General features: G+C 46.7%; 2 long non-coding RNA genes across 6 annotated transcripts; both read right to left on the minus strand.

The window, feature by feature from the left end:
* Positions 1-1874: 1874 nt before the first annotated feature.
* LOC146396328 (uncharacterized) lies at positions 1875-115289 on the minus strand. 4 transcript variants are annotated; one of them, XR_014828245.1, is made up of 13 exons: positions 115133-115289; positions 106933-107089; positions 105634-105828; positions 104441-104512; positions 98334-98436; positions 53415-53488; positions 52036-52172; positions 44963-45096; positions 41005-41094; positions 35905-36062; positions 32769-32889; positions 6371-6493; positions 1875-4956 (listed from the first exon to the last, which is right to left on the minus strand). It is a non-coding gene; the product is annotated as an uncharacterized LOC146396328 (long non-coding RNA). The 4 variants fall into 4 exon arrangements; XR_014828248.1 differs by lacking the exons at positions 32769-32889; positions 35905-36062; positions 41005-41094; ... (6 more) ...; positions 106933-107089; positions 115133-115289 and adding an exon at positions 7931-8010; XR_014828247.1 differs by lacking the exons at positions 32769-32889; positions 35905-36062; positions 41005-41094; ... (6 more) ...; positions 106933-107089; positions 115133-115289 and adding an exon at positions 7465-7502.
* Positions 112084-114697, minus strand: LOC146396329 (uncharacterized). 2 transcript variants are annotated; one of them, XR_014828250.1, is made up of 3 exons: positions 114606-114697; positions 114100-114235; positions 112084-112706 (listed from the first exon to the last, which is right to left on the minus strand). It is a non-coding gene; the product is annotated as an uncharacterized LOC146396329 (long non-coding RNA). The 2 variants fall into 2 exon arrangements; XR_014828249.1 differs by lacking the exon at positions 114606-114697 and adding an exon at positions 114471-114512.
* Positions 115290-144179: the final 28890 nt, after the last annotated feature.

Genomic DNA, 144179 nt, shown 5'->3' on the forward strand with positions numbered 1-144179 from the left:
GAACCCTTCACTGTGGACATGGAGTTGGACTGAAGGAGAGGAAGGCAAGAGCATTGCACCCCAGGGACATCTCAGCTGGGGAGCCTGTAGAAACCTGAGGCTGCCCTGGGGAGGACAGCTGCTTGGAGGTGGTTCAAGAGGCCTTGCTCTGGTTGGGGAGGCAGGATGGCAGCAGGCAGGTTGGTGGTTTCTAGAAGGGAGACAAGCCACTTGGAACGTGTATGTAGCCAGTGTCCTCTTGCTATTCAATTTTATAACAAAACTTACTAATTTCAGCCAATAGAGGTGAGTCGTTTGAAACAGGAAAAGATTAAATTTTAGAAAATTTGTAAGAAATGACATCTTGTGGAGTTCCCACGGGGGTGCAGCAAGTTAAGCATGTGGCATTTCCACAGTTCCAGCTTAGGTGGGATTCAGTCCCTAGCCTGTTTCTCTATGCTGCAGGTACAGCCACAAAAAAAAACCCAGAAATCCTGACATTTCACTGTACTCCTGCCTACAGAATCTAGGCAGAGAGGCTGTTTTCACAACTAGACAATTAATTGTTATCCCTAAGCCATTCATTCCTTAACAGTTCTAATCTTTAATATGTATTAATCTCTCTTTAAGAAACATAAGAATCTTGCCAATACCTACGGTTTTATCAATGAACCCATTTTATCAACTGTCAGTGCCATGGCTATACATGTAAGAAATCTAAAATATATATGTGTGTATTGCATATCCCGAGTTTGCTATTTTTCTGCCTTTTGCTTCTTAGGGCCACACCTGCAGCATAGGGGAGTTCCCAGGCTATGGGTCTAATCAGAGCTGCGGCTGCTGGTCACAGCCACAGCCACAGTCACAGCAATGAGGTATCCAAGCCATGTCTATGACCTATACCAGAGCTCACGGCAATGCCGGATCTCTGACTCATTTAGTGAGGCCAGGGATCAACCCTGCATCCTCGTAGATACCAGTCAGATTTGTTTCCACTGTGCCACAACAGGAACTCCTTGGGTTTGCTCTTTTTCATATCACACTCTCCCTCCCTCAATCAGTCCAATGGTGCTCTGGGGTGATCAGTCTTGACACAGACACCTTTCCTGGGTTCCCCTCACAGAGCCCTGTTCTGGACCCCATACCCACTTCAGCCACCCCTCTCTCCACACTCCTTTCTGCAGTGAGCTGCTCTAGGCCCCACCGGACAGCTGCTAACATACTCTACATGGATGAAACATCGCAGTAGGTTATGTGACAGCAGGTTATCTGGTAGAGCTGCATGAACCAGAGGGACTCAACTCTTGGCCACGCTCAGGCTGCACACACCCCAAACACTTGGCTTCCTGATAGCAGTGACTTTCAAACAAGATTCTTACTCAAGTCCCAGAGAATAATGCAGACATGGGTGCTAGCTGCATGTACATTTCATAAGAAAGGACTTATGATCTTAGACTAAATCTAATCACACATTATAAAATTCATCAACCAATAAGTGAATCATCTGGGGGACATCTAGAGTACACATACTTTCATCTCAGTCTTTCAGAGGTTTCTTTAAATAGTTTTGGAATTTATTTGACCGGGGGAGGGGTTGGTCAGGGGATTTAGAAAGACCCCATCACACATTCCCCATCGGACAACAATGTCCTGGAAGGCAGCAACAATGGCTTCCTGCCACCAGCACAAGAGCAACAAGACTAGGGTCAACTCTGCACCCCCTGAAAACATGCCCAGTAACTGGTAGAGAGTATTTATGCTCCAAAAATATGAGACATCCTCCACCAGTACAAGGATACTCCAAGAATCACTCACAGAGCCCCATCCTCTCAGTTTACAATGAAGAAACAATGGCTGGAAGAAGTGGAGTCATTGGACCAAGGTCACCCAGTAGCTTGGAGTCCAAGTAAATACATTTATTTAGCAAACAAGGGTCTGGAAACCAGTGCAGTAAAGTCCTCATCATCAGAGTGATTTTATTATTCCTCAGCCAGCCAGCCATATATTTGTTCTATTAAACTTTCACCACACAGCCTTGGCTTTAATATTGTCACATGCATTCCTCTTCTCTCCCCAGAAGAGTGATGCTCTTTGAGGCACAAGATTCCCTCCAAATTCCATGTTAACAGTCCAGGAGAGCCTGGCTCTGCTGGGTGAGGAAGGACCACCACCTGACTCAGTGCTGCTGGTGGCAGCAAGCCAGCTGAGCAATGCCTCAGGTCCTGAGTGGACTCACTGGGAAGGCTGGTCTTGGTAATCATCAGGGGCTGTCGCAGCAGTTGCATGTCTGTCATATCCACATTAGGTGTCCAGGGCTGATTGAGGGGCCAGAGTGTGGGAGGAGGCTGAGTGTTGGCTGTACTCTTAAGACCTAGGAGAGGTACAGGACAACACCCACACCCTCACTTCAACACTGGGAGAAAGCCTGAGACCAAAGTGAACCATGAAGGTCAAGGGTGGATGCTGTAGGAATAAGGGGATAAAGCTCTGTCTTCCTCATTGAGCACCCTTGCTGGGTAGATCTCTCCTCTGGGACTGTGACCCTCTCTCTGTAAACCAAACTGTCACCAGTCTGAGGTCTTATGTGAAGATGGATCTTCCACATATCAAATTAGGTTTTAGGCTTATCAAGCATCTTCTTGGCACATACTTAGTGGGATGACATTAGTGATGGGGGCCAAAACCCTGCTGTAAGCCATGGTGCTCCATGGCCTGCAGGGTCCTTCGGTGGGGGAGAACTGTGGTCCAGTGACTGCAGGGGCCTACTTGCCATGGGCAGAAACCCAGGATGTCAGTCATCACATATGTGTTTCATCAGAGGGGTCACGTGCTTCATGGTAGGCGAACCAGGAAGGAGCATGTGCCAGGAGCTAGGATGCAAGGGCAAGGCTGTCTGAGAACCTCAGTTACTGACCGCAGCTGCATTTTCCACGGGCCACATGCTGTTGGAACTAGACTTTGGTGCAAGCAAGTTTAGAGGGGTTCTCCATGGTGGGAGCTGTGTTCTCTCCTGATGGCACTCTGCCCATGCCAGCCTTGTGGTGTGAAGACAGAATGAGGATTGGGTGGGCTGTTTCTCAGCTGTGAAACCTGCATAAAAGGAGCTGAAACTCAGACATTCAGGCTTATGGACTGTCAGTGAGACCATGCTCCTTGCCTCTGATCCTTTCCTGCTTCCTCATCCTATTTCTTCACCAGTGATGCTGAAAAGTAGGCATGGATATAGGAATGGAGGATGGAGGCTCCATCCCAGCAGCACAGTGGTGCTGACCAGTGAGGCATGGAAGTCCTCATGTGATGCCGAGGCTCATCGTCCAGCATAGATGCAGGCAAAGCCCAGTGAAGATTTCAAAGTCAAGAGGAGAGTGTACTCAGAAGGCTGTGCCTGGACATCTCTGACTCTAGAATGAAGCTTGCTCAGAGGCAGAGGAGAAACCAGTCAGTTGGTTAAAGAAAAGCCTTTAGCTCTGCCACTTAAACTAACAGACTTACAAATTACCTGACAGGCTTTGGGACAACACGAGGAAGCCTCAGAAGACTAGGGTCAACTTCCTAGCAAGTTTTGTTCTAACAAGAGGGGGAGGAAGCCCTGTATTTTAGCAAATAGCTGGGAGAGGAGGAACAAGCCAAGTGAAAAGGCAGATGAGGCTGGCAGCCCCGGGCAATCTTCAAAAAATTACTGGGAGAAACACAGGGGGAGCGAGGAAGCTGTTGATGGGAGGTTCTGTTCCTGGTGGGGGTGGGGGGTTGCTGTTCTGCTGCAGAACTTGGAAACCTGAGTCAAGCCATGGTGCTTGATTTAGCTTGGCTTGGTCTTTCTCAGGTCGAGCATTTGACAGGCACCTGCAGAGCTCTCTCTGGACCCCAGAGAGCTCAGACTACAAATCATCATTAGCAAAAGGTTCACAGCTTAGGTTAAGAAATGAGAAGGGACTAGGTCCATCTTCAGCAGATGAAGAAACCAGGAGGCACTCTTTTCCACACAGAAGCCAAAGACAGCAGCCTTAAAATGTCTTGGGCCAGTTTGAAGAAGTATAGGGAAAAGAGCAATGGTTGTAAGGAAAGCAGGGCCCTTAATTTTGTTTGGAAGTTGCTTATTATAATTGCGGATTCCATCATCATCTGGGGTGTGGGAACCCTTGAGAATAGAAAAGGGGATTTCGGAAGTTTTAACGCACAGCCTATACATGGTGAAGAGACAGGAAATGCCATGAAACCGGAAGGTGCCACCAATGCAAGTTACACACTTGTTAGCTGACAGTGGGGCTTTGGATGCCATTTTTCAGGGCGAAAGGCAGTCTGTCTAAAGGGTAGAAGGTGTCCCTAGAACATAGAAACTCTGCACCACAACCCATTGACCGGAGACAGCTTTTAATTGACCATGGATGTTTGAGGCTAGAGTCTGGTGAAATTATGCACTTTTAATGGCAACTTGGAGGAGCTGAACCAGGACATGCGCTGCTCTTTTCTCTCTTTGACTCCTTGTCCATTGTCCTCCTCTACACACTGCAAGCCATCTGCCATAGTCTGTAACTGGTGACAACTGTGCAGATTTAAACTGCAGGAGAGGCATCAGGCTCTGCAAACTCCGCATTTCCAAAATCGCTGTTTGGACTGTAAGCTGACCAAATAGACACATTTAGGATTTGGGCTCCTGTTTCCCAGCCAGAAATGCAGGCCTGGGAAAAGATGCTTCTCTATCTTGACACAAAGCTTTGTCTTGACAATTCATTGGAGCGTTGAGAAAATGGAACACAGAAGTCTCAGAGTTGGTGCAGCCCAATTTGGAAGCACTGGGAGGCTCCACATCCATTCCGGGGAAAATGAATTATGCTGCAGGTTCCGAAGAAGATCCTGACATTATCAGGAGCCGCTCTCACTAGGGCCCTCTGGTCAGGACCAGCCAGAGGAAGAAAAAGGAGGAGAGAAGAGATGCTTTTCCGGTATCTTAGGTCTTGAGTTGATGATGGGAGGGAGCTGGGTGAGAAATTTTACAAAGTTATAACACATTGTTACGATCCCTCACCTCGTCAGCTCCTGTCTGCTTGACAAGGACAATATCCCTTCAGGAAAATATGAAGTAAAATGGAAAGTGGCCTCACGATGAAGTTACCTGAAGCAATGGCCTGATATGTTACAGAGTGTTGGGAGCAACATTAAAAAGGCATTTGTAACTGGCCTCCTCCATGGCTCCAAGTGGAAGCTGATGCAGGCCTTCTCAGTCCCAGGGCTTTTGTGAGAGTTGGCCCCTCATGACCACTCTTGGCAAGCCAGGCCTGGGATCCTGGGGACCCCACCTGGGAAAAATTACTTTTAAAGACTCACAGCCCCTCCTACATGGACATTCTAGCAAGAGTCACGACTGGGCAGAGGGTCAGAGGCATTCGCACCTGTGAGAGCACGAAGGAGGAGCCCAGCACCAAAGGGGGCTGGAAGTTGGCGACTGTCACCACAATAATCTAATTATTACTCTGCTCCTGTCCCCTCCTGAATAACTTTTTTATTGAAGTAGAGTGGATTTCCAATGTTGTGTGTCAGGTGTGCAGAAAAGTGATTCCATTATACCCCTGCATGTGTATATCTAGTCTTTTCCAGATTCCTTTCCATTACAGGTTCGTACAAGATGCTGATAGGTTGTCTATTTGATATTTGGTAGTGCTGATACCGTCCTCAATCTACCATAACTGGGCCCATCTGAATGACACCCAACACCGCTCTTCCTGAAGGCTTTCCTCTCAAGCTGGATGCCTGTCAAGATTCCTGTGCTGTGTGACAGCCCTCTCACTGCTGGCCCTGCAGTCAGCCCCTTCTCCACTTCCTCTAGCTGTCCTCTCACCTCATCACCATCCACCCCGCCTTATTCCCACCTCATTACTGACCTCCCACTTCATCACAGCTGTCACCATCCCATCGCCAACCTCCTCCTTCACCCCCATCCTCCCACCTCACCGCAGATATCCTAACCACCCTCTCTCTCAGCTCAACTCCACCATCCTCCCACCTCATCTCCGTAACCCCACCTCATCGCTGTCCTCCCCACTTCATCACTGGCATCCTCCCACCTCACCACCCCCCCCATCTCATCACCAACCTCCCACCTCATCACCATCCTCCCCACCTCACCACCACTCTCCATCTCATCACCAACCTCCCACCTCATCACCATCCTCCCATCTCACCACCACCCTCTCATCTCATCTCCGTCTTCCCCACCGCCCCCTCACTCCCTCAGCACCACCACCTGCTCCCCACTGGCTCTTCTGGCGCCCTGGACGCCTCTGCCCCACCCCAGGCCTCCTTCTTCTCCTCAGCAGTTCAACTGTCACCTACAAAGCCCATTAACAATTCCCTGCTCATAAAAGTACAGTCTGGGAAATAAAGCAAAGTCTACCTTTTCTTTTCCTTTGTGCTTGGCCAGGTTTCAGTTACTTGCAGGGCGCAGTGCAGAGACACCACGCCTGCACTGCAGACCCCAGTTAGGGAATCAGCTGCGCCAGCCTTTAAAAAACGGTTCCTGAGGAAATAAGAGCAACACCGCGATTCAAGATGGCAGCGGACTGTGAACTAGGCTGTGCCTGGGATTGGGTGTGAGCCATGTGCCCCCGCCTCCCGCGGCCTGCCGAGGCCCCGCCCCCGGGCACATTGCCAGCCGAGGCCCCGCCCCCCCGCACTCTGCCTGCAGAACCCGCGCCCCCCAGTCACATAGCCTGCCGAGGCCAAGCCCCCCGGCAGAGGGCCTGCAGAGGCCGCGCAAACCTGGCACAGGGCCTGCCGAGGACCCCCTGTCAGCGCGCGGCCTGCGAGGCCCCGCCCCCCCAGGAAACGGATGCCGAGGTCCCGCCTCCCTGGCACGCGGCCTGCCGGGGCCCCGTCGCCCCAGGAAAAGGCCTGCCGAGGCCCCGCCTCCCTGGCTCGGCCTGCAGAAGCCGCGACCCCCAGTCATATAGCCTACCGAGGCCCAGCTCCCCCCGCGCGCGGCCTGTCGAAGCACCACCTCCCCGCGCGCTGCCTGTCGAAGCACCACCTCCCCGCGCGCGGCCTGCCGAGGCCCCGCCCCCCGGCACAGGGCCTGCGGAGGCTTCTCCTCCCTGGCACGCGGCCTGCCAAGGCCCTGCCTCCCTGGCACATGGCTTGCCGAGGCCCCGCCTCCCCGCGCGGGGCCTGCAGGAGCCGCGCCCACCTGGCACTTGGCCTGCCCTGGCACCCCCGCCCCGCGCGCGCGGCCTACAGAAACCTTGCCTACCTGGCACTTGGCCTGCTGAGGCCCCGCCACCGCGGCACACGGGCGCCGGGACCCCGCCTCCCCGCGCATGGCTGGCCCAGGCCCCGTCCCCCCAGGTCAAGGCCTGTATAGGCCCCGCCGCCCCCCGCGGCCCCCAGAAGCCGCGCCCCCCTGTCACAAAGCCTGCGGAGGCCCCGCCCCCCCGGCACAGGGCCTGCCGAAACCCCGCCTCCCCGCCCGCGGCCTGCAGAAGTCTTGCCCACCTGGCCCGTGGCCTGCAGAGGCCCCGCCCCGTCCGCCCGCGTCCGGCAGAAGCCGCGCCCCCCAGTCACATAGCCTGCCGAGGCCCCGCCTCCTCAGCACGCGGCCTGCTGAAGCCCCGCCTCCCCCAGGTCGGACTGAAGAAGCCGCGCCCCCCAGTCACACAGCCTGCCGAGGCCCCGCCCCCCTGGCACCTGGACTGAAGAGGCCCTGCCTCCCCGCAAGGCCTACTGAGGGGGGGTCCCCCCCCCACCGTACAGGGCCTGCTAAGGCCACGTCTTCCTGCCGAGTCTGCACACCCCGCCGCCACCCCACACCGCCTGCAGTGGCTCTGCGCCCCACCGCCGAGCCCCAGCGCGCCTGCCTTGTCACCTCGCCACCCCCCCCCCCGCCCCCTGCCCATGAACTGAGGAGACACTGTGAAGCTCCCAGGCCCGCCTGACTGCAGAGTGCCTGCTTGGAACTCACAGCCCCATCTTCGGGTGATGGAGAATGCTTTCCTTTCCTTCGCTGGGCTGGAGCCACGAGGGCAGGTGGCCCCTTGATGCGGCCCAGCTGGAAAGTGTCAGGAACACAACTTCCACCTGGTCTCTATGCCTACTGCTGGAAGCTACCGTGTCCAGCTCCCTTGGCCCATCCCCAGCTCTACCTGCAGTGGTTACCCTCTGCTCCCCGCTGCTGGCCGGGTCCCACCTAGGCCACCATCCCGGGGCCTCTGGCCGCTCACAGTCCCTCCCTGCACCTGCTCCCTCCAGGCCTCTTCCACCTTGTCCTCTGTCCCCCACAACCACACTGTTCCCACCCCTCCCTCACTGGTCCCCAGCTTCAGTCTCATCCACTCAGGTGTCCTTTCCTCCTTCTGGTCCCTCTCTGGAGCACACTGCCAGGTCCACCAGCAACACTCGGTCCCCATCTCTTGTTTGTTTTCTCTTTTCTCCACTAGAATGTAAGCCCCAAGCAGGGATTTTACTCTCCTTTCCTCTTTGCTGTGTTCCCAGTACCTCGAATAGTGTCTGGCATGAGCTGAATGCTCCATAAACACTTGGTGAGTGAAAGGTGATGTGATGTGATGTGATGTGACAAGACAGTCCTGATTGGGAGAGGAGAGAAAGGTGACCAGTGGTGAGCAGTCCTCAGGGAAGTGCTGAGCCTTTCATGAGTGGGATGTTGGTGACAAGGTAACCAGACTCTCCCTGAGGAGTAGATGGGAATGTTTTGATTGCTCACCAGAGAGTCAAAGGGCATCTAAAGAAATTGCTGAGAATTTTGCTAAGTACAGTGCTTTTCGCTTGGTAGATGCACAAGGCAACTAACATATATAGCAGCTACCAGCTTAAAAGCAATACTACCAGAATTATATAAAACTATATTTGAAAGTTTCCTTTAATAACATCTTGGGGTTTTTTTAAAGTCTAATTTTGTTCTGCAAAAGGGATGAGGTGTTGGTTCCTAGTAAAATAAGTCTACTTCCTCAATGTCTTTATTCCCATATACTAGATCTTATAACTACACTGGAGCTAAAAATTGCAAAACATAATTTCCACATTTGGCCGATAAAATCTAATGTACATTTAGAGTGTTTTACTTTACAAAGCCAAAGGAAAAGAATGTAGGTTATGGGACCTGGATACTTGGATTTGAAGAGTGTATCCAACATCCTAGCCATTCTGAACCTTGGTTTCATCAACTGAAAAATGGGAATCCTGTTGTGTCTAGAACCAGTATAATTTTAGTGACTAACAGCGTGTGCTACGGGTAGTACATGCTCCAGAGTGCTGCTAACAACCTATACTTTCTCAGTTACTAAAATCCCAAACAAAACGGCCTACCTAATCTTGATGCTATTAAACAATTTTTAGGGGTTGTGATGCTATCACAACTCAAAAATTCTTTTAACTCTGAAAACCCAAATCATTCATAAAAACCATCCAAAAAGTTTTTATGCAATTGAGTCAGCTTTGAAGTGGAGAAGATATAAAGCACATATTGCATTATCTCCTGAATACTTTCATAAAGAACAGGGCTCCTGGAGTTCCCAACGTGGCTCAGTGGAAATGAATCTGACTAGCATTTCTGAGGACACAAGTTGGGTTCCTGACCTCCCTCAGTGGGTTATGGTTCCAGCGTTGCTGTGAGCTGTGGTGTAGGCTGCAGATGTGGCTTGCATCCCTCATTGCTGTGGCTGAGGTGTAGGCTGGTGGCTACAGCTCTGATGCAACCCCTAGCCTGGGAACCTCCATATGCCACGGATGCAGCCCTAAGGGGGGGGGAAACAGACAAAAACAGGGTTTCTGAAATGGCATGCAAGTACCTTGTTACACAATTCCATCCGAGTTTCTCAGAATTACATTATTAATTCTTTTTTTTTCAAAAAGGACTTTAGAACCATAGGATTTCCCTAAACAAATGACCTTGTTCTACAGATGAGGACGTGAAGAGCAACTCCTACCTGGTTGTACAGGCAAGACCTGGCACAGTCTCTAGACTGCTAATTCATTCCTCTGTCATCTGCATGATGACTGGGGCAGCCAGTAAACCAGACAAAAAGAAAGCCCTTGAAGGGAGACAGGCCAATAATATCTTCCAGATGAGCCTTGCCCACCTCCAGTCTCCTGACGCAAGCATTTCCGTATTGCAGATCTTCTCACATGTGGCTCACCCACCAGCTGTGGATAACTCCCTGAACATGGGGCCCTGGCTCACCCTCCACATCTGAACAGCCTAAAAGGATAACAGGTCATGCACCTGGAGAAAGCATCACTCCAACACACACTGTAGGTGCCTTGCGAGGAGGATAAAAGCCAGGGCTTGAGGAGCCAGGGAGTAGGGAGCTCATTCCCAGAGTGCTCAGAAGAAGGAAGTGCTCAAGGGACAGGAAGTGTACAGTATGTTCTGGCTGGCAGAGGTCTGCCCTGGCTTCCACATGGTTCACCACTGGATCTTCCATCTGGTGGGAAGATGTTATTGATTTTATATATATACACATACAGTTGGTTCTCATTAGTCACAGATTCCATATCAGAGAATTCACCTATTCACTAAAAATGTATTTGTCACCCCAAGTCAGGGCTTGGGGTGCTTTTGCTCATATGTGGACACACACAGAGAAGAGAAAAATTCATCTACCTACAAATGCATTTCCAGCTAAGGCTGAACAAAGCGAAACTCTGCCTTCTTGTTTCCACTCATACTGTAAGCAAATGCCCCTTCTCTGGTCTATTTAGTGCCACATTTCCCCACATTTTTGTGGTGTGTGTGTGTGTGATTTAACTCTTTCAAATGGCCCCCATGTTTGGTGCTGAAGTGTTGTCTAGGACTTTATGGGGGGGAAATACATTGGTTAGATACATTTTGTTTACACAGAGGATTACAGTGCAATTGGCTGTGAGTTCAGTGCCAATGAAACAACAGTGTATATTAAACAAGGTGTCTTTAAACAGAAACACACATAAAATAAGCTTTTGTATTTATCAAGAGACAAAAAAGTGTGACCAGAGGCTGGCAGGAACCTAACCCTGAATTTCCCATGGGCGCAGTGGTTCAGTGTTCACTGATTCCATGTTTGTGGTGACTACAGACCCCAACCACATGACAATGAGGACTGAATAGGTATGTATATACCCATTCACTCATACATAGGTATGCACTCATCCATGTCCGTGTAATGATGCAAACATGCGTGGGGGCATATGGCATGTGGCTCCAGTCATGGTTTCATGAAGAGACTGTCATGGTTCTATAACCTATATTGTGAAAGCAGGAAATTTCAGGAGACGAAAGTGAAAAAAGAAATGCACCAAGACTCTGTGCATAAACCATTCATCAGTGGCCTGAATCCAGGATAAGACATGAATGAGATGGGCCATTCCACATGGCTTTGCAGGGAGATTTTATATCTTCCTGATAACAACTCTGACTCCATCAGGCCTGTGAGAGTTCCAGCACACAAGCGATTTTAATGCACCTAGATGGTAATACTTTTCCCCAAATTTCAATATTCTAAATATTTTAAGAGTCACAAATTATTTGCTCCCAAACAGTTTATATGAACAAACTTTCAACAGTAATGATCTAAGCAAAATGTGCATCCCATGGGCATGACATAAAAAAAGAGGCTTTTCCAATTGTCAACCTTTTGAAGCAGCATTATCATCTTTGCAGTTCCCATAGCAACATGTTCCATTGCTTGGGTGACAGTGATCTTGTGCTAAACTAACTTGGAAAACAAACGGACATTTCCTCCTGAGTGTCCTCACATCTCACAGTTGCCTCCAAGCCATAGAGGGTTGATGTACCCAGTGCAGCTTCGTGAAGAGTTATGAGGACATTTCATAAACAAGTTTCCAGGATTTGGCCTGTTAAAGCAGTTTTCAACTTCAAGAGCTTTCCAACACGAACCACATCGCCCTTTGTGTTATGCCATGGAGATTGTCCCAGCTGCAGAACAGATGCCAAGGGAAGACATGCCATCTTGGGTGGATTTGCAGCAGTTCCACAAAGGACCTGAGGGAGAGGGTGGGATGGAAGATGCCCAGTCCTACCGTCACCAACTCAGGCAGCAGGAGCCATTCTGGGAAAAGTGGATGAGATGCAGCAACCATGAAAGGCCAGTTTCTCCTTCCACAAACCACGTGGGAGAGCCACAATGCAGGACGGTACTCCCATGTTGGTTTCATCCTATCCATATTTTCATGAGTATGGAATCTCATTAGGGAAGGTCTCACACATGCACAGGGGTGGAAGAGATAGTTATAGGAGTGGAGGGGCTATTTTAAAGTACATTTTAGCCCAGAAACCTAGAAAGGGCTCCATGCTTTCTCCCAATGCCTCTCACAACTGGCTTGTTTGAATGACACATGTAGTCAGGACATTTCTTGAGAAAAAGTGGAATGTAGAGAATGGAATGTCAGTCAGTGGATTTGCAGGCACAGACACACTGTCCTAGTGCATATTTTTCTCCTGAAATAATCAAATATAATTTAGGCACTTTATAATTAACCCAAAGGGGGCTTTTAACAAAGAGCACAGAGCTCTAAGTTGAAAACGTACACTTGCAGAGTGTGTCCAAAGCCAACTTTGTTTTTCAAAAGGAAAATGTGTCCTCTCACTGCTTGAGTTCAACCAGAAGGATGTGAACCAGGCTTAGAGAAGGAGGCCTGGCCTCTCGGGTCCCTGAGATAGTGTAAGGCTGAGTCCTATGGGAGAAGACAGGGTCTCATCTCTCAAATTGTAATGGTTAGAGAAGCCAACTGGTGGACTTTTAAATAATTATAAAGGAAAGAGAAATAATTTGAGAATAAGGCAAGAAACTATAATGAAATCCTAAAACCTGATAGAGACCATACACTCCATGTGAAGGCTAGAATGAGCAGTTCCAAATCACAGAGGGCTAAAGAAGGCGGGGAGCCTTCTCACACCTGCTAGAACTTGTCACACTTCAGGCTATGTTTTCTCTGCAGAGGAGAAGTAGCAATACTACAGGACCGAGGGAGGTGGAAGGCACCTCCCCTTCCTAGTACCGAGTACTGTGACTTCCTCCTTGATTTCTGTTTCCAGTGACTCAGCCAGTCCTAAAAGGCTCCTGCATACTGAGTGCCCAAGACATTGCAAATAAAATCAGAGGCCATGGTGGTGCATCACTGGGCCTCAGGGTCCAGTGTGCTAGCTTTTGCTTCCCTAAAAGACAAGATCATTGCTATGAGCCTAGGTCATTGCCACAAGCATACTTCAAAGCTTCTTCAGCATTCTTGCCTCTTCAATACCTCACTCAGTCTGTCTATTCAGACACTATTCAGCGACGCAAGATCTGAGCCATATCTTTGACATACACCACAGCTCTCGGCAACACTGGATCCCCCACCCAGTGAGCAAGGCCAGGGATAGAACCCGAATCCTCATGGATACTAGCTGGATTTGGTTCTGCTGTGCCACAATGGGAACTCCCTGAAACCCACGTTTATATCCTGTTAGATTCTCATTCTTACTCTTTTTCCCTTGGTATGCATTCATGTTCATATTCTCCCTCTCTCTCTCAAAAAAAAAAAAAAAAGGAAAAAAGAAAGAAAAAAAAGGGGTTCCCATCATGGCTCAGTGTCCTCTGACCAACATCCATGAGGACACAGGTTTGAGCCTTGAGCTTGTCCAGTGGGTTAAGGATCCAGCGTTGCCATGAGCTGTGTTGTAGGTCTCAGATGTGGCTTTGATCCTGCATTGCTGTGGCTGTGGTGTGAGCCGGCAGGTATAGTTCCAATTTGACGCCTAGCCTGAGAACCTCCATATGCTGCGAGTATGGCCCTGGAAAAAAGAAAAAACAACAAACAAATGTATATACATACTTTCTGTTTAAAATATATATGTTTTAGGGCCTCTAGGAAGTTCCCAGGCTAGGGGTTGAATCGGAGCTGCAGCTGCCAGCCCATGCCACAGCCACAGCAACAGCAATGCTGGATCCCAGCCACAATGGCAACCCATGCGGCAGCTTGCAGTGATGCTACATTTTGATCCTTAATCCACTGAGCAAGGCCAGGGATAGATCCCACATCTTCATGGACCCTGTCGGGTTCTTAACCCACTGAGCCAATTTAAAGTATGGAATTCCTGAAGTCCATACTTTAAAATCCATACTTTTTATTCAAACTTCCTTAGTTTTCACCTCATGTGTTTTTTCTGTTCTAGTATTCCATCTATGATACCAAGTTACATTTAGTTTCCATGCCTCCTTAGGCCCCTCTTGGGCTGTGACAATTTCTCAGACACCTTGTTTTTGATGACCTTGACAGTTTTGAGGATGCTGGTCACTTAGTTTGTAGAATGTCCCCCGCTTGGAATATGCCTGATGTTTCTTCATGATTAGATGCAGTTTATGGACTTTGGGGAGAAGATCACAGAGGTAAAGTGCATTCTCTTCACATATCAATGATACACATACTCTAGGAAGGACTTAGCACTTGTGTTGTTGACCTTGACTCCTGTTAGATTTTTCCACTGTCTTTTTATTCCCTTTCTATATTGTCCTTTTTAACAATATGACATGATAATCAGTCTACAGTTAAAAGCAGGAAATTGTGCTGCACGTCCTGAGAACAGAGTACCTACATAAGTTATTTGGAATTCTTCTGTACAATATATTTTTATTATCCCTTATTGATTGACTGAATGATTTATTTAGTCATTTATTTATTAATAGGGATTCATAGCCATTTATTTTATACTTTGGGTTATAATCTACTACTATATTACTTATTTTCTTGGTCAAATTGCTTCACTTTGGCCATTGGAAGCTCTTTCAGTTGGCCCATGTACACCGCATTTTTTTTTAGTAGTTTCTGACATTCTCTTTTAAATATGGTTTGCAAATACATTGAGAACCACTTCAAATGCCACAGTAGTTTTTTGTTTTGAAACATCAAACATCATTTTTAAAACCTCAGTGGAGGAGTTCCCGTTGTGGCGCAGTGGTTAACGAATATGACTAGGAACCATGAGGTTGTGGGTTCGATCCCTGGCCTTGCTCATGTGGCTTAAGGATCTGGCATTGCTGTGAGCTGTGGTGTAGGTTGCAGATGTGGCTCAGCTCTGGCATTGCTGTGGCTCTGGCATAGGCCAGTGGCTACAGCTCTCATTTGACCTGTAGCCTGGGAATCTCCATAGACCACGGGAAGCAGCCCTAGAAAAGGCAAAAAGAGAAAAGAAAAAAGAAAAAGAAGGAAAAACCTCAGTGGAGAATAATGTTATCCTCAACAAATATCAACACTGGATATTCCTATTTTTCACTCCTGATATTCCATGTTTCTTCCTATAATCATTCCACTTCTGTCTCAAGAAGATCCTTTAGGAATTTTTAGATTAGATCCACTGGCAACAAGTTCACTCGGTTTTCCTTCATCTGAGAATGGCCATCTAAGGCACCACCAAATAGACAGGGGCTTGTTCAGGCGCAAAGGCTCTGTGCCCTCTCCAGGATATCAGGAGCCCCCTCAGGCTGGAACAGCACAGCCGTTTCCTCGCCAGGGCACCAAGCGCTCGGGCCCTCCATCAGGACTCAGGGCCAGCAAGGTTCTCAGCAAGAATCTCAGGGAGGCCTCTCCTCTTAGTGAAGCCCCAGGGCTGGGTCACGGGTTCAGTGAGGATGAGGAGGAGCTCCCCATCCTGGCCTTCCTCTTGGGCCTTCACCACAGCCTGCTGCCCTGGGGGCTGCCACAGAGCCCTGTCCCTGCCTCGGGTCTTGTCTGCACTGCAGGGCAGAGGGCCCAGAAAGCTTCCCAGGCCCACTTTCCCCAGAGAATGGGCCTCAGCTCAGGCACCCTGGAAGCTGCCAAGTCTAGAAAGCAGGCTCGGTGTGGAGGCCTGGCTGCTGCTGAGGACCTGGCCAGGCCTAGGGCTGACCTGAGAGGCTCTGGGAGGCACACCCTGGCTCTGGGGCTGGTTGACCCTTCCCAGCCCAAAAGGAGCAGGTGTGACCCATGTGTCACACGGAGGAGGAGGAAGTGGCACTGCAGCCAGTAAGGAACGGTGGGCCAACCCTCCAGGGCCAGTCCAACTGGGCAGCCCCCATGGAAGCCTTGGGCTCCTCCAGGTCCTAGCAACCATCCTGGCTGCCATAGGGGTGGGGAGGAAGGAGAGAATGACCAGAGCCAGGAGGGGGTGTGGGTGGGTGGGGTTAGGTGGTGGGGACTTGGGTCTGGGTGTGTGTGGGTGGGCATAGTAGCTCCTTTGCAATGGGGGATTAAAACATGGATAAAATCATTCTGTTGTAAAATGCACTTGGACAACTGTCATCTTGCATGTGCCTGTGTTCTCAGCGATGGGTCATCTGAGGACAGAGAGGGGATCTGAGAGGAATGAAGCATGTGTGAGATCCCAGGCAGTCTGGATCCACAGGTGAATGACTAAGTCTTTCCTCCACAGAGACAAGGATGCCCAGGCTGCTCCTGGGAGTACACAGCTCTCACTAGCCCCAGGGACAGCCTCATCATCCCTGTCTCTCCAGCCTGCTGGGCTAGGGGGCTTCTGGGGCATCGGTTCCATGCTCTGCATCCCGGAACACTCTGGGGATAGAGAGCTGCTTTTGTGCCGTTCAGCCCTCTGGACACTCACCAGTCATGAGAATGGAGGCTGGAGGCAGCCCTTACCTCTAGAGAGTTTCTCTCTGCCTCTCTGAAGTGGCCACATGACAGGCTGGGGTGATTCTCCACTTCTCCAGGGTGTCCCATGAGGGCTGCCAGTCCAGAGAGGGAAAGGCTTGGCTGTAGGGACAGGACTTTCTGCTTTGGAGCCTTGTGGGTGGGGGACCATCCTATCGTCTTGGTGGGATTATTGCCATGTGCTAAATGGTGGAGGCAGTGGCCGCTTAGTCCCAGTGAGGACAAAACAAAGGAGGGAGTGAGTGACGTTAATCTCATGGCCTGTTAATGGCTTGGGGGGAGGTTCCATCATGTGAAGCTCAGTGGTCCCAACCTCACCAGCCCACTGGCATCCACCCCCAGGGAGCTTTTGATACAAGAACACCTGGGACTTTACGTGATCAGGGATAAGTTTTCGATTGGGGTGAGGAGGGTTAAAGATCTTGGGTTGTCCCTGGAAATATCTGTGTGCCACAGGGGCAGCCAAACTTACAAAATAAAAAACAAGTAAACAAAAAAAAAGAAAAAGCAAAATGCCCCAAACGCCAAAAATCTAGGATTAATGCCAAGTGCAGGCACACTTAAAGTGAGCCATTCACTCATGCTTTTCAATTCATTGAAACATGAAAGAGCAGGAGTTCCTGTGGCTCGGCTCTAAGGACACTGATTAGGATCCATGGGGACGTGGGTATGAGACATGGCATGGCTTACTGGGCTAAGGTTCTGGTATTGCCGTCAGCTGTGGTGTAGGTATGAGACATGCCTCAGATCCTGTATTGCTGTGGCTGTGCCATAGGCCAGCAGGTGCAGCTTGGACTCGACCCCTGGCCTGGAACAGCCCACAATCCCCATTGCAGCTGACTCAAAATGGAAAAGAAAAGAATGCAATAGAATTTGCAGAAAGGAAAGATGTACAGACCATCACCAAATAGTATTTTAGGGAGATCCCATTATGGCTCAGAAGATGAAGAATCTGACTGCTATCCATGAGTACGTGGGTTTGAGCCCTGGCCTTGTGCAGTGGGTTAAGGAATCCAGCATTGCCTTGAGCTGTGGTGTGGGCTACGGATGTGGCTTGGATCTGCCATTGCTGTGGCTGTAGTGTAGAACAGCATTGCCAGCTCTGATTCATCCCCGAGTCGGGGAACTTCCCTATGCTGCAGGTGGGGCCCTCCAATGCCAATCAGAGACTCCATCTATCCAGGCATCCCTCCATCCAACAAGGAAACAGTGGATTAATGGATGGCACATTCACCGCATCACAGAAATGGCCGCCATGCCCAGGGTGGGTGAAGGAGATTCCCAATTTCAGGGGCTGGATTGGTGCAGCTTGTGTGAGACAGAGACAGTGGCTGGACACTCTTTGTCTATGACAGACACCAAGGGGAAGCTGACCCTCTGATACCAGGGAAAGGCTCATCTCCAAACCCCTCAAGGGGGAGTCAAAGCATTGGCTGAAGAAACCCATTTGACTTAGGAGGTGGGGCCCCTGGCCTGGGTTCTGCCTTTCCAATGCCATGTGTCTCCAAGACCAAGGCACCGAGTCCCCTGTGTCCCAGTCACAGACAGCATTCCTTCAGTGTCCAGCCATTCCAACGGCCAGGCCATCGAGCCTTATTGGAAGGGCCTGTTTGCGTGGTGGGGATGCAGCAGTGTGTTCCAGAGGAGATTCGGGCCCTCTGGCTCACAGGTGACCTCTTGCCAGACAGGCCAAGTGACGCATCTGTAACCAGGGTTATTTCCCAGGCGCTGCCTTCCTTCCTCAGATGGCAGGGATGCAAAGGGTTTGAAAGGGGGCACAGAGCACAGAGCCATCACCTACGGTCTCCTGACCACCTCTGCCTGGTGGGGTGGAGGATCTTCCTGTTGTCACAGAAGCTATTGCTAGCATACCAGTCATTGGAGGAGTTCTGGATCCCCAACATTTTGCTACTCAGCAGCATGCAGGAGAGAGCAAGGATGGTCCTTGGAAGGAGCTAAGAGTCTTGGGTGAGGGGAAACTTGCTTATTTTCAAGAGGTGCTTCTTAGTCAGTCAGGGTAAGGATGCCCTTCCTTTCACGAAGTGCTTTGGAAGAGGTTTGACAAAGAAAGACTGGCAACCGCATGGGTTGGGAGGAAGCAACAGGCAGGGATGGAAATGTTGCTTGCTGAAGACGAGAAAGGGCAGTTCTGACTTGCTCAAGACCACCTCCCTGCAGCTGGGAGGTGGGCCTTCTTCCTTAGGACATCACAGTCCCTGCCAACAGCCAGGGACTGTGGCTGACAGAGCTGGGGAGTGCCTCCTGGTCCCTCTGTCATCGGCCTTCAGAGCCTGGTGGATGCACCCACAGCTCAGACCTGCCCTGGGCAGTAGGAGAGAGGCTGGAGCTTTGCCCACTGGGAGTGCTGATCCCCCTGCCAGGGACTGCACCGGGCTCCTGCATGTCAGCCTTCTGGTGGTAGCCAATGCCCACATGGGACCACGGCCATAGAAAGCAGCAGAGCACTGCATCTGGGCCCCCTCCTGGACCCTGGCTCTCTCTCTACTTGTAAGCTGATCCAGACAACAATGGGCAGGGGTGTCTGTGAACTGGCCCTGTCAGACACATCTTCAGAAGCCTGGCGATTCCATGTTCAGGTAATCCCCTTATGGTTACAGTGTAAGGGAAATAGGCAGAGAACTCCTCTGTCACAGTCATATTGGAGCCGTTCCTGCCTGGGATGTTTGGAGAACCTATACGATAAGGAAACAAAGAGCCACTGCATTTCACTCCACTGGGTCCAAAGCATATGCTGCGCATTGCAGAACAACGAGAATGAGAAGAAAGGAAGCCTCCAGATATGTGGACATGGAGATGCACCCTTCAAACGACTCCATGCTCAAAGAGGCCTCTCCAGGAGAACTTGGAAAATATATAGAACGGTAGGCAAAGGAACGTGCAGTACCTAACAGGTGGGAGGATCCAGACAAACTGGTGTTAAGAGCGAAGCAAATGGCACGAAATGCTTATAGAATACAAAAGATGCCTGGTCTCCCATCAACAAACTACGTTTTCACACAAGGCATCGAGAAAATACAAATCAAAAAATACAACAAACGCAGGAACAAAGAAGCTCACGACAATACCCTATGTTCAGAGGGACTCTAGCCAAGGAACACTAGCTTGCCTTACTATGCACAACCATCAACTTTAGAGGCTGCATGAAGACATTACTGAGGAAAACCTACATGGTCACAATGGCGCTTGCAGAACATGTGCCACGCCCATTCATGTAAAAAACGCTCAGAAGTCTAGGAAGAGAAGGACATTCCTTGAACCCCGTAAAGAACATCTCGACAAAATCTACACCAAGCCTCCTGCGTGATGGTGAAAGAATGAATGTCTTCCTCCTCCATCCAAAACAGGTCAGAAAGTTCTTGCTCATTTCTCCTTTTCTACTTAGTACTGTAACTACGAGACAGGGCAGCATGGCAGGAAAAAGAACGAAAGACCTACAGATGAGACAGGCACAAACATAATTCTCCATGCTCATGGATAGCATGGCTACCTCCACGGGAAGGCCCAGCAAATCTCCAGGACACACGGAAGAGATGGAGGTCACTTTATCAAAGTCTCAGTATACAAGGTCGACACAAAATCCTTCATCATGTGTGTAAATCCCACAAAAGAACATGGCACCAAAACGAAAAACACCATGCAATACACAAGATTTGCCAAAACCTTGAAGCATTTGGTTCCATCGGTCATTCTATGGCTGTACGCACGGCATACGCAAGGTTCCAGGCAAGGGGGTCAACCTGGAGCTACACCTACCAGCCTACAGCAAAGCCCCACCAACACCAGGTCCAAGCCACACTGCCTCTGGTGGCACCATGGGACCCTCATCCCACTGAGCCAGGTCAGGGATTGAACCCACATCCTCCTGGACACTCTTTCAGGTTCGTCACAAACTGAGCCACAATGGGAAATCCGGGGATACTTATTTGGGATAGAGCATCTGTATCATAAAACGAAACAAGGCCTACAACAATGTGGACACCTATTATACTCATGGATGGGAAGACTCAACACAGAAAACGGCCAAATTCAAACAGAATTTTTTTTTTTTTTTGGCCCACATGGATGAAATTATTCTAAAATGTATAAAGAAAAGATAAAGGAGCCAGAACATCAAACATAATTTCGAGAAAGCACATTAAAGTGGGAGGTGATTCGGCTTATGAGAACGCTCTATGTAGGGCAGCTTGGCATTGCTGGAGGGAAAGAAGCAGACAGAGTTCAGGGTACAGATAGAGAATGCAGAAATAGATCCATAGCAATACACCAGCCTGGGATGTTCTAATACGGAAGCTCAAGGGGAGTAGAGTGGAATAGGGATAGGGTTTTTATCTGATACGAAAATGAAGTCATCATGGAACATTCAGTGCAAATGTAAAATGTGTATAAATACAAATGATGCAACGTTTACCACACAAGAAAAAACAATTGGAGCAAACCTCTGGGTCCTCAGGCTTGGCAAAGGGGTCTTCCACATGACAAGAAAAACATTATCCCAAAAGGGAAGGAAAGAACAGAAAGTTGGACTTCATCAAAAGGAAAGAAAGGCCCTTCAAAACATACATGCACCCCAATGTCCACTGAAGCACCATTTCCAATAGCCAAGACAAGGGAGCAAGCTAAATGTCCATCGGCCGAGGCATGGATAAAGAGGATGAGGTTCATATGTACGGGGGGACATCACACAATCATACAAGAGAATGGAATCATGAACGCTGCAGCAGCAAGGATGGACCTGGAAATTATCATCCTAAGTGAAGGTGGACAGGGAAAGACAAACATCGTATGATACCACTTCTAAGTGGAACCGAAAGAGAGGACACAAATGAAGGTGCGCACGGAACAGAAACAGACTCCCAGCCTTGGAAAACCGGATGGGTCCCATTGGAGCGAAGTCCACAGCAGGAGGGACTGGGGGTTTGGGACTGGCTTCTGCACACGGAGTACATGGAATGACCGGCCAACAGGAACCTGCGGTACAGCCCAGGGAACTCTAGCCAACAGTTAGAGATAGTCGATATGGGCATAGAATCTGAGGGAGAAGGGGTGTGTGTGTATGTATGACCGAATCACTTTGCGACACAGCAGGAAATAGCACAACATGCTACCTCACTGTCCTTTCAATCAAACTGAAGATAAGTACATCAATACCGCTGGAATAGGCAACAACAACATCAGCAACAATGAAAAGATAAGCGTTCTTCCCCATGACAGCCAAAACCCTACCCCAGACAGAAAACGGACCTCATCACATGGAAACATTTTCCTAGGTGAAAAGAAGCTACAGGTTTGGAGAAACTACCTGCCAACCACACATCTGACCCAAGTCTGGTGTCTCGAGGGAATAAGGCACTGCCAAGACACGACCATAACAGCGGGACCTATTCCACCAGAAAATGGGCAAAAGTTAGGAAGACATGGGTCACCCACCACAGCACTGTGAGTCCTGAAGCCTGGGTCCACTGTAAGCCTTCCTGGGATCCTGCTGGATACATGAGAACACTGGGTCAGGCAGAGGGCAGGAAGGATTGCAACAACACTGCTTCCAGGAACTCCCTCGGGTTGGCCTGAGCCAGCTAAGCTGAAAAGGAGACATCAGGCTCCAAGTGCTGGAGGTGTGGACCCCTTGGGCCAAGCTGGCTGGGGCCCTTGGACCAAAGGCAGGTGTTCATGTGGGGGTGGGGGCCAGAAAGGTGGGCAGTGAGGTGTTACCCTTCAGGCTATGGATAGCAGGGCCATGGGCGTGCTGAAAGAGGGTGCTGGGAATCCAATGTAGGAGCAGAGTGCTGTGAGGCCTGGACCTCATCTCACAGCCTGGCACTGGAGCTCCTCTCTCAGCTTCCCTCTCAGTCGCCTAGACTCTGTTCCTTCAAGAGCTTTATATGCCACGGGCTGGAACCCCTGCCCCATGGCCTTGGGTCATGGGCTCTGATCCGGCTCGAGTGCCCTGCACTCTGGAAACGTCCCTCCCTCACTTTGGGGAGTCGATCCTCCTTCATCCCAACCCCAGGACTGATGTTCCTTTTCTTTACAAAAGACCCTTCATCCCTGGCACTGGAGACACCTGCCAAAAGGGGCTACAACTCTATCACCTGAAGTTCATATGTGGAAGGCTTCTCCCCCAGGACCTCCGAACATGACCTTAGGTGGAGCAGTCTTTTCTTTGTCTTTCCATTGCCTACGTTTGTTTGTTTGGATGGGGCTGCTGGGGCGGCAAATGGAAGTTCCCAGGCTTGGCATCCGAACGATCCATTGATCGATCGGAGCTTTGGCAGCCGGCCTACACCACAGCCACCGCAATGCCACATCCAGGCCGGGTCTGAGACCTACACCACAGCTCATGGCCACTTTGGATCCTTCCCTTCCTGAGCGAGGCCAGGGATCAAACTTGAACACTCATGGTTCCTTCTCGGGTTCAGTTCCAGGGCACCACCAGAGCAAGCCCTGCAGCAGAGTTTGTACAGGAAGAGCTGAAATCAGGTCACTAAGGTGGCCCCTAATACAATAGGATGGGTGCCCCTATAGAAAGGGCAAATTTAGACCCTGAGTCCCACAGAGGGAGCTGATGTGAGGGCGCAGGCAGGAGATGGGCATCTGGAATCCAAGGAGAGAGGCCTCAGGGCTAACCCAGCTTGTTTATACCGGGATCTCAGAAGGCTGCACACCAAACGATGAGTTGATTTCTTTGGTTATTGGAGATTGCAGGCTTGGTTTTTGGGGTGGCCACTGTTGCACAGGAAGGCCAAGATGGGGCCCTGGAAAGCTGATGGAGCTGGTGGGGGAGGGGTGGCTGTTTGCCAAATGGAGACTGGAGTCTGAGGCAGAGACAGGAGCACAGGAGCTCGGGGGGTCTGCACCAGGCCTGCTGCAGGACCTCGAGCATGGACAGCAGCAGGGGCCAGTCTCTGGGGGCACAAAGCCTGTGCCAGGCCCAGGAGAGCCAGCAGCCTGCAGAGACTGCGATGGCACCTGGGTGTGAGGAGGAGGGACCATGGACTCAGGGAGAGGCATGTGCTTCTGGATCTCATCAGTCCCATGGGAGAAGCAGGTGATATTGGTGAAGATGCTGGGGTAGGGGGCGTGTCAGCCGTCTAAGCCCCAGCGGGCCATCCCCACGAGACACCCTGAAAAAGGGAGGTCACAGATGAGGGCACCCCCCTGGGACCACCCTCCGGAGGACAGGGGACTTAGGCTGCAAGCAACAGAGCTAGGTCAGAGGAGTCTCTGCCATGCACGGTCACTCAGTTTTACTTCTGGGAAGTTCCAAAGCCTGGCATCCCATGGCTGATGAGCCTGTGTAAGCCATGCAGGCAGGCACGGGCGTCCTGATGGAGGAAGCTCCTGACTGACCCTCAGGACAATCACAGGTTTCAATCTATCAGCAGATGGGCCTCTGTGCCTGGAGAATCCCTGGAGGTCCAGAAGAAGGCTCTGTCCAAGGCCGAGAAGGGACATATGTACCAACAGGGCCCAAGAGAGCTGGTGTGGGAGTGGAGCCTGGCCAGCTCAAGCCCCTGCAGACCTCAGCTCTGGCAAGGCCCTGGGCTGCACCAGCACACCCCTAACCGGGACCCTCTTCCTTTCTCATTCCTTTAGACATCTGGTGTTCTCTCAAGGTCTTGCTTGAGCCTTTTCAGAAGATGCCCATACCCAGGCCTGTTGGAGGCAGCCGGTCTTGCTCAGGGGGGTCAGTGGGGCTTAGAAACAGAGTGGCTGGGACTTCCTAGAGTTAGTGCACTCAGGGCTGGGCCATCTGGTGGGAAATCTCCTCATGCTATCAGCCAAAGGGAGGGTCTGGTCCTTGTGGCTGGGGGAGAGGGGCAGGGGCCATTGCCAGTTTCCAGGGCACCACAACAGGGAGTCCTGCAATCGAGGTTTTAAAGCAACAAGTGCAGGAGAGTGATAGCAAGATACGGGAATCACAGAGAGCCCCAAACAAGTTGAACCCAAACAGGCACGCAGCAAGACCTATTCTGATCAATATGGCCAAAGGTAAACAGAAAGGGAGGAGGCCAAAGGCAGCAAGAGAACAGCAAGGCATTCATGATGAGGGAACACCAATAAGGTTATCAGCAGTTTTCTCTACAGAAACACTCCAGGCCAGAAGGGGGTGGCGAGACCCATTGAAAGCACTGAAAGAAAGAAGAAATAATCTGCCTCTTCCAAATACCCTATCCAGCAAGACTATCATTTCAAATCGAAGGGGAAATCAAGAATTTCTCCAACAAACCATCCCTGAAAGAGTAATGCAATACAAAACCCTTTCTGAAAGAAATACTCAAAAGGTTCTCCAATTCAAAAAAAAAGAAAAAAGAAAAAAACCATTGGAATGCAGTGACTTAGAGAAGCCAGCATACAGATCTAACCATGAAGATGTCAAAAACATAAAATGAAATAAACTACATCAAATCATACAATGAGGGCGAGGAATGGAAGAAAATGTAGATCCTTTTTCTTGTTTCAATGACGCGTTTGGTCCTATGTAACGGTCAGGCTAAAGTGAGCAGACAAACGAAGGGGTTAACATAATGACAAAACAGGGCACCCACAAACCAAAAGCCAACACTACATTCAAAAATTGGAAAAGCAAAGGACTCCAGCAGAGAATCAACGGAACCCATCCACCCAAAGGAAAAGAAAGAAGAAAAGATAAACACAGACTCAACAGGAAAACAAGGCTTCAAATGGCAATCAAGAAACATCTATCAATGACCACCTGAATTGTTCCGGGACCCACTGCCGCCATCAAAAGACACACAGTGCCAGATTGGGTACCAAAGCAAAAACCTTCAATCTGCTGCCTAGAGAAGCTCACCCGAAGGCAAAGGACAAGCATAGATTGAAAGGGAGGGGATGCAAAAAGATATTTCATGCCAATGGACAAGACAGGAGATCAGGAGTAGCGCTGCTCATATCCAACAAAATCGCCTTTAAAACGAAGGCCATCGAGAAAGGCAAAGAAGGACACTAGTTCACGGTTAAGGGATCCATTCCAGAAGAGGATACCACACACTTATATCTGGAATCTAATATACGGCACAAATGAGCCTTTCCACAGAAAAGCAACTCATGGACTTGCAGAATAGACTTGTGGTGGCCAAGGGGGAGGGGAGCGGGAGGAAGTGGGGTGGATGGGGAGCTTGGGGTTAATGCCTGCCCACTATTGCCTTGGGAATGGATTAGCAATGAGATCCTGCTGTGTAGCGCTGGGTACAATGTCTAGTCACGTTTGACGGAGCATGGTAATGTGAGAACATAGAATGCCTACATGTATGTGTAAGTGGGTCACCACGTTGTACAGTAGAAAACAAGATTGTATCAGGGAAATAACAATTAAGAGCCAAAGAGGACACGGTATATACACACAATGGAATACTCCTGAGCCATAAAACAGAGCACCCTAATGCCATCTGTAGCAACATGGATGGAACAAGACCCTCTCATCCTGAGTGAAGGAAGTCCGAAAGAGAAGGACGACTACCATACGACATCACTCATATGAGGAGTCTCATATACAGCCCAAAGGAACCTTTCCACCTAAAGGAACTCATGGACTTGGAGAATAGACTTGTGGTTGCCTAGAGCGAGGGGAGGGAGTGGGATGGATGGGGAGCTTGGGGTTATTGGATGCAAACGACTGCTTTTGGAAGGGATTAGCAAGGAGATCCTGCTGTGTAGCACTGAGAACGCGGTCGACTCACTTATGATGGAGCATGATAATGGCACAAAGACGAATTATACACGTATGGGGAACTGGGTCACAATGCTGGACAGTGGAAAAAATTGTCTCAGGGAAAGAACAATCAAAAAACACCCAACAAACACCCCACTAGAGGCAGTCATCAAACCACAAGAGCAGAGAACAAGGGAGGACGGGAAAAGACCAACAAAACCCAATCTGACACAGCTAATAACATGGCCATAAGAACATACAGATCAAGAAGCACCTTCAATGGAAATGCACAAAATGCCCCAACCAAAAGACATCGACTGGCTGCATGCATACACAAAGAAGACGCATCTCCTTCTCTCTGGGTCTAGATCGAGAGCTCCGTCTCGTTCTCCATCTCGATCTCCATCTCGATCTCGATCCAGATAGGTAGAGGGATAGACGGATAGGTAGACCTGCTGTCTTCAAGAGACCCCCTTCAGTTTGAGGGACATATACAAATTGAAAGTGAGAGGATGCAAGAAAATATTCCTCGTGCGTGGGAATTAAAAGAGAGATGGAGTAGAAACACCCCCATCAGACAAAAGAGACCTTCAAATAAAGCATATTAATAAGACACAAAGAAGGTCATTACGTAACGGTCAAGGATCAATCCAAGGAGAGGAGATGGGAATTGGAAACCTATATGCACCCAATACAGGATCCCCGCAATGTAGAAGGCAACTGCTACAACCGTAAAAGGAGAAATGGACACTAACACAGTCAGAGCACGGGGCCTTCACACCCGACTCCCATCAACGCACGGGTCCTCCAGACATAAAATCAACAAGGGAACCCAGGCCTTCAATAATGCATTGGACCACAGGGCACTTCCTCCATAGGTAGAGCGCTTTCCCTCCCAATGAAGCAGGATACACACTCCTCTCAAGGGCACACCCGACATTCCCTAGGACCGATCACATGCTGCGTCACCAAGCAAGCCACTGTACATGGAAGGAAATGGAAATCCTATCCCACAGCTTGTAGGAACCCAACGCTATGAGGCTCGAAATCAACCACCAAGAAAACAATGGCAACAAACACCAAGGCACGGAAACTCGACAACATGCTACTCAACAACCAAGGGAGTGCTGGAGAAACCAAAGAGGAAATCTGAAGATCCCAAGAAGCAAGTGACACCAAAGATATAACAATCCAAAGCCTATGGGATGCAGCAAAGGCAGATCGAAGAGGGACCTTCCCAGCAATACAAGCCTACCTCAGCCAACAAGGAAAACCACCAACAAACAACCTGGCCTTACGCCCAAAGCAACCAGAGAAAGACAAACACAAGGAAAGACATCCTAATGATCAGAGCAGAAAGGAAAGAGCAACGAAGAAAACCATTGGAAAGATCAATGCAGCTACAACTGCTTCTTTGAATACATCCACCATATGGATAAACCCTTAGCCAGACTCATCAGGGAAAAAAGAGTGGACTCAAATCAATAAACATCAAAATGCATGCCAGCTTCCAATGGACATCCCAGAATACAGAGGATCAGAAGAGACTACTAAAAGCAACTCTATGCCAAGAAAACAGGCTTCCTAGACGAAATGGACACCTTCCTAGCAAAGTACAACCTGCCAAGACTAAACTCCGATGACCTAGAAAAGATGACTGGGCTGATGCCAAGAACTGAAAATGACGTTGTGAGGAAAAAACTTCCAGCAGGCATTCCCTTCGTGGCTACATTGGAATGAACCTGACCCGTATAGGAGAGAATGCAGGTACAATCCCTGGATCCAGGATTGCCTTTAGATATGGAGCAGGTCCCATATGCAGCTTGGAACTGGCCTTGCTGTGGCCGTGGCTGGCAGCTGCAGCTGCAGCGCCAATTCCACCATAGCCAGGGCATTTCCAAATGCCATGGGTCTGCCCTGAAAAGACAAGAAAAGGCCAACCCCCCACTCCACCCACTTCCCCACAAACAAAACTATACCACCTGAGGACTTCACATGCACATACCCAACAGGGGCCTGAACACAAACACCGACCAATGGTACACATTGACTACTATGTATACAGGCTCACTACCACCAGCTCCTACACAGTCGTCTCACGCACAGCCCATAGGCAAGGCCACAGTCCTACAGTACTTCTAGGCCAGGATTCCAGAACACACACACATCGCCCATGAGATTTCTTTGTTTCCAAACACACAGACCTACCTCTGACATCCCTCCAAATACATACTACAGAAGCCCCAGGACCTCAAATACACACACAGCCACAATCCGCCTACACGTACTAATACTCAAACACCTATGGACACACACAGACAAATATTCCCAACCCTTGAACATACAGATGCCCCAAACACTAGACATGGGGCCACCTCTCCAGACGACAACCGCCCTGCCAGGACACTGCACCTGTGTGGGTGTCAACTGCATATGCATTTCAGCCCTCACCCTCAATGTGGACACACCATCTCTTCCTACCTAGGACCTAAAGAAACACCTCGGCATTCTGCCAAGAAGCAACGTGGCACACTCCCAACACCTCCATACCATAGGAACACAACCTGGTCATGCATGCACCTGGTGATAGACACACAAACGAGTAGAGACACGTACGAAACATGGACCTATCGCCAGCAAACCACATAGGAAATGACTTCCACATATCCAATGATCCTAGGACCCAGCTCATCCATCTGCAAACTCGTAACACATAACCACCGCACATATTTCTCACACCAAGAAATGCACGTCTCCCACGCCCTTGTAGAAACACAGAACCTCATCTCTCCAGCAGACACACACTTCCCCACGTCCCCACATATATATATAAGCCTAACATGTCCCTCCTGAAAACTACAAGTGCATAGCCCCAGCGAATATGCCTCCAAATGCCCATGCCCCTGGAATACACACTCAAACGCCTTCTACACACAACTCTCCAAAACACCCAAGCAGACCCGCAATTACTCTGTACACGACACAAGTGCAAACCTAGCAGCCTACGTCCTTTCCTCCAAACACGCATATAACACACTCTCGGCATATCCATAAACCCACACTCCCCAAGGCTCCATCCAAGGGCATGCACTCTTCCAGCATGCAGAATCCAGAAGCATACAAATAGGGCACGCTGACCTATATAGCATTTACCTGTCCCAGAAGATAGGCTGACTCGCCCTCTACACATCAAAAGACACATGCACAGCTCCGGAACATGTGCTACACACAAAAATAGTAAAGAGCCATATGACAGGGCGTGAACACACAAATAATCATCCTAAAGGGAAGGATAGAGGAGGATCCTTAAAGAGCAGAAACTGCCCACGGGGAATTGGTTAAAGACAAGCTTTAAAGGGGTCTTCGAAATGGTCTAAAGCTGATGATCACTCAAGAAAAGGAACCCAGCCATGACTTACCCGACTTGAAGGAAGACCAGATGCATCGAAGTGCCAGACACGCTCAAGACACAACCCCCAAGACTTCAAGCACAAGACAACAGATGTGGAGATCGAGTCCTGCTGCATGAGGTCAAGGAGAGAAGAGTCCTGGACAAGGAGCATTTCTGCACCTCACCCAGACAGAAACACAGGGGAGAGGGGACACGCCTAGGTAACAGAGGACAGGAGATGGAAACCTGAGATGAATTACCCCAGTTGATATATGACCAAACTCCTGGCAATACACACCGATTTGAACAAGCACTGTGACAGCCCAGGGCACACCATCCATATAGGGCACAATGAGGAGCTGGAGATGGAAGCCTTGATATCCACCCTCCAATGAGGAAGAAAGCAGTCTTCTCCCCTCCCCACTGGGCCTTGGATTCTAGAAATGTAGCTCTCTTGGTTCTTGGGGCTGCTCTGCTCCCTGGCCAGCTTACGTGTATCTCCCCCCAGGGTCTTATGCTCCTAAATTCACTCTTTACCTGGGGCTTGGCTTCATGCCAAATTCTTCTTCCACGAAGCAGAAGAACCAGAGCTTCATCAAATGCTGACACCTGGTAAGGGGTGTGACAGTGCAAAGACAGTGGGTTTGAGAAGGTCGAGGCGTTTTTTGTGGCACAGAAGGCTAAGGATTCTGAGTGTTCACTGCAGTGGTCCCGATTGCTGCTGTGGCACTCCGTCTGTGGACGGGGAAACCCCATATGGGGCAGATGCCACCAAAAAGAAGAAGTCTGTGTGCTCGAATCCTCTCTGAACCTGGGAACCTGGATTCAGGTGCCAAGCTGAGGGCAAGGTAGATTCCAGTCCCACTCTCAATTTTGGCTGCGGTCAAGTCCCAACCACGAAGTTTCACTACAGGCCCCAAAGGTACAACTACACAGATCGGCCCCTGGACTTCCCTAACATTGCCCTGAGGCCTAGGCAGATAATCCTACCAAGTCCACCAGGAGACACACAATCCCCAACTTCCTGGCGGAAAACATCCTTGAAAAATAGGCCCCTGAACACCAACTTACAAACACCTAAACGCCAGCTCCTGGACTATGCCTCTGTTACATCTCAGCACCCTCCAAAGACAAACGCTCACCCAAACACAGGCATGATCTCCCCTTACACACATATCCATAGACAAAACCCAACCAACCCTCACCTTTGACGGATTACCAGATTCCCGACAACCAGGTGGCCTTGTACCAATCCCCCCTAGGCTTGCAAATCCATCACGATTTACATCCGACTACAACTAGGTGGTCAGCACTACATTCAGCAAGGCTGCCCCCAACAGAGACCCAAGCATGCCCTTTGAACAGAAGTGCTGACCGACATTGGGATGTGAAAAAGGAAGACACCAGTGAAACTAGCAGCCTGGATGGTACATCTTCACTCCTTTTCCCGTGCCCTGAGCTACTTCCTGTGAACCCCATGAGGGTTTTCAAATTGGAATTTCTTCCTTCGAGCTTTCCTACACTTTGGAATGGCGGCACACTGGAATGCCACCCATTTTAATCACTCACACACTTTAGTCCCCTGCCTGCATAGGCCGCACAGTCCCTCAAGTCTCCCAGGAGCCTGATCCACAGTGCTGCTAAAAGCTGTGGTGGAAACACTGCTCCGGACCTGAGCTCCATGCGGGCATGAACCCACATGGAGGAGGGCACAAGGAGTCTGCAGCGTGCACAAGAGCACAGAGCGGTCACACCCAATGGCTGAAGAGTCCCCATATTCCTTAGCAGGGCTGTCATGGAATGAACGCTAAAGGCCACCAGGACGGGCCCCACCCTCAGGCAGGCCCCCCCTTGGGAAACCACCCTCTTTGCTCCCACGTGCGCTACTGACTACCCAAGCGGACCCTCCTCAACAGACACTAGGAGCGGTTGGAGGATGGGAGTCTCTGTGCACAACAGCTCAGTCAGCAGGGGACAGGTGGGAAGAGGAGGGAGGGAAGGAAGCATCAGAAGAGCTGGCCCAGGAGCTCCCTCCAAGACAGGAATGTCATGGAGGATTTGCATTCGCTGGAAAGCTCTCTGGTGTTGTCTTCCTGTCTTCTCCCTGGGAGCTTCTGTGGCCATCTCTTCTTAAACCCTATCTATTGGGAGATGAGCCCCCACGGTCACACTGCATCGGTGAAACCCATGCATTTAGATAGGATCCCCATACAAGAGTTTGCAGAGATCCAGCCTAAGCACAGAATCCTCAAAGTGGGCCAAGGATATTCATGCCCTTTGGGCCACAGTACCTTAGGCTGTGTGGACTCTTTTGGTTGGGATTTGCTTGTCTAGAAAGAGAAGGGTTTTTCCCCTAGCAAATTGGATGGATCCCTTAAAGAACCATTCTAGCACGCAATTGGAGATCTGGGAACCTCTCTTCAGAGATGGTGCTCCTGTCGCCATGCCTAGAGAATTTCCAAATGCCTCGATTCTCCACGCATGTTTGTTCTTCATGTCTTTCTTTAATACATGGAGCTTGTTCAATAAAGGTTGGTGCACAGGTGTGTCTCCTTTGTACGGTTCTGGTTGTCCTGGTTATGCTAGTGAGCTAAACTTGACCCTCTTGGCCAGTAACAAGACATCAGTGCATTGGTGAAACCCATGCATTTAGATAGGATCACCATACAAGATTTTGCAGAGATCCAGCCTAAGCACAGAATCCTCAAAGTGGGCCAAGGTCATTCATTCCCTTTGGGCCAGAGTACCTTAGGCTGTGTGTGAGCTGAACTTGACCCTCTTGGCCAGTCACAAGACAGCAGGTACTTTGGGAACACTATTCCTCGCCCTCCCTACGTCTGGCACGACATCATGGAAGTTCAGGTGGCCATCAACCCAGAAAGAAATAGCAGCAGATTCAACATACCCACCTGACTTGGGAATGCTCGCCAAAGAAACTTGAACGCTCAGATCCCTTTTCTGGTCCATGGCAACATCAGAGCATTTCTTCCTCCACAGGATACCTCTCAAGACCCTTACATCTATCTGATGACACCCAGAGCTCCCAAGGGCACAGACTTGAAACGTCCACAAGACACAAACCTGGGATCTCTCGGTGCCTTTCAATTTCCATGTGGGAGTGGAAGGTTCACTGTCTCCTGATGCTAGTGATCCATCTCCAGAGATGTTTCTCCTCAGCCGCCAGTGCCTGCCCCGAAGCTCTCTGAAGGAAAAATCAAAGCTCATGGTTCAAAGGACGTTGAGACACCCACTTCCATGACTGGTTTCCCTAATTACAGTGCCGCTGATTTGACAACCTCTGCCTCTCCGATGTCGGCATGTAGGGTTCTGAGGTAGTATAAAATAATGAACAACAGAAGGCGTTCGTGTCATTGTGCATCAGAACCGAATCTGACTAGGAACCATGAAGTTGCGGGTTCCATCCCTGGCCTCGCCCGGTGGGTTAAGGATCGGGTGTTGATGTGAGCTGCGGTGTAGGTTGCCATCACGGCGGGGATCTGGCATTGCTGTGGCACTGGCATAGGCCAGGGGCCACAGCTCTGATTGGACCCCTAGCCTGGCAATCTCCCGATGCCATGGATGCGGCCCTCAGAAGTTCAAAGTCAGTCAAAAATCATGGAAGATTTGGGAGCACCTCGTTTCCACAATGCAACTTTTGTACCAGTGTCCCTGAGAATACTCATGCCAATACGACATCTGGGGAGGGAGTGGGGTGGATTGGGAGCTTGGGGTGAAGGGATGCAAAGGATTGGCTTTGGTGTGGATTAGCAATGAGATCCTGCTGTGTAGCACTGGGAACTTGTGATGGAGCATGCTCATGGGAGCGACTAGAATGTGTACATGTGTGTGTACCTGGGTCACCATGCTGTACAGTAGCAAAACCATTGTCTTGGGGGAAGAACAATTCAAAACCAACCAAACAAGAAACCCCCACAAATACTACATCTGAGCTATGCGTGAGAATCTTGTAACAAATTGCAGGAGTGGCTGAAGAAGGGGAGGGAGCAACAAGGAAACCTGGCCTTCCTGAATGCCTGGGTACAATGGGTGCCTCAGCAATCTTCTCATATGAAGGTCTTGTTTGAAAACCCTTGAAATGTTTCTTCAGTGTAAAAGCTCCAATAGAGAGCCCTATTCCCATGGTGCTCAGTTGTGCAGTGCCCCATCCAGAGTTTCTTCCTACAAAGCTCACCATGGCATTGCAGGAGATCCTCTCGCCTCAGCTTCTCACCCTCTTTGGAGTCCATGTTCCTTTGCAAGGGGCAAGAAGCTTCGGAAGCACCCACACAAGGCCTTTTTCTCAATCTGCAACAATCCTTTCAACCTCTCCTTCCTTGCCCAACACCCTAACAGCAGGAGGAATTGTACTTCTGCTACTGCACAGAGGGACTCTTGCCTCCCAAGAGATTTGCTTGCAGTCCTAGGAGGTTTTCACCCCTCACCTCCCTTGATGATATTCCCGAGACCTCGCCTCTCACCACACAAGACGGACATATGCATTCTTATCGCTTGCATCGTGATAAGCTGACCTTAACTCCCAATCTGAACGTTTCCTCAGGTGTGTTTCTGGCTGTGTCAGAGATGCTACGTTGATTCCCATGCAGACAGCACCATAGGCAAGGACGAGCCTCGATTCTCAAGAGCAAGGGTATGGGATGCAGACAGGAAATGCACCAGCTTTTAAGCAGGGCTTGCTGGGGAGGACGTTGATGTTAGTTGGTTTGGACACATGGAGATTGGACATTGGTGGATAAAAAGTTGGCACTGTGTCAAAGGGCACACCCACATCACGGGCAGTCGATGTTTTCACACCTACAAAAGCAGCAATTCCCATCATGGCTCAGCAGACATAAACCCCCCTAGGATCTGTGAGGTTGCACACTCCATGCTAGCCTCCTTCAGTAGAATAAGGATCCGGGGTTGCCCTGAGCTGTGCTGTAGGTCCCAGATGCAGCTTGGATCCCACATTGCTCTGGCTATGGCATATGCCTGCTCGTGCAGGTCTGATGTGACTCCTAGCCTAGGAACATCCATAGGCAGCACGTGTGTCCCCCAAAGGAGAAAGCAATTAAACCAAGAGACCCCCCCCCACACACACTTCTGGTTCTTTCACATAAGGAAAGAGAAGATTTTGTCTTCTCCTCCCTTACTTCTGTCCTTAACCACATAAAGCTCAAAGATGCAATAGTATCTCTTGGCTCTTCCATTGCCATTTCATCCAAAGAGCCTGCAGATTTGGGGTCCCTTTGCCATTTTCTTTTGGGTTGGACCAAAAGGCACCTTTTGGTCTCCAGTCCAAGTCCTCCTACCCTCAAGAACTGCCCACTCCCTGTATCCTAATGTGGTACCCTTATGGGCGAGTCTTGCCAGATGCATGCTGATTCCGAGGGAAAGGTAAACTTCAGATACACAGGGAAAGTACTTGCAGTAAAGATATGTCCAAAATGGTGCACGGGACACAGGTCAGGCTAAATGCAGGCACTGTGTATGGGAAATGAAAAACTCAAATAGACCTGCATATTTACTATTGTTTTTGCCTGGCTTTGAGCACTCTGCCCTTTCAGTACATTGAATTTCAAGAGAATGGAGGAACTCCCATGTTAAAAATGCATCCAGTAACAGAAGAGCCACGATATCAATAGGAAGGCAACAAAAGTAAAGATACTCAGGTCTACGGGGACGCAATTTAATTTTCTCATTTCCTTTTTTACTCTTTCTCAAGAGGAACTCTTTGATCTTACAAGAGGTTAGGTTTTCCACTGCAGTTGATTTACAATGTTTTGTCTACTTCTGCTGCGTAGCCAAAGGACCCTGTCCTACAGACAGATGTATGTATATATGATATATGATACATATATATCTATATGGGATACATATGTAATCACTTTCTCACAATATCCCCCAACCTGTTCCATGAAAAGTCCAAGATGGAGTTCCCTGTGCACATGGTACATTTCAACCAGAGACAAAGGAATACTACCTGCAAAGGCAAACGGATGGCATTCAAAGTTGCTTGCCCAAAAGATCTCTGAAAAGATGTGAATGAAACAGGTATCTCTGATCCCTGGTGGGAACGAGGACTGAGTGGACAGGGGAAAGAGGGGAGAGGAGGACTCAGCACTCCATATGCTATTCGTGGACTGTGATCCCTGAGAAGGGAGGATTTGTTGAAAATGTTACATTCAAACATTTAACAGGGAAAAGCTCCAAGACTTACCAGCAATGTCATCATACGGGAGACACGACAGACTGATCCCTGGTCTTGGACACGTGGGCTGTGCAGCGGCTTTTTGGATAGGCTGGGCCTTTCCAGCACAAAGGAACATGAGGAAGGTGGGTCCTGCTGGATGCTGGTTGGCACACAAGGACGGTTTCCTTAGGAAAGATGGACACACACCAATCACAAATGGTGGGTCTGCTGAGAGAAGCCAAACCATAAACATTGGGTTCCAGGTGGCCATGAAAACCCAAGTGGTTATCAGATGATAAAAGGTGAATTTTGTTCCGAAAGTCTGGCCTCTGGGGAAGGGAGCCTGGAGCCAGGACGGAAGCTGAGGTGGTTGAAGGACAACAAACAAGTTGATGAATAACAAAGGGAAAGGGAACATCAAGACAAACCTCGGTGCTGTGACTCTGAAAACCAACACATACATTGCCTGACGAGGCACTCGACAATTGTCTGGCCCCTGCATAAGGTGGAAGAAACGTCTGGTTCTTGCCTCCCTGCAGAGGCCAGCATGGAATGGCACCCCACCCCCACCCAGGCTCACCTGCCCTCGGCCCCTCCCCCACTGCAGAATGACTGGAGGCCCGCATTCTACTGTTGAGATTCAAACTTGGGCTCCTTTACTTGCGTCCTGAGCATCTGTTGGGGCAGGTCCCTCGCTGGGTCCTGCTCTGGACTGTCCACGTTGAGGCCACCAGCCCGTGGTGGTCCAGGCCCATGCCTGTGGGAATGGCTTCAGAAGGCGGTAAGCCTCTAGACAGGGGCTGTTTTCCAAGAGAAAGGGCCTCCCTCAAATCGCTGGGTTTCCGTTGGGACCCTCGCTGTGGACATGGAGTTGGATGGGAGAGGAAGGCGAGAGCACTGCACCCCAGGGATATCTCAGCTGGGGAGCCTGTAGAAACCTGAGGCTGCCCTGGGGAGGACAGCTGCTTGGAGGTGGTTCAAGAGGCCTTGCTCTGGTTGGGGAGGCAGGATGGCAGCAGGTAGGTTGGCGGTTTCTAGAAGGGAGACAAGCCACTTGGAACGTGTGTGGAGCCAGTGTCCTGTGGCTGGCCCTGGGTGGGTCATGGGGAAAGCCTAGCCCCGCCTTGTGGTCCTCAGGCATCTGAAGCTCGCCTCACCAGATCTCTCTAAGGGATTGGAACTGGAGCATACTCTGGCTAATGGGGGCGTGGAATGGGAGGGTATAGTCAGAAAATGATTCAGTGCTAGTGGGTGTTGTCTGTGGCCACATGCTCAGGAAAGGGTCTGCTCTGAGCTGGGCAGGAAGTGACTCTTGCTGCCACATCCCAGAACGTTTCCCTCCATCCCGCCCAGAACTCACTTCTCAGGTCAGGCAACTGTGGCCTTGGATTCCACAAGGGATGGGCAACCAGGTGACTTCACCCAAGCTAGGACTCGTGGGCCTGAGGTGTTCTGTATTGGTTTCCCTTTGGTGGAAGTACGTCTCTGCAGACATGGCACAGCGTGTCTGGTGTCTCACGGCAGAAGCTGAGGCCTGACTTTGAGATGAAGAGTGTGTTCCTATTTCAAGTCACTACTACTACATGTGGAGAGAGGCTGGTGCAGGTGGAATGCATATGAAGGCTGCTTCCTTTGTAAGGGGTGGGGGGTGAAGCAGTGTAGCACAGAATCAGGAAGATGATCTAGTCTGCTACTCTCAAACCTCCAAGGACACCTGTGGAGGTCAATTCGGTGCCTCGTGGTATGTACCTCCTTCTCCTGAATGGGCGGTTTTCTCAAAATGGCACCTGACTCCTGCCTGTTTCTCAGTTTCTCCTCACATTCCATTATTGGGAGCTGGAAGGGGAAGGACCCCAGGCAGCCCCTACTCCCATGACCCTTGTCATATGAGCCGCCCTGGGCCCATGCTCATCTTCGGAAGCCAAACCTGGATGTTAAGTGGCAAAAATGCAGGGGACACACACCGACTTCTCAGACTTCTCTCTGAGGAGCAGAACTGCATGGTGGGAGGGATTCAGGGCCATCGGGATGGGGTGGCACACCTTAGCCCCCGTGAAGTGTCCACTCTGGGTGGTTCGGAGAGGCAGGTGCATGCTTGGTGGAGCTGTTCTGTGTTTGTCTAAGGGTTCTGTGTGCAGAGCGATCTTTGCAGCCTTTGAGAGGTGTTGTGTGAGGTCAGGAAAGTATGACAGAACAGATATGTGCTGAGCATCCCGAGAGGAAGGGTTAAGGAGGATGTGAGGCCCTTCGACTTTAGACAGTGGAGGTCCATCAAAGGCCTCACGGTGCCTGGAAGCACCTTGGAGAAGGCCCTTACCTGCCAGTGACCTTGCTGAGGGGCATGCTCATGTCCAGGATGTGGGGACAGCCTATGAGGACGAGGTGTCAGGGAGCTCCTCAGGGAGGTTCTCCCATCCCTGCTGCTGAGCTGAGCATTTCTCGGTAGACAGGGGCAGGGAACTTGGTGTGGGTGATCAAGGTCACCAGGGAAGTCATTCTCAACCGCAGGTCAGACCATGAACATCCCGCCACGACATCTGCACATAACACAGCTTCCTCGGGCCAAATGCCCTCTCCCACTGAGGTGTGCCCTCTGAGTCCCCAGAGAGCTTCCGTCCATGTCACCCATTCTCCTCTTCCATTCACCCCTTTCCTTTCTCTCCACAGCATTTCCACTGCTGGGCAAGGATGTGGTCATGCCGCCTGGGGCCTCACGCTCCTATCCTCCCCCCACTCCTGGCTCCCAACCCCAGCCAGCTTGGGAGCAGCACCTGCCACCGCCCATGGCCCCATTACTCCTGCCTGGCAGCACCCTATTGCAGCCAGCTCACCCCATGACACCTCGGGTGACTCCTGCTGACCATGGCCCCATTGCCCCAGGGCTTGGCAACATCCCTGTCCCAGTCTGGTCAGGAGGGAGGTCAGCATTGCCCCACCAGTCTCAGGCCTTTGGGCGCCCTCAGGCCCCCCTCAATGGGAATGCTTCCAGGGCCCTCATGGGGAGTGCTTTGTGTCCTGCACCCCTTTGCATAGCAAGCCCTGTGGGGGACAACGGGGTGGCTGCCCCAGCTATTGCAGCAGCTCAGGCTGGCAAGGAAGCCTTGGCCCCAGGCCTTCCTCCTCAAGCGGCACCACCAGCTGCCCAGATGGCCTTCATCCTGCCCCCAGGGACCTATGGGCCATGTCCACATGGCACCTCTGGGGCAGGCAGCCTGCATGCCTCCCAGCACACGGGCCCTCAGGAGGACGCCTCTCACCATAAGAGCGTCTATCAGAACTTCCGACGCTGGCAGCGCTTCAGGTCCCTGGCCCGCAGCCACCTGCCCTAGAGCCCCGATGCAGAAGCTCTCTCATTCTTTCTCATGTAAGTGACCTCTCAGGCCCTCATTATCTCAGCTGGAGCCTACGCATATACAGGACCTTGGCATGGCCTCCCTGCTTAGGTTTCCAGGCATCCTTTCACCTCGAAAGAAGGAGGGTTGACCTCAATGTCCATGCTATGAGGAGGCACGTCTGCACTCAGATGTGTCCCACGTCCAGTCCATGACATCCTGTCCGTGCCTTAGCTCAGCTACCACCACCATGCAAGACCAGTTGTCTCACTTTCTGCACTGCCATGATAACATTGAGTGCAGGAGAGCAGTCCGAGAGGGTCCTGCTCGGATGTGAGGAGCCAGAGTTTGAATGGGACCTGCTTCTCTGGTGCTACCTCCTTTCAACATGGACCTGGGCCTATGGCAGCCAGTGGGTATCACTTCAGATAAGGCTTAGGACATTCAGGCCCAGGACGGAGCTTTCTGCATGCCCGGTCCTTGTTGTTCTGAAGAAGTCCAGTGTGAACGGGGAGGTGGTCGAGCTGTCCTAAGGGCAAGGGTCTATCCTCCTAGAGCTGTGAACCTGGCAGGAACATCCCTCCTAGACCCGAGGTCCCTCCGAAAAGGGGGACTAGGCCATCTAGTGCAGAGACCTGAGCAGAGGAATACTCATGCTGGAACAGCACAGCCATTTCCTTGCCAGCGTACAATCGCTCGGGCCCTCCATCAGCACCCAGGGCCAGCAATGTTCTCAGGGAGGCCTCTCCTCTTAGTGGAGCCCCAGGGCTGGGTCACGGGTTCAGTGAGGATGAGGAGGAGCTCCCCAGCCTGGCCTTCCTCTTGGGCCTTCACCACAGCCTGCTGCCCTGGGGGCTGCCACAGAGCCCTGTCCCTGCCTCGGGTCTTGTCTGCACTGCAGGGCAGAGGGCCCAGAAAGCTTCCCAGGCCCACTTTCCCCAGAGAATGGGCCTCAGCTCAGGCACCCTGGAAGCTGCCAAGTCTAGAAAGCAGGCTCGGTGTGGAGGCCTGGCTGCTGCTGAGGACCTGGCCAGGCCTAGGGCTGACCTGCGAGGCTCTGGGAGGCACACCCTTGCTCTGGGGCTGGTTGACCCTTCCCAGCCCAAAAGGAGTAGGTGTGACCCATGTGTCACACGGAGGAGGAGGAAGTGGCACTGCAGCCAGTAGGGAACGGTTGGCCAGCCTTCCGGGGCCAGTCCAACTGGGCAGCCCCCATGGAAGCCTTGGGCTCCTACAGATCCCAGCCACCATCCTGGCTGCCATAGGGGTGGGGAGGAAAGACAGAATGACCAGTGCCAGGAGGTTCGTGGGGGTGGGTGGGGTTAGGTGGTGGGGACTTGGGTCTGGGTGTGTGTGGGTGGGCACAGTAGCTCCTTTGCGATGGGGGATGTAAAACATGGATAAAATCATTCTGTTGTGAAATGCACTTGGTCCACTGTCGTCTTGCATGTGCCTGTGTCCTCAGACATGGGTCCTCAGAAGACAGAGAGGGGATCTGAGAGGAACGAAGCATGTGTGAGATCCCATGCAGTCTGGATCCACAGGTGAATGACTAAGTCTTTCTTCCACAGAGACAAGGATGCCCAGGCTGCTCCTGGGAGTACACAGCTCTCACTAGCCCCAGGGACAGCCTCATCATCCCTGTCTCTCCAGCCTGCTGGGCTAGGGGGCTTCTGGGGCATCAGTTCCATGCTCTGCATCCCTGAACACTCTGGGGATGGAGAGCTGCTTTTGTGCCGTTCAGCCCTCTGGACACTCACCAGTCATGAGAATGGAGGCTGGAGGCAGCCCTTACCTCTAGAGAGTTTCTCTCTGCCTCTCTGAAGTGGCTGGATGTCAGGCTGGGGTGATCCTCCACTCCTCCAGGGTGTCCTGTGTGGTTTGCCTGGTCAGAGAGGAAAAGGCTTGGCTGTAAGAATAGGACTTTCTGCTTCAGTGCCTTGTGGGTGGGGGAGCATCCTATCGTCTTAGTTGTGTTGCTGTAATGTTCAAAATGGTGGAGGCAGCGGCCTCTTAGTCCCAGTGAGGACAAAACAATGGGGGAATGGGTGACTCAGATTTCATGGCCGGTTAATGTATTTGGGAGAGACTTAGATCCTGTTGAGCTCAGTGTTCCCAAACTCACCAGCCCACTGGCTTCCACCCCCAGGTAGCTTTTGATAAAGAAGTCCCAAGACCTTATATAACCAGTGATAATTTTCTGATTTTAGTGAAGAGGGTTAAGGATCTAGGGTTTTTCCTGGGAACTTTCATATGCCACAGTGTCAGTGAGGGAAAAAAATGGTTTTAATTTAATGCATAAGGTCTTTGATCAATTCTTTGTGAAACCTGAATATGTTTTATCTAATGTTTCTTGTGGAAATCAAGTTTTAGCTTTAGTAAACAAATGTACGTATTTGCAATGCAGTAACTTTACTTCTATTCTTTTCTGCAAATATTGGGGGTCAGCGAAAATGTCTTGTAAAGGATCACAATGTAAATATTTTCAGGCTTTAAAGACTATACTTCATCTGTTTTAAATTGTCAACTCTGCTGTTGTAGGATGAAAGCAGCCACAGGCAACACTTATTTTTAAGTGTGACCATGTTAAAACAAATCTGTATTTACCTAAACAGGCTGTTGGCCAGACTGGACACAAAGGCTGGTATACACTCCCCCCTACATGCACAATCCTTGGTCTTTTAAAACTTAAGTTCTGGCATCTTACATTATCAATGTAGAATTTACATTATCTTTCTATCCTATGTTGGAATTTATTTATGATTGAAAAGTAAACTTTAAATAGCTTACATAATTTATGCATGATTATAGAATGTCTACACACACTAACAGTGACAATGCCAGATCCTCTCACCTCCTGAGCCATGAAGGAACTTCTACATGTTTTGTTTAATGTACTCATGAATCTTCTGCCTTATCCTGAGCAATAAAACACACTTCAACCCATTCAAGAGAAATGAAATCATGAAGAATACATTCTTCAACCACAATGGAATCAAACTACACTTTTAAACACACAACAGGAGAACCTCTAAAAACATTGAAAGTTAACCACATAGTCATAAACGATGGGTCAAGCAGGAAGTCATTTCAAAGATAATAACAAAAAAATACATAGCACTAAGTGAAAACAGTGCAACATATCAAACTTGTAGAACCCTGCTGAAGCCAAGATGAGGGGAATATTTATAGCACTAAATGCTCACATTATGCGATTAAGAAATGTTTCAAATCTGTAGTTTAAATTTGTACTTCAAGAAAATTGAAAGAGCAAAATCAACTCAAAAGAGATGGATAGAAATAATAGAGATAAAAGCAGAAATCACTGTAATTCACACAGAAAAACAACAAATATGGAAAAAATTTCATTCTTCAAATGGTAAAATACAATTCATTAACCTGTTGTAATTATGACAAAACTAATAGACATGATACAAATCATCAATATCAGGCTCTCATGATAGATCCTGTAGTCATTAAAATGCCAGTGAGAGATTACTATGAACAGTTTTACTGTTCTCATGAATTGTGTCCTAGAGAAAATGGAACAACCCCTCAAAAATCAGATACCAACATACGTGATAAAATAGATAATCTGAAAAGTTACATAATCATTAAGGAAACTAAATTCATAATTTAAATTTTTCTGAAAAAGAAATGTCCTGGTCCAGATGATTCCCCTGAAGTATTCTACAACACATTGGAAGTAGAACTGTCCATCATCTCTTCCAGAAATTAGAAGAGGAAACTTTTCCTAATCTTTTATGAGGCCAGTACTAATTTGACACCAAAAGCAGACAAAGAAATTACAAAACTGTAAAGGTATAGATGAGTATCTCTCATGAAGATACACACAAGCTCTCTCAAAACGTTTAGCATTTTAAATCCATCATGTATATATAGAATGATACCTTATGACCAAGTAGAATTAATTCTTCATATGCAAGGTTGATTCAATATTAGGAACTCAGCAATGAAAAAGAGGCCCCTGCTGCTAAAAATAACAACTTAGGTAAATTGCCATGCAAGTTACACTGAATGAAAAAGCCCACCCCGAGAGGTTACATCCTGTATGATTCCACTTATATAATACTCTCGAGCTGATAAAATTAGGAAGAAATTCGTCAGGGTTACCTTTGATTAAAGATGAAGTTAAGGGGACAGAAGAAAAGTGGGTGTGACTAAAAGGGCAACATGAGGGATCCTTATGGGAATGAAACTCTTGTTTTGTGCCTTTACTTTGGCGGTGAATACATGGATACATCCATATGATAAAATTGCATGAGGTAAATACATGCACAGACACACACAGACACATACACACACAAAATTCATATATGAGAAACTTGGAAACCTGAATATAATCGATGGACTGTATCAACGTGAATAATTTTGTTAAGCTCTTGTACTATAATTTTGCAAGGTGTTGCCACTGGTGAAAACCATGAAGGGTACACAGGAGCGCTATAATTTCTTACAATTTTATGTGGATGTATAACTATCTCAAAATTCAGTTTAAATTTCTCAAAGAGGAAAGGTACATTTTAAGTACAAAAACTAGATAGAGACTCCTGCTTTGATCTTGCATATCTTCCAACCCTTTAGGGTTAGAAAAGAAAGTTTATGACATATTTCAGGAAATTTTCTTTGTGTAAATTTTACAGTATTTGAGTTAGTTGGAACTCAAGTATTCCTGCTACAACATGATGGAACAGAGTAACCAGAAATGAAGAAAAACATACTTCATCTCTCTCTGTGCACATGCCTTTCTCCTCACCACGAGTTCTCTTTATATGATGGTTAATTTAGGTGTCAATGTGGCTGGGGCTCAGTGCCCAGATACATGATCAGATGTTCTGGATGTTTCTGTGAAGGTATGTTTTGGATGAGATTAACATTTAAATCCTTGGGCACTTTAAGTAAAAAAGATTACCCTCTATGATGTGGGTGGGTTTCATCAAAGCAGCTGAAGGCTGTAAAAGAAAAAAGAATGATCTTCCCTGAGCAAAAAGGAATTTTGCCAGCAGACAGCTTTTGGACTCATCAAAATTCTTTCCTGAGTCTGCAGGCCTGCTGGACTCCCCATCAGATTTTGGGTTAACTGTGCCTCCAAAATCTCATGAGTCAGTTCCTTAAAATGAACCAATATCTATCCCTATACACATTTCTATTGGTTGAAACTTCTCTGGAGAACCCTGACCAATACACTTCATATTTCTGCCCTTCCCCCTCTTTTTTCTTTCCTTTCCCTTTCAGAAACACTCACTGCTTTATCTCCCTCTGCATAGAGATGCACTGACATTCTAGGGTCTTAATAAGTTTGGTCTCTCTCTCCCTCCCTCCTCTTTTCCTTTCTTTCAGTCCCATGTTCTTCGATTTGTGAAAAACATCATGAAAAGAATTAGGTGGTAGTAGCTGCAAGTTTTGTCAAGTGTGTGAATTATCCCTACCCTTGAGGGAAATTACAAGGGTGCAGCTAGATGATAGCAAGTTAAATGCTCTCTCCATACATCAGCTGTCTCCACCATCCATGGGTTACAGACTGGAATCAGAGCTGTATGGCTTTTGGAATATAATGAGGGTTTGAAGCTATGATAAGAGCACACAGACCTCAGCTAGCTGGAAGCAGACAGAGAGGTCATCACCTGGAGGAATCCCCAAGACACATGGACATCCTCTGTAACTGAATAGCTGGGTGCCAGAGTGTTTGGACCACTGATCTCCCCGCCACAACAGGTGGTGGGCTTACTTACCATTTCCACAAGAACAAATCTCAGTTGCATTTCTTGAAGATGTGGTTGATGTAAGGATGCTCCAATAAACCTCAGCCAATTTGGTGTTTTTCATCATCTTGACATTGTGTCACTCCTGACTCCATCCTGCAAAACTGAGCCAAGAGTTGTACCTTGCTGAAACTGTACTTCTTAACTTGGGAACATAGCCAATGCAAAGTATACTGCTAGAAAACCTAACACAAATTCTGAGGCATATGGTTACGGGCAGAATCAAAGTCCAAAACAACTCTTGGAAATTGAAAGTATGCCTGTGAGCCACAATTAAGCTTATTTTCCTTGAGTGTACAAAAGCCAACAGTATTAATTTCTTCATATGGGGAACAGCTAGTATACACAAAGTCACAGTATTCATGTCCTTCCTTTTTTCATATGCCACCTTTTTTTTCTTCTATCATCATTCCTGTGTATGTGTGTATGTAGGCATTTGTAATCATGCATAAATGATGTAAGATATGTAAAACTTTAATTTTCAATCATAAATAAACTTAAACTTATTAAGAAAATGTAAATTCTGCATTGATAATGTAGGACTCCAGAATTTAAGCTTTTAAAGAACAAAGATTATGGGAGTTCCCATCGTGTCGCAGTGGTTAGTGAATCCACCTAGGAAGCGTGAGGTTGTGGGTTTGATCCCTGGCCTTGCTCAGTGGGTTAAGGATCCAGCAATGCCTTGAGCTATGGTGTAGGTCACAGATGTGGTTCGGATCCCACGTTGCTGTGGCTCTGGTGTAGGCCGGTGGCTATAGCTCTCATGGGACCCCTAGCCTGGGAAACTCCATATGCCATGAGAGCAGCCCAAGAAATGGCAAAAAGACAAGAAAAGAAAAAGACAAAAGATGATGCACATAGGGGTTGGCACAGGCCAGCCTGTGGGTCTAGTCTGGCCCACTATCTGTTTTGGTACATACAGTTTTACTGTAACATGGTCACACTTGTTTGGGTGTTGCCTGTGCCTGCTTTCATGCTGCAACAGCAGAGTTGATTATTTGCGACAGGTAAGGTATCGTCTTTGAAGCCTAAAATATTTTACAGAATATTTTTGCTGACCCCTGATATTTGTAGGAAAGAATAGAAGTAAAATGATTGCATGGCAACTACATATATTTGTTTACTAAATTTAAAAATTCTGATTTCCATAAGAAACATTAGCTAAAATACATTTATTAGGGATTTCTCAAGGTTTCAATTAAAACCTTTCATATTAAATTTAAAAAAAAAAAAACATGTTTGCTACTCCCACAGCTTACAGAAGTTCCCAGGAAACCTATGCCTGCTGAGGCAATGCCAGATCCCGAAGCCATTGTGCCACAGAGGGATCTCCAAATTCAAAAAGTTTTTAAAGAACAACACGTCAATTTTGATGTTAAAATCTTTAAGGCCACACTTTTAGAATTCATATACACTGTTTATAGAGAAGCTGTATAAGGTCATATGATTTGTACCCCTCACTGCAAATCACTGAACCACTGATTTTCTGATCAGTTATAAGGCATATTTGCATTTTATCTTAAATTTGCTGTTGTTTTATCTGAGCAAAAAAACATATGTTGGAAATTTGGTATATTTTGGTTAATTAGGCTTTTCATGGGAAAATAGGTCAGAATCTATTATAACGTATATTATGCTCAGTATATTTTCCACTATGATATAATCATGAAGATATATTATGAAAGTTGTCTAGTACTAAAAATGTTTCCCTTTATAGACCAAGTCTTAAAATTTTTTCATTGTTTTACAGCAGTGAATGCACAGCATTCTTGATTTTATTGTAACCTAGTGCTGTGGTCATTCATTTAACTCACTGCTATACAGTTCCTCACAATTACAATTGCATCTAGAGAAGGCGATGTGTCTTTAAGGAGCCCATTGGCATGGATATTTTTTGCTTTTTGTTTGGAACATTTGAGATTACGTATAATTATTAAAGTACGTATTGGTTTGAAAATATCAACTGGTACAAGAACAGCTTTAGATTATTTAACAGAGTTTATACACTGATTTTTTCCTACATTCTGGAAAATGGTATGATTAACTGAAAACTATTTTTAGGTCTCTTTTTATTGAGGAATTTCTGGATGTGGAAAACCGTGTTAAGGTTTAGGGTTTCCCAAAGTGGATATTGTCATTTTTAATCACTTTTAGCTAAACCTTGCCACACTGTGAAGTAAGGACAAAAATGATGAGGAGTGAACAGTCTGATTAGAAGCTTTGGCTCCCAGAAGGGCAGTGTTAGCTGTATTTAAACCCATCACCATATTTAATACAGAAGACACTGAACAGGGCGTCTGTAATGATGAGTAGTTTCTTGCTAACCTTAGATTTTGGTAACCCAGCTGGGAATAAAAACAAGCCAAGAGGAAGGCAGTGGGTGCTCTTCTCTTCCCATCACATCACAGACAAGGAGACAAGAGTGAAATGCTGAAAGATCAGCTGTCAGAACCTTAGCATCACAACTAAGTATGGAACCTGCTGGTCAGAAATGCACACACCTGCCATGAGTTCTGAACACGTGGGCAGCCATGCTTAACAAGGAAATTCCCTGAGAGTTCAGTGAGCTGAACTAGAGCACATTCAATGCTGAGAGACCAGCCACGGTGGGACCCATGATGGCCAGATCTGTACACCAAGACTGAAAGGACGTGCACAGACCCAGTGGAAGTCCAGCAGGGCCAGCACTTGTGGATGACTATCAGGGCCATTTCTCAGGAGCCTCTAGATCTAGCAACACCTACACACATATACAGAGAGAGAGAGGAAATCACTGAGGAAGGGAGGAGAGAGGACACAAACTAAGTTTACTGGATGGCTTGCCGAGGAGGTAATGGAGGAAGGGGTTTCCTGGAAGCTCTTCTTGTTAGTATTGGCAGCTAGGGTCTTTCCCCAGATGGGAGGAGTAATTTTCTGTAAAGGACCAGATTGTAAACATTTTAGGTGTTGTAGTCTTTATTGTCAGTGTTGCAAGCACTCACCTTGGCTGTTGTATGTGAAAACTGCCATAAACAGTACAGAAAGATCAAGTGTGGCTGTGGTCCAACAGACCTCCACTCACAAAACCCGTGGTTAATTGGACTTTGCTGACCACTTTTGTAGAGTGTTTATTAAACACATCTCATGTTTGGTGAGTCAGGTAGGTCTGCCAAGGCCTGGTATATTGCACTTATAGTTCACAGTATTTTTCCTCATCTTAGGGTGAAAAAAAGCAGTGTAATGGAACAAGGCTTGCAAATTTGATATCTTTAAGAGCTTTTTTTGGGTGGAAATATTATTTCTTTTTCTTTTTCTTTTGTATTTTAGGGTTGCACCTGTGGCATATAGAAGCTCCCAGGCTGGGGGTTGATCTGGAGCTACAGAGGCTGGCATATACCACAGCCACAGCCATGCAGGATCCAAACCACATCTGAGACGTACACAGTAGCTCATGGCAACATTAGTTCCTGACCCACTGAGCAAGGCCATATATGGAACTTACAACTTCATGGATAGTAGTCAGCTTCATTTTTGCTGTGCCACAATGTGACTCCTGGAAATTCTCCCATTTACAATAATTTGTAAAGGGAAGAAAAGAAAAGAGAGGATCTTAGATTGACTGGGGTCACCACAAACCAAAATCCTTAAAGGGATTGCTGGCCTAGACTGTGTCTCTGAGTTTCTCTACCTAGTCCACATGCCATGATCGAGAACCGAGGATGTAATCCTCTAGGAAATACTTGTTAAGGATGGAGGAAAAACCTTCCAGGTCATTTCCAACACACACCTCTCAGCACCTTTTTTAGACTGCTATAACTCATTCCCTCAACTGTTGAGAACACCATGGTATTTGCTGTCTTGGGAGACATGAAAAGAATCAGTGTGTTTTTGTTCTGAATGCTGGCCCTGTGTGAAGGGAGATATGTCTTAAAATGGCCTTCATTCTCAACACTTCCTCAGTCTCCAACAGCTAAATGAGAGCCAGAAGCTGCACACTCATCTTCCCACAACACAAGTGAAGGACATCTTCCCCCACTGCCAGCCCTGTGATCACTGGCCTCATCCTGTGAGTCTTGCCCCTGTGCCAGCCCCCAGACCCAGGACCTCAGGCAAACCCTCCCCAGTCATCTAGTCACAGGCTAAGGAGCTGGATACCCACTCCTATATCCAGCTCAGGCCATGCCTCCTCAGCCAGTGCCCCAGTGCTCAGTCTGGGACTGGCCACTTTCTTTTGCCTTGGGCCCTGAATGATCATGCACGATCAATCTCCACAGGCCTGAAGGCTTTGGTGGTACAGGGGGATTTGCATGGAATAAAAGCAGAGCTTGTAGTTTGGGGAAATTAGAAAATCTTGACTGGATGGATTTCAGAAGAACAGATGAAACACTGGTTCTAGTACCTCAACTGGAGTTGTGGAGAATTTGAGTGGACCTTGGCCAGCTTTGGTGGGGGCAGCTTGGGAATACCTGGAGATGGAGACTGGGGCACCCTGTTTCCAATGAAGCCTCTTGGCTTTAGTCATGTCTCCCAGAGCCAGAGCTAAAAGGGAAGGGATGTGTGTGTGTGTGCGCGCTTATATGCATGTATACCTGCACTTGAACCCCTTTGCTAGTATATACTTGTGCATGTGTGGTGTGGTGTGTTTTGGGGCCAATACAAAGAGAAAGTGGCACCTCTTTCTTCTAAGCAGGTGGTGATAACTGTCTTCCATATGGAATCAAGCAAAGGAACAAAAACCCTGTCAACTTCTTTGTTAAAATGGTTGAATGAAAGGAAACAACACTCTTCTGTTAAATATGCAGAATCCTTTAGAGGCACTGTAATGCCTGGTTTATGGCTGTGCCCAGCCAAGGGCATGATAAACAGTCTATCTGGTCAGTCTATGTAGGAAGTTTCTGGGTTCCTCACCAAGCCACATTTTATTCCTTCTTGGGAGGCTGGGGGTTAGGAATGGCACCTACCCTGCCCTGCCACCTACCTCCTCTGAAGAAATGGTCTGAGGAGAAGAGGTGGTACAGAGGGACATGTAGCTCCAGTATATAGGAGGCCCATGGGTTTCCCACAAGGGGGGATAGCAGGCTTTGGAGAAAGAATTGGGTATTCATTTATGCTTCTAGACCATGAATATCTTACTCCAATGGCTACAGGGGCTGAACCATTCCTTTGCATGAGAGGTCCAGGCCCACAGTGGGGATTGAGAATGGGGGGCTTAAGCTAACTTTGAGACAGTGCTTGCTCCTTCTAGTCCTGCCCTTAGCCCTTCCTCTTAGTTTTTTGAGCTCCATTGTTTTACTTTATTTTTATTTTTAGTACCAGACCTGTTGCATATGGACGTTCTCGGGCTATGAGTTGAATCAGAAGTACAGCTGCTGGTCTACAGCACAGCCACAGCAATGCCAGATCCAACCTGCCTTTGTGACCTACACCATAGCTCATGGAAATGCCTGGTCCTTTACCTACTGAGGGAGGCCAGGGGTGGAACCCACCTCCTCATAGATACCTGTCTGGTTCCTTATAGGTTAATCAAAATGGGAATTCACTTTTGTTCTTCTTTCTTTCTTTAACTTTTTTTTTTCCATTCTTATGGCATGCGGAATTTCCTAGGCTAGGGATTGAACCTGAACTGCTGTAACCAGGGCCACAGCTGTAACCAGGGCCACAACAGTGAAAATACCAGATCCTTAACCTGCAGAGCCTGAGGGAACTCCAAACTCCATGGTTTTTGTCCTTCCCTTTAAAGGTCTGTGGCAGAGGCTCTTGGTGGCACCTGGTTTCCTTCACTGGGGTGCCTCTTTCCTGGTGGCTGAGTGTTGTTGCTAAGGGTTCACAGCTGCTTCCTTCACAGGGCATTACCCACACCCAGGCACATACTTCCTTATTCAAGAAGTCACAAGCCTATGCTATCAGCAGAAACTGGTATCTGGCAGAGGGTAGGGTCAAATTGAGCCCTTTCATCTCCAGGGGGACCAACTCTGTGTTCTTCATGCTCCAGAGAGAGGTCCCTTGAGGACCAGGATAAGGTTCTGTTTCTTCCCCTGCCTTATCCTATTTTCCTCAGTCCCCAGTTCATGAGCACATTTTCAAGGATTTTCCCAAGTGTCCCCATCTAAGTTTCACTTCTGGTGATCTTGCTCTAATGCACTGGGTACGAGAAGAGTCCTAAGAAACACATGCAATTCTAGAAATGGATCACCTTTTAGCACACAAGCAAGGATGACTCCATGGGTATGTTGTATGGAGTATTCCTAATCTCTGGTGTGCTTCAGCAGTAACTGTCCATGAAGTGCAGACACTGGCCAGGTCATCCTTTAGTCCTGGGTAATAATAACTAAGAGGATAGTAACTAAGGACAATGGCCTTATGCCTTTGTAGATTCATGCCAATGCTCTACTGAGGGAAGATAATAAAGCCTCATATCCCTTACAGGGGAATTCACAGTGTCTCTCTGGGAGTATGAAGGACGCTTTCCTCCCAAATCAGCCTCTCCGTGAGTCAGGAGATAGATGGGATCGAGAATAAATATTTCCTATCAGCCACCTATTTACACCTGAAGATAAAAATGCAAGAACAAGTTAAAGAAGTGGAATTGGCCTTTTTGGACACTTAAAGCAATGAACACATCATGGGCATTTAGGGCCTAAGCCCTGCTTGGGTCAAAGATAAAGAGGTCACACACTTCCTATCCTTAGGGCGAAGGAGAACCAACTTCACATGCACAGAAAGACTCCTCTGGGTCAGAAAGGGAGGGGTCACCAGCCAATAAAAACTTAGGCTATGTTACTGCCAGTGAGGAATCCATCTTGACCCAAAGATGTGCACGCATATTGGGGAGGACCTGGGTCCGATCAGGTGTGAAAAATGAAATAAGAACTTTGGCCAATGGGAAACAAAGACCCAGACGAACTTCCCTAAGAGTTTTAAATCACTTCTCTGGGACACTCCTCAATGATGGGGATGATTGCATTCTCACTCCTCCTTTGTGTGTATCCTACTGCTTTGCCTCTGCCTTAGACAAACAGACAACATAGCTAAGTCTACTGTGTTTCTAACAATAAACTCTGTACCTGATTTCACAGACTTTGCTTGCTTTAAATATTCTTGCCTTCAACAGGGGGTGAGAATCAAGGCAGTTCCGTTGGTAGTCCCCAGCTCGTCGAGTGGCTAATATTCCTGTTTCATCCAGGCTTCCCAGCTTCCATTCCTGAGCAGAGAATTAAGATCTCACTTCAAGCCATCACTCTCTGCCATCTCTCCAAAATCATCAGCATCCTCATCCATCCAGACCAGATGTGACCTGAGTTAAACTCATGTGCGGGATTCCAGTTTGTACTTATGGTACATTCCACATGTGAAGATCATCAACGTTTTGCTAAACCCTTTGAAGCTGGTTAACCCTGTGCATCTATCAGCTGGTCTCTATGATCTTTCCCTTCTTCCCTTGAGCCAATTGCCATGGGGCAATTCTGAAGAATACCAGCTATTTGCTTATGAAGGGCTGGGCAGCTTCGTCCTAGGCCCTCTAAATATGGTTGTAGCTACTCTGTAACCTTTTCACTTGGGTTATATGAAGTGGTTTAGGTTAAGTTTGGAAAGCATGGAAACTGCAGCCAGACAGGTAGGCTTCAAATCCTGGCTTATTTAACTATGGCTTAAGGGAAAGTTACTTAACTTCTCTGCAACGCTGTTTATAGAACTTTAAATGGAGTAAGAGTGTTGCAGTAATGGCATCCATCTCCAAGGGATGCTGTGAGAATAACATATGTTAATAAAGGTAAAGTGCTTTGATTCGTGTCCAGCAAGCAGGATGTGTCATATAATGTTAGCTGTTATTATTGCAAGTCATTACTCTTGAGTAAATACAGACTGCAATCTTCAGTTAGAGAATGTTCTTTTGATAAAACTATATTTCATTCTTCCATGTGTTAGGCAGATTAGTCCCTAAGTCTGAAGTCATCCTGGACTTTGAAGATAGCATAGAAAGTAGGAAAATATTAAAAAGCTATATTAAAATTCTAGATCTTTTTCTACATTTCTCTTTATCCGATAGTTTATGTCCTAACATAAGTAGGTATCTGTTCAATCACACCTTTATCACCTTGTATTAAAGAGCTCTAAATTTTCTTTTCTTTCTTCTTTTCTCTCTTTCTTCTTTCCCTTTCTTAAGGCTGCACACATGACATATGGAAATTCCCAGACTAGGGGTTTGTTGACTTCCACTCTGCCACAGTGGGAACTCCTAGATCCCTAATTCTCTTGCCTAGAACAAATGGATATTCTCTCATACTTACCCCATCCAGACTATTTAAAATAGCAAGGACTGCACCTTGAAACTCCATTTCCTGGTGGGTCATTCTTTATCAAGAATACAAGCAATACAACACTTTGCTGCACAAAAACAAAATCAAAATGGGTTAAAGACCAAAATGAAAGGCCAGAAACTTACATCAAAATTCTTGGAGGAATACAGGCAGATCACTCTTCGATAAGTATGGCAGCAAACCCTTTTTGATGCCCCCTCTAGAATAATGAAAAAGAAAACAAAAATAAAGAAACTGGGAATTGCCCTTTTGGCACAGCCAGTTATGAAACTGACTAGTATTCATGAGGACATGGGTTTGATCTCCGGCCTCACTTAGTGAATTAAGCATCTGTGGTATAGGTCACAGATGAGGCTCGGATCCCACTTTGCTGTTTCTGTGCTGTAGGCTTGCAGTTGCAGCTCCAATTCCACCCCTAGCCTGGGAACTTACATATGCCACCATGCCCTAAAAGGAAAAACAATAGACCTATAGATTCAAAAGCTTATACACATCAAAGGAATCCATAAAAAAATGAAAAACAACCCACACAATGAGAGAAACTACTTGAAAATGAAGCATTTGACAAGGTATTCACCTCCAAAATATAAAAATGGTTCATATAGTTCAGGTTAAAAAATAAACAATCCATTGAAAAATGGGCAGAAGACCTAAATACACATTCCTCCAAAGACAGAATGATTTCCAAAAAGCACATGAAAAGATGCTAAGTGTAAATAATTATGGGAGAAATGCACATAAAAACTACCATGAGGTCTCACCTCACACCAGTCAGAATAGCCATCATCAAAAAGTGTACAAATAAGGAAAGAGAACCCTCCTATCATGTTGGTGGGAATGTAAATTGGTACAACCGCTAAGGAAAACGGTGTGGAAGTTCCTCAGAAAATAAATGTACACCTGTCATATGATACAGCAGTCACCGACAGCCCAAGGTATGGTGTGGCTGTGTGTGTGTGTGTGTGTGTGTTTGTGTGTGTGTGTGTGAGTGTGTGTGTATTCATTCAAAATATCGCCAAGGAAGATATACAGAAGGCCAACAAGCACATGAAAAAATGATGAACACCACTCATCACTGATTATTAGAGAAAAGCAAACCAAAACTACCATGAGATACCACATCACACCAATCAGAATGGCCATCATTCATCAGTCCACAAATAACAAATGCTGGAGCAGGTGTGGAGAAAACAGAACCTTCCTGCACTGTTGGTGGGAATGTAAACTGGTACAGCCACTATGGAGAACTGTATGGAAGTACCTTAGAAATCTATTCATAGAACTACCATATGATCCAGCAATACCACTCACGGGCATATATTTGGACAAAATGTTCCTTCAAAAAGACACATGCACCCACATGTTCACTGCAGCTCTATTTACAATAGCCAAGACAAGGAAACATCCCAAATGTCCATCAACAGATGAGTGGATAAGGAAGATGTGGTATATATACACAATGGAGTCCTATTCGGATATAAAAGAGAATGAAATAATGCCATTTGCAGCAACATGGATGGAACTAAAGGCTCTCATCCTGAGTGAAATAAGAGAAAGACAAATGCCATATGATATCACTCACATCTGCTATCTAATATACAGCACAAATGAACCTTTCCATAGAAAATAAATTCATGGACTTGGAGAATAGTCTTGTGGTTTCCTGGGGGGAGGGGGAGGGAGTGGGAGGGATTGGGAGTATGAGGTGATCTGATGCTTGAGTTTAAACTATTGCTCTTGGAATGGATTAACAATGAGATCCTGCTGTGTAGCACTGAGAACTATGTCTAGATACTTACAATGGGAGAAAAATTATGTATATATGTATGTGTAACTGGGTCCCCATGCTGTACATTGGGAGAAAAAAGTGTGTTGGGGGATATAACAATATAAGATACATTTTAAAAATATATCACCATTGGATACTTCCAAACAAACACTGTGTTTTTGTTTTTGTTTTTGTCTTTTTAGGGCCAAACCTGTAGCATATGGAGGTTCCCTGGATAGGGGTAGAATCAGAGCTCTAGCTGCTGGCCTCCACTACAGCTACAGCAATGCCAGCTCTGAGCCACACCTGTGACCTACACCACAGCTCATGGAAATGCTGAATCCTTCACCTGTGGGCAAGGCCAGGGGCTGAACCTGTGTCCTCATGGATGCTGGTCAGATTCATTTCTACTGAGCCATGAGGGGAACTCCCAATCAAATACTTTTAAAAGGAAAAGTCCTAGGTCACCATGTATTTAATAGTCTTTGCTAAATATTTGAGTCTTAAATGTTCGTAGAATGGAACATGAGAATTTATCTCAAAGTAACACTTTATATTAATTTGCAATCAATTCCCAAAACAGTATAGGCATCTCATATCAGAAAACTTCCAACCAGTAACAATCATTACATCTTCCCAAATGCAAGCTGGACTTGAAGAAACAGGAGCCATACCACCACCAACAACAACCAAACAAACAGCATTAACATCAAATCATGATGAGAAGAGAGAATCTGATTTCTACAATGTCTCCTTACATTTTTTAACACAAAAGGTTTCAACAAAGAATTATGAGGTATGGAAATTAAAAAAGGAAATATGATTCATGCGGTGAGGCATTACAAGGACTTTTAGTCACTCTCTTATATATTCCCATAGTACAAAGTGAAATTTGGGACAAAGAACTAAAAAAAACTCAGGAAACTGGTGCCTAACCAAATGGAGAATGCTAATAGAGAGACAGAAATTACAAAAAGGAATCAAATGTATATTCTAGTGTTGAAAAGTACAGCTGGGAATTAAAAAGGCATTGGGGGAATTACTGACAGATTTGAGCTGGCAGAATAATGAATTGGCCTATTTGAAGAAGAACTGACTGAGGCTATCCACTCTGAGGAGTGGAGAGAGGCAAGAATGGACAATATTGAGCAGAATGTAACAGACATATAGGACACCATTAAGTAGGCCAACATACATATAATAGGAATCCACATGATACATATAATAGGAATTACACCCAGAAAAGGGAATCAGAAGTCAGGGAAAATATTGGGAGAAAAATGCCCCAACTCCTCAAATATGATGAAATACATGAATGTATACATCCAAGAAACTCAATGAACTCCAACAAGATAAACTACAGGTCTACACAGATACTATAGTTAATTGACAAAACACATGACAAAGAGAATTTTGAAAGCATCAAGGAAAAAGCCTAGTAGATTTTCATATTTAGGGAACGAAAAAGAAGAACTATGAACCAAGAATTCTATATCTGATAAAACTACCTTTCAGAAATGAAGGAGAGGAGTGATATAGGCAAGATGGCAGATTAGGAGGCTCCAGGTCTTTAACCCCATGAAAATATCAAGGAAACAATCAGGTAAGAATAGCTTTGTGGAAGCTCTAGAAGACAAAGAGTAATCTGAAGCAATCAAGTGAATAGCCAATTGAGAAAGGGTCACACTCAAAATGATAGCAAATTCCATGATATTCTGCCTCCTCTATTCCTCACCCATTGTGAATGAATATGGTGCAGTAGAGGACCCAACCACTGGTCCTCCATTGGGAGAAATACAAGAGTGCAACTTGATTGCAGGGTTTGGCAGGCCAGGCACTGTCTCCAGAATCTGATTTCTGTCTCACATGACTTGAAGCTGAGATAGGGATGGTGGGACACTTTACATATCAGTAAAATGATGATGGATTCAATGGCAAAGGAGAAGTTCATGGCAAATGTAGACCTGCACACATGTGGAGGTCAGAGATGACTGACAGAAGAATGCAATAAAACATGTAAGGGTCAAGAAGACAAAGGTGAGGTTTTTAGGGAAATTAAACACTTAAAAGCAACTGTGTGTGGGGGAGAGGATTAAGGCGCTGGGGAAGCACACACACACTCCCAGTTAAGGCACATCCTCAGAAAAGACCTGAGAGCACTGGTCTGTTTAGTAAAAGTCTTCATTTGCACATATCCAAGATACAAGACTGGGTAACGTGGCGTTTTTTTTTTTTTTTTTTTTTTTTTTCCTGCATATGCAACTTTTTTAAAATTTTTTTAATTTTTTAATTTTTTAATTTTTTGTCTTTTTGCTACTTCTTTGGGCCACTCCCACAGCATATGGAGGTTCCCAGGCTAGGGGTGGAATCGGAGCTGTAGCCGACGGCCTACACCAGAGCCACAGCAACGTGGGATCCGAGCCGCCTCTGCAACCTACACCACAGCTCACGGCAACGCCGGATCCTTAACCCACTGAGCAAGGCCAGGGACCTAACCCACAACCTCATGGCTCCTAGTTGGATTCGTTAAGCACTGCGCCACGACGGGAACTCCTGCATATGCAACTTTTGATAAATGCTCACAAAATATAGAAATAAAAAGGTAGATGTTGCTCATTCAAAGGAACATTAATAAATCTGAAGCTAATGAGCATAAAGAAGCATAGGCTTCACAGTGGCTAGATGAACTTTTTCTTTTTCTTTTTTTTTTTTTTTTCTTTTGTCTTTTTGCCTTTTCTAGGTCTGCTCCCATGGCATATGGAGATTCCCAGTCTAGGGGTCTAATCGGAGCTATAGCCACTGGCCTACTCCAGAGCCATAGCAATGCAGGATCCAAGCCACATCTGCAACCTACACCAGAGCTCACAGCAAATCTGGATCCTTAACCCCTGAGCAAAGCCAGGGATCAAACCCATAACCTCATGGTTCCTAGTCAGATTTGTTAACAACTGAGCCACAACAGGAACTCCTAGATGAACATTTTAAACAACTACCTTAGGTATTCTGAAATAGCAAAAGAAGAACACACATAATTAACAAAAGGAAGTCAGCAAGGTGGAAGGTGGTGAATGAATAAACGAAGAATATAGACAAAGACATAGAATTTATTTCAAAAAAGAAACAGAGGGTCTTGATCAGGAATGGATGTTGGACTTTGTCAAATGCTTTTTCTGCGTCTATGGAGATGATCATATGATTTTTGACTTCTGTTAATGTGGTGTATGATGTTGATTGATTTGCATATGTTGAACCATCCTTGTGAACCTGGGATGAACCCTACCTGGTCATGGTGTATAATTTTTGGATATGTTGTTGGATTCAGCTGGCTAAGATTTTGTTGAGAAATTTTGCATTTATATTCATCAAAGATATTGGCCCGATAGTTTTCTTTTTTGGTGTTATCTCTGTCTGGTTTTGGAATTAGGGTGATGATGGCATCGTAGAATGGTGGGAGTGTTCCTTCTTCTTCAACCTTTTGAAAGACTTTAAGGAGGATGGGCACTAGATCCTCTTTATATGTTTGATAGTATTCGCCTGTGAAGCCAGATGGCCCTGGACTTTTATTTGTAGGGAGTGTTTTTATGACTTCTTCAATTTCATTTCTAGTGATTGGTCTGTTCAGTTGGTCTGTTTCTTCTTGATTCAGTTTTGGCAGGCTGTAAGAGTCTAGAAAATTGACCATTTCTTCCAGATTGTCAAATTTGTTGGCATAGAGTTGTTCATAGTATTTTCGTATGTTTTTTTTTTTATTACTGCAGTATCTGTTGTGATTTCTCCTTTTTCATTTTTAATTATATTTGAGTTCTTTCCTCTTTTTAGTGAGTCTGGCCAGGGATGTGTCAATTTTGTTTACCTTTTCAAAGAAACAGCTCTTGGTTTTATTAATTTTCTCTATTGTTTTTTTGACTTTCTAATTTATTGAATTCTTCTTTGATCTTTATAATTTCCTTCCTTCTGCTGACTTTGGGTCTTTTTTGCTCTTTTTCTAATTTGCTTAGATGGAAGGTTAAGCTGTCAACTTGGGATCTTCTTTTTTGAGAAAGGCCCGTATCACTATAAATTTCCCTCTGAGCACTGCTTTTGTGGCATCCCATAGATTTTGAGAGGTTGTGTCTTCATTATCATTTATCTCAAGGTATTTTTAATTTCCTTCTTGATTTCCTCATTGACCCATTGGTTTTTTAGTAGCATGTTGTTTAGTCTCCATGTAGTAGGTTTTTTCTCATTTCTTTTCCTGTGGTTGATTTCTAGTTTCACGGCATTGTGGTCAGAGAAGATACTTGAGATAATTTCTATGCTCCTAAATTTATTGAGGTTAGCTTTGTGTCCCAATATGTGGTCAATTCTTGAGAAGGCTCCATGTGTTGTTGACAAGAATGTGTATTCTGATTCTTTTGGATGTAGTGTCCTGAAGATATCAATTAAATCTAACTTCTATTGTTTCCTTCAGGATCTCTGTTGCTTTATTGGTTTTCTGTCTAGAGGATCTGTCCATTGGTAGGTATCAAGGGAGCATTCCTGAACATAATCAAAGCCGCTTATGATAAACTCACAGCAAATATAAAACTCAATGGGGAAATACTGAAAGCCTTCTCACTCAAATCTGGAACAAGACAGGGATGCCTACTCTCAGCACTGTTCTTCAACATAGTTTTGGAAGTCCTGGCCACAGCAATTAGACAAACAAAAGAAATAAAAGGCATCCATATAGGAAGAGAAGAGATCAAACTGTCACTGTATGCAGACGACATGATACTTTACATAGAAAACCTTAAGGACTCAACCCAAAAACTAGTGGAACTGATTAATAAATTTAGTCAAGTAGCAGGATATAAGATTAACAGTCAGAAGTCAGTCGCATTTCTGTATACCAGCAATGAAATATTAGAAAAGGAATCCATAAATACGATACCTTTTAAAATTGCACCTCACAAAATCAAATACCTCGGAATACACCTGACCAAGGAGGTACCTTTACCTTATATGCCAAGAACTATAAAACTTTAATCAAAGAAGATGTAAAGAAATGGAAAGATATTCCATGTTCAAGGATTGGAAGAATCAATATTGTAAAAATGGCCATACTTGCCAAAGCAATCTACAGATTCAATGCAATCCCTATCAAATGACCCAAGACATTTTTCACAGAACTAGAACAAACAATCCAAACATTTATATGGAACAACAAAAGACCCAGAATTGCCAAAGCAATCCTGAGAAACAAAAACCAAGCAGGGGGCATAACTCTCCCAGACTTCAAGAAATATTACAAAGCCACAGTCACCAAAACAATGTGGTACTGGTATCAAAACAGACAGACAGACCAATGCAACAGAAGAGAGAACCCGGAAATAAACCCTGACACCTAGGGTCAATTAATCTTTGACAAGGGAGGCAAGAACATAAAATGGGAACAAGAACGTCTATTCAGCAAGCATTGCTGGGAAACCTGGACAGCTGCATGCAAAGCAATGAAACTAGAACACACCCTCACACCATGCACAAAAATAAACTCCAAGTGGCTGAAAGACTTAAATATACGACAGGACACCATCAAACTCCTAGAAGAGAACATAGGCAAAACACTCTTGGACATCAACAGCATGAATATTTTCTCAGGTCAGTCTCCCAAAGCAATAGAAATTAGAGCAAAAATAAACCCATGGGACCTCATCAAACTGAAAAGCTTTTGCACAGCAAAGGAAACCCAAAAGAAAACAAAAAGACAACTTTCAGAATGGGAGAAAACAGTTTCCAATGATGCAACCGACAAGGGCTTAATCTCTAGAATATATAAGCAACTTATACAACTCAACAGCAAAAAAGCCAATCAACCAATGGAAAAATGGGCAAAAGACCCGAATAGACTGTTCTCCAAGGAAGATACAAATGGCCAGCCAACACATGAAAAAATGCTCCACATCGCTGATTATAAGAGAAATGCAAATCAAAACTACCATGAGATACCACCTCACACCAATCAGAATGGCCATCATTCACAAGTCCACAAATAACAAGTGCTGGAGGGGCTGTGGAGAAAAGGGAACCCTCCCACCCTCTTGGTGGGAATGGAAACTGGTACAGCCGCTATGGAGAACAGTTTGGAGATAACTTAGAAATCTATACATAGAATTTCCATATGACCCCACAATCCCACTCTTGGGCATATGATCGGACAAAACTCTACTTAAAAGAGACACATGCACCCGCATGCTCATTGCAGCACTATTCACAATAGTCAGGACATGGAAACAACCCACATGTTCATCAACAGATGTTTGGATTTGGAAGAGGTGGTATATATACACAATAGAATACTACTCAGCCATAAAAAAGAATGACATAATGCCATTTGCAGCAACATGGATGGAACTAGAGATTCATACTGAGTGAAATGAGCCAGAAAGACAAAGACAAATACCATATGATATCATGTATAACTGGAATCTAATATCCAGCACAAATGAACATCTCCACAGAAAAGAGAATCATGGACTTGGAGAATAGACTTGTGGGGCTGCTTGATGCGAGAGGGAGGGAGTGGGAGGGATCGGGAGCTTGGGGTTATCAGATACAACTTAGAACAGATTTACAAGCAGATCCTGCTGAGTAGCATTGAGAACTATGTCTAGATACTCATATTGCAACAGAACCAAGGGTGGCAAAAAATTGTATACATGTAAGAGTAACTTGCTCCCCGTGCTGTACAGTGGAAGAAAAAATTTAAAAAAAATTTAATTAATTAAAAAAAGAAAGAAAAATGGGAAAGGGAGAGGCAAAGGGCCAACAAAGTCTCTTTTCCCTCTACCTGGTCAGGGCCCTCTGGCCAGTTCTCCATCTCAGGAGGAGCCCAGAAATTAAATGGCCCCAGTTGTGGCTGATGGGTCTGCTCCACTGGTGGGTGAGTTGGCCCTCCAGTGCCCTGAGTGGTTACGATCTGTGGCTGAGGGTTAGCCAAAGAAATGTGGGCTGTCTCTAAAACCCCGAGGAAGGACTGTCCAGGTTAACTGAGGGTCTAAAAGAATATTGTGGTCAGTCCATGTGAATGGAAATAATTCCTGGCATGAAGGGTGTAGAGGAAGGGTAAAAAGGGCATCTTTTAGGTCAAGAACTGAGAAATGAGGAGTGTTAGGAGGTATACAAGACAGAAGAGTATAGGGACTTGGGACCACTGTGTTAATGGGAAGGAGTACCAGATTGATGAGGCCAAGATCCTGAACTAATCGGAAGCATCTGTCTAGTTTTTTTACAGGAAGGATAGGAATATTGAACAGAAAGTGAATAGGTTTGAGGACGTTGGCCTTGAGGAGAAGCTGAATTATAGGCTTTCATTCTCTCTGTGCTTCTAGGCTAATAGGATATTGAGATTGGATAGGAAATTTAGGAAGATCATTTAGTCTTATGAGAATTGGAGAATGATGTCTAGCAATGGAGGGTATATGGGTGTCTCAAACAATGGGATTGACATCCGAGGGGAGGTGGGAATGACTGGGGGAGTGGGCCCCAAATCTGACTGGCCCAGATATAGGAAGTTTGTGTTTGGTTGTATAGGAAATTCAATGTATCCCTGGAACTTAGTTAAAATATTCATCCCTATTATAAGCATAGCACATGTGGGAATACCTAGGAATTAGGTGGCAGAAAGTGGTGTTTACAAGTGTGCAAAGTAAAGGTCCAGTCTGTTGGGGTGTAGTGGGCAACCTCATGATAGAAGTAGGGGAGGTGTAGGTAAGACCCTGTAAAATAGGTAATACCGAGTATAATGCCCCCAAGACCAATAAGAACAAAATAATCTTATCTGTTCCTGCCAGAGCTCCCTGAGGCTCCAGAGTGGTAGTAGGAAGCTGGGGCCTGGTGGCCTCAGGCCCCACCCATCCTCCATGGCCAGGCCCAACAGGTTGTTCATGTTGATGGTCTCCAAGGTAGGTTTTGTGGAGGAGATGGTGGGCTGTCCTGGCTTCCCACAGTCCACTTTCCAATGTCCATTCTGACTGAATTTTGGAGAAGGGCCTGGCAGGGTTTTGGGTTATGGCATTTATTTGCCCAATGCCCCTCTAAGCCACCTTTGAAATAGGCCCTGGGAGGGGAGGTTGTTCTGTAAGTTTGTATGCCTCAGGGGGTCCATGGTTTGTTTTTGAGGATTTCCCTATATGGCAGAAGCAAGAAGCTGATATTCAGTCATGGACTTCATTAGTTTAGGGGCCTTATGTTCTTCCTCGGCATTATTAAAGAGCATTAAAGGCAGCTTTAATGAGATCCCTTGGTGGGAACAAAAGACCGTCCTCTAGTTTCCACATATTTTTTTAATATCTTGTGCTGATTGGGAGATGAAATGCATATGCAAATGAATTTATCTCTCTTGACTTTCTAGATTTAGGGTAGGATACTTAGGATAGTGTACTATAAGCCTTGACATAAAAATGGCTGGATTTTCTTGGGGTTCCTGCATTATTTCTCTAATTTTATCCTAAGTAACTATTTTTAATGAGGACTTCATTCTTTCTATTAGGCAAGAGTTAGGGTGGCCTCTCGAGCCACTGTCCTGGGAGTCTATCTGATAGTTCCAATTAGGATCCACACAAGGGATAGCTAGAGTTCCAACAGGACTGTTAGCAGGATCTTGGTATGTAAGGTGTCTGCATGGGCTTGGGCTGCCAGACAAATTCATTCCCTTTCTTCAGGGGACAGAAAACAGCTAAGGATAACACAAATGTCTTTCCAAGTGAAGTCGTAGGAGTGAATAAGATACTGGAGCTCGTTTGTGTAGGTAGTTGAGTCTGAGGTGAAGGAACCTAAACATTTTCCCTATTTGGGATAAGTCTCCCAAAGACAAAGGCACATGAACCCTGACTCTTCCTTCAAATCCAGCAACCTCTCTATTTTTTTTTTTTAATTTTATTTTCCCACTGTACAGCAAGGCGGTCAGGTTATCCTTACATGTATACATTACAATTACAGTTTTTCACCCACCATTTCTTCTGTTGCAACATGAGTATCTAGACATAGTTCTCAATGCTATTCAGCGGGATCTCCTTGTAAATCTATTCTAGGTTGTGACTGATAAAAGCTTGGAATTCCTGTCTTGGCTCAGAAGGAACAAATCTGACTAGGATCCATGTGGACACAGGTTTGAACACTGGTCTTCCTCAGAGGCTTAAGGATCTGGCATTACTATGACCTGTGTTGTAGGTTGCAGACATGGCTCAGATCTGACATTGCTGTGGCTGTGGCCCACCTTCCACACCTCAAGTTCAACCCGTAGCCTGGGAACCTCCACGTGCCATGAGCACAGCCCTAAAAAGACACACACACACACACACACACACACATAAAATAGATAAAAGCTTTAATGTAGGGAACATCTGACCATTTCCCATTGTGCTGGAAAAAAAATTCTCAAGATCTCCTGGGATTTTGAAATTGAATGGACCAGTCTCAGGCCATTGGCTCCCATTATCTAATTTATGTTTGGGCCAAGCCACGTGACAGAAGGAAATGAGACACTTGTGCTTAACATCTGGTGGAGTCTCAGAGATGAAAGATTGTCCAAAATCACCCTAAAGCTGTATCTTGTGGAGGCTGACAGGAGGAGGCCCCCGTGGTGTTAATTTGGGAATAGAGGAGTCTAAAAACCCATACAGGTGCTCAGAGAGGTATCCCCCTGAGAGGGCCTAAGATCTAAACGAGGTAGACCACCTAGATGGTCAGAGGGGTTCTCCCTGTGAAGTCTATGATCTGAACGATGATTGTGCCTGATCAGGAAATGTCTTTGCTGAGAAGGGGGAGTACCTGTTCCCTGCGACCACATGGAAACCCAGCTGACTCAACATCCAGATTGTAAAGAGGAAATAAAAAATGGCAATGAGGGGAGTTTCCATCATGACTCAGCAGCTAACAAATCTCACTAGCATCCAGAAGGGCACAGGTGTGAACCCTGAACTTGTTCAGTGAGTTAAGGATCTGGCATTGCCATGAGCTGTGGTGTAGGTTGCAGATGTGGCTTAGATCCTGTGTTGCTATGGCTGTGGTGTAGGCCAGCAGCTAAAGCTGCATTAGACCCCTAGCCTGGGAACCTCCTACATGCCATGGGTGTCACCCTAAAAAGCAAAAAAGAAAAAATAAAAGAAAAATGGCAATGACATCAGACCGGGTTTGGGGAGAGAGTGGTGGAGGAGAAATCCAGTATTTACTCAACTTCCAATGGCCTTGAAGTGGAGGCCAGTGTGGGGTGCCATGTGATGGGAATCATCAGAAGGCACTTGAGATCCCAGTGCTCAACAGTCACAAGGAAGAGGACACTTCCACTCATCTGAGCAGTAGTAACTGGGAGAGAGGGCCAGAGAAATCAGAGGTCACCGTGGAGTAGCCCTGGACTAAATCTTCAATTGTCCCAATAGTCTCGCTCTGTTCACTGAAAGACTCAGGCTTAGGAGATGGAAAGCAGGGAAAGAGTTTAGAAACAGAGGAGGCATCCACTCTTTCAGACCAAAGCTACTTGCCCCTAGAACCTACAGGGACCTGCAGAACACCCCAGAGTGTAGCCCTGGCTGGTGTTTCAGCTATCCCTCCAAGTCTTGGAGCATTTGTGGAAGCCTGGACATTGGAAAGGGGTGGGTGTGTATCCCTCCAGGGATTGGCACCAAAATGTTAGAGAACTGGAGAAAGACAGTTGACCAGAGCAGTGACATATCAGGCAAGATTTATGAACCAGCAGAGAGGTTGGGAGCACTGAGAAAAAGGAACACAGGACCCCTCAGCCTTGGGAAAGAGTCAGGATTTATAGGCAGGGGATCATGTGCTAAGTCCTATACGTTTGGGACAGCAGTTAAGATCCTGGTATAAAACTTAACATTCTCCTTGGGGCAGTCTTTGTCCTTGGGAAGTCAGCCACTTCATGGGCTTTGTTGTGCTGCCAGTGGAGGTCCAATAAAGTGGAGACTGCAGGTCCGGGTCTGAGAGTGTCAATGAGTCATGGGACTTACCATTTCTTAGGCCTTCATTATGTATATATAATTATTTTTTCCCATTCTTCCTAGTTTACAGTGTTCTGTCAAATTTCTACTGTTTAGGCCTTCATTTTAGTTTATGACTAAGAGGTTCCATGTGGCCATTAATACTTATGTGTTTATCAGATGATAAAATGTGAATTTTGTTCAGAAAGCCTAGGCTGTTTTGAAGTAAGTCAAGAGCCAGGACAGAAGCAGAGCGGGTTTAGGGTAACGAAGTGAAAAAAAAAAAAAAAAAAACTATGCTGATGAATAAAATGTGAAAGGGAAGATCAAGTCAAAACTCATGCTATGACTTTGAAAACCAATTTGTAAATTGCCCAAAGAGGCATACACCAACTATCCTGCCACTGTGTAATGTGGAAGAAACTTCTGGTTCTTGCCTACCTGCCAGAGGCCAACACGGAGTGTCACTCCAAACCCAACCAGGCCCACCTTCCCTCAGCCCCTACCCCACTGCAGAATGACTTGAGTCCCCCCTTCGAAGGTTGAGACTCAAACTTGGCCTCCTTTACTTGAATCCTGAGCATCTGCTGAAGCAGGTCACTCTCTGGGTCCTGGTCTTGACTTTTTGCTTTGAGGCTACCAGGCAGCAGTGCTCTAGGCCCAAGCCTGTGTGAATGGTTTCACAAGGAGGTAAGCCAATAGACTTGGGATGGGTTCCCAAAGACCCTGCCATCCCTCAAATCCCTGGGGTTCACATGTGATACTTCACTGTGGACACATAGTTGGATGGAAGGACAGGAAGGAGAGAGAACTGCACCCCAGAGACCCCTCACACTGGGGGGCCTAGAGGGGCCTGTAGAAACCTCAGCCTACCCGTGGGAGGACAGATGCTTGGAGGTGGAAAAAGAGGACATGCTCTGGGTTTGGAGGAAGGATTGCATCAGGAAGTTTGACTTTCTCTAGAAGGGAGACAAGACACTTTGAAATGTGTGTGTAGGGAATGTGGCTTGATATCTGCTCTTGGCAGAGGGAGGGTCATGGGGAAAGCCTAGCCCTGTCTTGTGTTCCTTAGGCATCTGAAGCTTGCCTCATTAGATCTTTCTAAGGGATGTGAATGGGTGCATACTGTATCTAATGGGAGCATGGGGTGAGATGGTCAGTCAGAAAACTATTCAATGGGGTGGGTGACTGTGGCCACATGTGCCTTGAAGTGGTCCTCTCTAAGCTGGGCCCAAAGTTACTCTGCCACAGCCCAGGCCTCTTCCACTCCTTCCAGCCCAGAGCTCACTCCTCAGGTCAGGGAACTGTTGCCTTGGATTCCACAAGGGAGGGGCAACCATGTGACTTCAACCAAGCTAAGACTCCTGTTTCTGAGTTGTTCTGTATTTTTTTCCCTTTCGTGGAAACACATTTCTTCAGACCTACTTCATCCTGTCTGGTATCTCACAGCAGATGCTCAGGCCTGACTATGAGATGAAGAGTATGTTCCTATTTCACATCACCATTTCATGGACAGGGATCACATGTGTGGAGGGGGGGTGGTTGCGATGGAATGTCTATGAAGGCTGATTCCTTGTTAAAGAGGGGATGTGTTGTAGCCCAGAAGAGGAAGACGATCTTCTGTGCTACCATGAAACCTCCTTTTCCCCTGTTGAGATTAATTAGGTGCATAGTGGTGGGTACCTCCCTCTGCTGAACAGACAGCTTTACCACAATGGCACCTGACTCATGCCTGCTTCTCAGTTTGTCTTCACCTTCCATTGTTGGGATCTGGAAGGGGAAGGACCTCAGGCAGCCTGTACTCCCACGATCTATGCAACATGACACTCCCTCAGCCTGTGCTAATCCTCTGCAGTCAATAGTGGCTGTGAAAGGACAGAATCCAGGGGATACATGCTTAATTCTTAGACTCCTCTCCTAGGAACACAACTGCATGATGGCAGTGACTCAGGGTCCTGGGGATGGGATGGTGGAAACTCTCCCCTGTTCAAAGTCCAATATGGGTGGTTCTGTGAGGCAGGTGCATGATGGGTAGGTGCGTTATGCGATTGTATCAAGGTTCTGTGTGCAGAGTGACTTTCTCAGCCTTTCAGTTTTGTTAGGAGAGGTCATGAAAGAAAGGAAGAGCAGATTTATATTGGCAAGTGCAAAGGAACTGCTTATCAGAAGGTGTGGCCCTAAGACTTTATACACTGCCTGTCCAAAAATGGACTTACAGTGAGTGGATACTGGCTTGGAGCGGGTCCCTATATGCTAATGACCTTGCTGAGGAGCATTGTTCAGAGTAGATGTGCTCCAAGCTCCAGGATTTGGGGACAGTCTGTGAGGGCTGAGTGTTGGAGTTCCTTATTGAGGCTCTCTGAGTGAGTGCTGCTGTGCCTAACCTCTTCCCAGCAGACAGGAGGCAGGGAACTTGGTGCATGGGAACAAATTCACCAGTGGAATAATTCTCAACTGGAGATGAGAACATGAAAAACCCTCCAAGACTGCACAGTTTCCCCTGTTCAAATGCCCTTGCCTGTTGAGATGTACAGTCTGATTCACCAGGAAACTCCCTTCCCAGTTGCCCATTCTCCTCCATTTACCACTTTCCTTTGTCTCAAGAGCATCTCCACAGCATGCTCAGCACAGCAGCCATCATTAAGCCTCATGCCTCCCTGTCCCATTTCATAGCACTCCACTTTTCTCCATCCACTCCTGGCCCCCCATTGAAGCCACCCTTGGAGCTGCACCTGCCACCACCAATGACCCCATTACTCCCACCTGGCAGCACCTTATTCCTGCCAGCCTTCACCAGGACATCTCTGGTGGCTAATACTGACCATGGCCTCAGTGCCCCAGGGGTTTGCAAAATCACTGTCTAAGTCAGATCAGAAGGAAAGCCAGCATTGCCCCACCAGACTCAGATCTTTGGCCTTACCCAGGTACCCCCAAAGGGAGCTCCTGGGGCCCTCAGTGGGAGGGCTTGTTGCTTGTCCTGTAACCCTATTCCTAGCAACCCCTGCAGTGGAGAGTGTTGTGGCCACACTGGCTGTTGCAGTAGCTCAGGCTTGCAAGGGAGAGTGGGTCACAGGCCTTCCTCCTCAAGCTGCACAATCAGCTGCCCAGCTGGCCCCAGTCTGCCCCCAGTGAGCTTTGGCCCATGGCCACATGGTGCATCCAGGGCAGACAGCCTATCCTCCTCCAAGAATGGGGTCCCTCAGGATGACTCTTTGAACAGCAAGAGCTGAGAACTCCCGAGGCTGGCGGTGCCTAAAATCTCTGGCCCAGAAGCACCTGCCCCAGAGCCCTAATGCAGAACTTTTCTCTTGCTTCCTCATTTGAGTGCATTCTGGAGAGCTCATGAGCTCACCTGGAGCCTTCACTAAAGAGGAACTGGCCATGGACTCACTGGCTAGCTTTCTAGGAATCCTTCAGCCTAGACAGAAGGAAGGTTGAGGGTGATGTCCATGCCATGAAGAGGCATGTTGTCACTCACATGTGTCACATGTCCAGTCCATGACATCCTTTCAGTGTCTTCTCTCAGCTGACCCCCACCCTGTGGGTCCAGCCACATTACCTTCTGTGTTTCCATGGTAAATTTAACACAGACTAGCAGTCAGAGAGGGTCCTTCTGTAATGTCAGGAGCCAAGAGGTGAATGGCACCATCTTCTGTGCTGCTGCATCCTTTCAACAAGAAGTTGGGTGTATGGTGGCCAGGGACTGTCACTTCAGAGGAGGCATAGGACAGGCAGGCTCAGGAGAGAGTTTTATGCATATGTGGTCCTTGTTGTTCTGGAGACTTCCAGTTACAACAAGGAGGTGGTAGTGCTCTCTTAAGGCAAGGTTCTTTCCTACTAGAGCTGTGAGCCTGGAAGGAATCTCCCTCCTAGACTTAAGGTCCTTCATAAAAGGGGCACAATGACACCTAGTTGAGAGGACCGGGCAGAAGAGTCCTTGGGCTTATCTGACCTGTTAGCAGCTATCCTGGCACATGCCCTCCCTCATTGATGATGCTGAATTTTATATAAAACTGCAGTCCCGGAGAGGAAAGAGTTCCCCAAGGCACAGCATTCCAGCTATGGCCTGGGAGTGGATGCTCATCCTCTGGGGAGTGTGAGGTGGTGGCAACAGCAACCAGGAAGGCCTGTCTTGCTCTACAGACACCCACCCCTCACACTACTGACCCTCAGTCAGGCTGTGGTGGGGAACATGGAGGAGAAGGAATGGAGGTGCTCAGGCAGCTGGAGGTGGGGCTGTAAGAGGAGATTGACCCTGAGGGCTTGCAGCCCAGTGCTTCACTCTCTGGCCCACTGAAACCAACCATGACATTGGAGAAGGGACAGTGTTGGGCCATTCAGAAATGGCAGCACACAAGCAGCTTTGACAGGATGAACTTCTATGAGATGGTGGCAAAGTGAGTCAGCATCCTGGGCTGTGGGGTACATGGTGGACGAGGGGGTGGGTGAGGGCCAGACCGCAGGGCAGGATATGACTGTGATGGTGACCAGCAGAGAGAACAGAGGAGGCTGGCACCCAACACATACTGTTCCCTGCATCCCAGAGGCCTTACTCCCCTCACCTGGAGACCTTGGCTATTCTGTCCTTCTTCCACCAGGAGCACTGCCCCCACATGAGGCTGACCTGTCCCTGTCCTGACATAAGGCCTCAGGATGGTCTTGGGAACCCTAGGAGCCCAGGAAGGGTCCACTCTGGGCACAGGGACTGTGCAGGGAAATGCACTCCACCCCAAGCTGTGTGCTGGGTGGCCAGTGATCACTGATCTAACACTTGGAACCCCTCTCCTCATCAGCAGTGGACTGGCCTTCCCTGGGTTTTCTGCATGGGAATCCCCTAGTTTCAAAACCAAAACCAAACAAATAAGTACCTCTCAGAGGAACGTGAGGCCTGTCTGCTAAGTTTAGCATCCCATCTCCAGCCTCTCCTGAGCCCTGTGTCAGGTGTGTGTTCCAGAACTCTCACTTCCAGACCCAGGACCTAGATTTGGGCAAGGCTACTGTGGGGACACCTGCCTGACAAGGCTGCTGGCCATCACCATTCCTGTGGGACACACAAGGATGGGGGGGCATGAGCAGGGGCCCCCATGGGCCACTATATGTCCAGTAGTCCTGGTTCAATTAAGCAACCTGGGTCTCTGCTGGGCCATGCCCTCCAGGGCTGGTAAAGCAGGAGGTGGCCCAGATCATGTACTTGCCCTAGAGTGGCTCCCTGCTGGAATAGCACCTCACAGGCCCTGACAGCCCCAAGGACACCCTCTCCTCATCCCCTCAGTCCTGCTGCCCTCCGTGGGCTCCAGAGCCCAGGCCTTTTTCTCACTGAGGCCTGTCCCTCAACACCCCCAAGGTTCATGGAATTTGAAGTGGAGGATGACTTCCAGATTCAGAACTTGCAGTGGATGAAGGGGGAACAGGGTCTGCTTACTCCAGCTCTAGTGAGTCCAGCTCCTCAGGGACTTCAGCCCCCAAAGTGGGGCCTTGGTCAGTTACCCACCTGCCCAGTGGAGGTAAAGACAAAGTTAATAGGGGCCTAGGGGTAGAGGCAAGATGGCACAAGGGTAAGAGGACATGCTCACCCTCTCCCACAAACACATAAAAAAAAAAAAAAACACACATCTCCATCTAAAAGGATTCACACAGGACATCAACTGAATGCTGGCAGAAAATCTTAAACCTCCAAAATGGGCAAGAAACTCCTGACATAACCAGGTAGAACAAAAGAAAAAAGAGAGAGAAAAGGAATCAGGACAGGACTCGCTTTCCTGAGAGGGAGCTGTGAAGGAGAAAGGGAACCCACACCCTGAGAAGCAACCTAACAAACAGAAAGATCAGCTGAGTCAGAGGGATCTCCAACATACTGAAGAAAGCACAACAGCAGGCCTGAGAACTGAAAAGCAGAGTGAGAGAAGCACAGATCATCTGAACTGCTGGCACAGACACCACAGCCTGAGATTCTCGGGGGGGGGGGGTTGCTGAGTACTGAGACTTAGGCTCTGGAGCAGTGAGAAGCTGCTTGCTAGCCCATGGTGGACCAGACCTGTGGGTGGCAGGAGCAAACCACTGCAATTATCCCTGACTCCAGAGGTGGTGTGGCCTACCACAGCTGGGGATATCTGAACAAAAATTACTTGCAGACCCAACCATTTCAGAGGGTATCACAGAAAAGGACACTACAATGGAACCTCACCTGATGGTGCTCTCACTCCTCTGGGGGCACACTCACCCTGCAGCCACCACTGCCAAACATTCCAAGAGGTGCCCATATGCTTGATCACTGTCCCTTCCTAGGAACCGGCAACTAAGAGCACCTTCTTCCCACATCCTGTCAGGGCTAAGCAGGACCAGGTGCTTCTTGCATGATTTTACAGGTGATGGGGCAAACCACCAAAGTTATCTCTAGCTCCAGCGGTGGCAATGAGCTGACACCATTAGGGGTTGGGGAACAGGCACCTACTGCAGCCCCATTCACCTCAAGGGCATCACAGAGGAAGGCATTGTGACCAAATCAACTCTTGGTTCTCTTGCACCCTTGGGAACACACTGGCCCTGCTGCTGCCACTACTGAATGTTCAGGGCAGTACCCATAGGCCAGATCTCTGGCACTTCCCAGGATCCTGCAGCTCGGAGCAGCCTGAGCAGCACCTCCTATGTGGGCTAAGACAGACAGATCACCTCATGCATGGTCTACAGGTGGTGGATGCAAACCAACACAGTTACCACTGAAGCTAGATGGTCATGGCCCACTCCCACTAGGGATCCCTGAACAGGCACCACCTGCCATTCCAATCATCTCAGAGGAGGACACTGCAATCAAACACAAGCTGTTGATGTTCTCACATCCCTGGGAACTCACACACCCTGCTGCAGCTACAGCCAAATTCTCTGGCCACCTTGAAGGTACTTTTGAGCTCAATACTGCTTCCCAGGGCCCTGTAAATAGGAGTAACCTGTGCCGCCTTCCTGCAGGTCTTTGCTTCTGTTGAGAGCCCAATGACCAGGCCCTGAATGCTGGCCCTACTCATTGCCCTCTTCTCCCTGAAAACATACTGAGCATCATGGGGATAACAGACTTCTCATGCAGAAGAAAGATACAGCAAAGATCCAAACCCCCACACCAATAATAAAGAGTAACCCCCCAAAAAAGATACAAAGGGGTATTCTTGCATAGACATAGACTTACAAAAATACAGTTTGGCTTCCCGAAATTCACACAAAAAGAAAAACACAAGCAAGATGAAGAACCTCAGAAATGAATTCCCAGTTAAAACAACAGGAGAATTCACCCAAAGCAGTCAACAAGGAAACAGACCTCTGCAGTCTGACAGACTTGGAGTTCAAAAGAGACAGGGTGAAAATACTGAAGGAATTAAGAGAGGATAGCAACAGGAATGCAGATTCCCTTAGAAAGGAATGAGAACATATAAGGAGGAGCCAAGAAAACTAGAAAATTCATTTGCAGAGATACAAACTGAAGGAAAGGCAATAAAGATCTGAATGAATAATGCAGAGGAAAGAATTAGTGATGTGGAACAGAGAATAATGGAAATCACCCAATCAGGACAGCAGACAGAAAAGCAAATGGAAAAAAATGAAAGAAATATGAGACCTATGGGATAATATAAAGCAGGCAAATTTATGCATAATACGGATTCTAGAGGGAGAAGAAAAAGAAAAGCAGACTGAAAATACATTTGAAGAAATCCTGGCTGAAAATTTTCCAAATCTAATGGATACTGATAACAAGATATAGGAAACACAGAGGGCCCCAAATAAGTGGAACCCAAACAGGCCCACACCAAGACATATTATAATAAAAATGGCAAAAATTAAAGATAAAGCGAAGATTCCAAAGGCAGCAAGAGAAAAGCAAAGCGTTAGTTACAAGGGAACCCAAATAAGGCAATCAGCTGATATTGCTACAGGTACACTGAAGGCCAGGAGGGAGTGGCAAGATATAATTAAACCACTGAAAGGAAAAAAATCTGCAAACTAGAATATTCTATCCAGCAAGAAATCATTTAAAATAGATGGAGAAATAAAGAATTTCTCCAACAATCAAAAGCTGAAAGAGTACAGCAACACGAAACCCATTCTAAAACAAATAATTAAAGGGCTTCTGTAATTTAAAAAAAAGGAAGATATAGGATGGAGGAAACCACAATTGGAAAGCCATCACTTAAATAAGTCAGCATACAGACCTAAACATGAAGATGTTAAAAAAAGAAAAGGCATCCAAATCAAGCACTGTGGGAAAGGGAAGTAAGAAGAAATAGATTCTTTTTTAATTTTTTAATGATGTGTTTAGCCTATATGACTATCAGGCTAAAGTAAGCAGATATAGGAAGGGGTTAACATACTTAAAGAAACAGGGCAACCACAAATCAAAACCGAACACTACATTCACAAAAACTGAAAAGAAAATACTCAAGCATAAAATAAATGGAAATCACCCAACCAAACAAGGAAAGGAAGAAAAGAGAAACATAGAATCAACTGGAAAATAAGGCTTAAAATGGAAATAAATACATATCTATCAATAATCACCTGAAATGTCAATGGACTGAATGCTCCAATCAAAAGACACAGAGTGGCAGATTGGGATAAAAAAGCAAAATCCTTCAATCTGCTGCCTACCATACACTCACCTTGGGGCAAAGGACACTTCCAGATTGGAAGTGAGGGGTGGGAAAAGAGATTTCATGCCAACGGACAAGACAGGAAAGCAGGAGTTGCAGTACTCATATCAGACAAAAGAGACTTTAAAATCAAGGCCATCAAGAAAAACAAAGAAGGATAGCATTGAATAGTTAAAGGATCCATTCAAGAAGAGGATATTACAATCATCAATATATATGCCCCTAATATTGGAGGACCCAGATACCTCCAACAAATACAACAGAGATAAAAGGAGAAATTGATGGGAATACAATCATAGTAGGAGAATTAACACCCCACCCATATCAATGGATAGATCCTCCGGACAGAAAATCAATAAGGCAACAGAGATCATAAAGGAAATACCAGAAAAGTTAGACATAATCAACATTTTGAGGACATTACATCCAAAACAACAGAATACACATGCTTCTTAAGTGCACATGGAACATTCTCAAGAATTGATCACATCTTGGGGCACAAAGCTAACCTCAACAAATTTAGGAGTATAGAAATTATTTCAAGTACCTTCTCTGACCACAATGGCATGAAACTAGAACTCAGTCACAGGAAAGGAAGTGAGAAAAAAACCTACTACATGGAGACTAAATAACATGTTACTAAAAAACCAATGGGTCAATGAGGAAATCAAGAAGGAAATTTAAAAAAATACCTCAAGACAAATGATCATGAAGACACAATCACTCAAAATCCATGGGATGCCACAAAAGCAGTGCTCAGAGGGAAGTTCATAGCAATACAGGCCTTTCACCAAAAAGAAGAAAAATCTCAAATGGACAATTTAATCCACCACTAGAAAAAGAAGAACAAGAAAAAGAAACAAGAAGAAGAACAAGAAAAACCTAAAGTCAGCAGAAAGAAGGACATCATAAAGATCTAAGAGGAAATCAATAAAATAGAGATTCAAAAAACAATAGACAAAATCAATCAAGCCCAGAGCTGGTTCTTTGAAAAGGTAAACAAAATAGACAAACCTCTGGCTAGACTCACCAAGAAGAGGAGAGAAAAAAAACCCAAAGTACAAAAATCAGAAGTGAAAAAGGAGAAGGCACAATGGATACTACAGAAGAAAAAAAAAAAAAAACCATGAGAGAATACTAACAACAATTATGTGCCAACACATTCAACCACCTGGAAGAAATGGACAACTTCCTAGAGATGTACAACCCACCAAAACTGAATCAAGAAGAAATAGATCAACGGAACAGACCAATCGCTAGAAATGAAATTGAATATGTCATAAAAACACTCCCTACAAATAAAAGTCCAGGACCAGATGATTTCACAGGTGAATTCTACCAAACAAACAAGGAGGAACCTATACCCATACTCCTACAACTTTTCCAAAAGGTTGAAGAAGAAGGAATACTCCCAAAGACATTCTATGATGCCACCATTACCTTCATTCCAAAACCAAAGATGCTGCCAAAAAAGAAGAGGTGAATCAGTCAACATCATACATCACATTAACAAAACGAAACTCATAGATGACATGATCCTCTCAATAGGTGCAGATAAAGCATTTGCCAAAGTCCAACATCATTTTATGATTAAAAGCCCTTACCAAAGTGGGTCTAGAGGGAACATTCCTTAGCATAATCAAAGCCATTTAAGACAAACCCACAGAAAATATAACACTCAATGGAGAAAAGCTGAAAGCCTTCCCACAAAAATCTGGAACAAGACAAGAATGCACACTCTCATCCCTATTATTCAACATAGTATTGGAAGTCCTAGCCACAGCAATCAGACAGACAAAGAAATAAAAGGCATCCAAATCGGAAGAGAAGTGATAAAGCTGTGACTCTATGCTGATGACAAGATACAATAAATACAAAACCCCAAGGACGAACCCCAAAATTACCTGAACTGCTCAGCAAATTCAGTAAAGTTGCAGGATATAAGATTAACATTCAGAAATCAGTCGCATTTCTGTATACCAACAATGAAATATTAGAAAAGGAATACAAAAATACAATACCTTTTAAAATTGCAACCCAAAAAATCAAATACCTGTGTATACACCTGACCCAGGAGGTGAAGTACTTATATGCCAAGAAATATAAAACATTAATCAAGGAAATTAAAGATGTAAAGAAATGGAAAGATAGTCCATGCTCCTGGATGGAAAAAAAATTAATATTGTAAAAATGGCCATACTACCCAAAGCTATCTACAGATTCAATGCAACCCTGATACAATTACCCACTCCATTTTACACAGAACTAGAACAAACAGTCCAAATATTTATATGAAACCACAAAAGACCCATGATTGCCAAAGCAATTCTGAGAAACAAAGACCAAGCAGGAGGCATAGCTCTCTCAGGCTTCAGGCACTATTACAAAGCCACAGTCATCAAGACAGTGTGCATCTGGTACCAAAACAGACAGACAGACCAATGGAACAGAATAGAGAATCCAGAAATAAACCCAAACACCTATGGGAAATTAATCTTTGACAAAGGAGTCAAGAACACAAAATGGGGGAAAGACAGTCTTTTCAGCAAGTACTGCTGGGAAACCTGGACAGTTGCATGCAAATCAGTGAAACTAGAACACACTCTCACACTATGCACCAAAATAAACCCAAAATGGATGAAAAACTTAAATACAAGACAAGACACCATGAAACTCCTGGAAGAGAAAATAGGCAGCACATTTTCTGAAATCAACCTTACAAATGTTTTCACAGGTTAGTCTCCCAAAGCGATAGAAATAAAAGCAAAAATAAACCAATGGGACCTAATCAAACATACACGCTTTTGCACAGCAAAGGAAACCAAAAAGAAAAAAAAAGACAACTTACAGAATGGGGGAAAACAGTTTCCAATGATGCAACTGTCAAGGGCCTCAGCTCTAAAATAGACAAACAACTTATACAACTCAACAGCAAGAATAGCAATAATGCGATTGAAAAATGGGCAAAAGACCTGAAGAGACATTTCTCCAAGGAAGATATACACATGGCCAGCAAGCACCTGAAACAATGCTCAGTATCACTGATTATTAGAGAAATGCAAATCACAACGAATATGAGATACCACCTCACACCAGTCACAATGGCCATCATTCATAAGTCCACAAATAACAAATGCTGGAGGGGGTGTGGAGAAAAGGGAACCCTCCTGCCCTGTTGATGGGAATGCATGCTGGTACAACCACTAGGGAGAACAGTAGGGAGGTACCTTAGATATCTGTACATCAAACTACCGTATGACCCTGCAATCCCACTCTTGGGTATCTATCCAGACAAAACTCTCCTTAAAAAAGACACAGGCACCCACATGTTCATTACAGCACTATTCACAATAGCCAAGACATGGAAACAACTCAATTGTCCAACGACAGGTGATTGGATTGGGAAGATGTGGTATATATACACAATGGAATCCTACTCAACAATAAAATATAATGCCATTTGCAGCAACATGGATGGAAGTAGAGACTCACATCCTGAGTGAGGCAAGTCAGAAAGAGAAAGACAAATACCATACAATATCACTTATATCTGGAATATAGTATACGGCACAAAGAAACCTTTCCACAGAAAAGAAAATGATTCTCTTGCAGAATAGCCTTGTGTTTGCCAAGGGGGAGGGCGAGGGAGTGGGTTGGATTGGAAGCTTGGGGTAAATCGATGCAGAATATTGCCTTTGGGATGGATTAGCAATGGGATCCTGCTGGGCAGCCCTAGTCACTTATGATGGAACATGTAATGTGAGAAAAAAGAAGGTATACATGTAAGTGTAACTGGGTCACAAAGCTACAGTTGATAAAATATATATATAAATAAAAGATAAGAAAAAAATTAAGGTTTTATACATAAAGAAAATGTATAAATTTTTTATGTATAAATTTTTTATGTATAAATTTTTTATACATTTAAAAAATAAATAGGGACCTAGGGATGGCCAATGTCCCAACATTGTTCCTTTAACCGCACTGTGGTATTAGTCTTTCCACTAGAACAGCCCCTGAAGGGGGTCTCACCTGCCCTTTGTCCCTCTGGGTTATGGACATGGTCAGTTTTCTAACTCTTCTCCCTCCTCCATGCCTAAGCAGCCCCATGAGGTATGCCTAAGAAGTGGGCTGGTGGGGACACCCCTGGGAAATTAAAGGTTCTGCACTTCCTAACATGTGACTCTTACATGTGCCCACTTTCCTCTCCCTCCCATGGCACATGAGGCTTCAGCTGGTCCTAAAACCACCCACACACAGGTCTATGGCCCCCCAGCACTGCCCTCCAATGTGCATGCTCTAGGCTTAGGAAATGGACATTAGAGTCTCTCACTTTCCCTTCCACCTGATCACCCTCAGCCTGTGCTCTTAGGAAGGCCAGCCCTGGGGCACAACCCAAACACTGCAGCCATGCCACTGGAGTGCCACCAGAGACCAAGGCACTCTTGTGTTCCCTAAGGCTGGGGTCAGACTAGGGTCACCAAAGAATCCTGCAAACCAGAGATTGATTTCAAGGCCCTTCTAAGGCACAGCCAGCAGTGAGTGGCCTTACAGCTCAAAGGCTCAGTTCTCTCTCCAAGAGGTCAGGACATCCCTCCATCCTCCTCAGGGACCTCGATCAGGACCCAGGGCCAATGAGGTTCTTGCGGAGACCTGTCCTCTTAGGGAGACCTGAGGGCTGGGGAACAGCTCCAGTAAGGAGGAGGAGGATCTCCCCACCCTGACCTTCCTCCTGGAACCTCAGCACAACCTGCTGTCCTTGGTGCTGCCCCAGAGCCAAGTCCCCACCACAGGCCTTGTGGGGACTCTGCAGGCTGGGGGACTCAACGAGCTCAATGGGTCACCCCACCCCCCAGAGAATAGGCATCAGCCCAGCCTCCCCAGCAGCTGGCTCTGTGTGGAGGCCTGGCCACCACAGAGAACCTGCCCATGCCCAGGACTGACCTGGGAGTCTTTGGGAGACCAGCCCTAGACAGGGGCTTGTTTACCCTGACAGACCAAAAAGAGAAGGTGTAACACATTTGTCACAGGGAAGAGGATGTTCCACTGCATCCAGTAGTGAACAGTGGGCCAGCTTTCCAGTGCAAGCCCAACAGGAAGCCTAGGGGCTCTCTTTAGTCCCAGCACTGATCCTGGCTGACATGGGGGCAGGGAGGAAGGACAAGGCTATCAGAGCCAGGAGAGGGGTGGCCCTGCGGGGGGTTAGGTAGTGGGGGATTTGGGTCTGGGTGTGCACAGAAGCACCATTGGGATGAAGTATGTAAAATGTGGACAAAGATAGTTTTATGGGAAATATTCATGGTCCACTGTCATCTGGCTCATGTCTGTGTTGCTCCACAGAGTGTTCTTTGGAGGAAAGAAGGATGAGGGCTGTCACAGGTGCTCTGGATTTACAGGTGAACCATGAAATCTTTCCTCCACAGAGACAAGGACTCATCAAGCTACTCTGGGGAGCACACAGATTTCACTATCCCCAGGAACCCCCACATCATCTCCGTCTCTCAAGCCTGCCTGACTAGTGGGCATCTGGGGCATCTCTACCATTATCTGCATCCCCCTACCTTCAAAGGACTTGGAGCTGCTTTTATGCCTTTCAGCCCTCTGAACACTCAGCAGTTCCTAGAGTGGAGGCTGGTGACAGCCTTTACCTTTAGGGAGTTTCTCTCTGCTTCCCCGAAGTCGCCAGATGACAGGCTGGGATGATCCTACACTCATCCAGGGTGCCCTGTGTGGGTGGCCTGGCCAGAGAGGACAAGGCTTGGCTGTAGGGACAGGACTTTCTGCTTCTCTGCCTCATCGATGGGGGAGAATCCACTATTCTCAGTGGGATTATTGCAATGGGCAAAATGGTGGAGGCAGGTGCCTCGTAGTCCCAATGAGGACAGAAAGATGGGAATGGTTGAGAGGAAATTCATAGATGATTAGGGACTTGAGTGGAGTAGTCCATCGTGATTTATTTATTTTTTCTTTTTAAGGCTGCACCAATGGCCTAAGTAGGTTCCCAGGCTAGGGGTCACATCAGAGCTGGAGACACTGGCCTATGCCACAGCAATGCCAGATCTGAGATGCATCTTCAACCTACACAGAGCTCACAGCAGTGCTGGATCTTTAACTCCCTGATAAGGTCAGGGATCGAACTGGCATCCTCATGGATACTAGTCAGATTTATTTCCAGAGAGCCACTATGGGAACTCTGAGTATTGCACCTTGTCAAATCCCTGCACCACCCCAATGGCATCAACACCCAGATAGCTTTAGAAAGAGCAAGACCTAAGACTTTACAAAGACCAGGAATAGAGTTCCTGCTCTGGGAAAGAGGCCTAAGTATCCTGCCTTGTTCCAAGGAACCCCCATATGCCAAGAGTGTGGCCAAAAAAGGAAAGTAACAAAACCAAAAAATGAAATAGACTAGGTTTAACATTAAGGTGCATGGACTGCAAATGACAAATTACACTAATGTTCTTCAAACCATAAAAGGAATGAAATAGAAGGAGTTCCTGTCATGGCTCCGAGGTAATGAACACAACTGCTATCTGTGAGGACATGGGTATGATACCTAGCCGTGCTCATTTGGTTAAAGTTCCAGAGTTGCCACGAGCTGTGGTGTAGTGTCATGTAGCTTTGATCCTGCATTGCTGTGGCTGTGGCATAGGATGAAAGCTCAAGTTCTAATTCAATTCCTAGCAGGGGAACTTCCATATGTCCAGAATGAACTCCACCAAAAAAAAAAAGAAAAGAAAAAGAAAGAAAAAAAAGAACACTAAAAGAAAAAGAATGAAATTAAAAATAATTAAATGGAATTTTCATTCAACAGAATCAGCTGTAGCTTACATTTCACCCCTAGTTAGGGAACCTCTACATGCTGCAGATGGAGCCAAACTTGACCAAAAATACATACATAAAATAAAATAAATCAATAGTGGTCTAACGGATGATACATTCATGGAATCAGAGAATTGACTACCATCCACAGGGTGGATAAAGGAGGTTCCTAATTGCAGGGGTAGCATGGCTGCAGCTTGTCCGAGGGAGAGGCAGGTGCTGGGCAACCTTTGCATATGATACACACCAAGGGGAAGCCTGCCCATTGACAACACAGAAAGTCTCATCTCCAAAACTCTCAACATGGAATCAGAGCATTGGCTGAAGGAACACACCTGACAGAGGCTGTGGGCCGCCTGGTCTGGGTTCTCCCTACCAAAGGCTATGTTTCTCCAAGAACAAGGCAAGGAGTAACACTTTTCTAAGTCACAGACATCATATATTAACAATACAGCTATTACAATTGTGCAGGCAAAGGGCTCTGAAGGGAATTTTTAAGTGGGTGGCAGGGAGCAGTTGTGTACTAGGAAGGATTTGGGCCCTCTGGCTTGTAGGTGACCTCTTGTCAGACAGGGGAAGTGACACACCTGGAAGCTGGGTAGTGTTCCAAGGCACTGCCTTCCTTCCTCAAATGGCAGGGATATGGAGGGTTTAAAAGTGGGAGCAGAGCAAAGAGTTATCACCTACTGCCTCCTTACCTCCTCTGCTTCAGGGTGAGGAGCTTCCTGCTTTCATAGAAATTATTGCTAGCACACTGATCATTGGAGATCTTGAACATCAACATTTTACTTCTCAGAAGCACATAGGAGAAATCAAAGATAGCCCATGGGTGTAGCTAAGGGTCTTGTCTTAGGGGAAACTTGCTTAATTGCAGTAGCTGCTTCCTGGTTAACTGGGGTTCGGTTGTACTTCTTCTAGAAAATGATGTTACTAATATTTGAAAAAGAAAGTTTGGGGAGTGACCACCATGGCTCATTGGTTAACAAATCTGACTAGGAACCATGAGGTTGCAGGTTCTAGTCCTAGCCTCGCTCAGTGGGTTAAGGATCCAGCATTGCTGAGAGCTGTGATGTAGGTCGCAGTAGTGGCTCGGATCCTGTGCTGTTGTTGCTCTGGCATAGGCCAGTGGCTACAGCTCTGAGTAGACCCCTGGCCTTGAAACCTCCACATGCCATGTGTGCAGCCCTAGAAAATACAAAAAGACAAAAACAAAAGTTTGGCAATCCCATGTTTTGGGAGGTAGCAAGATGGAGTGATGAGATTTCGGTTTCTGAAGTAGTGAGAGGGCAGGGTTGACTTGGGCAAGACAACCTCCCTGCAGGAGAAAGCCTGGCCTTCCTGGGACTTCAGGGTCACTGCCCATAGCCAGGGCTTATGGCTGACAGAGATGGGAAGTGCTGCCTAGTGACTCAGCCACTGGCCTTCTGAGGCTTATGGCTGCACCCACAGCTCAGACCCACCCTGAGCAGCAGGAAAGAGGCTGGAGCTTCCCCCACCCTGAGCGCTCATCCCGCAGCCAGCTACTCAACCTGCATCCTGCATGTCACCATGCTGGTTGTAGTCCCTGCCCACAGGGGGCCTGGACTTCTCTGATCATGCAATAAAAAGCACCAAGCCCAAGATCTGGGCCCCTCTCCTGAACGCTGGGTCCGAACAGAGTCTCTGGGTGCTGACCCGGAAAACAATGTGCAATGGCGACCCACAAATTCTCCTACTATTGTTCTGTCTGTGAACTTCCCTTGATAAACACAACTTCAGCAGCATGAATTCATATATTCAGGCAATTCCCTTATGGTTACTGTATAAGTGAAAAGTCTGAGAACTCCCATGTAAAATTAATATTCAAAAGGTTCACACCAATGACACTTGAGGAACCTATAAGATAAACAAATAGTCATTACATTTCACTCCACCATGTCCAAAGTATAAGCTTCCCCTTGTATAACAATGAGAATGAGAAGTGAGCCTCCAAATATGTGGAAATTGAGATGCACACTTCTAAATAACCCATGGTTAAAGATGACTCTCAAAGAAAAATGTTGAAATGAATAGAACTGAATGCAAAGGAAGATACAGTCCATAAAATGTGATTGGATCCAGATAAACCATTGTGAAGATGGAAACAAATGGCACTAGATGCTTCTGCAATACAAAAGAAGAAAGGTCTCAAAATCAATAGCTTAAAAAACATTGCAATACTAAGCCACTATCTGAAGAACAAATGAACTGACAATGCATTATAATCAAATGGAGTTTATTCTAGGAATACAAGCTTGGTTTAGTATTTAAAAATCATCAGTGTAGTTTGCTGTTATTAATAGATTAAAGAAGAAAACGTACATGGTCACATCAATTACTACAGAAAAAGCATTTGGCAATGTTCAACAACCCATTCATGTTAGAAACTCTCAGAAAACCAGGAAGAACACTCCTTCAACCCAGTACAGAACATCTACAAAATACCTACACTAAGCATCCTACTGCAAGGTGAAAGAATGAATGTTTTCCTCCTAAACTCAAAAGAAGGTCAGAATGTCCTTTCTTATTTCTTCCATTCTACTTAGTACTGCAGGGACTTGCCAATGCAGCATGGCAAGAAAAAGAAATGAAGACATACAGAATAGAAATGAAGAAATATAACTGTCCATGTTCATGGATAGCATGGCTACCTCCACAGAAAATCCCAACAATTCTCTTAAGGTACACTGAAGAGATGGAGGTTCCTTTACCAAAGTCTCAGGAGAGAAGATCAACACAGAAACATTCATCATATTTGTAAATGCTAAAAAGGGACATCTGGTAGCCCAAACCAAAAACACAATGCAATACAGAGCAGTTCCAAAAAATGAAATATTTGGTTATACATATAAGTTTATGGCTGCTCCTGCAGCTTGTGGAAGTTCTCAGGCTAGGGGATCAAAATGGAGCTACAGCTAGCAACCAACACCACAGCAACAGCAACACCATCTCCAACTGGCATCTGCACCCTACACTATAGCTTGTGGCAATAAAAGTACCTTACTCCACTGAGCCAGGCCAGAGAGTCACCCCACATCCTCATGGCCACTATATCAGGTTCTTCATCAGGGACCCATAATGGGAACTCTCGTTAGAAATGTTTTGATAGAGGATTTGATTTGTATGATAAAACCCTATAAGACCTAAACAAATGTGTACGCATATACATAGATGATATTCACAGTCTGGAAGACTCCACATAATCAACTGTCCACTTCCAACAGAATTGCTTTTGTCAACATGGACAAGCTTATTATAACATGTATAAAGAAAAGGAGCCAAAAGAGCTAAAATTATTTTGAGAAAGAAAATTAAAATTTGAGGCTATTAGGCTCCATATAAAGCCCTATGGAAGACAGATTAGCATTGGTGGAGGAATAGATTCATAGTTTGGTGTACAGGATAGAGAATACAGAAATAGACACATACCAATACAGCAAACTGGAATGGCTTAATACAAAAGTTATAGAGAAGTAGAATGGAAAAGGGATAGTTTTTAACGGATATTGAAATTCTACAAAATGGGGCATAGATTCAAATGCAAATTTCGAGACTTTGAAATTTTTACAAAAAAAAAAAAAAAAAAACTAGGAGAAAAATCTCTGGGTTGTTGGGCTTGATAAAGAGGTCTTACACAGGACAAAAAAAAATTACCCAAAAAAAGAAAAAAATGGAAAATCATATTTCATCAAAATCAAACATTTCCCTATACTGAAATGTCCTTCAAAAGGCACATGCACCCCAAATGTCCCTGAAGCACTGCTTACAAAAGCTATTGACCATGAGAAGTAGGTTGTGAGACCTCCCTCTACAGGCCTTCACAACTTGAAGTTTAATGAAGATTTCATTTTCTTAACTGGCACAGTTCTCCTTGATCTGGAATGATCCAGATCTTTCTCTGAAAGCATCACTGATCAAGAGTCAGGTTTTCCAAATTTAAAAGTCTTCACCTCTCAGTGTCAGGAAGGCTCTTTCTCATGCACTGTGTCCCACATAGAAGGGAAAGTAGACAGACCAGAAATCACTTGAGGTCACATTTGAGTAACAGGAAGAATAGTAGGGAGAACCCTCAGGTATGAGAGTCTACAACCCTATTGTTTGCAAAAAGGAGATCACACTCAAAAGCTCTACAAAATGACAAGGCATAGAATTATGACTCAGATAAAGGAAGAAGAAAAAAAACAGAAAAACAAACGATCTGAAGATTATCAGCTTCCACACAAAAGACCTTAGACTAGTGATAGTCAAGATGGCTCAAGAACATGGAAATAAACTGGAGGCAAAGAGAGATAAGTTACAAGAAAATCCAACAAATAGAAGATTTTAAGATTAAGCAAGCAGAGACGGAAAACACAATAGCTGAAATAAAAAAAATTCACATCAAAGGAAACAGTACCAGAATGCAGAAGGCAGAAAAATGAATAAGTGAGATGGAAGACAGACTGGTGGAAATCACTGACGAGGAACTGAAGAGAAAAAAAGATTGAAAAGAAATGGAGGCAGTCTATGAGAACTCTGGAACAACATGACACGCACCAACATCTGCATTATAGGGGTACCAGAAGCAGAAGAGAGAGAGAAAGGGCCAGAGCACATAACAAAAACTTCCTTAACATGGGAAAGGAACCACTCACTCAAATCCAGGAAGCACAACGAGTACAATAGAAAACAAACCCAAGGAGGAACACCCCAAGACACATATTCATGAAACTGACCAAAATTAAAGACAAACAGAAAATGTTGAAAGCAGCTAGGGAAAAGAAACACATAACATACAAGCGAAGCCCAGGAAGGTTTTCAACACTACCAAACCAGCTTTACAACAAATACTACAGGAACTTCAAGAGGTGGACATGAAAAGGCCACCACTAAAATAAAAAATACTAAAAACGACACGGCTTACCGGTAAACATATACATATACATATAGTAAAGGCAGGAAATCATCCACACACAAATATGCTGAAAAATCCAGAAAGCATCCAAAGAGGGTACAAATGCAGCATACCAGAGTTGCATTTGCAACTAAGAGACCAACAACTTAAAACAATTTGTATATAGATAGAAGCCTATATCAAAACTTCATGGGAACTGTGACCAACAATCTACAATCAATACACACAAAAATAATAAAAAGCCGTCCAAACACAACACTATATAGAGTCATCAAACCACAAGAGAAGAGAAGAAGGGAAGGAAAAGAGGCCAACAAAAACAAATACAAAACAGTTCATAAAATGGTAACGTCATTGGACTAAATGCCCCAACCAGAATGTATAGACAGGCTGAATGGATACTAAAGACCCACATATATGCTGTCTCCAAGAGACTCACGTCAGTTCTAGGGACATATGAAAATTGAAAGCGAGGGGATGGAAGAAAATATTCCATGCATATGGAGTCAAAAGAAAGCTGGAGCAGCAATACTCTTTTCAGACAAATTAAACCTTAAAATAAAGAATATTATAAGAGACAAACAAGGTCATTACATAATGATCAAAGGATCAATCCAAGAAGCATGCATAGGGATGGTAAATGCATATGCACCCGAAAGAGGGTTACCTCAAAACATAAGGCAACAGCTGTTAACCTGACCAAGGAGGTGAAAGACTTCCATGCTGAGAACTCTACAACTTCACTCAAGACACTTAAAGAGGATTCAAAGAAACAGAAAGATGTTCCACACTCCTGGATTGGAAGAATTAATACCATTTACATGACCCTCCTACCCCAATCAATCAACAGATTCAAGGCAATCCCTATCAAATTACCCATGCCATTTTTCACAGAACTAGAACAAACAATCCAAAAATTGATATGGATCCATAAAAGACTCAGAATTGCCAAAGCAATCCTGAGGAACACAAACCAAGCAGGAGGCATAACTCTCTCAGACGTCAGACAATATTACAAAGCTACAATCATCAAGACAGTGTGGTACTGGTACCAAAACGACATACACTCCAATGGAACAGAATACAGAACCCAGAAATAACCCCAGACAACTATGGTCAAACAATCTTTGACAAACGAGGCAAGAATACAAAATCAGGGAAAGATTGTCTCCTCCCCAAGTGGTATGGACAAAGCAGAACAATTCCACGTAAATCACACTCTCATACTAGAACTAGAACACACTCTCATACCGCACACAAAAATAAACTCAAAATGGCTTAAAAACTTAAACATAAGAGAAGACATCATAAAACTCCTGGAAGAGATCATAGGCGAAACATTCCCTGACATCAAACATTGAAAGGTTTTCTTAGGTCAGTCCCCCAAAGCAATAGAATGAAAAAACAAAAATAAACCAATGGGAGCTAATCAAGCCCACAAGCATTTGCACAGCAATGGAAAACTTTAAAAAAAGCAAAAAGACAATCTATGCAATGGGAGAAAAGAGTTTCAAATAATGTAACTGACAAGAGCTTAATTTCCAAAACATACAAACAACTTATACAACTCAACAGCAAAAACAAAACAAACAAACAAACAAAACCCAGTTGAAAAATGAGGAGAAGGGGACTGTATTAAGATGGCGGGACAGAAGGAATGGAGTTCACCTGCTCTCTTCAAAACAAAATTACCACCAAATGCTGAACAACCTCCAACAAAATGGATTGGAAACTTTCAAAAAAGATATCCTACTCCAAGAAACAAAGAGGAGACCACATCAAGATGGTAGGAAGGCCTATTATGTGATACACACAAGCCCATGAGCATCATGTGGGCAGCACACAGACTGGAAAGGAACTGTGTCACAGAGACCCACCTACAGGAGTGAGAGTTCTGAGTCCCACATTGGATCCCCATACCTGGGGGTATGGCATTGGGAGAAAGAGCCCCCAGAGCATCTGGCATTGAGGGTAGTAGGGCTTCTGTGCTAAAGCTCCATGGGACTGGGGGAGACAGAAACCCCATTCTCGAAAGGCACACACAGGCTTTCATATCCACGGGGTCCCAGACAAAGTAGAGACTCCATGGGAATCTGGGGCAGGCCTGACTGCAGTTCTTGGAGGATCTCCTGGGAAAACAGGGAGTGACTGTGGATCACTGCTGGGGAAGGACACTGGAAGCAAAAGTCTCAGGAGTGCTCACTGGCATGTGTTCCTCTAGAGGTGGCCATTTTGGGAAAATCCGGCCCCACCTATCAGCGCTGAGAAGCCCCAGGTCAAACACGAATCCAGGTGAGATCACAGCCCCACCCATCAGTAAACAGGCTGCCTAAAGACACCCTAATCACACAACTGCCTCTAATCTCACCCAGAGCAAAGACCCATCCTCCAGAGGGATAAGAAGCAGCTCCACCTACTAGAGGGCAGGCACCAGTCCTTTCCATCAGGAAGCCTATAGCAAGCCCCCATACCAACTTCAGCCACAAAGGGTGCGGACTTCAGAAGAAAGAGGGGCTACCACATTGTTTTCTGGAAAAAGGAGACCACACCAAAAACCTATAAAAATGTAAAGGCAGAGAACCGTAACCCAGATGAAGGAGAGAGAAAAACCCCAGAAAAACAGCTAAGAGATCTGGAGAGTATCAGCCTCCAGGAAAAAGACTTTAGACTGATGATCATAATGTGATGCAGGGCATTGGAAACAGATGGGAGGCAAAGACTGATAATTTACAGGAAACACTGAGCAAAGAAATACGAAATTTAAGACTGAAGCAAGCAGAGATGAAAAATACAATACCTGAAATATAAAATTCATTAGAAGCAGCCAACAACAGAATACATGAGGCAGAAGAATGAACAAGTGAGGTGGAGGACACACTATTGGAAATCACTGATGTGGAACAGAAAAAGAAAAAAGATTGAATAGATTGGAAGACAGTCTAAGAGAACTCTAGGACAACATTACATGCACCAACATCTGCATTATAGGGGTGCCAAAAGAAGAAGAGAGAGAGAAAAGCCCAGAGAACCTATGTGAAGAGATAATAGGCCAAAACTTCCCTACCATGGGGAAGGAATCACTCACTGAAATCTAGGAAGCACACTGAGTACCATATGAAATAAACCCAAGGAGGAACACCCCAAGACACATATTCATGAAACTGGACAAAATTAAAGACAAAGAGAACATATGGAAAGCATCTAGGGAAAACAAACACATAACATACATGGGAATCCTGAAAAGATTTTCAGCTGATTTTTCAGCAGAAGCTCTGCAGGCCAGAATGGAGTGGCACGATATACTTAACGAGATGAAAGGAAAAATCTCCAACCAAGATTACTCTACCCAGCAAGGCTTTCATTCTGATTTGAAGGAGAAAGCAAAAGCTTTACAGACAAATAACACTTAAGAGCCTTCAGCACCACTAACCCAGATTTACAAAAAATACTGAAAGAACTTCCTGAGGCAAAGAAAAGGCCACAACTAGAAACCAAATCACTACAAATGACAAGGATCACCAGTAAAGGCATAGACCCAGTAAAGGCATAGACACAGTAAATGTAGGAAATCATCCACGCTTCAATATGCTACCAAATCCAGAAATTGGGAGAAGAGGAGGGTACAAGTGCAGGACACTGGAGATGCACTTCCAATTAAGAGACCAACAACTTAAAACAATCATAGAGAGAGAGAGACGCCTATCTCAAAACTTCAGGGTAACTATAGGCCAAAAACCTACAATAGATACACACACAAATAAGAGCAATCAACTCAAATACAACGCTAAAGGTAGTCATCAATCCACAAAAGGAGAGAACAAGAGAAGAAGGGAAGAAAAAAGAGCAACAGCAACAAATCCAAAACAGTTAATGAAATGGCAATAAGAACATACAAATCAGTAAATAGCCTACATGTAAACGGACTAAATGCCCCAACCAAAAGATCTAGACTGGCTGAATGGATAGAAAAACAAGACCCATACATATGCTGTCTTCAAGAGACCCACTTCACTTTCTAGGGACACATACAAATTGAAAATGAGAGGATGGAAGAAAATATTCCATGCAAATGGCAATCAAAAACGCTGGAGTAATGATACTCATATCAGACAAAATAGGCCTGAAAATAAAGAATCTGATAAGAGACAAAGATGGGCATTACATAATGATCAAAGGACCAATCCAGGATCACTTCAATATATAAGGCAACTGCTAACAACCTTAAAAGGAGAAATTAACAACAACACCATAGAGCAGGGGACTTTAACACCCCACTTACTGCAATGGACAGATCATCCGGACAGAAAATCAGCAAGAAAACTCAGGCCCTAAATGAAGCATTAGACCAGATGGATTGAATAGAGAGTTATAGGACATTCCATCCAAAAGCAGCAGAATACACTTCTTTTCAAGTGCACATGGAATTTGCTCTAGGAATGATCACATTCTGGGACACAAATCAAGCCTTGGTAACTTTAAGAAAATGGAAATCGTATCCAGCATCTTTTTCCAAATACAACGCTATTCGACTTGAAATCAACAAGAAAAAAATTGCCAAAAACCACACACACACAAAGACATGAAGGCTAAACAACATGCTACCAAACAACCAATGGATCATCGAAGAGATCAAAGAGGAAAACTATAGCAAAAGCAGTTCTAAGAGGGAAGTTTATAGCAATACAAGCATACCTCAGGAAACAAGAGAAACCTCAAATAAACAACCTAACTTCACATCTCAAGCAGCCTGAGAGAGTGTAACAGACAAGACCTAAAGATATAAGAAGGAAAGAAATAATAAAGATCAGAGCAGAAATGAATGAAATAGAAAGGAAGAAAACCATAGAAAAGAGCAATAAAAATAAAAACTGGTTCTTTGAAAAGATCAACAAAATTGAAAAACCCTTAGTCAGACTTATCAAAAAAAAAAAAAAAAAAAAACAGAGGCCTCAAATCCATAAAATTAGAGATGAAAAAGGAGAAGTTACAAAGGACATCACAGAAATACAGAGGATCCTACGAGACTACTACATACCAATAAATCTATACCAATAAAAGGGAAATCCTAGAAGAAATGGACAAATTCTTAGAAAACTACAATCTTCTAAGACTAAACCAAGATGAACTAGAAAAGACGAATGGACCAATCACAAGCACAGAAATTGAAACTGTGATTTAAAAAATTCCAAAAAATAAAAGTCTAGGACCAGATGGCTTCACAGGGAATTCGATTCAAACATTTAGAGAAGAGATAACACCTATTCCTCTGAAACTATTCCAAAAACTTTCAGAGGACGGAACGCTTCCAAACTCATTCTAGAAGTCCACCATCACCCTGATAGCAAAACCAAACAAAGATGCCACAAAAAAAGAAAACTACTGGCCAATATCTCCAATGAATCTAGATGCAAAAATCCTCACCAAAATACTAGCAAACCAAATCCAACAGTACATTGAAAGGTTTGTACATTATGATCAAGTGGGATCTGTCCCAGCAATGCAAGGATTCTTCAATATCCACAAATCCAACAGTATGATACACCACATTAACAAACTGAGGAATAAAAACCATATCATCCTCTCCATAGGTGCAGAGAAAGACTTTCACAAAATGCAACACCCATAAAATCCCTTCAGACATGGGTACAGAACGAACCTACCTCAACATTCTAAAGGGCATATATGACAAACACACAGCTAACATCATTGTGCATGGTAAAAAGCTGAAAGAATTCCCTCTGTGGTGAAGGATGTCTGCTCTCACCACTAATATTCAACATAGTTTTGGAAGTCTTGGGCATGGAAATCAGAGAAGAAAATGAAATAAAAGGAATCCAAATTGGAAAGGAAGAGGTACAACTCTATTTGCGGAGGCATGATACTATACCTAGAAAATCCTAAAGATGCTACCTGAAAACTGTTAGCATTCATTGATGAATTTGGAAAAGTCACAGAACACAAAATTAATACACAGAAATTCATGGCATTTCTATATACTAAGAATGAACGATCAGAAAGAGAAATTCAGGAAACAATCCCATCAACCATCACATCAATGAGAAAGAAATTCATAGGAATAAACCTACCTAAAGAGACAAGAGACCTGTACTCTGAAGACTATAAGACACTGATGAAAGACATCAAAGGTCACACAAACAGATGGAAATACCATCTTTTTGGATTGGAAGAATCAATATTATCAAAATTACTGTACTACCCAAGGCAATCTGCAGAGTCAATGCAATCCCTATCAAACTACCAAGGACAGTTTTTGTAGAACTAGAAGAAAATATCTAAAAGTTTGTTTGAAAGCATGAAAGGCTCAGAATAGCCAGACATCCTGAGAAAGCAAAACAGAGCTGGAAGAATCAAGTTCCCTGACTTCAGATTATTCTACTAAGCATCAAAACCACATGGTACTGGCACCAAGACAGAAATGTACATCAGTGGAACAGGATAGAAAGCCCAGAATTAAACCCACACGCCTACAGTCAACTAATCTATGGCAATAGAAGCGAGAACATACAATAGAGAAAAGACTGCACCTTCAATAAATGATGCCATGAAACCTGGACAGCCACATGGAAAAGAATGAAATCAGAACACTTCCTAACACCACACACAACAATAAATGCAAAATGGATGAAAGACCTAAATAGAAGACCAGATAACATAAAACTCTTGAAGGAAAACATAGGCCAAACACTCTCTGATATAAACCAAAGCAATGTCTTCTCAGATCCACCTCCTAGAGTAATAACAATAAGAACAAAAAAAAATCAATGGGACTTAATTAAATTTAAAACTTTCTGCACAGCAAAGGAAACCCTAAACAGAACAAAAAGACAACCCAAAGAATGGGAGAACATATTTGCAAATGAAGAGACTGACAAGGGGTTCATCTCCAAAATTTATAGCTACCCCTGCAGCTCAATTACAAACAAGAAAATAACCACATCAACAAATGGGCAGAAGACCTAAACCGACAATTCTCCAAAGAAGACATAACAGATGGCCAAAAAACACATGAAAAGATGTTCAACAGCACTAATTATTAGAGAAATGCAAATAAAAACTACTAGGAGGAACTACCTTACACCACCCAGCATGGCCATCATTAAAAAGTTTACAACCTGGAAATGCTGAAGAGGGGTGGAGAAAATGGAACCCTTATCATACTTTTGGTGGGAATGCAAATTGGTGCAATACTATGGAAAAGAGTGTGGAGATTGCTCAGAACACTAAAAATAGAATTACCCTTGATCCAGCAATCCTACTCCTGGGCATCTCTCCAGAGAAAACATGACTTGAAAAGATACCTGTACTCCAATGTTCATTGCAGTACTAGGTACAATACCCAAGCCATGCAAACAACCTAAATGTCCATCGGCAGTGGAGGAGATAAAGAAGATGTCGTCCATATACACAATGGAATATTACCCAATCATACAAATGAATGATGGGAGTTCCCACAGTGGCCCAGTGGTCATGAATCTGGCTGGTATCCATGTGGATGCAGGTTTGAACTCAAGCCTTCTTCCATGAGTCGGGGAGCTGGCATTGCTGTCAAATGTGGTGTAGGTCATAGATGTGGCTGATGCCATGTTGCTTGGACTGTGGTGTAGACCAGCAGCTGCAGCTGGGATTCAATCCCTAAATGGAAACTTCCATATGCCCTAGGTTTGGCCCTAAAATGCAAAAAAATAAAATAAAATAAATCATGAAGAATGAAATAATGCCATTTACAGCAGCATGGATGGACCTAGAAATTATTGTCCTAAGTGAAGTTAGACAGTGAAAGACAAACATCATATGATATCACTTATAGGTGGAATCTAAAAAAGGGATACAATGAACATCTTTGCAGAGCAGAAATAGACTAACAGACTTTGGAAAACTAATGGTTTCCAAAGGATACAAGCTGGGGAGTAGGTGGGGTGGGCTGGGTGTTTGGGATGGAAATGCTGTAAAATCAGGTTGTTATGTTTGCTGAACAACTATAAATGTAATAAAATTCAATATAGCCCTGGGAACTATGTCTAGACGCTTAGGATGGAGAATAATGTGAGAAAAAAGATATATATGTAAGTGAGACTGGGCCACCTTTCCATAGAGTAAAAAATTGACAGAATCCTGAAAAACAGCTATAATGGGGAAAAAAACATTATAATCTAAAATCAATGAATTAAAAATAATAAACAAACAAACAAATGAATACATACATACATACATACATAAACTTAGAAGGTTTTGCACAGGAAAACCTTGTTTGCACCTAAACAAACCAAGAAAAAAAGACAACCCATGGAATGGGAGAAAATATTTGCAAATGAAGCAACTGACAGGGGATTCATCTCCAAAATTTATAATCACCTCCAAAAAAATGGGCAGAAGACTTAGACAATTCTCCAAAGGAGACAGACAGATGGTCATAAAGCACAAGAAAAGATGTTTATCATCACTACTTATTAAAAAAATACAAATCAAGATACAATGAGGTACTCCCTCATACCCACCAGGATGGCCATCATCAAAAAGTCTGCAATAAATAAGTGCTGTAGAGGATGTGGAGAAATGGGGACCCTCTTAACAGTGTTGGTGGGAATGAAAATTGATACAGCCACTGTGGAAAACACTATGATCGTGTCTCAGAAAAACTAAAAACAGAATTATCATATGATCCAGAAATCCCACTCCTGGGCATCTATCCAGAGAAATCCATGACTTGAAAAGACCTAGGCACCCAAGTGTCCACTGAAGCACTTTACAATAGCCAAGATCTGGAAGCAACCTAAATGTCCATCAACAGAAGAATGGATAAAGAAGAGGTGGTACATAAACACCATGGGATATTAGCCATTAAAACGAAAGAACTAATGGCACTTGCAGCAACATGGACGGATATAGACAGTATCATGCTAAGTGAAGTTAGTAAGACAGTGAGACACCAATATCATATGCTATCACTTATATGTGGGATCTAAAAAATATGGATACAACTTCTGTGTAGAACAGAAAATGACTTTGAAAAACTTTCCGTTACCAGGTGGGATTCACCCCAGGTTCACAAGGATGGTTCAACACACTCAAATCAAACAATGCCATGCACCACATTAACAAAAAAGTCAGAAACCACATGATCATCTCAAAAGATGCAGAAAAAGCATTTGACAAAGTCCAACATATATTCATGATCAAAACTCTTAATAAAGTGGGTCTAAGAGGGAACAATCCTTAACATAAATAAAGCCATTTATGACAAACCCGCAGAAAATATAATACTCAATGGAGAAAAGCTGAAAACCTTCCCATGAAAATATGGAGCAAGACACGGATGCCCACTCTCAGCACCAATGGTATTCAACATATTACTAGAAGTTCTATCCACAGCAAACACACAAACAAAAGAAATAAAAGCCATCCAAATAGGAAGAGTAGTGGCTAAAACTGTCAGTGTAAAATGATCACAGTAAACCTAGTCAATATCCATTACCACAAAGAGTTACACATTTTCTTTCTGTGATAAGAAATTTTTTTTTTCCTTTTGGCTGTGCCTGTGACATGCAGAAGTTTCTGAGCCAGGGATTGAACCTGCGCCACAGCAGTGACCTGAGCCACAGCAATGATACCACTGGATCCTTAACCCACTCTCCACTAGGGCATCCAAGGACTCTTAAGATCCATTCTCTCAGCTACTCTCCAACACACAACACGGTATTAACTGCAGTCACCATGCTGTACATTACCGTCCATGATTTATTTTACTTTATTTTATTTTATTTTATTTTATTTTATTTTATTTTATTTTATTTTACTATTATTATTTATTACTCATCTGTAATTGCACAATGACCATAATAATCCAATTTCACAGGATTTCCATCCACAGCCCAAGCACATCCCCCCACCCCCCAAACTGTCTCCTCCGGAGACCATTATTTTCTGTCTTTTATTTATCAATCTGCTAAAAGGGAAGCTGAAGCAGGCTGAGTGACCTTTTAAATGTATGGAACCCCAAATGCTACAAAACGAGATTCCACAGGCTCCAAAGGCTGCCACAGATTCACCCTTCTTTGTGACTATGATGGAATTGTCCACCTATCAGTGTGAGCAGGGAAGATGTTAGGAATGGCTTATAAAAAGTTACTATTTTGCAAGCCCGTTCAGGTTGAGGCTCTTGAATATCATCCTAGAGGTCACTAACACTTCACTGTATGGAATCCAGGGGCTGAGTCAAAATAGAGGGGTCTATTTTGGGAAGGGAAGCAGGAGGCTGTAGGGTCAGCTGGTGGACATGGTGAGCATATGGCTCCCTGTTGGGTTGATGGCTGGATGTGGAATAAAGAAAACTAGGGTCAGGTCATCTGAGAACCAAGGACCTGAGATGAACTCGCCATTGTTAGAAGCATCCTGAACCTTCAGAAAAGAACAGGGACCATGTCTAAAGGTTTGCGAATATCAGAGCCATATCTCCTCAGAGAAGGACTCCCCAGGCTCTCCAGGCCTCACTCCCAAAGCCTCCCTTAGAGACAAGGCCTCCCCACCTTTGTCCTTGTCAGCTCACTGACCCTAGAGGTCCTGCCTATCCCTGAGGACTTGGGTTTCCACAGAGATATGGTGGTGGAGAATTGCTGACACAGCTTACCAGCCTGACCAACAGTAGTTCCCACCACACTGGGGCAACTGGGCACAGGGACACATGGCTCTAGAGACTTGAACCATCTGGACCCCATGTGCACGGTGTCCTTGCCTACCAGCTGTGCCACAGAAGAGCCAGGAATACCTGTGCTTGCCCAACTGATTCTCAGGGGGTTTTCCTGGGAGAACACTTGCCCACCTTACCTCTTTTTTTTTTTTTTTTTTTTTTTTTGTCTTTTTGCTATTTCTTTGGGCCGCTCCCGCGGCATATGGAGGTTCCCAGGCTAGGGGTCGAATCGGAGCTGTAGCCACTGGCCTACGCCAGAGCCACAGCTACGTGGGATCCGAGCCATGTCTGCAACCTACACCACAGCTCACAGCAACACCGGATCGTTAACCCACTGAGCAGGGGCAGGGGCCGAACCCACAACCTCGTGGTTCCTAGTCGGATTCGTTAACCACTGCGCCACGATGGGAACTCCCCCCACCTTACCTCTTATCCATGAATCCCCACGACTACCTGACTGCTGCTTGTCGGCCAACCACACACCTGAGAAGGTTCTGTGCTAGAGAGTGATCTGCAATCAGCCTCACCCTTCTAGGGCCCCAGATTCTAGGACCATACAAATGCTGAAGGTGTGTCCCTGCCTAAGGTACAGATACCCTAAATCCATCCACATGATTTCCACTGGAATTCACCAGCATTTGGAGGGAGGAATTCTTGACCCTAAAGATTGAATCAACCTGAGAGGAGCAATGCTGTGATTCAGAATGAAGGGCCAAGGCACACATAAAATGGCACATCACCCAGGATGCCCCACTCACAATTCAAATATAATGTGATATACACACACACCAATGATGCCTGAAGATTCTGGCTTGCCACATAATTAAGTCATAACACACAGATGAGTGATATGCTCTAAATGCATTTTTGAAGCTCTTCAAGAAACTCAGGTGACATTTCAGATGTGATATCTGCATGGTATGAATATTCCAAACATGAGCAAACTCAAATTACAAAGCTGAGGTAACCGAACACAGAGCCGATTATCCCAAGCTAGTCTGAACCAGTTCCAGTGCCCTTTCATATATGCATGTGCACACAATCCACTTACACTCTGAGGAGGACCCTCAACACCCACCAGGGGATGTAAGCAAAGGACATCACACATACGTATGGGTGTGTGTGTGTGTGTCTTCTGAGCACACATGTACCTTTTATTCCTCAGTGTGAATCACCATACAAACTGACCGCCTAAGTTTACATATCTCAATAGACACAACTTCTAAAGTTTTACAGACAAATTCCTACTCACCTGGAATTTTCCACTGCCTCTCCTACTGAGACAGGTTGGGACCTGGCACCCTTGGCTGCGGTGGCTGCAGTGGCTGCAGGGAATGCACCTGGACAAACATCTCCTGGGGAACAAAATACAGCAAAAGTATAAACAATGAGAAAGAACTCTGCTTGCACATTGCGGACAAATCATGAGAAAAATACAACTGCCACTTCTGAAGAACAGAGAGCAAAAGCAGAGGACTATGCATGCCCCCTACATGCACCACACTAAAGGGGTGGGGTGGGCAAGCCCCCTCAGCCACCCCCCGGCCCAATCCCTGGACATGCCCCTATCCTCACCCCATAGAAGGAACTAGCTCACCGCTACTCAGTGAGAAGCTGAACGAGGGAACATGGTGATTGCTTCAGTGCCTCTACGCTGAAGCAGGTGTCCTGAATAAAGTCTTCACTGAGTTTCTCCTCCAGCATCTTATCAACTGCTCTTGATTAAGGAAGGCCAAGAACTCTAGCTGGTAACACTCCAACTCTATACACATCCAAAACATGGGCCTGAATAAAACAGGTGCAACCTACCTACCAACCAGTTGTCCATGTGGAATACCTACATGTACAGGCTCACGAAAACCAGCAAGTCCTCAGTTGTCTCATGCATAGCCCGTATGCCATGCCATAGCCCTAAAACACAGCTAATCCAGGACTCCTGAACACACACACAGCCTACACCGTTTCTTGGTTTCCAAACACACAGACTTCTCACACCTCTCAGAATACATACCACATAAGCTCCAGGAACTCAAATACACACACAGCCACAATTAGCCTACACTGACTAAGATACATATACAAATGTCAAACACCTATGGACACACACATACAGATATTCCCAACCCTTGGACATACAGATGCCCCAAACACTAGGCGTGATGCCACCTCTTCAAAATACAACCACCCTCCTCCTCCCCCAACATAGACACCAAAGGGCACTCTAAGTGTATGTGTGTCAAATGTATGTATGTTTTTACTCTCCCCTGGATAGACACAGACAGACCATCTCTTAGTACCTATTAACAAACACATTAGCAACAAACACATAACACAGCATTCTCCAAAGGAACATACTTTGCACACTCCTAACAACTCCAAGCCATGCGAACAAGACTTGGGCAGTCATGCACCTGGTGATAGACCTACAAACATGGATATGCAAGTAAGACCCATGGACATATCTCCAGAAAACCACATATGAAATGACTTCCATCTATCAAATGATAAGAGGAGCCAGCTCACACACCTGCATTTACTAACACATAACCATACCCCATATTTCTCCTACACATCAATGCAAGTCTCCAACTCCCCTGAATAAACACAGAACCTCATCTCTCCATTAGAAACACACATACGAACTCCTGGAAGAGCACATAGGCAAAGCATTCTCTGACATCAACCTCATGAATATGTTCACAGGTCCTTCTCCCAAGGCCACATAAAGGAGAGCAAAAATAAACCAATGGGACCTAGTCAAACTCACAAGTTTTTGCACAGCAAAGGAAACCAGCAAGAAAACACAAAGACAACTTTCACAATGGGAGAAAATAGTTTCAAACAATGCCATGGACAAGGGCTTCATCTCTAGGATATACAAGCAACATATGCAACTCAACAGCAGAAAAGCCAACCACCCAATGGAAAAATGGGCAAAAGTCCTGAAGAGACATTGCACCAAGGAAGATACACAGATGGCCAACAAGCACCTGAAGCAATGCTCAACATCCCTGATTATTAGAGAAGTGCAAACCAAAACGACCATGAGATACCACCTCACACCAGTCACAATGGCCATCATTCATCAGTCCACAAATCACAAGTGCTGGAGGGGCTGTGGAGAAAAGGGAACCCTCCTGCCCTGTTGGTGGGAATGTAAGCTGGTACAGACACTATGGAAAACCACATGGAGGTACCTTAGACATCTACACCTAGAACTACCCTATGACCCCGCAATCCCACTGTTGAGCATACATCCGGACAAAACTTTCCTTGAAAAAGACACATGCACCTGCATGGTCATTACAGCTCTATTCACAATAGCCAAGACATGGGAACCAACCCAAATGTCCATCAACAGATGATTGGATTGGGAAGATGTGGTATACATACACAATGGAATCCTACTCAACCATAAAAAAGGACATGAGGCCATTTGTGTCACCATGAATGGAACTAGAGACTCTTATCCTCAGGGAAATAAGTCAGAAAGAGAAAAACAAAGACCATAGGACATCACGTATAACTAGAATCTAATATAAAGCACAAATGAACATTTCCATAGAAGAGAAAATAATAGACTTGGAGAATGGACTTGTGGCTGCCCAGGGAGAGAGGGAGGGAGTGGGAGGGATTGGGAGCTTGGGGTTAACAGGTGCAAACTATTGATCTTGGAATGGATGTACAATGAGATCCTGCTGTGTGGCATTAAGAATTCTGTCTAGATACTTACATTGCCACACAACAATGTGATGAAAACCTGTGTGTACATGTATGCGTAACTTGGTCACCATGCTGTACAGCGGAAAAAAAAATAAATGAATAAATAAATAATAAATAACAAAGAAACACACATGTGCACTTCCCCAAATATTTAGGCCTAAAATGTCCCTACTGAAAAATACAAGTGCAAAGCCCCAGCAAATATTCTACCAAATGACCATGCCCCTTGAATACACACACAAACTCATACACACAACTCCTCTCCACAAGCCCCAAATATACCCACAATTACCCAGGACATTACAAATATGGCAACGTATAACCCCTATGCATTTGGTTCTAAATACACATATAATACATGCTCTGCATATACATAAAAATCACACTCCCCCCCCACCCAGCCGTCATGCAAATACAGAAGCACAGAAACACAGGACAGCAACCTATGGAATATTCACCAGTCTCATAAAAGTTTCAGACTTGCCCTAAACACATCAAAAGACACACACACAGCTCCTGAAAAACTGCTACACAGAAAAGCCAAGAAGCATACAACATGCTACAAATACACAAATAATCATCCTAAAGATAAGGATAGATTCGGATACTTAAAATACATGAAAAGTCCCACTGGGGGTGAAAGACAAGGTTTAACAGAGTTTGGGGAACTGGTGTAAGCTGAGGAGCACTCAAGGAATGGAACCCAGCTACGATCTACACTAACTTGAAGGAAGACGAGGGGCCTGTATGTGTCAGACATGCTGAAGCCACAAACCCCCATACTTAAAACATAGGACAACAGATAGGAAGAGTAAATCCTGTTGCATGAAGTCATGGAGTTAGTAGTCCTTGAAAAGCAGCATTTTTTCACATACCCAAGACAGAAATATAGATGACAGGGGACAAAACTAGGTAAATGGGGACATTAGCTGGAAACCTGAGATGAATTGCCATATAGTACATGTTACCACACTCCTGGTAATACACACAGGACTTCAATAGCATTGTTGACTGACCTGGTTAAGCCATGTAGGGGCAAAGTGAGGGACAAAAGATGTAAGCCTTGCCATCTGCCCCCAAATGAGGAAGAAGGCAGACTTCTCCCTTCTCCTCTTTTCCTTGGATTATAGAAATGGAGCTCTCGTGGTTCTTGGGGCTGCTCTGCTCCCTTGCCAGCCTACTTCTCTCTCTCTCACAAGTGTCTTATGCTAAAAAGCTCGCTCATTGCCTACTGCTTTGTCTCAAGCTGAATTCATTCTGCAATGAGTCAGAAAAGCCTGAGCTTCATGAGTCCTGACACTGGGAGAGAGGTTTTTCCTTAAAAGACAGTGGTTTTGAGGAGTTCGAGTCATTCTTTTGTGGCACAGAAGGTTAAGGATCCAACTTTGTCACTGCAGCCATCCAGATCGCTGCTGTGGCATTCATTCCTGGGCCTGGGAACCTCCACATGTGGCAGATAATATCAAAAAAAAGGAAAAAAAAATAATCATTGTGTTCCAGTCCACTCCTAACCTGGGAACCTGGGTTCAAGTGCCAAGCTACCGTACAGGTTGATTCAAGTCCCACTCTCAATTTTGGCTGGGTTGAAGTCCCAGCCACGGAGTTTCACTACATTCCCCACATATACAACATAAATGGATTGTACACCCAAACAAACAGACCCCCGTAATGACCAAACATGGCCTTTATGCATAGGCAGATAATCCAAGTCCACCATTAGACACACAACCCCAAAACTCATGGGTGAAAACACCATGTGCCAAATATTCCCCTGAACACTAACTTACAAACACCTAAACACCAACTCCTTGAGTGTGCCTCTGTTACATCTCAAAACCCTTCAAATATAACACTCACCCTTAAAAACGTTCACCAAAACACAGGCATGAACTCCCCTTATACACACATATCCATAGACCTAACCAACCCAGATATCTGACCACCCACCAGACTCCCAACAACCTATTAAATATGTATGAACCCCATCTAGGCTTGTGCATCATTCATGATTTACATCAGACTACAAAGAGATGGTGAGCACTACATTCAGGAAAGTTGTCCCCACCATGGACCCAAGCATGCCTTTTGAATATGAGCATTGACAGTAATTTTTATGTTCTGAAGGAGACACCAATGAAACTATGATCATGTACCTTGGCTCTTCACTGATTTTCCAGTGACCTGTGCTACTTCCTGGGAAGTGCATGAGGGTTTTCCAATTGGAAATGTTTCTGTCTAGCTTTCCTACTCTTGAGAACTGCATGCTGGAATGGCACACATTTGAATGGCCCACAAACTTTATGCACCTGCTTCTGGAGGCCCTGCAATCACTCAAGTCTTCATGCAGCCCGACCCACAGTGCTGCCAATAAACTGTGGTGGAAACACTGCTCCAGACCTTCACTCCATGCCGGCATGAACCCACACAGAGGAGGGCCCAGATATCCTACAGAGTGAAAAAGAGTGCTGAGGGCTCACACCCAACACGTGAAAAGTCCCCATATGCCTTACCAGGGCCTTCACAGAACTAAGCAGAAAGGCTGCCATGACTGGCCCCACCCCCAGGCGGGCCACCCGTTGGGAAACCACCCTTTGCCCTCATGCATGCACTACTGGCTTCCCAAGCAGACCCGCCTCAACAGATGCTAGGAGCGGTTGGTGGAGGGTAGTCCCTGCACCTGACAGCCCTAGCCACTAGTGGACATGTGCATGCTTGCTGGCGTGGGATGTGTGAATACCTAGCCCAGGTCTTCTTGCAAGAGAGGAATATAATGGAGAATTGGCATCCTCTGGGGAGTTTTTTGATATGTCTTCTCATTGCGATCTTTCTGGCCTTCTCCTCTTCAACCTGTCTCTTGTGAGGTGATCTCCCACATTCAAATTGCAAACTTGAAAACCGTCCATTTAGATATGATCCCCATGAAAGAGTTTGGAGAGCTCCAGCCTAAGCACGGTATCCTCAATTTGGGCCAAGGGCATTCATGCCCTTTGGGCTGCAGTTCCTTAGTTTTGCTTACTGTTTTTTCTAGAAATCTTAGGTCCTTTTACCTAGCAAGCCTTAGGGTTCCATTAAAAAGAATTTCTAGCAATGAATTGTAGACATGGAAAACACTCTGAGAGAAATTTCTCCTGTTTCCATGCCTAGAGCTTTTCCAAATGCATTTGTTCTACTCGAATGTTTTGCTCTCCGTGTAGTTAGTTAATGCATGGAAGTTTTTCAATAAAGGTTGATTCATAGGTGTTTCCTTTGTAAGGTTTTGGTTATCCTTGTGAAGTAAACTTGACAATCTTGGCCAATTACAGCACAGCAGGTACTTTGGGAACAATTGTACTCTCCCTCCCTACTTCTTTGACTACATCACAGAATTTCCGTTGGCAATCAACCAACAAATAAATAGGAGCAGATTCAACTTACTGACCTGACATTGTCATACTTTGCAAAGAAATGTGAACCATCAGGACCGTTCTCCGGTTAGCTGCAACGTTGGAGCATTTCTTCATCAACAGGATACCTCTCATGAGCCCTTACATCTAACAACACCCAGAGCACCCAAGGGCACAGACTTGAAACGTCCACAAGACACAAACCTGGAATCTCTCAGTGCCTTTAAATTTCCATCAGCAAGTGGGAGATTACCTGTCTTCTGATGCTTGTGATCCATTTCCAGAGATGTTTCTCCTCAGCTGTCAGTGCCTGCCCTGAAGCTCTCTGTAGGAATAATCAGAAATAAGGGTCCAAAAGACATTGAGACACCCACATGCATGACTGGTTTTCCCTAATTACATTTCAGCTAATTTGATTATCTCTGCCTCTAGGATGTAGGGTTTGGAGGTAGTAAACAAAAATTGATTGCAGATTGGGAATGTCACTTTTCCACAATGTGATTTTCTATCAGGGTCCCTGAGAAGATGCATTCAAATACTATATCAGAGCGATGAGTGAGGATCTTATAAATAATCAGTTGAATGCCTGAACAAGGGGAGGAGACAACAAGGAGCCTGCCCTTCTTGAGAGCCTGGGTACAATGCTTGCCTCACCAATCCTCCCATATGAAGTTATTGGTTGAAAAACATTTAAAATTTTCATTATAAGAGCTCAAATACAGAGAAATATTTCCTAATTGTTTATTTTTTCAATCCCCCATCAAGAGGTACTTGATAGAAAGCTCACCATGATATTGCTTCAAAACCTCTCACCTCAGCTTCTCACTCTCTTTTGAGTCCATTTTTCTTTGCAAGGGCTAAGAAGCTTCTGAAGCATCTTCCCAAGTCTTTTTCTCAATGTGGGACACTCCTTCTAAACCTCTCTTGCCTTCCTCGACACCCTAACATCAGTAGGAATTGTAGTGGTGCTACAGCAGAGAATGAATTTCACCTCCCAAGAGATTTGGTTGCAGTCCTATTAGGTTTCCACCCCTTATCTCCCTTGGCAAGTTTCCTAATTTCTCACCACACAAAACATGACTACTCATTCATATCATTAGGAGAGTGTAAGGTGACATTAATTCCCAACATGAAAATAAGAGTCAGAGAACTGTTTCTCATTTGTGTCTCTGTTTTGTTTTCTAAGGGATGCAGATGGGACCATAGGTAATGATGAGCCTAGATTCTAAAGTGGAAGGTTATGGGATGCAGACAGGAAATTCACAAGCCTATAAGCAGGGCTTGAGGGTCAGGACTTAGATGGGATTGGCTTTGTCCAAAAGGAGAGTGGACATTGGTGGATAAAATACTGGCACTCTCTCAAGGTGCACATGCATTTCATGGGTAGTTGATTTTTTAAATCCTAGAAATACAAGGAGTTTCCAATGTGGCTCAGCAGAAACGAACCTGGCAAGTATCCACGAGGATGTGGGTTTGATCCCTGGCCTCCATCAGTGAAAGAAGGATCTGGTGTTGCCTTGAGCTATGCTGTAGGTCACAGACACAGCTTGCATCCCATATTGCTGTGGGTGTGCATAGGCCTGCAGCCGTAGGTCCGATTTGACTCCTATTCTGGAACTCACATATGTTGCAGGCCTGGCCCTAAAAAGGAAAATAAATAAAAGACCAAAAAAAAAAAAAAAAAACAGATCTCTGGGATATTTAGTACATTAACTTGTCTTCTTGTCCCTTATTTCTGTCCTTAACCCCACGAAGCACAAACACTCAATCCTATATCCTGCCTCTTCCATTGACATTTCATCCTGCAGATTTGGGGTCCCTTTGCCATTTTATTTTGGGTTGGACCAAAATGCACACTTCAGTTTCTAGTCCAAGTTCTCATCCTCTCTAGAACTGCTCACTACTAAGCGCCTAATATGTTACCCTTTTTGGCTAGTCTTGCCAGATAAATGCTGATGCTGAGGGAAAGGTAAATTTCAGATAAATAGGGAAAGAACTTTCAGTAAAGATATGTCCAAAATGTTGCATAGGACAGAGTTAAGGCTAAAGGCAGGCACTGTGTATAGGAAATGAAAAATTCAAATGGAGCTGGATATTTACTTTTGATATTGCCTGGCTTTGAACACTCTGTTCTTTCAGTTCCTTGAATTTCAAGAGAATGTAGAAACTCCCATAATAAAGGTTAGTCCAGTAACAGAGGAGCCACAATGGCAGTATGAAGGTGACAAAAATAATATACGGAGACAAGATTTAATTTTCTATTTTTCCTTTTTACTTGTTTTCAAGATGAACTCTTACCTTATAATTGTTAAGTTTTCCATTGCAGTTGATTTACAATGCTTTGTCTATTTCAACTTTACAGAAAAAGGACCCTGTCATACAGACACACACACACACATATATACACATATATTATACATATATAATCGCTTTCTCACATTATCCTCCAACATTTTACATCCCTGTGCACATTTTAATTTTCAGAGACAAAGAAATAATTTTTGAAAAGGCAAATGGATTGCATTCAATGTTCCTTGCCCAAAAGATCTCTGAAAAGATGTGAATGAAACAAGTATCTCTGATTACCAGTGGGAACGAGGACTGTGTGGACAGGGGAAAGAGGGGGGAGGAGGACTCAACACTGCAAATTCTATCTCGCACAAGTGGATTGTGATCCCTGAGAAGGGAGGATTTGTTGAAAATGTTACATTCAATCATTAAAAAGGTAAAACATACAATACTTACCAGCAATGTCATAATATGGGAAACACGTCAGAATGATCTCTGGTCTCGGACATGTGGGCTGTGCAGCGGCTTTTTGGATAGACTGGGCCTTTCCAGCACAAAGGAACATGAGGAAGGTGGGTCCTGCTGGATGCTGGTTGGCACACAAGACGGCTTCCTTAGGAAAGACGGACACATACCAATCACAAATGGTGGGTCTGCTGAGAGAAGCCAAACCATAAACATTGGGTTCCAGGTGGCCATGAAAACCCAAGTGGTTATCAGATGATAAATGGTGAATTTTGTTCAGAAAGTCTGGCCTCTGGGGAAGGGAGCCTGGAGCCAGTACAGAAGCAGAGGGGGTTGAAGGACAACAAACAAGTTGATGAATAACAAAGGGAAAAGGTACATCAAGACAAACCTCGGTGCTGTGACTCTGAAAACCAACACATTCATTGCCCTAAGAGGCACTCAACAATTGTCTGGCCCCTGCATAAGGTGGAAGAAACGTCTGGTTCTTGCCTCCCTGCAGAGGCCAGCATGGAATGGCACCCCACCCCCACCCAGGCTCACCTGCCCTCGGCCCCTCCCCCACTGCAGAATGACTGGAGGCCTGCATTCTACTGTTGAGATTCAAACTTGGGCTCCTTTACTTGCGTCCTGAGCATCTGTTGGGGCAGGTCCCTCGCTGGGTCCTGCTCTTGACTGTCCATGTTGAGTCCACCAGCCCATGGTGGTCCAGGCCCATGCCTGTGGGAATGGCTTCAGAAGGCGGTAAGCCTCTAGACAGGGGCTGTTTTCCAAGAGAAAGGGCCTCCCTCAAATCCCTGGGTTTCCGTTGGGACCCTTCGCTGTGGACATGGAGTTGGACTGAACGAGAGGAAGGCGACAGCACTGCACCCCAGGGACATCTCAGCTGGGGAGCCTGTAGAGACCTGAGGCTGCCCTGGGGAGGACAGCTGCTTGGAGGTGGTTCAAGAGGCCTTGCTCTGGTTGGGGAGGCAGGATGGCAGCAGGCAGGTTGGTGGTTTCTAGAAGGGAGACAAGCCACTTGGAACGTGTATGTAGCCAGTGTCCTCTTGCTATTCAATTTTATAACAAAACTTACTAATTTCAACCAATAGAGGTGAGTCGTTTGAAACAGGAAAAGATTAAATTTTAGAAAATTTGTAAGAAATGACATCTTGTGGAGTTCCCACGGGGGTGCAGCAGGTTAAGCATGTGGCATTTCCACAGTTCCAGCTTAGGTGGGATTCAGTCCCTAGCCTGTTTCTCTATGCTGCAGGTACAGCCAAAAAAAACCCCAGAAAACCTGACATTTCACTGTACTCCTGCCTACAGAATCTAGGCAGAGACGCTGTTTTCACAACTAGACAATTAATTGTTATCCCTAAGGCATTCATTCCTTAACAGTTCTAATCTTTTATATGTATTAATCTCTCTTTAAGAAACATAAGAATCTTGCCAATACCTACGGTTTTATCAATGAACCCATTTTATCAACTGTCAGTGCCATGGCTATACATGTAAGAAATCTAAAATATATATGTGTGTATTGCACATCCCGAGTTTGCAATTTTTCTGCCTTTTGCTTCTTAGTGCCACACCTGCAGCATAGGGGAGTTCCCAGGCTATGGGTCTAATCAGAGCTGCGGCTGCTGGTCACAGCCACAGCCACAGTCACAGCAATGAGGTATCCAAGCCATGTCTATGACCTATACCAGAGCTCACGGCAATGCCGGATCTCTGACCCATTTAGTGAGGCCAGGGATCAACCCTGCATCCTCGTGGATACCAGTCAGATTTGTTTCCACTGTGCCGCAACAGGAACTCCTTGGGTTTGCTATTTTTCATATCATACTCTCCCTCCCTCAATCAATCCAATGGTGCTGTGGGGTGATCAGTCTTGACACAGACACCTTTCCCTCAGAGAGCCCTGTTCTGGACCCCATACCCACTTCAGCCACCCCTCTCTCCACACTCCTTTCTGCAGTGAGCTGCTCTAGGCCCCACCGGACAGCTGCTAACATACTCTACATGGATGAAACATCGCAGTAGGTTATGTGACAGCAGGTTATCTGGTAGAGCTGCATGAACCAGAGGGACTCAACTCTTGGCCACGCTCAGGCTGCACACACCCCAAACACTTTGCTTCCTGATAGCAGTGACTTTCAAACAAGATTCTTACTCAAGTCCCAGAGAATAATGCAGACATGGGTGCTAGCTGCATGTACATTTCATAAGAAAGGACTTATGATCTTAGACTAAATCTAATCACACATTATAAAATTCATCAACCAATAAATGAATCATCTGGGGGACATCTACAGTACAAATACTTTCATGTCAGTCCTTCAGCGGTTTCTTAAAATAGTTTTGGAATTTATTTGACCAGGGGGAGGGGTTGATCTCGGGATTTAGAAAGACCCCTTCACACATTCCCCATCGGACAACAATGTCCTGGAAGGCAGCAACAATGTCTTCCTGCCACCAGCACAAGAGCAACAAGACTAGGGTCAACTCTGCACCCCCTGAAAACATGCCCAGTAACTGGTAGAGAGTATTTATGCTCCAAAAATATGAGACTTCCTCCCCCAGTACGAGGATACTCCAAGAATCACTCACAGAGCCCCATCCTCTCAGTTTACAATGAAGAAACAATGGCTGGAAGAAGTGGAGTCATTGGACCAAGGTCACCCAGTAGCTTGGAGTCCAAGTAAATACATTTATTTAGCAAACAAGGGTCTGGAAACCAGTGCAGTAAAGTCCTCATCATCAGAGTGATTTTATTATTCCTCAGCCAGCCAGCCAGCCATATATTTGTTCTATTAAACTTTCACCACACAGCCTTGGCTTTAATATTGTCACATGTATTCCTCTTCTCTCCCCAGAAGAGTGATGCTCTTTGAGGCACAAGATTCCCTCCAAATCCCATATTAACAGTCCAGGAAAGCCTGGCTCTGCTGGGTGAGGAAGGACCACCACCTGACTGAGTGCTGCTGGTGGCAGCAAGCCAGCTGAGCAATGCCTCAGGTCCTGAGTGGACTCACTGGGAAGGCTGGTCTTGGTAATCATCAGGGGCTGTCACAGCAGCTGCATGTCTGTCATATCCACATTAGGTGTCCAGGGCTGATTGAGGGGCCAGAGTGTAGGAGGAGGCTGAGTGTTGGCTGTACTCTTAAGACCTAGGAGAGGTACAGGACAACACCCACACCCTCACTTCAACACTGGGAGAAAGCCTAAGACCAAAGTGAACCATGAAGGTCAAGGGTGGATGCTGCAGGAATAAGGGGATAAAGCTCTGTCTTCCTCATTGAGAACCCTTGCTGGGTAGATCTCTCCTCTGGGACTGTGACCCTCTCTCTATAAACCAAACTGTCACCAGTCTGAGGTCTTATGTGAAGACGGATCTTCCACATATCAAATTAGGTTTTAGGCTTAACAAGCATCTTCTTGGCACATACTTAGTGGGATGACATTAGTGATGGGGGCCAAAACCCTGCTGTAAGCCATGGTGCTCCATGGCCTGCAGGGTCCTTTGGTGGGGGAGAACTGTGGTCCAGTGACTGCAGGGGCCTACTTGCCATGGGCAGAAACCCAGGATGTCAGTCATCACATATGTGTTTCATCAGAGGGGTCACGTGCTTCATGGTAGGCGAACCAGGAAGGAGCATGTGCCAGGAGCTAGGATGCAAGGGCAAGGCTGTCTGAGAACCTCAGTTACTGACCGCAGCTGCATTTTCCACGGGACACATGCTTTTGGGACTAGACTTTGGTGCAAGCAAGTTTAGAGGGGTTCTCCATGGTGGGAGCTGTGTTCTCTCCTGATGCCACTCTGCCCATGCCAGCCTTGTGGTGTGAAGACAGGATGAGGATTGGGTGGGCTGTTTCTCAGCTGTGAAACCTGCATAAAAGGAGCTGAAACTCAGATATTCAGGCTTATGGACTGTCAGTGAGACCATGCTCCTTGCCTCTGATCCTTTCCTGCTTCCTCATCCTATTTCTTCACCAGTGATGCTGAAAAGTAGGCATGGATATAGGAATGGAGGATGGAGGCTCCAGCCCAGCAGCACAGTGGTGCTGACCAGTGAGGCATGAAATTCCTCATGTGTTGCCGAGGCTCATCGTCCAGCATAGATGCAGGCAAAGCCCAGTGAAGATTTGAAAGTCAAGAGGATAGTGTACTCAGAAGGCTGTGCCTGGACATCTCTGACTCTAGAATGAAGCTTGCTCAGAGGCAGAGGGGAAACCAACCAGTCAGTTGGTTAGAGAAAAGCCTTTAGCTCTGCCACTTAAACTAACAAACTTACAAATTACCTGACAGGCTTTGGGACAACACGAGGAAGCCTCGGAAGACTAGGGTCAACTTCCTAGCAAGTTTTGTTCTAACAAGAGGGGGAGGAAGCCCTGTATTTTAGCAAATAGCTGGGAGAGGAGGAACGAGCCAAGTGAAAAGGCAGATGAGGCTGGCAGCCCCGGGCAATCTTCAAAAAATTACTGGGAGAAACACAGGGGGAGCGAGGAAGCTGTTGATGGGAGGTTCTGTTCCTGGTGGGCGTGGGGGGTTGCTGTTCTGCTGCAGAACTTGGAAAGCTGAGTCAAGCCATGGTGCTTGATTTAGCTTGGTTTGGTCTTTCTCAGGTGGAGCATTTGACAGGCACCTGCAGAGCTCTCTCTGGACCCCAGAGAGCTCAGACTACAAATCATCATTAGCAAAAGGTTCACAGCTTAGGTTAAGAAATGAGAAGGGACTAGGTCCATCGTCAGCAGATGAAGAAACCAGGAGGCACTCTTTTCCACACAGAAGCCAAAGACAGCAGCCTTAAAATGTCTTGGGCCAGTTTGAAGAATTATAGGGAAAAGAGCAATGGTTGTAAGGAATGCAGGGCCCTTAATTTTGTTTGGAAGCTGCTTATTATAATTGCAGATTCCATCATCATCTGGGGTGTGGGAACCCTTGAGAATAGAAAAGGGGATTTCGGAAGTTTTAACGCACAGCCTATACATGGTGAAGAGACAGGAAATGCCATGAAACCGGAAGGTGCCACCAATGCAAGTTACACACTTGTTAGCTGACAGTGGGGCTTTGGATGCCATTTTTCAGGGCAAAAGGCAGTCTGTCTAAAGGGTAGAAGGTGTCCCTAGAACATAGAAAATCTGCGTCACAACCCATTGACCGGAGACAGCTTTTAATTGACCATGGATGTTTGAGGCTAGAGTCTGGTGAAATTATGCACTTTTAATGGCAACTTGGAGGAGCTGAACCAGGACATGCGCTGCTCTTTTCTCTCTTTGACTCCTTGTCCATTGTCCTCCTCTACACACTGCAAGCCATCTGCCATAGTCTGTAACTGGTGACAACTGTGCAGATTTAAACTGCAGGAGAGGCATCAGGCTCTGCAAACTCCGCATTTCCAAAATCGCTGTTTGGACTGTAAGCTGACCAAATAGACACATTTAGGATTTGGGCTCCTGTTTCCCAGCCAGAAATGCAGGCCTGGGAAAAGATGCTTCTCTATCTTGACACAAAGCTTTGTCTTGACAATTCATTGGAGCGTTGAGAAAATGGAACACAGAAGTCTCAGAGTTGGTGCAGCCCAATTTGGAAGCACTGGGAGGCTCCACATCCATTCCGGGGAAAATGAATTATGCTGCAGGTTCCGAAGAAGATCCTGACATTATCAGGAGCCGCTCTCACTAGGGCCCTCTGGTCAGGACCAGCCAGAGGAAGAAAAAGGAGGAGAGAAGAGATGCTTTTCCGGTATCTTAGGTCTTGAGTTGATGATGGGAGGGAGCTGGGTGAGAAATTTTACAAAGTTATAACACATTGTTACGATCCCTCACCTCGTCAGCTCCTGTCTGCTTGACAAGGACAATATCCCTTCAGGAAAATATGAAGTAAAATGGAAAGTGGCCTCACGATGAAGTTACCTGAAGCAATGGCCTGATATGTTACAGAGTGTTGGGAGCAACATTAAAAAGGCATTTGTAACTGGCCACCTCCATGGCTCCAGGTGGAAGCTGATGCAGGCCTTCTCAGTCCCAGGGCTTTTGTGAGAGTTGGCCCCTCATGACCACTCTTGGCAAGCCAGGCCTGGGACCCTGCGGACCCCACCTGGGAAAAATTCCTTTTAAAGAGTCACAGCCCCTCTAACATGGACATTCTAGGAAGAGTCACGTCTGGGCAGAGGGTCAGAGGCATTCGCACCTGTGAGAGCACGAAGGAGGAGCCCAGCACCAAAGGGGGCTGGAAGTTGGCGACTGTCACCACAATAATCTAATTATTACTCTGCTCCTGTCCCCTCCTGAATAACTTTTTTATTGAAGTAGAGTGGATTTCCAATGTTGTGTGTCAGGTGTGCAGAAAAGTGATTCCATTATACCCCTGCATGTGTATGTCTAGTCTTTTCCAGATTCGTTTCCATTACAGGTTCGTACAAGATGCTGATAGGTTGTCTATTTGATATTTAGTAGTGCTGATACCGTCCTCAATCTACCATAACTGGGCCCATCTGAATGACACCCAACACCGCTCCTTCCTGAAGGCTTTCCTCTCAAGCTGGATGCCTGTCAAGATTCCTGTGCTGTGTGACAGCCCTCTCACTGCTGGCCCTGCAGTCAGCCCCTTCTCCACTTCCTCTAGCTGTCCTCTCACCTCATCACGACCCACCCCGCCTTATTCCCACCTCATTACCGACCTCCCACTTCATCACATCTGTCACCATCCCATTGTCACCCTCCTCCTTCATCCCCATCCTCCCACCTCACCGCAGATCTCCTAACCACCCTCTCAGCTCAACTCCACCATCCTCCCACCTCATCTCCGTACTCCCACCTCATCGCTGTCCTCCCCACTTCATCACTGGCATCCTCCCACCTCACCACCACCCTCCCATCTCATCACCAACCTCCCATTTCACCACCACCCTCCATCTCATCACCAACCTCCCACCTCATCACCATCCTCCCCATCTCACCACCACCCTCTCATCTCATCTCCCTCTTCCCCACCGCCCCCTCACTCCCTCAGCACCACCACCTGCTCCCCACTGGCTCTTCTGGCGCCCTGGACTCCTCTGCCCCCCTCCTCAGGCCTCCTTCTCCTCAGCAGTTCAACTGTCACCTACAAAGCCCATTAACGATTCCCTGCTCATAAAAGTACAGTCTGGGAAATAAAGCAAAGTCTACCTTTTCTTTTCCTTTGTGCTTGGCCGGGTTTCAGTTGCTTGCAGGGCGCAGTGCAGAGACACCACGCCTGCACTGCAGACCCCAGTTAGGGAAGCAGCTGCGCCAGCCGTTAAAAAACTAACGGTTCCTGAGGAAACTAAGAGCAACACCGCGATTCAAGATGGCAGCGGACTGTGAACTCGGCTGTGCCTGGGATTGGGTGTGAGTCGTGTGCCCCCGCCTCCCGCGGCCTGCCGAGGCCCCGCCCCCCGGGCACATTGCCAGCCGAGGCCCCGCCCCCCCGCGCTCGGCCTGCAGAACCCGCGCACCCTAGTCACATAGCCTGCTGAGGCCAAGCCCCCCGGCAGAGGGCCTGCAGAGGCCCCACAAACCTGGCACATGGCCTGCCGAGGCCCCGCCTCCTCGCGCGCGGCCTGCCGAGGCCCCGCCCCCCGGGCACATTGACAGCCGAGGCCACCACCCCCACCCCACCCCACCAGCGCTCGGCCTGCAGAAGCCAGGCCAACCTGGCACACGGCCGGCCGAGGCCCCGCCTCCCAGGCACAAGGCCGGCCGAGGACCCCCTGTCAGCGCGCGGCCTGCGAGGCCCCGCCCCCCCAGGAAACGGATGCCGAGGTCCCGCCTCCCTGGCACGCGGCCTGCCGGGGCCCCGTCGCCCCAGGAAAAGGCCTGCCGAGGCCCCGCCTCCCTGGCTCGGCCTGCAGAAGCCGCGACCCCCAGTCATATAGCCTACCGAGGCCCCCGAGGCCCCGCTCCCCCCGCGCGCGGCCTGTCGAAGCACCACCTCCCCGCGCGCTGCCTGTCGAAGCACCACCTCCCCGCGCGCGGCCTGCCGAGGCCCCGCCCCCCGGCACAGGGCCTGCGGAGGCTTCTCCTCCCTGGCACGCGGCCTGCCAAGGCCCTGCCTCCCTGGCACATGGCTTGCCGAGGCCCCGCCTCCCCGCGCGGGGCCTGCAGGAGCCGCGCCCACCTGGCACTTGGCCTGCCCTGGCACCCCCGCCCCGCGCGCGCGGCCTACAGAAACCTTGCCTACCTGGCACTTGGCCTGCTGAGGCCCCGCCACCGCGGCACACGGGCGCCGGGACCCCGCCTCCCCGCGCATGGCTGGCCCAGGCCCCGTCCCCCCAGGTCAAGGCCTGTATAGGCCCCGCCGCCCCCCGCGGCCCCCAGAAGCCGCGCCCCCCTGTCACAAAGCCTGCGGAGGCCCCGCCCCCCCGGCACAGGGCCTGCCGAAACCCCGCCTCCCCGCCCGCGGCCTGCAGAAGTCTTGCCCACCTGGCCCGTGGCCTGCAGAGGCCCCGCCCCGTCCGCCCGCGTCCGGCAGAAGCCGCGCCCCCCAGTCACATAGCCTGCCGAGGCCCCGCCTCCTCAGCACGCGGCCTGCTGAAGCCCCGCCTCCCCAAGGTACGACTGAAGAAGCCGCGCCCCCCAGTCACACAGCCTGCCGAGGCCCCGCCCCCCTGGCACCTGGACTGAAGAGGCCCTGCCTCCCCGCAAGGCCTACTGAGGGGGGGTCCCCCCCCCACCGTACAGGGCCTGCTAAGGCCACGTCTTCCTGCCGAGTCTGCACCCCCCGCCGCCACCCCACACCGCCTGCAGTGGCTCTGCGCCCCACCGCCGAGCCCCAGCGCGCCTGCCTTGTCACCTCGCCACCCCCCCCCCCCCCGCCCCCTGCCCATGAACTGAGGAGACACTGTGAAGCTCCCAGGCCCGCCTGACTGCAGAGTGCCTGCTTGGAACTCACAGCCCCATCTTCGGGTGATGGAGAATGCTTTCCTTTCCTTCGCTGGGCTGGAGCCACGAGGGCAGGTGGCCCCTTGATGCGGCCCAGCTGGAAAGTGTCAGGAACACAACTTCCACCTGGTCTCTATGCCTACTGCTGGAAGCTACCGTGTCCAGCTCCCTTGGCCCATCCCCAGCTCTACCTGCAGTGGTTACCCTCTGCTCCCCGCTGCTGGCCGGGTCCCACCTAGGCCACCATCCCGGGGCCTCTGGCCGCTCACAGTCCCTCCCTGCACCTGCTCCCTCCAGGCCTCTTCCACGTTGTCCTCTGTCCCCCACAACCACACTGTTCCCACCCCTCCCTCACTGGTCCCCAGCTTCAGTCTCATCCACTCAGGTGTCCTTTCCTCCTTCTGGTCCCTCTCTGGAGCACACTGCCAGGTCCACCAGCAACACTCGGTCCCCATCTCTTGTTTGTTTTCTCTTTTCTCCACTAGAATGTAAGCCCCAAGCAGGGATTTTACTCTCCTTTCCTCTTTGCTGTGTTCCCAGTACCTCGAATAGTGTCTGGCATGAGCTGAATGCTCCATAAACACTTGGTGAGTGAAAGGTGATGTGATGTGATGTGATGTGACAAGACAGTCCTGATTGGGAGAGGAGAGAAAGGTGACCAGTGGTGAGCAGTCCCCAGGGAAGTGCTGAGCCTTTCATGAGTGGGATGTTGGTGACAAGGTAACCAGACTCTCCCTGAGGAGTAGATGGGAATGTTTTGATTGCTCACCAGAGAGTCAAAGGGCATCTAAAGAAATTGCTGAGAATTTTGCTAAGTACAGTGCTTTTCGCTTGGTAGATGCACAAGGCAACTAACATATATAGCAGCTACCAGCTTAAAAGCAATACTACCAGAATTATATAAAACTATATTTGAAAGTTTCCTTTAATAACATCTTGGGGTTTTTTTAAAGTCTAATTTTGTTCTGCAAAAGGGATGAGGTGTTGGTTCCTAGTAAAATAAGTCTACTTCCTCAATGTCTTTATTCCCATATACTAGATCTTATAACTACACTGGAGCTAAAAATTGCAAAACATAATTTCCACATTTGGCCGATAAAATCTAATGTACATTTAGAGTGTTTTACTTTACAAAGCCAAAGGAAAAGAATGTAGGTTATGGGACCTGGATACTTGGATTTGAAGAGTGTATCCGACATCCTAGCCATTCTGAACCTTGGTTTCATCAACTGAAAAATGGGAATCCTGTTGTGTCTAGAACCAGTATAATTTTAGTGACTAACAGCGTGTGCTACGGGTAGTACATGCTCCAGAGTGCTGCTAACAACCTATACTTTCTCAGTTACTAAAATCCCAAACAAAACGGCCTACCTAATCTTGATGCTATTAAACAATTTTTAGGGGTTGTGATGCTATCACAACTCAAAAATTCTTTTAACTCTGAAAACCCAAATCATTCATAAAAACCATCCAAAAAGTTTTTATGCAATTGAGTCAGCTTTGAAGTGGAGAAGATATAAAGCACATATTGCATTATCTCCTGAATACTTTCATAAAGAACAGGGCTCCTGGAGTTCCCAACGTGGCTCAGTGGAAATGAATCTGACTAGCATTTCTGAGGACACAAGTTGGGTTCATGACCTCCCTCAGTGGGTTATGGTTCCAGCGTTGCTGTGAGCTGTGGTGTAGGCTGCAGATGTGGCTTGCATCCCTCATTGCTGTGGCTGAGGTGTAGGCTGGTGGCTACAGCTCTGATGCAACCCCTAGCCTGGGAACCTCCATATGCCACGGATGCAGCCCTAAGGGGGGGGGAAACAGACAAAAACAGGGTTTCTGAAATGGCATGCAAGTACCTTGTTACACAATTCCATCCGAGTTTCTCAGAATTACATTATTAATTCATTTTTTTTCAAAAAGGACTTTAGAACCATAGGATTTCCCTAAACAAATGACCTTGTTCTACAGATGAGGACGTGAAGAGCAACTCCTACCTGGTTGTACAGGCAAGACCTGGCACAGTCTCTAGACTGCTAATTCATTCCTCTGTCATCTGCATGATGACTGGGGCAGCCAGTAAACCAGACAAAAAGAAAGCCCTTGAAGGGAGACAGGCCAATAATATCTTCCAGATGAGCCTTGCCCACCTCCAGTCTCCTGACGCAAGCATTTCCGTATTGCAGATCTTCTCACATGTGGCTCACCCACCAGCTGTGGATAACTCCCTGAACATGGGGCCCTGGCTCACCCTCCACATCTGAACAGCCTAAAAGGATAACAGGTCATGCACCTGGAGAAAGCATCACTCCAACACACACTGTAGGTGCCTTGCGAGGAGGATAAAAGCCAGGGCTTGAGGAGCCAGGGAGTAGGGAGCTCATTCCCAGAGTGCTCAGAAGAAGGAAGTGCTCAAGGGACAGGAAGTGTACAGTATGTTCTCGCTGGCAGAGGTCTGCCCTGGCTTCCACATGGTTCACCACTGGATCTTCCATCTGGTGGGAAGATGTTATTGATTTTATATATATACACATACAGTTGGTTCTCATTAGTCACAGATTCCATATCAGAGAATTCACCTATTCACTAAAAATGTATTTGTCACCCCAAGTCAGGGCTTGGGGTGCTTTTGCTCATATGTGGACACACACAGAGAAGAGAAAAATTCATCTACCTACAAATGCATTTCCAGCTAAGGCTGAACAAAGCGAAACTCTGCCTTCTTGTTTCCACTCATACTGTAAGCAAATGCCCCTTCTCTGGTCTATTTAGTGCCACATTTCCCCACAGTTTTGTGGTGTGTGTGTGTGTGATTTAACTCTTTCAAATGGTCCCCATGTTTGGTGCTGAAGTGTTGTCTAGGACTTTATGGGGGGGAAATACATTGGTTAGATACATTTTGTTTACACAGAGGATTACAGTGCAATTGGCTGTGAGTTCAGTGCCAATGAAACAACAGTGTATATTAAACAAGGTGTCTTTAAACAGAAACACACATAAAATAAGCTTTTGTATTTATCAAGAGACAAAAAAGTGTGACCAGAGGCTGGCAGGAACCTAACCCTGAATTTCCCATGGGCGCAGTGGTTCAGTGTTCACTGATTCCATGTTTGTGGTGACTACAGACCCCAACCACATGACAATGAGGACTGAATAGGTATGTATATACCCATGCACTCATACATAGGTATGCACTCATCCATGTCCGTGTAATGATGCAAACATGCGTGTGGGCATATGACATGTGGCTCCAGTCATGGTTTCATGAAGAGACTGTCATGGTTCTATAACCTATATTGTGAAAGCAGGAAATTTCAGGAGACGAAAGTGAAAAAAGAAATGCACCAAGACTCTGTGCATAAACCATTCATCAGTGGCCTGAATCCAGGATAAGACATGAATGAGATGGGCCATTCCACATGGCTTTGCAGGGAGATTTTATATCTTCCTGATAACAACTCTGACTCCATCAGGCCTGTGAGAGTTCCAGCACACAAGCGATTTTAATGCACCTAGATGGTAATACTTTTCCCCAAATTTCAATATTCTAAATATTTTAAGAGTCACAAATTATTTGCTCCCAAACAGTTTATATGAACAAACTTTCAACAGTAATGATCTAAGCAAAATGTGCATCCCATGGGCATGACATAAAAAAAGAGGCTTTTCCAATTGTCAACCTTTTGAAGCAGCATTATCGTCTTTGCAGTTCCCATAGCAACATGTTCCATTGCTTGGGTGACAGTGATCTTGTGCTAAACTAACTTGGAAAACAAACGGACATTTCCTCCTGAGTGTCCTCACATCTCACAGTTGCCTCCAAGCCATAGAGGGTTGATGTACCCAGTGCAGCTTCGTGAAGAGTTATGAGGACATTTCATAAACAAGTTTCCAGGATTTGGCCTGTTAAAGCAGTTTTCAACTTCAAGAGCTTTCCAACACGAACCACATCGCCCTTTGTGTTATGCCATGGAGATTGTCCCAGCTGCAGAACAGATGCCAAGGGAAGACATGCCATCTTGGGTGGATTTGCAGCAGTTCCACAAAGGACCTGAGGGAGAGGGTGGGATGGAAGATGCCCAGTCCTACCGTCACCAACTCAGGCAGCAGGAGCCATTCTGGGAAAAGTGGATGAGATGCAGCAACCATGAAAGGCCAGTTTCTCCTTCCACAAACCACGTGGGAGAGCCACAATGCAGGACGGTACTCCCATGTTGGTTTCATCCTATCCATATTTTCATGAGTATGGAATCTCATTAGGGAAGGTCTCACACATGCACAGGGGTGGAAGAGATAGTTATAGGAGTGGAGGGGCTATTTTAAAGTACATTTTAGCCCAGAAACCTAGAAAGGGCTCCATGCTTTCTCCCAATGCCTCTCACAACTGGCTTGTTTGAATGACACATGTAGTCAGGACATTTCTTGAGAAAAAGTGGAATGTAGAGAATGGAATGTCAGTCAGTGGATTTGCAGGCACAGACACACTGTCCTAGTGCATATTTTTCTCCTGAAATAATCAAATATAATTTAGGCACTTTATAATTAACCCAAAGGGGGCTTTTAACAAAGAGCACAGAGTTCTAAGTTGAAAATGTACACTTGCAGAGTGTGTCCAAAGCCAACTTTGTTTTTCAAAAGGAAAATGTGTCCTCTCACTGCTTGAACTCAACCAGAAGGATGTGAACCAGGCATAGAGAAGGAGGCCTGGCCTCTCGGGTCCCTGAGATAGTGTAAGGCTGAGTCCTATGGGAGAAGACAGGGTCTCATCTCTCAAATTGTAATGGTTAGAGAAGCCAACTGGTGGACTTTTAAATAATTATAAAGGAAAGAGAAATAATTTGAGAATAAGGCAAGAAACTATAATGAAATCCTAAAACCTGATAGAGACCATACACTCCATGTGAAGGCTAGAATGAGCAGTTCCAAATCACAGAGGGCTAAAGAAGGCGGGGAGCCTTCTCACACCTGCTAGAACTTGTCACACTTCAGGCTATGTTTTCTCTGCAGAGGAGAAGTAGCAATACTACAGGACCGAGGGAGGTGGAAGGCACCTCCCCTTCCTAGTACCGAGTACTGTGACTTCCTCCTTGATTTCTGTTTCCAGTGACTCAGCCAGTCCTAAAAGGCTCCTGCATACTGAGTGCCCAAGACATTGCAAATAAAATCAGAGGCCATGGTGGTGCATCACTGGGCCTCAGGGTCCAGTGTGCTAGCTTTTGCTTCCCTAAAAGCCAAGATCATTGCTATGAGCCTAGGTCATTGCCACAAGCATACTTCAAAGCTTCTTCAGCATTCTTGCCTCTTCAATACCTCACTCAGTCTGTCTATTCAGACACTATTCAGCGACGCAAGATCTGAGCCATATCTTTGACATACACCACAGCTCATGGCAACACTGGATCCCCCACCCAGTGAGCAAGGCCAGGGAGAGAATCCAAATCCTCATGGATACTAGCTGGATTTGGTTCTGCTGTGCCACAATGGGAACTCCCTGAAACCCAGGTTTATATCCTGTTAGATTCTCATTCTTACTCTTTTTCCCTTGGTATGCATTCATGTTCATATTCTCCCTCTCTCTCTCAAAAAAAAAAAAAAAAAAAAGGAAAAAAGAAAGAAAAAAAGGGGTTCCAATCATGGCGCTCAGGGTCCACTGAACAACATCCAAGAGGACACAGGTTTGAGCCTTGAGCTTGTTCAGTGGGTTAAGGATCCAGCGTTGCCATGAGCTGTGTTGTAGGTCTCAGATGTGGCTTTGATCCTGCATTGCTGTGGCTGTGGTGTGAGCTGGCAGGTATAGTTCCAATTTGATGCCTAGCCTGAGAACCTCCATATGCTGCGAGTATGGCCCTGGAAAAAAGAAAAAACAACAAACAAATGTATATACATACTTTATGTTTAAAATATATATATTTTAGGGCCTCTAGGAAGTTCCCAGGCTAGGGGTTGAATCGGAGCTGCAGCTGCCAGCCTATGCCACAGCCACAGCAACAGCAATGCTGGATCCCAGCCACAATGGCAACCCATGCTGCAGCTTGCAGTGATGCTACATTCTGATCCTTAATCCACTGAGCAAGGCCAGGGATAGATCCCACATCTTCATGGACCCTGTCGGGTTCTTAACCCACTGAGCCAATTTAAAGTATGGAATTCCTGAAATCCATACTTTAAAATCCATACTTTTTATTCAAACTTCCTTAGTTTTCACCTCATGTGTTTTTTCTGTTCTAGTATTCCATCTATGATACCAAGTTACTTTTAGTTGCCATACCTCCTTAGGCCCCTCTTGGGCTGTGACAATTTCTCAGACACCTTGTTTTTGATGACCTTGACAGTTTTGAGGATGCTGGTCACTTAGTTTGTAGAATGTCCCCCGCTTGGAATATGCCTGATGTTTCTTCATGATTAGATGGAGTTTATGGACTTTGGGGAGAAGATCACAGAGGTAAAGTGCCATTCTCTTCACATATCAATGATACACATACTCTAGGAAGGACTTAGCACTTGTGTTGTTGACCTTGACTCCTGTTAGATTTTTCCACTGTCTTTTTATTCCCTTTCTATATTGTCCTTTTTAACAATATGACATGATAATCAGTCTACAGTTAAAAGCAGGAAATTGTGCTGCACGTCCTGAGAACAGAGTACCTACATAAGTTATTTGGAATTCTTCTGTGCAATATATTTTTATTATCCCTTATTGATTGACTGAAAGATTAATTTAGTCATTTATTGATTAATAGGGATTCATAGCCATTTATTTTATACTTTGGGTTATAAACTACTACTATATTACTTATTTTCTTGGTCAAATTGCTTCACTTTGGCCATTGGAAGCTCTTTCAGTTGGCCCATGTACACCACATTTTTTTTAGTAGTTTCTGACTTTCTCTTTTAAATATTGTTTGCAAATACATTGAGAACCACTTCAAATGCCACAGTAGTTTTTTGTTTTGAAACATCAAACATCATTTTTAAAACCTCAGTGGAGGAGTTCCCGTTGTGGCGCAGTGGTTAACGAATATGACTAGGAACCATGAGGTTGTGGGTTCGAACCCTGGCCTTGCTCATGTGGCTTAAGGATCTGGCATTGCTGTGAGCTGTGGTGTAGGTTGCAGATGTGGCTCAGCTCTGGCATTGCTGTGGCTCTGGCATAGGCCAGTGGCTACAGCTCTCATTTGACCTGTAGCCTGGGAATCTCCATAGACCACGGGAAGCAGCCCTAGAAAAGGCAAAAAGAGAAAAGAAAAAAGAAAAAGAAGGAAAAACCTCAGTGGAGAATAATGTTATCCTCAACAAATATCAACACTGGATATTCCTATTTTTCACTCCTGATATTCCATGTTTCTTCCTATAATCATTCCACTTCTGTCTCAAGAAAATCCTTTAGGAATTTATAGATTAGATCCACTGGCAACAAGTTCACTCGGTTTTCCTTCATCTGAGAATGGCCATCTATGGCACCACCAAACAGACAGGGGCCTGTTCAGGCACAAAGGCTCTGTGCCCTCTCCAGGATATCAGGAGCCCCCTCAGGCTGGAACAGCACAGCCGTTTCCTCGCCAGGGCACCAAGCGCTCGGGCCCTCCATCAGGACCCAGGGCCAGCAAGGTTCTCAGCAAGGTTCTCAGGGAGGCCTCACCTCTTAGTGGAGCCCCAGGGCTGGGTCACGGGTTCAGTGAGGATGAGGAGGAGCTCCCCATCCTGGCCTTCCTCTTGGGCCTTCACCACAGCCTGCTGCCCTGGGGGCTGCCACAGAGCCCTGTCCCTGCCTCGGGTCTTGTCTGCACTGCAGGGCAGAGGGCCCAGAAAGCTTCCCAGGCTCACCTTCCCCAGAGAATGGGCCTCAGCTCTGGCCACCTGGAAGCTGCCAAGTCTAGAAAGCAGGCTCGGTGTGGAGGCCTGGCTGCTGCTGAGGACCTGGCCAGGCCTAGGGCTGACCTGCGAGGCTCTGGGAGGCACACCCTGGCTCTGGGGCTGGTTGACCCTTCCCAGCCCAAAAGAAGCAGGTGTGACCCATGTGTCACACGGAGGAGGAGGAAGTGGCACTGCAGCCAGTAAGGAACGGTGGGCCAGCCCTCCAGGGCCAGTCCAACTGGGCAGTCCCCATGGAAGCCTTGGGCTCCTCCAGGTCCTAGCAACCATCCTGGCTGCCATAGGGGTGGGGAGGAAGGACAGAATGACCAGAGCCAGCAGGGGGTGGGGGTGGGTGGGGTTAGGTGGTGGGGACTTGGGTCTGGGTGTGTGTGGGTGGGCACAGTAGCTCCTTTGCAATTGGGGATTAAAACATGGATAAAACCGTTCTGTTGTGAAATGCACTTGGTCCACTGTCGTCTTGCATGTGCCTGTGTCCTCAGACACGGGTCCTCAGAAGACAGAGAGGGGATCTGAGAGGAACGAAGCATGTGTGAGATCCCAGGCAGTCTGGATCCACAGGTGAATGACTAAGTCTTTCCTCCACAGAGACAAGGATGCCCAGGCTGCTCCTGGGAGTACACAGCTCTCACTAGCCCCAGGGACAGCCTCATCATCCCTGTCTCTCCAGCCTGCTGGGCTAGGGGGCTTCTGGGGCATCGGTTCCATGCTCTGCATCCCGGAACACTCTGGGGATGGAGAGCTGCTTTTGTGCCGTTCAGCACTCTGGACACTCACCAGTCATGAGAATGGAGGCTGGAGGCAGCCCTTACCTCTAGAGAGTTTCTCTCTGCCTCTCTGAAGTGGCCACATGACAGGCTGGGGTGATCCTTCACTCCTCCAGGGTGTCCCGTGGGGGTGGCCTGTCCAGAGAGGGAAAGGCTTGGCTGTAGGGACAGGACTTTCTGCTTCGGTGCCTTGTGGGTGGGGGACCATCCTATCGTCTTGGTGGGATCATTGCCATGTGCTAAATGGTGGAGGCAGGGGCCTCTTAGTCCCAGTGAGGACAAAACAAAGGAGGGAGTGAGTGACTGTAATCTCATGACCTGTTAATGGCTTGGGGGGAGGTTCCATCATATCAAGCTCAGTGGTCCCAACCTCACCAGCCCACTGGCATCCACCCCCAGGGAGCTTTTGATACAAGAACACCTGGGACATTACGTGATCAGGGATAAGTTTTGGATTTGGGTGAGGAGGGTTAAGGATCTTGGGTTGTCCATGGGAACGTCTGTGTGCCACAGGGGCAGCCAACACTTACAAAATAAAAAACAAGCAAACAAAAAAAAGAAAAAGAAAAATGCCCCAAACGCCAAAAATCTAGGATTAATGCCAAGTGCAGGCACACTTAAAGTGAGCTATTCACTCATGCTTTTCAATCCATTGAAACATGTAAGAGCAGGAGTTCCTGTGGCTCGGCTCTAAGGACACTGATTAGGATCCATGGGGACGTGGGTATGAGACATGGCATGGCTTACTGGGCTAAGGTTCTGGCATTGCCGTCAGCTGTGGTGTAGGTATGAGACATGCCTCAGATCCTGTATTGCTGTGGCTGTGCCATAGGCCAGCAGGTGCAGCTTGGACTCGACCCCTTGCCTGGAACAGCCCACAGGCCCCAATGCAGCTGACTCAAAATGGAAAAGAAAAGAATGCAATAGAATTTGCAGAAAGGAAAGATGTACAGACCATCACCAAATAGTATTTTAGGGAGATCCCATTATGGCTCAGAAGATGAAGAATCTGACTGCTATCCATGAGTACGTGGGTTTTATCCCTGGCCTTGTGCAGTGGGTTAAGGAATCCAGCATTGCCTTGAGCTGTGGTGTGGGCTACGGATGTGGCTTGGATCTGCCATTGCTGTGGCTGTAGTGTAGAACAGCAATGCCAGCTCTGATTCGACCCCGAGTCGGGGAACTTCCCTATGCTGCAGGTGGGGCCCTCCAATGCCAATCAGAGACTCCATCTATCCATGCATCCCTCCATCCAACAAGGAAACAGTGGATTAATGGATGGCACATTCAACGAATCACAGAAATGGCCACCATGCCCAGGGTGGGTGAAGGAGCTTCCCAATTTCAGGGGCTGGATTGGTGCAGCTTGTGTGAGACAGAGACAGTGGCTGGACACTCTTTGTCTATGACAGACACCAAGGGGAAGCTGACCCTCTGATACCAGGGAAAGGCTCATTTCCAAACCCCTCAAGGGGGAGTCAAAGCATTGGCTGAAGAAACCCATTTGACATAGGAGGTGGGGCCCCTGGCCTGGGTTCTGCCTTTCCAATGCCATGTGTCTCCAAGACCAAGGCACCGAGTCCCCTGTGTCCCAGTCACAGACAGCATTCCTTCAGTGTCCAGCCATTCCAACGGCCAGACCATCGAGCCTTATTGGAAGGGCCTGTTTGGGTGGTGGGGATGCAGCAGTGTGTTCCAGAGGGGATTTGGGCCCTCTGGCTCACAGGAGACCTCTTGCCAGACAGGCCAAGTGATGCATCTGTAACCAGGGTGATTTCCCAGGCGCTGCCTTCCTTCCTCAGATGGCAGGGATGCAAAGGGTTTGAAAGGGGGCACAGAGCACAGAGCCATCACCTACGGTCTCCTGACCGCCTCTGCCTGGTGGGGTGGAGGATCTTCCTGTTGTCACAGAAGCTATTGCTAGCATACCAGTCATTGGAGGAGTTCTGGATCCCCAACATTTTGCTACTCAGCAGCATGCAGGAGAGAGCAAGGATGGTCCTTGGAAGGAGCTAAGAGTCTTGGGTGAGGGGAAACTTGCTTATTTCCAAGAGGTGCTTCTCAGTCAGTCAGGGTAAGGATGCCCTTCCTTTCACGAAGTGCTTTGGAAGAGGTTTGACAAAGAAAGACTGGCAACCGCATGGGTTGGGAGGAAGCAACAGGCAGGGATGGAAATGTTGCTTGCTGAAGACGAGAAAGGGCAGTTCTGACTTGCTCAAGACCACCTCCCTGCAGCTGGGAGGTGGGCCTTCTTCCTTGGGACATCACAGTCCCTGCCAACAGCCAGGGACTGTGGCTGACAGAGCTGGGGAGTGCCTCCTGGTGCCTCTGTCATCGGCCTTCAGAGCCTGGTGGCAGCGCCCACAGCTCAGAATTGCCCTGGGCAGTAGGAGAGAGGCTGGAGCTTTGCCCACTGGGAGTGCTGATCCCCCTGCCAGGGACTGCACCCGGCTCCTGCATGTCAGCCTTCTGGTGGTAGCCAATGCCCACATGGGACCACGGATTCTCTGTTCATGCCATAGAAAGCAGCAGAGCGCTGCATCTGGGCCCCCTCCTGGACCCTGGCTCTCTCTCTACTTGTAAGCTGATCCAGACAACAATGGGCAGGGGTGGCTGTGAACTGGCCCTGTCAGACACATCTTCAGAAGCCTGGCATTTCCATGTTCAGGTAATACCCTTATGGTTACAGTGTAAGGGAAATAGGCAGAGAACTCCTCTGTCACAGTCATATTGGAGCCGTTCCTGCCTGGGATGTTTGGAGAACCTATACGATAAGGAAACAAAGAGCCACTGCATTTCACTCCACTGGGTCCAAAGCATAAACTGTCCATTGCAGAACAACGAGAATGAGAAGAAAGGAAGCCTCCAGATATGTGCACATGGAGATGCACCCTTCGAACGACTCCATGCTCAAAGAGGCCTCTCCAGGAGAACTTGGAAAATATATAGAACGGTAGGCAAAGGAACGTGCAGTACCTAACAGGTGGGAGGATCCAGACAAACTGGTGTTAAGAGCGAAGCAAATGGCACGAAATGCTTATAGAATACAAAAGATGCCTGGTCTCCCATAAACAACCTACGTTTTCACACAAGGCATCGAGAAAATACAAATCAAAAAATACAACAAACGCAGGAACAAAGAAGCTCACGACAATACCCTATGTTCAGAGGGACTCTAGCCAAGGAACACTAGCTTGGCTTACTATGCACAACCATCAACTTTATAGGCTGCATGAAGACATTACTGAGGAAAACCTACATGGTCACCATGGCGCTTGCAGAACATGTGCCACGCCCATTCATGTAAGAAACGCTCAGAAGTCTAGGAAGAGAAGGACACTCCTTGAACCCCGTAAAGAACATCTCGACAAAAAGCTACACCAAGCCTCCTGCGTGATGGTGAAAGAATGAATGTCTTCCTCCTCCATCCAAAACAGGTCAGAAAGTTCTTTCTCATTTCTCCTTTTCTACTTAGTACTGTAACTACGAGACAGGGCAGCATGGCAGGAAAAAGAACGAAAGACCTACAGATGAGACAGGCAGAAACATAATTCTCCATGCTCATGAATAGCATGGCTACCTCCAGGGGAAGGCCCACCAAATCTCCAGGACACACGGAAGAGATGGAGGTCACTTTATCAAAGTCTCAGTATACAAGGTCGACACAAAATCCTTCATCATGTGTGTAAATCCCACAAAAGAACATGGCACCAAAACGAAAAACACCATGCAATACACAAGATTTGCCAAAACCTTGAAGCATTTGGTTCCATCGGTCATTCTATGGCTGCACCCACGGCATATGGAAGGTCCCAGGCAAGGGGGTCAACCTGGAGCTACACCTACCAGCCTACAGCAAAGCCCCACCAACACCAGGTCCAAGCCACACTGCCGCTGGTTGCACCACGGGACCCTCATCCCACTGAGCCAGGTCAGGGATTGAACCCACATCCTCCTGGACACTCTTTCAGGTTCGTCACAAACTGAGCCACAATGGGAAATCCGGGGATACATATTTGGGATAGAGCATCTGTATGATAAAATGAAACAAGGCCTACAACAATGCGGACACCTATTATACTCATGGATGGGAAGACTCAACACAGAATACGGCCAAATTCCAACAGAAGTTTTTTTTTGTTTGTTTTTTGTTTTTGGCCCACATGGATGAAATTATTCTAAAATGGATAAAGAAAAGATAAAGGAGCCAGAACATCAAACATAATTTCGAGAAAGCACATTAAAGTGGGAGGTTATTCGGCTTATGAGAACGCTCTATGTAGGGCAGCTTGGCATTGCTGGAGGGAAAGAAGCAGACAGAGTTCAGTGTACAGATAGAGAATGCAGAAATAGATCCATAGCAATACACCAACCTGGGATGTTCTAATACGGAAGCTCAAGGGCAGTAGAATGGAATAGGGATAGGGTTTTTATCTGAGACGAAAATGAACTCATCATGGAACATTCAGTGCAAATGTAAAATGTGTATAAATACAAATGATGCAACGTTTACCACACAAGAAAAAACAATTGGAGCAAACCTCTGGGTCCTCAGGCTTGGCAAAGGGGTCTTCCACATGACAAGAAAAACATTATCCCAAAAGGGAAGGAAAGAACAGAAAGTTGGACTTCATCAAAAGGAAAGAAAGGCCCTTCAAAACATACATGCACCCCAATGTCCACTGAAGCACCATTTCCAATAGCCAAGACAAGGGAGCAAGCTAAATGTCCATCGGCCGAGGCATGGATAAAGAGGATGAGGTTCATATGTATGGGGGGACATCACACAATCATACAAGAGAATGGAATCATGAACACTGCAGCAGCAAGGATGGACCTGGAAATTATCATCCTAAGTGAAGGTGGACAGGGAAAGACAAACATCGTATGATACCACTTCTAAGTGGAACCGAAAGAGAGGACACAAATGAACGTGTGCACGGAACAGAAACAGACTCCCAGCCTTGGAAAACCGGATGGGTCCCATTGGAGCCAAGTCCACAGCAGGAGGGACTGGGGGTTTGGGACTGGCTTCTGCACACGGAGTACATGGAATGACCGGCCAACAGGAACCTGCGGTACAGCCCAGGGAACTCTAGCCAACAGTTAGTGATAGTCGATATGGGCATAGAATCTGAGGGAGAAGGGGTGTGTGTGTATGTGTGACCGAATCACTTTGTGACACAGCAGGAAATAGCACAACATGGTACCTCACTGTCCTTTCAATCAAACTGAAGATAAGTACATCAATACCGCTGGAATAGGCAACAACAACATCAGCAACAATGAAAAGATAAGCGTTCTTCCCCATGACAGCCAAAACCCTACCCCAGACAGAAAAAGGACCTTATCACATGGAAACATTTTCCTAGGTGAAAAGAAGCTACAGGTTTGGAGAAACTACCTGCCAACCACACATCTGACACAGGTCTGGTGTCTCGAGGGAATAAGGCACTGCCAAGACACGACCATAACAGCAGGACCTATTCCACCAGAAAATGGGCAAACGTTAAGAAGACATGGGTCTCCCACCACAGCACTGTGAGTCCTGAAGGCTGGGTCCACTGTAAGCCTTCCTGGGATCCTGCTGGCTACATGAGAACACTGGGTCAGGCAGAGGGCAGGAAGGATTGCAACAACACTGCTTCCAGGAACTCCCTCGGGTTGGCCTGAGCCAGCTAAGCTGAAAAGGAGACATCAGGCTCCAAGTGCTGGAGGTGTGGACCCCTTGGGCCAAGCTGGCTGGGGCCCTTGGACCGAAGGCAGGTGTTCATGTGGGGGTGGGGGCCAGAAAGGTGGGCAGTGAGGTGTTCCCCTTCAGGCTATGTAGAACGGGGCTGTGGGTGTGCTGAAAGTGGGTGCTGGGAATCCAATGTAGGAGCAGAGTGCTGTGAGGCCTGGACCTCATCTCACAGCCTGGCACTGGAGCTCCTCTCTCAGCTTCCCTCTCAGTCGCCTAGACTCCGTTCCTTCAAGAGCTTTATATGCCACGGGCTGGAACCCCCTGCCCAATGGCCTTGGGTCATGGGCTCTGATCCGGCTCGAGTGCCCTGCACTCTGGAAACGTCCCTCCCTCACTTTGGGGAGTCGATCCTCCTTCATCCCAACCCCAGGACTGATGTTCCTTTTCATTACAAAAGACCCTTCATCTCTGGCACTGGAGACACCTGCCAAAAGGGGCTACAACTCTATCACCTGAAGTTCATATGTGGAAGGCTTCTCCCCCAGGACCTCCGAACATGACCTTAGGTGGAGCAGTCTTTTCTTTGTCTTTCCATTGCCTACGCTTTTTTGTTTGGATGGGGCTGCTGGGGCGGCAAATGGAAGTTCCCAGGCTTGGCATCCGAACGATCCATTGATCGATCGGAGCTTTGGCAGCCGGCCTACACCACAGCCACCGCAATGCCACATCCAGGCCGGGTCTGAGACCTACACCACAGCTCATGGCCACTTTGGATCCCTCCCTTCCTGAGCGAGGCCAGGGATCAAACCTGAACACTCATGGTTCCTTCTCGGGTTCAGTTCCAGGGCAATACCAGAGCAAGCCCTGCAGCAGAGTTTGTAAAGGAAGAGCTGAAATCAGGTCACTAAGGTGGCCCCGAATACAATAGGATGGGTGCCCCTATAGAAAGGGCAAATTTAGTCCCTGAGTCCCACAGAGGGAGCTGATGTGAGGGCGCAGGCAGGAGATGGGCATCTGGAATCCAAGGAGAGAGGCCTCAGGGCTAACCAAGGTTGTTTATACCAGGATCTCAGAAGGCTGGGCACCAAACGATGAGTTGATTTCTTTGGTTATTGGAGATTGCAGGCTTGGTTTTTGGGTTGGCCACTGTTGGACAGGAAGGCCAACATGGGGCCATGGACAGCTGATGGAGCTGGTGGGGGAGGGGTGGCTGTTTGCCAAATGGAGACTGGAGTCTGAGGCAGAGACAGGAGCACAGGAGCTCGGGGGGTCTGCACCAGGCCTGCTGCAGGACCTCGAGCATGGACAGCAGCAGGGGCCAGTCTCTGGGGGCACAAAGCCTGTGCCAGGCCCAGGAGAGCCAGCAGCCTGCAGAGACTGCGATGGCACCTGGGTGTGAGGAGGAGGGACAATGGACTCAGGGAGAGGCATGTGCTTCTGGATCTCATCGGTCCCATGGGAGAAGCAGGTGATATTGGTGAAGATGTTGGGGTAGGGGGCGTGTCAGCCATCTAAGCCCCAGCGGGCCATCCCCACGAGACACCCTGAAAAAGGGAGGTCACAGATGAGGGCACCCCCCTGGGACCACCCTCCGGAGGACAGGGGACTTAGGCTGCAAGCAACAGAGCTAGGTCAGAGGAGTCTCTGCCATGCACAGTCACTCAGTTGTACTTCTGGGAAGTTCCAAACCCTGGCATCCCATGGCTGATGAGCCTGTGGAAGCCATGCAGGCAGGCACGGGCGTCCTGATGGAGGAAGCTCCTGACTGACCCTCAGGACAATCACAGGTTTCAATCTATCCGCAGATGGGCCTCTGTGCCTGGAGAACCCCTGGAGGTCCAGAAGAAGGCACTGTCCAAGGCCGAGAAGGGACATATGTACCAACAGGGCCCAAGAGAGCTGGTGTGGGAGTGGAGCCTGGCCAGCTCAAGCCCCTGCAGACCTCAGCTCTGGCAGGGCCCTGGGCTGCACCAGCACACCCCTAACCGGGACCCTCTTCCTTTCTCATTCCTTTAGACATCTGGTGTTCTCTCAAGGTCTTGGTTGAGCCTTTTCAGAAGATGCCCATACCCAGGCCTGTTGGAGGCAGCCGGTCTTGCTCAGGGGGTCAGTGGGGCTTAGAAACAGAGTGGCTGGGACTTCCTAGAGTTAGTGCGCTCAGGGCTGGGCCATCTGGGGGGAAATCTCCTCATGTCATCAGCCAAAGGGAGGGTCTGGTCCTTGTGGCTGGGGGAGAGGGGCAGGGGCCATTGCCAGTTTCCAGGGCACCACAACAGGGAGTCCTGCAATCGAGGTTTTAAAGCAACAAGTGCAGGAGAGTGATAGCAAGATACGGGAATCACAGAGAGCCCCAAACAAGTTGAACCCAAACAGGCACGCAGCAAGACCTATTCTGATCAATATGGCCAAAGGTAAACAGAAAGGGAGGAGGCCAAAGGCAGCAAGAGAACAGCAAGGCATTCATGATGAGGGAACACCAATAAGGTTATCAGCAGTTTTCTCTACAGAAACACTCCAGGCCAGAAGGGGGTGGCGAGACCCATTTAAAGAAAGAACAAATAATTTGCCTCCTCCAAATACCCTATCCAGCAAGACTATCATTTCAAATCGAAGGGGAAAGCAAGAATTTCTCCAACAAACCAACACTGAAAGAGTACTGCAATACAAAACCCATTCTGAAAGAAATACTCTAAGGCTTCTCCAATTCAAAAAAAAAAAAAAAAGAAAAAAACCATTGGAAAGCAGTGACTTAGAGAAGCCAGCATACAGATCTAACCATGAAGATGTCAAAAACATAAAATGAAATAAACTACATCAAATCATACAATGAGGGCGAGGAATGGAAGAAAATGTAGATCCTTTGTCTTGTTTCAATGACGCGTTTGGTCCTATGTAACGGTCAGGCTAAAGTGAGCAGACAAACGAAGGGGTTAACATAATGACAAAACAGGGCACCCACAAACCAAAAGCCAACACTACATTCAAAAATTGGAAAAGCAAAGGACACCAGCAGAGAATCAATGGAACCCATCCACCCAAAGGAAAAGAAAGAAGAAAAGTGAAACATAGACTCAACGGGAAAACAAGGCTTCAAATGGCAATCAAGAGACATCTATCAATGACCACCTGAATTGTTCTGGGACCCACTGCCGCCATCAAAAGACACACAGTGCCAGATTGGGTACCAAAGCAAAAACCTTCAATCTGCTGCCTGGAGAAGCTCACCCGAAGGCAAAGGACAAGTATAGATTGAAAGGGAGGGGATGCAAAAAGATATTTCATGCCAATGGACAAGACATGAGATCAGGAGTAGCGCTGCTCATATCCAACAAAATCGCCTTTAAAACGAAGGCCATCGAGAAAGGCAAAGAAGGACACTAGTTCACGGTTAAGGGATCCATTCAAGAAGAGGATACCACACACTTATATCTGGAATATAATATACGGCACAAATGAGCCTTTCCACAGAAAAGCAACTCATGGACTTGCAGAATAGACTTGTGGTGGCCAAGGGGGAGGGGAGCGGGAGGAAGTGGGGTGGATGGGGAGCTTGGGGTTAATGCCTGCCCACTATGGCCTTGGGAATGGATTAGCAATGAGATCCTGCTGTGTAGCGCTGGGTACAATGTCTAGTCACTTTTGATGGAGCATGATAATGTGAGAACATAGAATGCCTACATGTATGTGTAACTGGGTCACCACGTTGTACAGTAGAAAACAAGATTGTATCAGGGAAATAACAATTAAGAGCCAAAGAGGACACGGTATATACACACAGTGGAATATTCCTGCGCCATAAAACAGAGCACCCTAATGCCATCTGTAGCAACATGGATGGAACAAGACCCTCTCATCCTGAGGGAAGGAAGTCCGAAAGAGAAGGACGACTACCATACGACATCACTCATATGAGGAGTCTCATATACAGCCCAAAGGAACCTTTCCACCTAAAGGAACTCATGGACTTGGAGAATAGACTTGTGGTTGCCTAGAGCGAGGGGAGGGAGTGGGATGGATGGGGAGCTTGGGGTTATTGGATGCAAACGACTGCTTTTGGAAGGGATTAGCAAGGAGATCCTGCTGTGTAGCACTGAGAACGAGGTCGACTCACTTATGATGGAGCATGATAATGGCACAAAGGCGAATTATCCATGTATGGGGAACTGGGTCACAATGCTGGACAGTGGAAAAAATTGTCTCAGGGAAATAACAATCAAAAAACACCCAACAAACACCCCACTAGAGGCAGTCATCAAACCACAAGAGCAGAGAACAAGGGAGGACGGGAAAAGACCAACAAAACCCAATCTGACACAGCTAATAACATGGCCATAAGAACATACAGATCAAGAAGCACCTTCAATGCAAATGCACAAAATGCCGCAACCGAAAGACATCGACTGGCTGCATGCATACAAAAAGAAGACGCATCTCCTTCTCTCTGGGTCTAGATCGAGAGCTCCGTCTCGTTCTCCATCTCGATCTGCACCTCGATCTTGATCCAGATAGGTAGAGGGATAGACGGATAGGTAGACCTGCTGTCTTCAAGAGACCCCCTTCAGTTTGAGGGACATATACAAATTGAAAGTGAGAGGATGCAAGAAAATATTCCTCGTGCGTGGGAATTAAAAGAGAGACGGAGTAGAAACACCCCCATCAGACAAAAGAGACCTTCAAATAAAGCATATTAATAAGACACAAAGAAGGTCATTACGTAACGGTCAAGGATCAATGCAAGGAGAGGAGATGGGAATTGGAAACCTATATGCACCCAATACAGGATCCCCGCAATGTAGAAGGCAACTGCTACAACCATAAAAGGAGAAATGGACACTAACACAGTCAGAGCAGGGGGCCTTCACACCCGACTCCCATCAACGCACGGGTCCTCCAGACATAAAATCAACAAGGGAACCCAGGCCTTCAATAATGCATTGGACCACAGGGCACTTCCTCCATATGTAGAGCACTTTCCCTCCCAATGAAGCAGGATACACACTCCTCTCAAGGGCACACCCGACATTCCCTAGGACAGATCACATGCTGCGTCACCAAGCAAGCCACTGTACATGGAAGGAAATGGAAATCCTATCCCACAGCTTGTAGGAACCCAACGCTATGAGGCTCGAAATCAACCACCAAGAAAACAATGGCAACAAACACCAACGCACGGAAACTGGACAACATGCTACTCAACAAACAAGGGAGTGCTGGAGAAACCAAAGAGGAAATCTGAAGATCCCTAGAAGCAAGTGACACCAAAGACATAGCAATCCAAAGCCTATGGGATGCAGCAAAGGCAGGTCGAAGAGGGACGTTTCCAGCAATACAAGCCTACCTCAGCCAACAAGGAAAACCACCAACAAACAACCTGGCCTTACGCCCAAAGCAACCAGAGAAAGACAAACACAAGGAAAGACATCCTAATGATCAGAGCAGAAAGGAAAGAGCAACGAAGAAAACCATCGGAAAGATCTATGCAGCTACAACTGCTTTTTTGAATACATCCACCATATGGATAAACCCTTAGCCAGACTCATCAGGGAAAAAAGAGTGGACTCAAATCAATAAACATCAAAATGCACGCCAGCTTCCAATGGACATCCCAGAATACAGAGGATCAGAAGAGACTACTAACAGCAACTCTATGCCAAGAAAACAGACTTCCTAGACGAAATGGACACCTTCCTAGCAAAGTACAATCTGCCAAGACTAAACTCCGATGACCTAGAAAAGATGACTGGGCTGATGCCAAGAACTGAAAATGATGTTGTGAGGAAAAAACTTCCAGCAGGCATTCCCGTTGGGGCTACATTGGAATGAACCTGACCCGTATAAGAGAGAAGGCAGGTACAATCCCTGGATCCAGGATTGCCTTCAGATATGGAGCAGGTCCCATATGCAGCTTGGAACTGGCCTTGCTGTGGCCGTGGCTGGCAGCTGCAGCTGCAGCGCCAATTCCACCATAGCCAGGGCATTTCCAAATGCCATGGGTCTGCCCTGAAAAGACAAGAAAAGGCCAAACCCCCACTCCAACCACTTCCCCACAAACAAAACTATACCACCTGAGGTCTTCACATGCACATGCCCAACAGGGGCCTGAACACAAACACCGACCAATGGTACACATTGACTACTACGTATACAGGCTCACTACAATCAGCTCCTACACAGTCGTCTCACGCACAGCTCATAGGCAAGGCCACAGTCCTACAGTACTTCTAGGCCAGGATTCCACAACACACACATCGCCTATGAGATTTCTTTGTTTCCAAACACACACACCTACCTCTGACATCCCTCCAAATACATACTACAGAAGCCCCAGGACCACAAATACACACACAGCCACAATCCGCCTACACGTACTAATACTCAAACACCTATGGACACACACAGACAAATATACCCAACCTTTGAACATACAGATGCCCCAAACACTAGACATGGGGCCACCTCTCCAGATGACAACCGCCCTGCCAGGACACTGCACCTGTGTGGGTGTCAACTGCATATGTATTTCAGCCCTCACCCTCAATGTGGACACACCATCTCTTCGTACCTAGGACCTGTAGAAACACCTCCACATTCTGCCAAGAAGCAACGTGGCACACTCCCAACACCTCCATACCATAGGAACACAACCTGGTCATTCATGCACCTGGTGATAGACACACAAACGAGTAGAGACACGTACGACACATGGACCTATCGCCAGCAAACCACATAGGAAATGACTTCCACATATCCAATGATCCTAGGACCCAGCTCATCCATCTGCAAACTCGTAACACATAACCACCGCACATATTTCTCACACCAAGAAATGCACGTCTCCCATGCCCTTGTAGAAACACAGAACCTCATCTCTCCAGCAGACACACACTTCCCCACGTCCCCACATATATAAGCCTAACATGTCCCTCCTGAAAACTACAAGGGCATAGCCCCAGCGAATATGCCTCCAAATGCCCATGCCCCTGGAATACACACTCAAACGCATTCTACACACAACTCTCCAAAACACCCAAGCAGACCCGCAATTACTCAGTACATGACACAATTGCAAACCTAGCAGCCTACGTCCTTTCCTCCAAACACGCATATAACACACTCTCGGCATATCCATAAACCCACACTCCCCAAGGCTCCATCCAAGGGCATGCACTCTTCCAGCATGCAGAATCCAGAAGCATGCCAATACGGCACGCCGACCTATATAGCATTCACCTGTCCCAGAAGATAGGCTGACTCGCCCTCTACACATCAAAAGACACATGCACAGCTCCGGAACATGTGCTACACTTAAAAAAAGTAAAGAGCCATATGACAGGGCGTGAACACACAAACAATCATCCTAAAGGGAAGGATAGAGGAGGATCCTTAAAGAGCAGAAACTGCCCACGGGGAATTGGTTAAAGACAAGCTTTAAAGGGGTCTTCGAAATGGTCTAAAGCTGATGATCACTCAAGAAAAGGAACCCAGCCATGACTTACCCGACTTGAAGGAAGACCAGATGCATCGAAGTGCCAGACACGCTCAAGACACAACCCCCAAGAGTTCAAGCACAAGACAGCAGATGTGGAGATTGAGTCCTGCTGCATGAGGTCAAGGAGAGAAGAGTCCTGGACAAGGAGCATTTCTGCACCTCACCCAGACAGAAACACAGGGGAGAGGGGACACGCCTAGGTAAAAGAGGACAGGAGATGGAAACCTGAGATGAATTACCCCAGTTGATATACGACCAAACTCCTGGGAATACACACCGATTTGAACAAGCACTGTGACAGCCCAGGGCACACCATCCATATAGGGCACAATGAGGAGCTGGAGATGGAAGCCTTGATATCCACCCTCCAATGAGGAAGAAAGCAGTCTTCTCCCCTCCCCACTGGGCCTTGGATTCTAGAAATGTAGCTCTCTTGGTTCTTGGGGCTGCTCTGCTCCCTGGCCAGCTTACGTGTATCTCCCCCCAGGGTCTTATGCTCCTAAATCCACTCTTTACCTGGGGCTTGGCTTCATGCCAAATTCTTCCTGCCACGAAGCAGAAGAACCAGAGCTTCATCAAATCCTGACACCTGGTGAGGGGTGTGACAGTGCAAAGACAGTCGGTTTGAGCAGGTCGAGGCGTTCTTTTGTGGCACGGAAGGCTAAGGATTCTGAGTGTTCACTGCAGTGGTCCCGATTGCTGCTGTGGCACTCCGTCCGTGGATGGGGAAACTACACATGGGGCAGATGCCACCAATAAGAGGAAGTCTGTGCGCTCGAATCCGCTCTGAATCTGGGATTCTGGATTCAGGTGCCAAGCTGAGGGCAAGGTAGATTCCAGTCCCACTCTCAATTTTGGCTGCGGTCAAGTCCCAACCACGAAGTTTCACTACAGGCCCCAAAGGTACAAATACACAGATCGACCCCTGGACTTCCCTAACATTGCCCTGAGGCCTAGGCAGATAATCCTACCAAGTCCACCAGGAGACACACAATCCCCAACTTCCTGGCGGAAAACATCCTTGAAAAATAGGCCCCTGAACACCAACTTACAAACACCTAAACGCCAGCTCCTGGACTATGCCTCGGTTACATCTCAGCACCCTCCAAAGACAAACGCTCACCCAAACACAGGCATGATCTCCCCTTACACACATATCCATAGACAAAACCCAACCAACCCTCACCTTTGACGGATTACCAGATTCCCGACAACCAGGTGGCCTTGTACCAATCCCCCCTAGGCTTGCAAATCCATCACGATTTACATCCGACTACAACTAGGTGGTCAGCACTACATTCAGCAAGGCTGCCCCCAACAGAGACCCAAGCATGCCCTTTGAACAGAAGTGCTGACCGACAATGGGATGTGAAAAAGGAAGACACCAGTGAAACTAGCAGCCTGGATGGTACATCTTCACTCCTTTTCCCGTGCCCTGAGCTACTTCTTGTGAACCCCATGAGGGTTTTCAAATTGGAATTTCTTCCTTCGAGCTTTCCTACGCTTTGGAATGGCGGGCACACTGGAATGCCACCCATTTTAATCACTCACACACTTTAGTCCCCTGCCTCCATAGGCCCCACAGTCCCTCAAGTCTCCCAGCAGCCTGATCCACAGTGCTGCTAAAAGCTGTGGTGGAAACACTGCTCCGGACCTGAGCTCCATGCGGGCATGAACCCACATGGAGGAGTGCACAAGGAGTCTGCAGCCTGCACAAGAGCACAGAGCGGACACACCCAATGGCTGAAGAGTCCCCATATTCCTTAGCAGGGCTGTCACGGAATGAACGCTAAAGGCCACCAGGACGGGCCCCACCCTCAGGCAGGCCACCCCTTGGGAAACCACCCTCTTTGCTCCCACGTGCGCTACTGACTACCCAAGCGGACCCTCCTCAACAGACACTAGCAGCGGTTGGGGGATGGTAGTCTCTGTGCACAACAGCTCAGTCAGCAGTGGACAGGTGGGAAGAGGAGGGAGGGAAGGAAGTATCAGAAGAGCTGGCCCAGGAGCTCCCTCCAAGACAGGAATGTCATGGAGGATTTGCATTCGCTGGAAAGCTCTCTGGTGTTGTCTTCCTGTCTTCTCCCTGGGAGCTTCTGTGGCCATCACTTCTTAGACCATATCTCTTGGTAGATGAGCCCCCATGGTCACACTGCATCTGTGAAACCCATGCATTTAGATAGGATCCCCATACAAGAGTTTGTAGAGATCCAGCCTAAGCACAGAATCCTCAAAATGGGCCAAGGACATTCATGCCCTTTGGGCCACAGTACCTTAGGCTGTGTGGACTCTTTGGGTTGGGATTTGCTTGTCTAGAAAGAGAAGGGTCTTTCCCCTAGTAAATTGGATGGATCCCTTAAAGAACCATTCTAGCACGCAATTGGAGATCTGGGAACCTCTCTTCAGAGATGGTGCTCCTGTCGCCATGCCTAGAGAATTTCCAAATGCCTCGATTCTCCACGCATGTTTGTTCTTCATGTCTTTCTTTAATACATGGAGCTTGTTCAATAAAGGTTGGTGCACAGGTGTGTCTCCTTTGTACGGTTCTGGTTGTCCTGGTTATGCTAGTGAGCTAAACTTGACCCTCTTGGCCAGTAACAGGACATCAGTGCATTGGTGAAACCCATGCATTTACATAGGATCCCCATACAAGAGTTAGCAGAGATCCAGCCTAAGAACAGAATCCTCAAAGTGGGCCAAGGACATTCATGCCCTTTCGGCCACAGTACCTTAGGCTGTGTGTGAGCTGAACTTGACCCTCTTGGCCAGTCACAAGACAGCAGGTACTTTGGGAACACTATTCCTCTCCCTCCCTACATCTGGCACGACATCATGGAAGTTCAGGTGGCCATCCACCCACAAAGATGTAGGAGCAGATTCAACATACCCACCTGACTTGGGAATGCTCGCCAAAGTAACTTGAACCCTCAGATCCCTTTTCTGGTCCGTGGCAACATCACAGCATTTCTTCCTCCACAGGACACCTCTCAAGACCCTTACATCTATCTGATGACACTCAGAGCTCCCAAGGGCACAGACTTGAAACGTCCACAAGACACAAACCTGGGATCTCTTGGTGCCTTTCAATTTCCATGTGGGAGTGGAAGGTTCACTGTCTCCTGATGCTAGTGATCCATCTCCAGAGATGTTTCTCCTCAGCCGCCAGTGTCTGCCCCGAAGCTCTCTGCAGGAACAATCAGAGCTCATGGTCCAAAGGATGTTGAGACACCCACTTCCATGACTGTTTTCCCTAATTACAGTGCCGCTGATTTGACAACCTCTGCCTCTCCGATGTCGGCATGTAGGGTTCTGAGGTAGTATAAAATAATGAACAACAGAAGGAGTTCGTGCCATGGTGCATCAGAACGGAATCTGACTAGGAACCATGAAGTTGTGGGTTCCACCCCTGGCCTCGCCTGGTGGGTTAAGGATCGGGTGTTGATGTAAGCTGCGGTGTAGGTTGCCATCAAGGCTGGGATCTGGCATTGCTGTGGCACTGGCATAGGCCAGGGGCCACAGCTCTGATTGGACCCTAGCCTGGCAATCTCCCGATGCCATGGATGCGGCCCTCAGAAGTTCAAAGTCAGTCAAAAATGGTGGAAGATTTGGGAGCACCTCGTTTCCACAATGCAACTGTTGTATCATTGTCCCTGAGAAGACTCATGCCAATAGGACATCTGGGGAGGGGGTGGGGTGGATTGGGAGTTTGGGGTGAAGGGATGCAAAGGATTGGCTTTGGTGTGGATTAGCAATGAGATCCTGCTGTGTAGTACTGGGAACTTGTGATAGAGCATGCTCATGGGAGCGACTAGAATGTGTACATGTGTGTGTACCTGGGTCACCATGCTGTACAGTAGCAAAACCATTGTCTTGGGGGAAGAACAATTCAGAACCAACCAAACAAGAAACCCCCACAAATACTACATCTGAGCTATGCGTGAGAATCTTGTAACAAATTGCAGGAGTGGCTGAAGAAGTGGAGGAAGCAACAAGGATGCATGGCCTCCCTGAATGCCTGGGTACAATGGGTGCCTCAGCAATCTTCTCATATGAAGGTCTTGTTTGAAAACCCTTGAAATGTTTCTTCAGTATAAAAGCTCCAATAGAGAGCCCTATTCCCATGGTGCTCAGTTTTGCAGTGCCCCATCCAGAGTTTCTTCCTACAAAGCTCACCATGGCATTGCAGGAGATACTCTCGCCTCAGCTTCTCACCCTCTTTGGAGTCCATGTTCCTTTGCAAGGGGCAAGAAGCTTCGGAAGCACCCACACAAGTCCTTCTTCTCAATCTGCAACAATCCTTTCAACCTCTCCTTCCTTGCCCAACACCCTAACAGCAGGAGGAATTGTAGTTCTGCTACTGCACAGAGGGACTCTTTCCTCCCAAGAAATTTGCTTGCAGTCCTGGGAGGTTTTCACCCATCACCTCCCTTGATGATGTTCCCGAGACCTCGCCTCTCACCACACAAGACGGACATACGCATTCCTATCACTTGCATCGTGATAAGCTGACCTTAACTCCCAATCTGAACGTTTCCTCAGGTGTGTTTCCGTTTGGCTGTGTCAGGGATGCTACGTTGATTCCCATGCAGACAGCACCATAGGCAAGGACGAGCCTCGATTCTCAAGAGCAAGGGTATGGGATGCAGACAGTAAATGCACCAGCTTTCAAGCAGGGCTTGCTGGGGAGGACGTTGATGCGAGTGGGTTTGGACACATGGAGATTGGACATTGGTGGATAAAAAGCTGGCACTGTGTCAAAGGGCACACCCACATCACGGGCAGTCGATGTTTTCACACCTACAAAAGCCAGCAATTCCCATCATGGCTCAGCAGACATAAACCCCCCTAGGATCTTTGAGGATACACACTCCATGCCAGCCTCCTTCAGTAGAATAAGGATCCGGGGTTGCCCTGAGCTGTGCTGTAGGTCCCAGACGCAGCTTGGATCCCACATTGCTCTGGCTATGGCAGAGGTCTGCTCGTGCAGGTCCGATGTGACTCCTAGCCTAGGAACATCCACAGGCAGCACGTGTGTCCCCCCAAAGGAGAAAGCAATTAAACCAAGAGACCCCCCCCCACACACACACATCTGGTTCTTTCACATAAGGAAAGAGAAGATTTTGTCTTCTCCTCCCTTACTTCTGTCCTTAACCACATAAAGCTCAAAGATGCAATAGTATCTCTTGGCTCTTCCATTGCCATTTCATCCAAAGAGCCTGCAGATTTGGGGTCCCTTTGTCATTTTCTTTTGGGTTGGACCAAAAGGCACCTTTTGGTCTCCACTCCAAGTTCTCCTCCCCTCAAGAACTGCCCACTCCCTGTAGCCTAATATGGTACCCTTATGGGCGAGTCTTGCCAGATGCATGCTGATTCCGAGGGAAAGGTAAATTTCAGATACACAGGGAAAGTACTTGCAGTAAAGATATGTCCAAAATGGTGCACGGGACACAGGTCAGGCTAAATGCAGGCACTGTGTATGGGAAATGAAAAACTCAAATGGAGCTGCACATTTACTATTGTTTTTGCCTGGCGTTGAGCACTCTGCCCTTTCAGTACATTGAATTTCAAGAGAATGGAGGAACTCCCATGTTAAAAATGCATCCAGTAACAGAGGAGCCACGATATCAGTAGGAAGGCAACAAAAGTAAAGACACTCTGTTCTACAAGGACGCAATTTAAGTTTCTCGTTTCCTTTTTTACTCTTTCTCCAGAGGAACACTTTGATCTTACAAGAGGTTAGGTTTTCCACTGCAGTTGATTTACAATGTTTTGTCTACTTCTGCTGCGTAGCCAAAGGACCCTGTCGTACAGACAGATGTATGTATATGTGATACATGATACATATATATCTATATAGGATACATATGTAATCACTTTCTCACATTATCCCCCAACCTGTTCCATCACAAGTCCAAGATGGAGTTCCCTGTGCACATGGTACATTTCAACCAGAGACAAAGGAATACTACCTGCAAAGGCAAACGGATGGCATTCAAAGTTGCTTGCCCAAAAGATCTCTGAAAAGATGTGAATGAAACAGGAATCTCTGATCCCTGGTGGGAACGAGGACTGAGTGGACAGGGGAAAGAGGGGAGAGGAGGACTCAGCACTCCATATGCTATTCAGCACACGTGGACTGTGATCCCTGAGAAGGGAGGATTTGTTGAAAATGTTACATTCAAACATTTAACAGGGAAAAGCTCCAAGACTTACCAGCAATATCATCATACGGGAGACACCACAGACTGATCTCTGGTCTTGGACACGTGGGCTGTGCAGTGGCTTTTTGGATAGGCTGGGCCTTTCCAGCACAAGGGAACATGAGGAAGGTGGGTCCTGCTGGATGCTGGTTGGCACACAAGGACGGTTTCCTTAGGAAAGATGGACACACACCAATCACAAATGGTGGGTCTGCTGAGAGAAGCCAAACCATAAACATTGGGTTCCAGGTGGCCATGAAAACCCACGTGGTTATCAGATGATGAAAGGTGAATTTTGTTCTGAAAGTCTGGCCTCTGGGGAAGGGAGCCTGGAGCCAGGA

Source organism: Sus scrofa, chromosome 14, assembly GCF_054392235.1.
Source record: "Sus scrofa isolate SSC_HxYL_T2T_F1_AM1 chromosome 14, Sscrofa_HxYL_maternal_Yorkshire_Landrace_v2.0, whole genome shotgun sequence".
Classification (NCBI taxonomy): Eukaryota; Metazoa; Chordata; class Mammalia; order Artiodactyla; family Suidae; genus Sus; species Sus scrofa.